Source organism: Medicago sativa, chromosome 7, assembly GCF_051527215.1.
Source record: "Medicago sativa cultivar Bolivia chromosome 7, Bolivia_mono, whole genome shotgun sequence".
In the NCBI taxonomy this organism is placed as follows: Eukaryota; Viridiplantae; Streptophyta; class Magnoliopsida; order Fabales; family Fabaceae; genus Medicago; species Medicago sativa.
In genome coordinates this window covers 50,612,618-50,724,208 of record NC_140755.1, presented here as the reverse complement: position 1 = coordinate 50,724,208, position 111,591 = coordinate 50,612,618, and the positions used below count along the sequence as shown (strand labels likewise).

The 111,591-nt window shown below is 34.8% G+C and overlaps 6 protein-coding genes, 1 long non-coding RNA gene, 1 other non-coding gene and 2 pseudogenes across 13 annotated transcripts; 5 read left to right on the top strand and 5 right to left on the bottom strand.

Moving 5' to 3' along the window:
- Positions 1-915: 915 nt before the first annotated feature.
- On the bottom strand, positions 916-3,708 carry LOC146906520 (uncharacterized). Its single transcript, XM_085728861.1, has one exon. It carries the CDS (start codon positions 3,706-3,708, stop codon positions 916-918), a length of 2,793 nt encoding a protein of 930 aa, XP_085584987.1.
- A 553-nt stretch (positions 3,709-4,261) lies between these two features.
- Positions 4,262-9,647, bottom strand: LOC146906519 (uncharacterized; annotated as a pseudogene).
- A 16,531-nt stretch (positions 9,648-26,178) lies between these two features.
- On the top strand, positions 26,179-30,194 carry LOC146906518 (MDIS1-interacting receptor like kinase 2-like). Of its 4 annotated transcripts, none has more exons than XM_085729944.1 (3): positions 26,179-26,553; positions 28,958-29,650; positions 29,745-30,194. In XM_085729944.1, the coding sequence occupies exons 1-3, from the start codon at positions 26,265-26,267 to the stop codon at positions 30,050-30,052; spliced, it is 1,290 nt and encodes a 429-aa protein (XP_085586070.1). In that variant the 5' UTR covers positions 26,179-26,264; the 3' UTR covers positions 30,053-30,194. The 4 variants fall into 4 exon arrangements, with proteins under 4 accessions (XP_085586070.1, XP_085586073.1, XP_085586069.1 ...); XM_085729947.1 differs by having other exon boundaries at positions 28,280-29,650; XM_085729945.1 differs by lacking the exon at positions 26,179-26,553 and adding an exon at positions 27,919-27,982.
- A 922-nt stretch (positions 30,195-31,116) lies between these two features.
- On the top strand, positions 31,117-33,301 carry LOC146906517 (uncharacterized). The gene is made up of 4 exons (XM_085729948.1): positions 31,117-31,533; positions 31,927-32,085; positions 32,191-32,299; positions 32,720-33,301. The coding sequence occupies exons 1-4, from the start codon at positions 31,252-31,254 to the stop codon at positions 32,842-32,844; spliced, it is 675 nt and encodes a 224-aa protein (XP_085586074.1). The 5' UTR covers positions 31,117-31,251; the 3' UTR covers positions 32,845-33,301.
- A 1,376-nt stretch (positions 33,302-34,677) lies between these two features.
- Positions 34,678-34,785, bottom strand: LOC146906516 (small nucleolar RNA R71). The gene has a single exon (XR_015020864.1). It is a non-coding gene; the product is annotated as a small nucleolar RNA R71 (small nucleolar RNA).
- A 5,436-nt stretch (positions 34,786-40,221) lies between these two features.
- LOC146906515 (uncharacterized) lies at positions 40,222-41,775 on the bottom strand. The gene is made up of 4 exons (XR_015019688.1): positions 41,544-41,775; positions 41,312-41,371; positions 41,146-41,186; positions 40,222-40,580 (listed from the first exon to the last, which is right to left on the bottom strand). It is a non-coding gene; the product is annotated as an uncharacterized LOC146906515 (long non-coding RNA).
- Positions 41,776-42,252: 477 nt separating this feature from the next.
- On the top strand, positions 42,253-42,735 carry LOC146906514 (uncharacterized; the record flags this gene model as incomplete). Its single annotated transcript, XM_085728860.1, has 1 exon — positions 42,253-42,735. A coding segment is annotated over one exon (483 nt), but the record flags the coding sequence as incomplete, so codon positions are not given.
- A 744-nt stretch (positions 42,736-43,479) lies between these two features.
- On the bottom strand, positions 43,480-77,616 carry LOC146906511 (StAR lipid transfer-like protein). Of its 2 annotated transcripts, none has more exons than XM_085729950.1 (3): positions 77,267-77,616; positions 44,455-44,525; positions 43,480-44,001 (listed from the first exon to the last, which is right to left on the bottom strand). In XM_085729950.1, the coding sequence occupies exons 1-3, from the start codon at positions 77,483-77,485 to the stop codon at positions 43,983-43,985; spliced, it is 309 nt and encodes a 102-aa protein (XP_085586076.1). In that variant the 5' UTR covers positions 77,486-77,616; the 3' UTR covers positions 43,480-43,982. The 2 variants fall into 2 exon arrangements, with proteins under 2 accessions (XP_085586076.1, XP_085586075.1); XM_085729949.1 differs by lacking the exons at positions 43,480-44,001; positions 44,455-44,525 and adding exons at positions 73,080-73,516; positions 73,940-74,010 and having other exon boundaries at positions 77,267-77,613.
- Positions 64,824-68,531, top strand: LOC146906513 (uncharacterized). The gene is made up of 2 exons (XM_085729939.1): positions 64,824-67,993; positions 68,083-68,531. The coding sequence occupies exons 1-2, from the start codon at positions 64,891-64,893 to the stop codon at positions 68,379-68,381; spliced, it is 3,402 nt and encodes a 1,133-aa protein (XP_085586065.1). The 5' UTR covers positions 64,824-64,890; the 3' UTR covers positions 68,382-68,531.
- On the top strand, positions 71,106-72,995 carry LOC146906512 (uncharacterized; annotated as a pseudogene). Its single transcript, XR_015020423.1, has 4 exons — positions 71,106-71,516; positions 71,945-72,103; positions 72,209-72,317; positions 72,738-72,995. The product of XR_015020423.1 is annotated as an uncharacterized LOC146906512 (transcript).
- Positions 77,617-111,591: the final 33,975 nt, after the last annotated feature.

The following is a 111,591-nucleotide window of genomic DNA, read 5'->3' as shown; positions in this document are numbered from 1 at the left end:
TCAGAGTTAGTTCATGAATTCAAATGTACTTTGATTTCTTGTATCTTGGTATGATTTAAACTTTGTTTGTGTCTTGGTTAATCACTCAAGAATGCACAAATACCAAGAACTATCAAAGTCCATTAATCCTTTGATCACCATAGATGCCTTCATTGCTTGATCCATGCAAATGTACTTTTCTGGACATATATCCATGTCGCATGTGCCTTGCATAACCTGGATCAATGTTCTTGAGATTCTTGGCTTGTTAAGAACAACCTTCTGATCTCTGCTTGAACATTCTGATCTTCGAGCAACATTCTGATCTAACTTTCTGACCTCAGTGTTAGATCTTGAATTCAAATGTCCTTTGATTTCTTTATTCTTGGTATGATTTAAACCTTGTTCCTGTCTTAGTAAAACACTCAAGAGCACAAGTTAAATACCAAGGAATTAATCAAAGTCCATTAATTCTTTAATCATATTGGTTTATTATCTTTAAAATTAATTAGGGATTTTGTCTCAACAATCTCCCCCTTTTTGAAGATGATAAACCTATGATTTAGGATTAAGGATTTTGATTATATATATGAAGAATAACAGAGCTTGAAAATTTATTTTAATGCTCCCCCTCATTTTTATAATCCATTATGTAGAGTTTTTAAGAACTTTAAAAAGCTCCCCCTCAATTTCATAATTCATTGCATAAAATAAAAATATGCAGATTTGAACCAAACTCAATATCATTCATTAATGTAAAGCATGAAGTACAATTACATGAATATATGGTTCAAAAACAAAAAGAAATTCAAAGCATGTGATCAAACAAAAGGTGAAGTTTCTAAACTCCAATAACTATTGATCACTAGACCTACTTAGGGCCTAAAACTAAGAAAAAACTTGAGACCTTAAATCCTAAAGCTTCTCCCCCTTTAGTCATCTGCAAAAAGGATAGGGAGGAATGACATAGAAAGATTCAGGGAGAAGAGTCCCCAGAATCAGAGGATGGTTCTTCATCAAAGATGGATTGTCAGCAAAGGTTGGTCCAGGAATGGCCAAACCAAGAGCATGGACTTTGACAGTCCAATCAGCCAATACACAAACAATTTTGTGAGTCTTAGTAGAGACCCTGAGTGCCCTAGAGGCTAGCTTCTCAGCCCTTGAAGGCTTAGAGGAAGGAGCAGGTGGAGCAGCACCAGAAGCTTCAGCCTTCTCTTTGTTGGCAGTCACAAAGGTATTGAGGGATTCAAAAAGAGCAGCTATGTTAGGAAGCTTGCTTGTAGTGGTGGTTTTCATTGGTGGTGGTGGTGGAGTGTATGAGGGAATGGTGTTTGGAGTGGGAAGATTAGAGACCAAAAAGTTGCTTGCACCAGCAACAGACCCCATAGTAGAAGAAGAGAGGTTAACATTCTGAGCTGTCTGAGCCATACGTTGAACTTCTTCAGATGGTAAAGATCCAGAGGCCAAAGGCATTGGATCTGCTGACATAGCAGGCTCATTAGAAGCATTTTGATCAATATGTTGATCAGCAAAGAGTTGATTTAACTCAGCACCTTGAACATTCTGATCAACTGTTTGTGCTTCTTCAGCAGTTGAAGCAACTTCCACAAAGGGACAATTTTCATCAACTTGAATGGGTTTAGCAACTTGCACATTCTGAACTCCTGGTTCAGCAGCAGAGATTTCAACCTTCTGAGCTGCAGATACTTCAACATTCTGAGCTGCAGAGACTTCAACATTCTGAGCTTCAGGAATTACAACTTCCTGAGCCACAGTTGATTCCTGACCATCTTGAAATACTTCATTGTTGAAGTCAGTATTGACATCTTCAAGGTTAAGGTCAAACCCAGTTGAGAACTCCATTTGTTCAACTTGAACATCTCCCTCAATTGACATGTTTGAAGCTAAGATCTCAGCCACTTCCTGAGTATCTTCATCTACATTCTGAGTTTCTTTCTCAGTATTTTCTTCAACTCTTTGATTTGGATCAACAGAGTTTTCATCAGCAGCCTGAGGTATACCTTCATGAGCCTCAGTAGCTTGCTTAACATTCTCAACTTCCCTTTGAAGAGATGCATCATTATCCTTCTGAGCATCATCTTCAGTTAGTGACTCTTCAAGCAAAGTTTTGAACTGAGAGCTTCCTTCTTCAACAATCTCCCTTGCAAGCTTGGAGACTTCAGAAAACATTTCCAATTCTGGTGGAGAGGAAGGTTTGATTTCTTCATTCTTAGGAGATTCATCTCTGATTTCCTCTACCTTTCTCTTCTTTCTAGTTTTTGGAACATTCTTATTAGAAGTCCTCTTGGCTGACCCAGAAGTTCCAGAAGTTGTGAAGGATGGCATGTTTGAGGTGGTGATGCGAAGTTGACCTAAAGTCTTTGATGTGAACTTCATGAAGTCAAGCTTACGTTTTTCTCCTTCAAGAGGTACATTTGCTTTCTGAAAGATGGGGGTTAGGTGCATTCCATAGGGTAACCCAGCAACTGTTTGTTTGTAGGCCAAACAGGAATCAATCATATGTTGAATGATGATGAAGCAAAGGTTCAGCTTGGTTTTGTTCATGAGGTGGTAGATGATGCATATGTCCATATCAGAGACAACATCAAAAGATCCACACTTGGGTACTAGGGTATGTCTAACCATGTTGTGAAGGATTTTTGGGACATCCTCTAGATTTGTGGAGTTAAAGGTGTGATTTTCTTTGGTGTACTTGACTATGAGTTGATTACGGTTAACTCTAACATAATTGTACCATGAACAAGAAAACAGCTTATTACCTTCATTTGGGATTTTCAAGGCTTCAGAGAGAGAGTCTTGAGTTACAGTGATCTGAATACCCTTGACAGATGAGATGAGAAAGTTCTCATTTTCATTCATCTTCTGCTTCACAGTCAAGTTGGTGTAGAACTCTCTAACCAGATCTTCATATGTGTGTTCTTGCAAAGATACAAAGTTTGTCCATCCTTGTGGATCAGTGAACTCCTTCAGATTCCACCCCTTTGTTTCCAAACTCCCAAACTCAAAGTATTTTGTTCTGCTCATTGGTCTGAGAGCAATCTTCTCTGCTCTTTGAGCCCTTATCACTGCAGCAACCTTGGCAATATCCTTTCCTTTGCCATGTTGTTTAGAAGAAGCTTCATCTTCATCAGCCTCTACATCTTTTTCATCTACTTTTGCAGCATTTTCACCATCATGCTGAGATGAAGGTTTTTCCTCTGAAGGAGAAGCAACTTTCTTTTCCTTCTTATAGGTTTTTCTTGCAGCCTTAACCATTTCAATGAGAGTTTGTTCAGAGTCATCTTCTACTTTCTCTTCATCTTCCTCTTCAGGGACTTCCATTTCTTCTTCAGGATCTTCTTCAATTTTCTCTTCAGAATCTTCTACCTTTTCATCATCACTTGAATCTGTCTTCTTCTCTTCATCAGAGACTAGATTCACATGAGAGACCTTTGGTTCCTTTGAGGATTTCTTCATCCTAGTTGATCTTCTGGTAGGAATGGGTCTAGGTTTGGTGATGAGTTTCTTAGAGGATTTTGATTGGGAAGATTTGGGTGGATCACAAGCAGGGATAATCACATCTGGAAGAACAGTGTGCAAAGGAGTTTCACTCAAAGGTTGTTGATCAGAGGATTGACCAGCAGCGGTGTTTGGTGGTGGTGATTGAGAACGTTCCACTTGATTTGTTTCATCATCAGAGAACTTTGAAGTGGTTTTGGTTCTGGCCATGTTTCTTCGAAAAAATGAAGAACAGAGTGATTTGAAATTTTGGAAATGAGAAGAAAGAAGTTTGGATTTGAAGTAGATGTGAAATAATCAGAGTTGTTACTGATTATATAGACCAAACGTGAAAAGTGAAAAGAAAGAAGGAAGAAAAAGTAGCAGTTACATTGGGAAGGAGGAAAAGTTGGAACGGACATGAGAGAGAGAAGAAAGTAGCCGTTTTGAAAAGTGAAAGGGGATTGGTTGATTTGATAGTTAAGGTTTTACATGGTGGTTAAACCTTAAATATAACTCCTTATAACCAAGTATTAAATGCTTAATATTATAGAAGGATTTCTGGAGAAAATCAACACAAAATCTCACGCATGAGATTTCTGATCCAGATTTCAGGTTTTGAACATTTTGACCTTTATGAACATTCTGACCTGATGAACATTCTGAACTCAGGAACATTCTGAACTCTGGAACATTCTGATGAATGTCCAGATTGAGATAGATCTATCTGATTTGCATCAGATGACATCAAGGGGTTTAGTCTAAGGCCCTTAGTGATATGTAATCAATCTTTATTGGGATTTTTCATGATTAATAATTTTTCTTTACGAAAATTGAATCTATCCTCAGCAAGGGATTTTGTGAAAAAGTCAGCTAGTTGATTTTCAGTATCAACAAAGCTTAATGCAATATTCTTTTCCTGATCATGGTCTTTAATGAAATAATGTTTTATTTCAATATGTTTAGACCTAGAATGTTGAATAGGATTCTTACACTTGCATTATCACAAAAAATAGGAACACTTGTGTACCTTAGTGAGTAATTCTCCAAATGATTTCTTACCCACAAAATTTGAGAGCAACAGCTAGCTGCAGATGCATATTCAGCTTCAGCAATGGTGTTTTGCTTTCTGAAAGAACATCCAATCAATGCTTGTCCTCAGAGTTGACAGGAGCCACTTGTATTCTTCCTCTCAAATTAGCATCACTACAAGATCAAAACAAGAACCTTTTCTATACCAAAGGCCAAGATCAGTAGTACCTACTAGATTTCTAAAAATCCTTTTAACTGGAGTTAAATGAGATTCTTTTGCACATGTTTGAAATCTAGCACATATTGATATGCCATTGATGTTTACAACACCATCTTTATCTTTAACTTTTGCATTTAAAGTAAGATAATTATTTAACAATGTTTAAAGCAAACTTTCATGCTCAAAGCAAGCCCAACACATTTTTAACAACAAATTATGCAAACCTTAGAGCAATTTTTATAACAAGATCATGCATAACATCAAAGTGAAGATCAAGTATAATGCTTGAAGAATGGTATTTTCATAAACCATATTGAAATCAAGTGAGTATCTTCACATTTCAGATTATTCTGAAGTTTGATAAATTAAGACATTTTTTATGTTTTAATTCAATGAACAATCATGATTCAACATTTATGATCAAACATAAATCTTCCTATCAATTATTTCTCAACAATGATGATTTAGTTTGCAACTCAGATAGAAATGTATCAGAATCATTTATTTCAAATGTGAAAAGATAAGTATTTACAAATTGATGTAACACATTTAAAGCATAAGATATCATGTAATGATTTTAAACATCAATTATGACTTGTGCAGTTGTAAATGAGTATCATATCATCATGAAAGGAGTATGAACAAAGTATGAAACAATTATTGCATTTAAGTTTAAACATTTGATATAAGCACATATTAAACATGCATTTAATCATCATATTTATTATAGTGCAAATAAATGTGTACCTTATAGGATGATGTTCCTTACTTTGAGATTCAATGAAGAGAGCATGCTTCTCATTATTTGAAATACTTTCTCATTTGGATGGAGAACTCCAAGCATCAATAAAGATGTCCTTCTGAAGCAGTTTGATCATCAGTAGCCTTCTCTTCTTCTTAGTGTTTCCAACTTTCTGATCTGACTGTCTTTTAACATATCCAGATGTTTTAGACATATGATCAACAAATGAAATGCTTTGTTCATGAAGAATGTTTCCTTGAACATTCTGAACTTGAGTTGAAGGAGTTGTTCCATCATTTTTCATCTGAGAGTCCTCAAAGACACTTGCATTGAGGTTTGAGCTGAATTCCTCTATATTCAGATCAAAACCAGCTTGATTTCCAGCTAGCTCATCCTCATCAGATTCCTTTGGTAGTGTTTTTACTAAGCATGTGTGTGGCTAGAGCTTTAGCAACATCATGCATATCTTGATCCTTTAATGACACAGGATCATTTCCCATATCAGATTCTAGAACAATTTCTTGTTCATCAATCTTGGGTTCACACATGATGTTTGTAACATCACTTCAGATTTGAAATTGTTTCAGCAGTAGAAGATTTAAAGGATTCTTCTCCAATAAAGGCTTCTAGCTTTGTTAGCTTTCTGAGGTATTTTTCAGAAGCTTTTTCAATTTCATTAACTTTCTGAAGTTGTTATGCATGGACTTCATCAATTTTCTGAGTTCCTTCTTGCATCAACTTTTCTGAATTCATGTTTCAGTAGTTGCATCAGCTTCCCAAACCTTATTGGTTGCAATCTCAATATTTGAGGTATTGCTTCAGCTTGCTGACTTTCATTCTCAGCAACATCAATTTCCTTTTGAAGTTCTTCAACATTCTTAGCTTTATCAACTTTCTGAACAGCTTCCTTAGCACTGTTTGCAACTTCTTGGAAGGTTTCTTCAGGGATGTCTTGCTTGAAAACAGAGGGATGCACTTTGAAACTTTCAATTTTTTTTTTTGGATTGAGTAGCTTCAGCATTAGGATCATTTTCCTGAACATTCTGATCTGCAGACACCTGAACATTCTGATCTTCAGTTTCAGATGTTTCTTGAACATTCTGAACTGTTTTTCCCATCATCTTGAAACACATAAGTCTGAGTTTTAGATCATCTGTGTTGTGATCAAAACTAGTTACAAATTCCATTTGCTTGTCTTCTAGTGATTGAGCATTTTCTCCACATATAATCTTGGAAGCAAATATTCCTGCATCACAGATTGACAAAGCTTTTGGTACCCATATTACTTTGGGTCCTTGAAGGTTAGTGTTTCTCTTTTTGAGAGATTCTTTCTTATGACTACATTCTGATTTAAGATAATCAGATTTGTTGTAATAAGAACATCATGTTTTACCAATCTCAACCTTTTGAGACCAATCTAATTTAGGATAAAAATGTCTTTTTGAAATGATTGAATTCTTTTTCAAAATGATCATTTTTATTTACCTTCTCACTTTTGTTAGTGATAGGTTATGAAACCTAAACCAGCCTTTTTTTTTTAAAGGTCTTAACAGACTTTATAAAGTTGAATATGTCCTTTTTCAAAATTTTACTTCCTTTTTAGAAATATCATTTTGTTTCAAAAATTCAGACTTTTCTAAGTCTTACAAATTTTTGCATATTGAGGATCTTATGTTTCTCAAATATTTTAAAATGCATGAGTCACATTTTCTTTCTTTATACAAGAAAAGTTTTTATTTCAAAAGTTCATACTTTTAAGATAAAATGCATGAGTCATATGAGATATTTTTAAACACTTTATATAAAAGATAAGGATTAGAATTTCTTACCTCTTCACTTCTGGTGTTTGTCTTTACTCATGTGCTGACTTCTTCTTTTTCTTCAAGATCATCTCTGGTTGCCATATTTGCATCTTCTTCTTCAGAGAGCATTCAGTTTTGAAGTATCCCACATTGTTGCATATGTGATATGCACTTTGATTTGCAGGCTTTGACATCACTTCTTTCTGGATCTTTTCCTCATACACTGTCAAGTGCTCAAACCATAGAGGCAGGCTCTGATGCCAATTGAAGTGAATAAAATAGTCACAAGAAAGGGGGGCTTTGAATTGTGACCCTTTAAAAATTATCCTGCAACTTAAAAATTAATTCTCAAGTGGAAACTTGGAATAGTTAAGTTAATAGCAGACTTCAGAACGTTCTGATGTCTGAGTGCAAAACCAGTTTAAAGCAGACTTCAGAATGTTCTGATGTCTGAGTGCAAAAACAGTTTAACAAAGTAAATGTGTTTGTGTGTGTTTGTGTTTGCAGTAAGTAAAGAGTATAGGGAAGAGAGAATCAACACACAGAAGTTTATAGTGGTTCACCCAATGTGGGTTAGTCCACTCCTCACAATCTTGTGAGAATTTCCACTATGATGCTTGAGATAACCTCTCAATTCCTGCACCTTACAATCTGTGTTCTCCTGAACACTTACAACTCTGTATTCTCTAAGCCTCAGCAGGCTTGCACCTTGTTGCTAAGTTACCCACTTAGACTTTTACAACCTTTGCTCAAACTAACACTTTAGTACCCCTAAAGCTAGATGAGACTTTTTCTTCTTGCTAAGTTACCCACTTAGACTTTTACACCTTTTGCCCAAACTAACACTTTAGTACCCCTAAAGCTAGATGAGACTTTACAAGATGTTTGGAGGTTGAATGTTTGAGGAACCAAACAGACAAGAAGAAAGAAGAAGAAGTTATCTTGGAGATAACAGAGAGTATTGATTTGCACTAAGTAATGAAAGCCTTAGTCATTGATCAATTTCAGTTTGCAAAAGCTTCAAACAAAATCAAGTTGTTTTCTTGTATGCTTTGCAATTTGTGTGGAGTTTGAATGGTTGAGAATCAAACAGAGGAGGGGGAAGAGAAGTTATCTTTGCAAGAGATAACAAAGAGTATTGATTTGCACTAAGTAAATGAAAGCCTTAGCCATTGATCAATTTCTGTTGCAAGAGCTTTTAAACAATCTTCAAGTTGTTTTTGAATGCTTCTGGCAAGGTGCAAGTTTTGCTGAGCCTTTGATCTGTATTTATAGAGTCTTTGGGCTCAAATAGCCGTTGTAGGGTGTCCAATGGTGTTATGCCACGTGTCCTGGGCCCCACAAGCTTTTACTTGAAAATCTGGGTGAACATTCTGACCATCAGAATGTTGTTGCGTTCCCAGGATGAACATCAGAATGTTGCTGTGTTCTTCATCAGAATGTTGGAAATTCATGATGTTCTTCATCTGGGTTCATCATGGATGAATGTTGGATGAATTTCTGGGCTTGCCCAGCACGTGATGTGAGATTTGTTTGAGTTTTATCCTCCAAAAAGTAGCTTCTCCATATGCTTCAAAAGTTGCTGGAAAAGTAGGATAAAGTGAACCAAATCTGTCTTGGACTTTGTGCAGGAAAGAGAGGATAGTGGTCTGCAGCTTCAGGCCCATGCTTCTAGGAGATTTGCTTGATTTTGTTCAGAGTACAAGTTATCTCTGATGCAAGATCTCCTTTTGCTACCTTTTTCTTCTTTTTACCAACTACACTGTTCATGGCTGGAAGCATGTGCAGGAGTGAACATTCTGACCATCAGAATGTTCCATCTGTTTCACTTAGGATGATTTGTAAGACTTGTATCTGGTGTAATCAATCCTAATAGTGAAAACAAAACTGAAGTGCAGTGAATGCAACATCTAGGATTAAATTCTCATTGGAATAATCCTAATGTTCATAGTCTTAGATGAACATTAAAGACCTTTTTGACATAGTTCCTTGTTCATGCCTTTGTTGTTGATAGATCCATGCAGATGTACTTTTCTGGACCTTTTATTCATGTCAAGTGTGCTTGCATGTTCTTCACATTCTTGATGAATCTGGGTTTGCTTATGAACAACCTTCTGGACTATCATCAGAACGTTCTGATCAACTTTCTGATCAACATTCTGAACTAACTTTCTGAACTTCAGAGTTAGTTCATGAATTCAAATGTACTTTGATTTCTTGTATCTTGGTATGATTTAAACTTTGTTTGTGTCTTGGTTAATCACTCAAGAATGCACAAATACCAAGAACTATCAAAGTCCATTAATCCTTTGATCACCATAGATGCCTTCATTGCTTGATCCATGCAAATGTACTTTTCTGGACATATATCCATGTCGCATGTGCCTTGCATAACCTGGATCAATGTTCTTGAGATTCTTGGCTTGTTAAGAACAACCTTCTGATCTCTGCTTGAACATTCTGATCTTCGAGCAACATTCTGATCTAACTTTCTGACCTCAGTGTTAGATCTTGAATTCAAATGTCCTTTGATTTCTTTATTCTTGGTATGATTTAAACCTTGTTCCTGTCTTAGTAAAACACTCAAGAGCACAAGTTAAATACCAAGGAATTAATCAAAGTCCATTAATTCTTTAATCATATTGGTTTATTATCTTTAAAATTAATTAGGGATTTTGTCTCAACAAGCGGCTCCCGACAGTTCATAGAGGAACCAAATCACATCGGAATGAGAGGGATCCTGAGACCGTGTAGGTATGAGACTACATGGTTGAAGGAAGGTTTATAAGAATTGTTAGGTACTACCTATATCAACATGATGCATCTTCTTTTCGGTAGCTCAATCCATAAGAACTCCACAGTTAAGTGTGCTTGACTTGGAGTAGTCTTTGGATGGGTGACCTACCGGGAAGTTTCCCGGTAAGCGTGCGAGTGAGGACAAAACACGCTGAAAAAGACTCGTGTTGGTTTGTAGGGTCAGTCGGCAATGCTTAAAGTGTTGGAACAAAATGTGTTTAACAATAAACCTTAAAGAGTTTTGATGATAACAAGGTATTAAAAATTGTAAATTGGATTAGCTAATATTTGTTCAAGTGTACAGGACCATAATTATAAAGTTACATCATCATTGGTTCTGAATGAGCAAATAAAGAGCTATGGAAACAACAAAAATTTGAAGCTTGGACGCTCCTGAAGGCAACTTGCTCCTGAAGAAAAAGCGCTCCTGAAGTCAAGCTGCTCCTGAAGAAATAGCGCTCCTGAAGTAAGTTGCTCCTGAAGAATAGTGCTCCTGAAGACAAGAGGTCCAGAAGTCACATCATCAGAAGCTGCATCATCAGAAGCTGCAGAAGTCATCTCATCAGAAGCTGCATCATCAGAAGCTGCATCATCAGAAGCTGCCTCATCAGAAGCCATTTCACCAGAAGCTGAATATCAACTGGATTTGCAAAGAATCAAGAATTGAAGAATTATCAATGCAAAAGCTGTCTATTGGATTCGAAAACACAAACAAAGGATTAGTGGAGTTTGCAACGGTCATTTCAAAGGTGTTTGAAGGCATGTGTTTGCAATTTGGACAAAAGCGTTGACTTTGTACTTTGTACGAATTGTACAACCACGTTCTCCACTACTCTGTTTTGTGTCTGCACTTCAAGACAAGAAAACAGCTCCAGAATACGGTCTCGCCTGCATAGATGTTCCTTTGGATAAGGAATGGATTTCAAATTTGTTCTTCATAGGACAACAACCAAATCAGGCAAAAGATCATTGGTGAAAGATCAAGCTTCAACAACGACTCTTTGGTGTGCTGGCAATTTCACAACGTCTCTTTCACACCTCTATATAAAGGAGTGAAGACCTAGAGAATTGGCAATGCAAGAACGCTGAACGAAAGACTCACAAAGATTTTCACAAGTACCAAACCTCTGCTGAAATTGTTCTGCATTCACTTAGAATTTCTGTGTCTCAAAGTCATATCTTAGAAATTCTTAAGTCCATTGAGTCTGTATCTGATTTGTATTGTGAGCACCTCTGATTGTATATCAAGTGTTCAACCTTAAACAATTTTCTGTGTAATTTTGTTTAGCATTGGAAGTCTCTTGCTTGTGTGCTTGAGCATTTGTAATCAGATATTACTCATAGTGAAATCTCCTTGGAAGTGCAAGGGGGACTGGACTACTTCCGGATTGTGGAAGGAACCAGTATAATTGCTTTGTGTCGTTCTTCTTCTCTCTCTCTGTTTTATTCCGCTGCATTTAGATTCTGATCATCACTTCAGAAGCTGTCTCACTTAGCTTCTGATCAGTGTATTCAGTTGTTTAGAGAAACGAAGAATTTTTAAAAACACAATTCAACCCCCCTTCTTGTGTTTTTTCTCACCTTCAATTGGTATCTAGAGCCTTGGTCTGTTGTGTATCACTTAACCGTGCAACAGTCAAAGATCTGAGAAAAACATGACTACTCCTCCTCCTGATGGTGATACTAGCTATAAAAATGTCTCACATGATTATAGTGATAGTAAGAAAACCAGTGTTGGAAAAGTTCCAAAGTTCAATGGAGATGCTGAAGAGTTCTCTTGGTGGAAGACCAATTTTTACAGTTACATCATGAGCCTAGATGAAGAATTGTGGGATATTCTGGAAGACGGCGTTGGTGGTTTAGTCCTTGATGAAGAAGGAGCTGCTGTGGATAGAAAGAAACATACTCCAGAACTGAGGAAACTTTACAAGAAGCATCATATTATCAGAGGAGCTCTTGTCACTGCCATACCCAAAGCAGAATACATGAAGATGAGTGACAAATCCACTGCTAAAGCTATGTTTGCTTCTCTCTGTTCAAATTATGAAGGGAGCAAGAAGGTCAAAGAAGCAAAGGCTCTCCTGCTTGTACATCAGTATGAGTTATTCAAAATGAAGGATGATGAAACTATTGAGGAGATGTACTCAAGGTTTCAAACCTTAGTTTCTGGTCTACAGATTCTAAAGAAGAGCTATGTTGCTTCTGATCATGTAAGCAAGATACTCAGAAGCTTACCTGCCAGATGGAGACCAAAAGTGACTGCCATTGAGGAAGCTAAAGATTTAAACACTTTAAGTGTCGAAGATCTTGTTAGTTCTCTCAAAGTTCATGAGTTAAGTCTTAATGAACATGAGTCTACTAAGAAGAGTAAATCAATAGCTCTTCCATCCAAAGGCAAGTCATCAAAAGCTCTCAAAGTGGTTGAATCTGAAGAGGAAGAACAGTCAAGTTCAGACTCTGAACCAGATGCTGCTGAAATGGCCATGCTCTCAAACAGACTTCAATATCTGGCCAAGAAGAACAGAAAGTTTCTCTCCAGAAGGGGTAACTCCAGAAGCTCAAGGAAAGAAGATCAGAAGGGATGCTTCAACTGTAAGAAGCAAGGTCACTTCATTGCTGAATGCCCTGATCTTCAAAGAGAAAAGTCAAAGGACAAGTCAAAGAGGTCTACATTCAAACCAAGCAAATTCAAGAAGCAGATTAAGCAGAGTTTAATGGCAACCTGGGATGATTTGGGTAGTGAATCTGGATCTGATAAAGAGGAAGCTGATGAAGATGCAAAGGTAGCTGTTGGGTTGGTAGCAACAGCAACTTCAGAAGCTGGATCAGATTCAGACTCAGAAGATGAAAATGAGGTATATTCCAAAATTCCCAGAGATGAACTTGTTGAGTCACTTAAAGAACTTCTTACACATTTTGAAGTAAGAACCAATGAGTTGAAGGATTTAAAAGAAAAATATGCTGATTTGGTACAACAGCAAAAATCAACTCTATTGGATCTGAAAGCTTCTGAACAGGGACTTAGGGGCTTTGACTTCATGTGTAAAACATATGAAGACCAGCTCAGGTTCTTATGTCAGAAGCTACAAGAAAAGTGTAATGAAAAACCTTTAAGTAATCATGAAATTGCTCTTGAAGACTTCATTATATCTGGCATTGACAGAAGCAGAGTGGCTTCTATGATTTATAGCATTTACAAGAACAATGGCAGAGGAATTGGTTTTCCAGAAGTGAAACTGGAGAAAACCAATCTAAAGTCTTGTTGTGAATGCATCAAGGAAGGTCTGAAAACATTCTTTGTACCAGAAGGGGCTGAGTTGGAAACTGTTGTTCAATCAGAACCTGAAGCTTCTAGTTCTAAGGCTAAGATTACTTCAAAGCCAAAGAACTCTAAGTCAAAGGCTATGATCAAATCTGATTCCAAAACTTCAAAGGTTAGGATCCTGAAAAGATCAGAACCTATTCCTCAGAGTCTGGTGAAACCAAAATCTGGGGTTCTGAAGTCTAAGTTTCAGAAGAAGACAGTTACTGCTTCTGAAGTACCAAAACCTAAGGTGATGGCTAATCAGAAGCAACCCAACTCACAGCACAAGGTACAAGAAGTGAAGAGTAAAGCCTTAAGTACTAACCTTCCAGGACCCATAGAACAATGGGTACCTAAATCTAAAAATGTCAATGATGCAGGTATGTCTAAGAGCAGTGCCAAAGCAAAGATCATGGTACCTAGACAGCGGTTGCTCAAGACACATGACAGGAGACAAGTCCATGTTCCTCAGCCTAACAATGAAAGAGGGAGGAAATGTGAAATTTGGAGGGAACCAGTCAGGCAGGATCATAGGTACAGGAACTATTGGTAATTCCTCTACCTCAATTAATAATGTATGGTTGGTAGATGGTCTTGAACATAACCTTTTGAGCATTAGTCAATTTTGTGATAATGGTTATGATGTGCTTTTTGAAAAACCCAACTGTACAGTAATCAACAAGGAAGACAAATCCATTGTGTTCAAGGGAAAGAGAGTTGACAATGTCTATAAAATCAATTTTTCTGAACTGGCTGATCAGAAGGTGATTTGCCTACTATCAGTGAATGATAAGAAATGGATGTGGCACAGAAGGTTGGGACATGCTAACTGGAGGTTAATCTCTAAGCTTAGTAAGTTACAACTTGTGAAAGGGCTACCAGACATTGACTATCATTCAGATGCACTTTGTGGTGCATGTCAGAGAGGGAAAATTGTGAAATCATCTTTTAAAACCAAAGACATTGTCTCAACCTCAAGACCTTTAGAATTACTCCATATTGATTTATTTGGACCAGTGAGTACTGCATCCTTATATGGAAGTAGATATGGATTAGTCATTGTTGATGATTACAGCAGATGGACTTGGGTGAAATTCATAAAGAGTAAAGATGTTGCGTGTGATGTATTCAGTAGCTTCTGCACTCAAATTCAATCTGAAAAAGAATCAAAAATTTTGAAAGTCAGAAGTGATCATGGTGGAGAATTTGAAAATGAGCCATTTGAAGCTTTTTGTGAAAAACATGGAATTTTCCATGAATTCTCTTCTCCTAGAACACCACAACAAAATGGAGTTGTAGAGAGAAAGAATAGAACTTTACAAGAAATGGCCAGAACCATGATTCATGAAAACAATTTACCAAAACATTTTTGGGCAGAAGCAGTGAATACAGCATGCTATGTTCAAAACAGGATCTATATTAGACCTATTTTGGAGAAAACAGCATATGAACTCTTTAAAGGAAGAAAACCCAATATCTCTTACTTTCATCAATTTGGATGTACTTGTTACATTCTGAACAACAAGCTCTACCTAAAGAAATTTGATGCCAAGGCCCAAAGAGGAATCTTTTTAGGTTACTCTGAAAGGTCAAAGGCATACAGAGTGTATAATTCAGAAACACTCTGTGTTGAAGAATCTATGCACGTTAAATTTGATGACAAGGAGCTTGAAGATAAAACTTCAAAGCAAGGTGAAAGTTTTGCAGAGATACAGGTTCCTGAAGCTACTCCAGAACCTGATCAGATAGCTGAGTCTGAAGATAGTCCAGAAGCTGAACCCACATCAGAAGCGCAAAATGAAACTGCTTCTGATGAAGCACAAGATGGCTCACATCAAGAAGATCCTCCCAGAAACACATTCAAACACAAGTCTTCACATCCTGAGGAGCTAATCATTGGAAACAAAGATAGTCCAAGAAGAACAAGATCACATTTCAGACAAGAAGAGTCAATGATTGGACTAATCTCAATGATTGAACCTACAACAGTTGATGAAGCACTTTCAGATGATGGATGGATCCTAGCTATGCAAGAAGAGTTGAATCAATTTCAAAGAAATGATGTGTGGGATCTGGTACCCAAACCTCAGCACAAGAACATTATTGGAACAAAATGGGTATTCAGAAACAAGCTGAATGAGCAAGGTGAAGTAACAAGAAACAAAGCAAGGCTTGTTGCACAAGGGTATAGTCAACAAGAAGGCATTGATTACACTGAAACGTTTGCTCCAGTTGCAAGATTGGAAGCAATCAGGTTACTTCTTTCCTATGCAGTTAATCATGGCATAATATTATATCAGATGGATGTCAAGAGTGCATTTCTCAATGGTGTCATAGAAGAAGAAGTGTATGTTAAGCAACCTCCTGGATTTGAGGATATTAAATATCCTGACCATGTTTTTAAACTGAAGAAATCACTATATGGCTTGAAACAAGCTCCCAGAGCTTGGTATGATAGACTAAGTAATTTCTTAATCAAAAATGATTTTAAGAGAGGACAGGTTGACACTACACTCTTCAGAAGGACCCTTGGGAAAGATATTCTTGTTGTGCAAATATATGTTGATGATATAATATTTGGTTCTACTAGTGCATCTCTTTGCAAGGAATTCTCTGAGTTAATGCAGGATGAATTTGAAATGAGCATGATGGGAGAGCTGAAGTTCTTCCTTGGCATTCAAGTCAATCAATGCAAAGATGGAGTCTATGTTCATCAATCAAAGTACACAAAGGAGCTTCTGAAGAAGTTCAAACTTGAAGATTGTAAAGTGATGAACACTCCAATGCATCCTACGTGCAACCTGAGCAAAGAAGATGAAGGAGCTAAAGTAGATCAGAAGCTGTATAGAGGTATGATTGGTTCTTTGTTATACCTCACTGCATCTAGGCCAGATATTTTATTCAGTGTATGCTTGTGTGCAAGATTCCAATCAGATCCTAGAGAATCTCATATGACTGCTGTCAAGAGAATCTTCAGGTATTTGAAGGGAACAACTAATCTTGGACTCCTTTATAGGAAATCCTTAGATTATAAGCTAATTGGATTCTGTGATGCTGATTATACTGGTGATAGGATTGAAAGAAAATCAACCAGTGGCAATTGTCAATTTCTGGGTGATAATCTTATATCCTGGGCTAGCAAAAGACAAACAACTATTGCTATGTCTACAGCAGAAGCAGAATACATTTCAGCTGCAAGTTGTTGTACACAACTACTTTGGATGAAACATCAGTTGGAAGATTATCAGATAACTGCTAACAGTATTCCCATTTATTGTGATAATACTGCTGCTATTTGTTTGTCTAAAAATCCAATTTTGCATTCAAGAGCTAAGCACATTGAAATCAAACACCATTTTATCAGAGATTATGTTCAAAAAGGAATTTTAGATATACAATTCATTGATACTGAAAATCAATGGGCTGATATATTTACTAAGCCTTTAACTGTTGAAAGATTTGATTTTATAAAGAAAAATTTGAACATGCACTTCGTGTCTGATTAAATGTTTGCTTGCTCCTGAATAGGATTTTAGGTTCTGAAGTTAGTTCAGAAGCAGTAGTCCATCAGAAGCTCTTTATTGAGGTTCTGAGGAAAACTCGCTTCTGATGATGACATCAGCATCTGAAGTCCAGAAGCTGGATTTGTTGCTTCTGAATAGTTGGATTAGTGGAAACGTTGGGAGTTACTTTTTAAAGTAACTTCTGGCCCACTAACTTGGTAGTTACTCTGTGAACTTCTTACGTGGCCTGTATGTGTTGGCGTATAACTAAAAAGGGCAATGATGATTTAATAGCTATGAAAGTACTTTTCACGCGCCCCCAATTTTGTCATTAATGTTATGTTTGTTTGTCTCTTTTGAATTGCAATCGTTTTACTTTTAACACTTTGTCAATTCACACACTACTCACTCACAACAAACACATTTGCTCTCAAACCGTTTGCGAAGTAAGCGCATTCTCTCAACCTTAGAACCCTAAAAATCTTCATCTTCTTCAAATCTTCGTCAATCATCAAATGGCATCATCAAGCTCGCAACGAAAAGATTCAGTATCTACTTCAAGAATGGTCCCTGAATATGACTACAGAGGAAGAAGCATGAAATTGGAAGAATGGGATTTGCAAGTTCAGATAGAGAATCCAGTGGACTTTGATTCTCTGAATTTTCATAGGTGTTCTATCAGAAGCTACTATGAAGAGCAAGGACTCATGGATTATTTCAGAATGTTGAATGGACCAACATATGAAGCTCTGGTTAGACACTTCTGGGTAAGAGCAAAATTTTACAACAAAGCGGCATCCTTATCTGAGGAAAGTCAAATGGTGCTAATGTATCCTGAATTAGAAGGGAAAACAAGAGAAGAAATGGGTCTTGCGCCATTTGTTGAAGATGAAATCAGGTCCAGCATCTGTGGTATTCCAATAAGAATTGCACAATGGCACATAGAGTATGTTCTCAAGGCTGCAGCCTCTGGATACTACTCTGGAATTGATCTTTCAGATGCTGCTGAAAAACGCATTTGGAAAAAGCAAGCCAACTTGGTGATTTACAATTCTGAGAAGGAGAAGAAATATGCTGAATTGAGCATGGAAACCAAGATGCTTCTGAAGATTCAGAATGAGACCCTGTTTCCAAGTGGTGACTGTGTGAAGCCAAATCTAGCTCAGAAGGTCCTTCTCCAGCACTTCATCAAGAAGGAAAAGGTGAATGTGCCCAAATACATGTTCAAGTACTTGGTAGAGTGTTTGAAACAGAGTCAGCTACTGGATAAACCCTTGGTTCCTTATGGAAGACTCCTCTCAGAGATATTCTATCAAGGAGGTATCTTGGACAGTCTCAGTCAATCTCAAGGCTTCACAGATCAGCTACTTGACACATAAACTGGAAAATTCATTAATGCTCATACTCTCTTGAATATGAAGCTAGTCAGTGAAGTCACCAAACTTCAAACTGATTTAAGTGAATCATTTGTTAAGTCTGATCTTATGAAGGACTTTCCACCCATCTGCAAGAAGGATCCCATTGAAGTGCAGATGTACTATATCAAGGAACATTTTGAGGCAACCAATGAGAGAATCAGATTGGAAGATATTCCAGAGGAAATGTATGGTGGTGCTCTGCCACGAGCCAGAGGCAGAAAGTCAAAAAGGAAGATGACTGCAGAGCAATATCTAGAGGTTGAACAACCTACTAAAAAGGCAAAAGTTGCTGCTGACAAGCTCAAAATTGGAAGTTCATCAGTACCTTCTATTGAAGAAGCCATTGAAGACATGGACTCCAGGATGATCATGGGTGTTGACATTTCTCTTGATCAACCTGCTATACCAAAGAGGAAGAGAAAGCCAGCCTTGAGGAGAACCAAGGATTTTCCTCATATCACCTTAAGAGCTCAAGCTGCTTCTGATTTGAAGTTAAAAGAGTTACAAGAGAAGAAAGCAGCCGCTGAAAAGGTTCTGGAAATTGCTGCTGAGCTACGAGAGTCTGTAGTTTCAGAAGCTAAGCAACTGTTGCAGGTGTCCAGTGAATCTGCTAAAGAGGATTCTGATCCTGAACCAGAAAAGGTAATTAATATATCTTCAGATTCCGCATCCGCATCATTATCAGATTCTGATGATTCTGATGATGATATACCCTTAGCTCAACTGTTTCGAAAACCAGTAAAAAGCCAATCAACATCATCCAAAACCAACGATAAGCCCTCTCAGTCAACTACTTATGAACCAGTTGGTCACATAATTATTGAGAAGTTGGCTGAACTGGCTGAGCAGAGAGAAAGAGTCATTGACACTATTTTTCGCCTTCACCCTCAACCTCTTAACATTCAACCTCTCAACATGATTCCTCCTGAAAATGTTGAGTCCACCTCAGAAAAAGCCTCTGAAACAACTCCAGAAGCAGCTGCTTCTGAAAATGTTGTTTCAGAAAACCCTCATCAACAAACACCTGAACCACATAAACCCACAACACCCCCACAATCACCAATAGCCATCACTGACCCCCAACTCAACACTCAAACAACAACTTCACCACAACAACCACCATCTGAAACTGAATTTCAACCTTTACCTGAACACTCTCCTGAACCAACTCCCATGGATGTTGACATCTCTCTAGTCAATGTTCAAGCCTCAACCTCCACCACACACATTGATTCTGACCAGCCCTCATCTTCTAACACACAAACACACCTTACCATTCCAGTTCCTAACCCTATTCAAGATTTAGAAATCAGTGATTCTGATCTTGAAATCCTTGAACATCCACCCACAAACATCCTGGAATCTGGATATATCGATTCTGAGTTTCTGACAATCTTGAGTCAGATGCACAATCTGGTGGATCAAAGAAGGACGATTGATCTCACAGGTGCATATGAAGACTCCTGGGCATCACTTCAGAACAGGGCAGCTGAGCTTATTGAAGAGATCAAGGCTAAATGCATCAGAGTCAAGCAAGCTTCAGTCAGAAGGCTAATGGAAAATCTGAATCAGAGTCTTAGAGTAAGAAGTTCTACACTGCTCCTGGCAAACCAGCCTTTCTTCTTTGAAACGGATTACTTGACCAGAGAAGCAAGGCTGTGTAAGCTTCTGAAGAAACAGATGGCACAGCAGCAGCAAGAAGCTAAAGAAAGGGAACAAGCTCTTCTTCAGAGGCAACAACAACTTGAAGAATTGTTGAAGAAGAAGATTGAAGAAATGGAAGAGATGAAGAAACAACAACAAACCAACCCTTAGTTGCACACCCTTGTGTTTTTCTTTGTTTGTTGTTTGTTTTATTTTCTTAGTCCTTGCTTCTGAAATCATCTTGTCTTATTTCTTTTGCTTCTGAATGCTTACTGATTCTGACTGTTTAGCTGCTTCTGACAATTGAATATACATGATTTTTTGCTCTGATTTATTTAGTTCATTGCTTAGTATACTCTCTCACGTTTGAGTTTTTCTCATATCTTTTTGTCTTTTGTGCTTAGATTTATTTTAATTTTTTTTTGATAATGACAAAAGGGGGAGTATATGTGACAAGTATTTAAAGGCTCTGAGCCCCATTAATGGCATTTGAAATTTTTGAAAAACTTCTATCTTTTTACCTTATTGGTATAAGCTATGAATGAACGAAGGAGTATCAAAATTCAAGTAAAGTTAATTGAACCATTCTTCTTATCTATAAGTTAATTCTTTCAATGATTCAATTTTGCTTTTAAGCTCTGATAATAATTATTGCGCGCAAAATGAATTTAATTAACCTGGATAGAACTTAGGGGGAGCTTACAAACCTCACCTTAAAGACTATCAGACTCAGGGGGAGTTTGAGCTTACAAACCTCAGATTCTGAGCTTACAAACCTCAGAACCCCAAAGTCAACTTGTTAATTAGATTAACAACAATTGATCAATTTTAAATACTTTTGTTTGTCATCATCAAAAAGGGGGAGATTGTTGGAACAAAATGTGTTTAACAATAAACCTTAAAGAGTTTTGATGATAACAAGGTATTAAAAATTGTAAATTGGATTAGCTAATATTTGTTCAAGTGTACAGGACCATAATTATAAAGTTACATCATCATTGGTTCTGAATGAGCAAATAAAGAGCTATGGAAACAACAAAAATTTGAAGCTTGGACGCTCCTGAAGGCAACTTGCTCCTGAAGAAAAAGCGCTCCTGAAGTCAAGCTGCTCCTGAAGAAATAGCGCTCCTGAAGTAAGCTGCTCCTGAAGAATAGTGCTCCTGAAGACAAGAGGTCCAGAAGTCACATCATCAGAAGCTGCATCATCAGAAGCTGCAGAAGTCATCTCATCAGAAGCTGCATCATCAGAAGCTGCCTCATCAGAAGCCATTTCACCAGAAGCTGAATATCAACTGGATTTGCAAAGAATCAAGAATTGAAGAATTATCAATGCAAAAGCTGTCTATTGGATTCGAAAACACAAACAAAGGATTAGTGGAGTTTGCAACGGTCATTTCAAAGGTGTTTGAAGGCATGTGTTTGCAATTTGGACAAAAGCGTTGACTTTGTACTTTGTACGAATTGTACAACCACGTTCTCCACTACTCTGTTTTGTGTCTGCACTTCAAGACAAGAAAACAGCTCCAGAATACGGTCTCGCCTGCATAGATGTTCCTTTGGATAAGGAATGGATTTCAAATTTGTTCTTCATAGGACAACAACCAAATCAGGCAAAAGATCATTGGTGAAAGATCAAGCTTCAACAACGACTCTTTGGTGTGCTGGCAATTTCACAACGTCTCTTTCACACCTCTATATAAAGGAGTGAAGACCTAGAGAATTGGCAATGCAAGAACGCTGAACGAAAGACTCACAAAGATTTTCACAAGTACCAAACCTCTGCTGAAATTGTTCTGCATTCACTTAGAATTTCTGTGTCTCAAAGTCATATCTTAGAAATTCTTAAGTCCATTGAGTCTGTATCTGATTTGTATTGTGAGCACCTCTGATTGTATATCAAGTGTTCAACCTTAAACAATTTTCTGTGTAATTTTGTTTAGCATTGGAAGTCTCTTGCTTGTGTGCTTGAGCATTTGTAATCAGATATTACTCATAGTGAAATCTCCTTGGAAGTGCAAGGGGGACTGGACTACTTCCGGATTGTGGAAGAAACCAGTATAATTGCTTTGTGTCGTTCTTCTTCTCTCTCTCTGTTTTATTCCGCTGCATTTAGATTCTGATCATCACTTCAGAAGCTGTCTCACTTAGCTTCTGATCAGTGTATTCAGTTGTTTAGAGAAACGAAGAATTTTTAAAAACACAATTCAACCCCCCTTCTTGTGTTTTTTCTCACCTTCATAAAGTCGTATGGGATGTTATATATATGGCCATCTGGTAGAGACGATTCGTTGGGTAGGGACAATTAATTGTATATGCAGTGGTAGGCCTCGAGACTTCAACACCCTCAGTTATATGTAGAACATAAAAAAAAAAGGACTCATGTCTCCGTGATTAATTTTAGTCATCCGTGTAAAATATTCCGACATTAAATACTAATATTTCGACGTTACATCCGTTAAATCATTCATGTTTAACGATACGAAAATTCAAATAACTATATATGCGTTGATATTTGTATATAATATGCAATCGAAAATACGATAACGATGCGTTCTATTAATATATTGTGTATAAAATAATGAAATTGTTGTTTAATTAGATTTTATAAAATAAAAAAATAGTCGTAATTCTAGCCCGTGCTTGGCACGGGTTTCCAAGCTAGTTTAATACTAAAACAATGCATAGCACCAATTTCATGCCTTTTTTTTTTACAATATTTTGTACACTTTTTTTTTAAGGAAATATTTTGTACACATATTTAATACTAAAAAATACATTAGGTTAGCAGCAATTTAACCTAACAAATTCCATTTAGGAGAATTGCTTTTGGAGAATAGAAGCAATTCTAGAAAGCCAAACCAAACAACATTCAAAACTCAATTTCCACTTTTGAGGTTTGTAGAAGTGCTTCTTGTTGCTGAAAAGCCAAAACAAACAGACCCTTAATTACTTCGCTCAATATATACAGGGCTTTTAAAATTTATCCTAATATTTCCATATAAAATTCTTTAATTAGTTTTTGTTCCCAAACAAATATCTTTAATTAGTTTTACATTTCAATTACTACCGAGATCATAAGAATGAGAATGGATGATGTATGATTGTTTTCTCAAATTATTGCAATCATATGTTTTGGCTCGGGCAAAGGAGTTTTTCGATGGTTGGAAAGCAGCTGGTGAAGTTCCGCCACACCCATAGCATTCACAGGTTGACGGGCATAATATTCGTTGGACTAAATCGAGAGATTTAAATGCAATATTGTTGCTTCTTTTTCAGCTCTTTTAAATACGGTGTGATTAGTTTTTAAATTTGGGTTGGTATATCACATTGTATTCAACACACTACCATAACTGTAATAAGTGTTCTTAGGGAATTGGTTAAGGTACTACAAATAGTAAGTTTGTTGCTTCTTTTTCAACTCTTTTAAATACGGTGTGATTAATTTTTAAATTTGGGTTGGTATATCACATTGTATTCAACACACTACCATAACTCTATAAGTGTTCTTAGGGAATTGGTTAGGGTACTACAAATAGTAAGTTTATATCAAAAAGTTGTGTAATTATTGCATTGAGAAAAGTAACAATTTGTATTTGTAAGACACAATTTCCTTTAATGGAATCTTTAAACAGTGTCATTAGGGAACTCGTTAGCAAGATCCATAAATAGAATGTTATATGCATAATTTTCTTTACAAAATGAAATCCCTACAAAATTAATTAAAGGAGCAATCAAGAATTGTATCACTATTTCCTTCAAAAAAAAAAAAGAATTGTATCACTATTATGTGAAAAGTTTGATTATGAAATAAGTAAAGGAAGTAATACTAAAATTGAAAAAATGTTAAATTTCAAATCAAATATCAATACATTTTATGTAAAAAAAATCATAAATTAATGTTAAAGAATGATAAGTTAATAAATAAGCTTTTATTTATTATTCATGAGCTTGTTAAGTTAGTTTATGAAAAAACAGTTTATTAAGATAAATTTTTTGTTAGTGAGAATTTATGAATTAATATTTTTTTGACACAACTTATGAATTAATATAAAAACTTATTTATTTACATAAACTCTTTTTCATAAGCTCAAAATAAGCTCAATCCAAACGGGCCCTACCTAAGTCTTCGATCTAATGTCTCCATTTTTCCCTTTCTTCCTCGCTTCTCTCTTAGACTAGTTTGGATTGGCTTATATTAGAGCTTATGCAAAGCAGCTTATATATGCAAATAAATAAGCATTAATGTATTATATATAAGTCTATCAATGTAGTTTATGAAAAAACAACTTATGAATATACAATTTTCGTTAGTAAAATCTTATGAATTAACATAAAAGTTTAAATATTTGCATAAGCTCTTTTTCATAAGCTCAAAATAAGCTCAATCCAAACAGATCATCATTACAAAAATTATATACAAACAAGCTATTATAGTTGATCCAATGTTTAACTTATAGTAGGTTAAAATTTAATATTACTTTTTTTTTTTTGAGGAAAATTTACTATTTCTATTACTATTCTCGTATTATGATTTTAGGTATTAAATATAACGAGTGTCTCTGAAGCACTCGTTAACAAGATCCTTAAAAATATTATGAACACAGGGACTGTACTAATATATTATGAGGGACTGTACTAATATATTTTGCGATATACACCTATATATCAAAGTCCTGCATATTAAATATCCCTGTGCTCAGCTCTTTTAATTATAGCCCAGGAACTGTACTAATATGTTAAAGCCCTGGATATATTATCTGGATATTTATAGCTTAATTAAAAAAAGCCATGTGGATATTTAAAATTAGTATTACTATTCCCGTATTACTATTCATCTATATATTAAATTTTAACTTACTATTACTATTCTTGTATAATGATTTTAGTTACAGCAGCAACAAAAAATTTAGCTATAAATATTTGCAACACTTGACAAACAACAAACCAGTCCAAATCTAACTAACTAAATCCCATGCTTTGATTTTGTCAATATTTGATTGATAATGGCACTTTAGGAAGTTTCTTAGAACTTTTTCTTTACAGCTTTTCCCCTCAAAGTATCTTTCATCGCATTCTCGTCTCCCATTCTACACGGTGGTCTAACCCATCTCCTTTTTTTTTGACAAAATGTCTCTTAGGTATCTTCCCTTATTTTTCTTAATCAAAGTGACAAATATCATTAAACAATACACTAATTATACATTTATTAAATTTCCAACTTTTTTCTACGAGGAATTAATTTTTCTCCTATATATATATAGCATTGCTGTATATTAAATTTAAACTTACTATTACCATTCTCGTATTATGATTTTAGTTACAGCAGCAACAAAAAATTTAGCTATAAATATTTGCAACACTTGACAAACAACAAACCAGTCCAAATCTAACTAACTAAATCCCATGCTTTGATTTTGTCAATATTTGATTGATAATGGCACTTTAGGAAGTTTCTTAGAACTTTTTCTTTTCAGCTTTTCCCCTCAAAGTATCTTTCATCGCATTCTCGTCTCCCATTCTACACGGTGGTCTAACCCATCTCCTTTTTTTTTGACAAAATGTCTCTTAGGTATCTTCCCTTATTTTTCTTAATCAAAGTGACAAATATCATTAAACAATACACTAATTATACATTTATTAAATTTCCAACTTTTTTCTACGAGTAATTAATTTTTCTCCTATATATATAGCATTGCTGTATATTAAATTTAAACTTACTATTACCATTCTCGTATTATGATTTTAGTTACAGCAGCAACAAAAAATTTAGCTATAAATATTTGCAACACTTGACAAACAACAAACCAGTCCAAATCTAACTAACTAAATCCCATGCTTTGATTTTGTCAATATTTGATTGATAATGGCACTTTAGGAAGTTTCTTAGAACTTTTTCTTTTCAGCTTTTCCCCTCAAAGTATCTTTCATCGCATTCTCGTCTCCCATTCTACACGGTGGTCTAACCCATCTCCTTTTTTTTTGACAAAATGTCTCTTAGGTATCTTCCCTTATTTTTCTTAATCAAAGTGACAAATATCATTAAACAATACACTAATTATACATTTATTAAATTTCCAACTTTTTTCTACGAGTAATTAATTTTTCTCCTATATATTAAATTTAAACTTACTATTACCATTCTCGTATTATGATTTTAGTTACAGCAGCACCAAAAAAATTAGCTATAATCCCTCAAAAAAAAAAATTATCTATAAATATTTGCAACACTTGACAAACAACAAACCAGTCCAAATCTAATTATCTAAAGATTCCACCCTATTGCTTCAGTCCAAAACTAAGTGCCCATATTTCCAACACTTGAGTCGATGAAGTATGTACACTTTTGGCTGTTTTTCTCAATGTACTTTTGTGCACTCATAACTAACCCTTCTTATTCTGTGGTTGGTTCTTCCTTTACTATTCCTTCAGCTTCATCCACTGTACAAAGCAAAGAAGCAAGTGCTTTGTTGAAGTGGAAAGCAAGTCTTGACAACCAAAGCCAAGTTTTGTTATCTTCATGGAGTGGCAATAATTCATGCAACTGGAATGGAATTACGTGTAATGAAGATTCCTTGTCTGTCTCTAATGTAAATCTCGCAAATATGGGATTGAAAGGTACGCTTGAAAGTCTTAACTTCTCATCTCTTCCAGACATTCTCATTCTTGATCTTAGTGTCAACTTCTTGAATGGTAGCATTCCTCCTCATATTGAGATGTTGTCAAAACTTACGTATATTCTCGTATTATGATTTTAGTTATAGAAGCATCAAAAAATTTAGCTATAAATATCTGCAACACTTGACAAACAACAAACCAGTCCAAATTTAAGTATCTAAAGATTTCACCCTATAGCTTCAGTCCAACACTAAGTGTCTATATTTCGAACATTTGAGTTGCCATGAAGTGTGTACACTTTTGGCTGTTTTTCTTAATGTACTTTTGTGCACTCATAACTAACCCTTCATATTCTGTGGTTGGTTCTTCCTTTACTATTCCTTCAGCTTCATCCACTGTACAAAGCAAAGAAGCAAGTGCTTTGTTGAAGTGGAAAGCAAGTCTTGACAACCAAAGCCAAGTTTTGTTATCTTCATGGAGTGGCAATTGATATCAGTGGGACATATAACACACAAACTCACAAGTAAACTAACAAAGAGAACAATGGAGAATTTCTTTGAACACACTAATCTTATTCACTCAAACTTTGCAACTTAAGTGGCAATCTTATCTCATAAGCCACATCATGCTTCTCAAGTCTTCTAGAGTTTGCTTGATTTAATTTCTAACATTGCCTCCCTTAAATCAAGCTTCCAAATTTGTCATTCCAAGCATTTTCTTCAATTTGTAAAATAACTCAATCTTCAACGATTTTGTAATAATATATGCAATTTGCTCTTCAGTGGGACAGAACTCGATCACCACTTCTTTTTCAGCTATCAGTTCTCGTATCTTGTGAAACCCGATATTAATACCTGGTTTTTGTTTGTAACCTTTAGCCACCAACCTCGCTTTATAGCGATCAATCTCACCATTGGGTTTGTACTTTGTCTTGTACACCCACTTCACTCCTATTGGCTTCTTGTCTGGTGGTAATTCAGTCAGCTCCCATGTTTTATTCTTCTCAATGGCATTGATTTCTTCATCCATAGCTTTTACCCAATTTTCATCATCGGAGGCTTCTTTAAAAGTAACTGGCTCACAATCTGCAAATAAAGCAAAGTTGATAATCTCTTCATCAGATGGGTCATTATCGGTACCCAAGACACAATCTTGCAGTCGAGCTGGTACTCTTCGATTTCTTTGTGCTCTGTTTGATGTTTCTGGCTCATCAGGTTCATCTGGTTCATCAGGTGTTGTATCTATATTCTCAGCCTCCTCTTCATAATCATTTGGAGTTACTATCGGCTCCTTCTCCTTTTGTGACTTTGATGACCAATTCCACATTCCTCCTTCATCAAATGTCACATCTCTGCTGATAATGGAATTACGTGTAATGAAGATTCCTTGTCTGTCTCTAATGTAAATCTCGCAAATATGGGATTGAAAGGTACGCTTGAAAGGCTTAACTTCTCATCTCTTCCAAACATTCTCATTCTTGATCTTAGTGTCAACTTCTTGAATGGTAGTATTCCTCCTCATATTGAAATGTTGTCAAAACTTTCTCATCTTGATCTTAGTCACAATAATTTCTCGGGAACAATCCCATTTGAAATAATAACAAATTTGACTAGTCTTTATTTTTTACACTTGTCTTATAATATTCTTCTTCATGGTACCTTTCCAGAAGAAATAGGAGCATTAAAGAATTTGAGAGTACTTAAAATCTCGTCCACTAATCTAATAGGGAATATCCCAATTTCAATCGGGAATTTGTCCTTCTTGTCTTACTTTTATCTAGTAGGCAACAAACTTTCCGGTGAAATCCCATTTACAATTGGAAACTTGGCTAAATTGTCACGTCTAATATTAGGAAAAAATCAAATTTCTGGATCTATTCCTAAAGAAATTGGGAAGTTATTGAACTTAAAACGACTATTTCTTGTTGGCAATAAACTTTCTGGTTTCATTCCTAGTACAATTGGAATTATGAGATCTTTGCTTTATATTGATTTGTCAAACAATTCTCTATCTGGTAAAATCCCACCTACAATTGGAAACTTGAGCCATTTACTATATCTTGATCTCAGTGGAAATTTTTTGGATGGAACCATACCACTAATGTTCGTAAAGCTGATACTCTTAGAAACATTGAATATTTCACATAACAATCTTTCTGGCAATATCCCCTCTTCCTTTGATCAGATGATTAGTTTGTCAATTGTTGATATATCATATAACCAATTTGAGGGTCCACTTCCAAACATGCGAGTATTCAATAACGCTTCAATTGAAGTGTTGAGAAATAATACAGGCTTGTGCGGTAATGTTTCTGGCTTGGAGTCGTGCATAAAACCAAGCAGGGGTTCTCATAACCATAAGAATAAGAAAGTGATCTTATTGATAGTTTTGCCTCTTGCACCAGGAACTCTAATGCTAGCATTTGTTTGTTTCAAATTCGCATCCCATCTATGCCAACCGTCAACCACAAGAGACAACCAGGATGGGGGAAACATCATTGCTCCTAAAAATGTATTTACAATTTGGAGTTTTGATGGGAAAATGGTGTATGAGAACATTATTGAAGCCACAGAAGAGTTTGATGAGAAGCATATCATTGGAGTAGGAGCACAAGGAAGTGTTTACAAAGCAGAGTTGCCCACAGGTCAAGTAGTTGCTGTTAAAAAACTCCATTCAGCAACAAATAGGGAAAATTCTGATCTAAAATGTTTCGCAAGTGAGATCCAAGCTCTGACAGAAATTCGGCATCGTAACATTGTGAAGCTATATGGATTTTGTTCACACTCACACTTGTCGTTTTTGGTTTACGAGTTCATGGAGAAAGGTAGTTTGGAAAAGATTTTGAAAGATGATGAAGAAGCAATTGCATTTGATTGGAATAAGCGGGTGAATGTCATTAAAGATGTAGCTAATGCTTTATTCTATATGCACCATGATTGCTCACCTCCAATTGTTCATCGAGATATATCAAGCAAAAATATTCTACTGGATTTAGAATATGTGGCTCGTGTCTCGGACTTTGGAACAGCTAAGCTTCTAAATCATAATTCAGACAATTGGACCTCATTTGCAGGCACCTATGGATATGCTGCTCCAGGTTAATTTTATTTCTGTGTACTATTTGTAAAATATGATAGATTTGTAAGTAGTCTTTGCTAATCATAATTATCTCCGTCTTTTGTTTGGTACAGAACTTGCATACACAATGGAAGTGAATGAGAAGTGTGATGTGTATAGTTTTGGGGTATTAGCATTGGAAATACTTTATGGAAAACACCCTGGAGATATTTTATCTAACTCTTTACAATGGACAATCATGGACTCAACACTTGATTCCACGCCATTGATGGATAAGTTGGATCAACGTCTCCCTCGTCCGATGAATCATATAGCTAAGAAGTTAGTATCCATTGCAAAGACAACAATTTCTTGCTTAGCTGAACGTCCACGATCTCGTCCTACCATGGAGCAGGTTTCCAGGGAGCTTTTAACAGCATAGTCTTCGTCTATAGATCTTACATCTTGATGAATATATGCTTGAATGTTACTTTTTCATCTTAGTTTGTGTAATTTTATAATTCTGTCTGGCCTTGTAATGTACTATAAGTCATTTTAATGTTATTTCTGAACTTTAGATGCTATGTCATTTTGAATAATATTTTCATGTTGTTTTGATTAGATTCTAAGTAAAAATTGTTACAAAATTGTTGAGTGTCAAGATATAAAATTGTTATAAAATTGCAATAAGGATCAAACTTTGTACCAAGGAAAAAGCCAGACTACTTAAAAGAAACCGACATAGGCCACAAGTGTTTTTCTAATGAAATATCCACATTTTATAATCAATAAGACTAAAACTAACCCTTCCATGAATTTAATCTTTAGTGTCCAGGTAAACTTTGCAACCTTCTCCACAAGCACATTGATTTTATTTTCTTGCAAAGGCATGCACATTAAATACTTGAATTAGTGTGCCAAGATAAGAAACATGCAGGGTGGAGCATAAGAAATCTCAATGGTAACATGAGGAGTTCAACTATATATAAGTGCAGAGTTCAACTATACCTCAAGTTGAAGAACTATTACATAAAGGATTTATGTATGAAAGAAAGCATTAGTCTTCTTGTATCACTCCTCCTATTTAAGTATCATGGAAGGAAAAGAGTTTGGAGAATGCGCGTTGATAGTTGAGCTATTGACAAGATTACAATTAAGTGACTGATACAAAGACTATTTGATTTATTAGATCCGTTGCATCGTACCCAATCTTTTCAAAGGTTTATCTTCGTAGTGGATACTGGATACCATGAGATCGGACTTAGATCATGAGATTAATGGAAGACCTCATTGCATCCATAAGTTGATTGCTTATATAAATTGACTATATGCCGCCAACTATGGATTGATCCAAATGATAAGGGCCTTGAGTCCTTTAAGCATGTGGTTAGGGTTCGATTTCTGCCTCATTCGTATGGAAAATCTGGTTGGGAGGAGAGAGCCTATTTTGTGTGCTTTACAAGTTCTCCGACGAAGACTAGTCACTGCTAATGGGAGGTAGAAATTTCGTACCGATATCATGTTAGACGAAAAGAAAATTGACTATGATGCCCTTTGAGTTATCTTACTCCCCTAATGCATTTATGAGGAAAAAAGATTCTAGAAAACCAGCATCTCATTTCATACCAAAATGTCATCATAATGAGGCATGGTGACCGTCTTGATAACATTGATCCCTTGTGGGCAACCACAGCATCGCGGCCGTGGGATCCACCCCTAGCTCAAGTCGGTTGCATTCGGGCCTTTCAAACTGGTAAAAGGATCGAACATAGTCTCAAATATGCAATCCATCAAGTTTTTGTGTCCCCTTTCCTTCGTTGCGTCCAAACTGCTATCGAACTCACTGCCGCCCTCTCTACCATCAATGAAGGTCTCGAAACCGTCATTGGTGAAGACAATCTTGTTCGCACTTCAAAAGTCAAGGTCATAACTTTCTTTCTACTAACTCTTGCTAATTTATAAATATTCTAATCACGGTGTTTTGTAGAATATAGAGATCTTAATCTAGAGTTGCTTGTTTGAAAGAAGGGAAAGGTCAAGATCAATCATTGTTTGATTGTTATCACTTCTTAAGTTATGGTAAAAAATGTGTTTATTATCTAAATGAACAAAAACTAAATTTACTTGCTTTAGGGTTTGTGATTTGTTGATACACAAGTAAAGAGTGTTTGGAATTTGGATCGATACAGATAAGTTATATGTAAAATTGAAGAGAGGACAAGGGTGAAAATTCTTAATCGACTCTAAATATGGTTTCTCCTATAGATGACTACAATTTAATTTGCTAAATTTTGTTCTTAACTTCCAAAATTGAAGGTTTCTATTGAGTATGGATTATGTGAAGTGTTGAACAATGTAGCTATTCGTCCCAACGTTGCTCCTAACGATGGAAATATAAGTTTTGATATATCAGTACTTGAAGCAATGCTCCCAGCTGGGACAGTGGATAATAATGTTGAAAGGGTGTATAATAAGGTACAAAGGATTTCATCTAAATTTTATTATTATATACTTTATCACAATATGCATAGAAACATTGTTTAGTCTAATAATGAAAATTTATTGTCTCATAAATTTCAGTTACCTCAATGGGGAGAGTCATTTTCTGATGCAAGGGCTAGATATCAGCAAACAATCATGAAGCTTGCAGATAAATATCCTACTGAGAACTTGTTATTTCTTACGCATGGTAAGAAAAATCAATTTTTGTTTGGTAAAAGTAGGTTGGAAAATTGAATTGGTTGCTTAAATTTTTGTTCGGGTTATATATGTTAGATTCAAACAATCTTTCAGCTTATCTGCACCAAAAAAATATGATATATCGTGATTCTGACCAACTCACCGCTAATCCAAACATGCACTATATTTTTTTTTTGAACATTTGTATTTTTGAACAATGCACTATATTGTTGCACAAGAGTAATATGTTTTATGGTATGCCTTATGATGTTGGCTTCCTAGGTGTACATACCCAAAGTTATATCTCAGGGTACTTGATCATGATTGTGGTACTTATATTATATAAATGTAGAAGCTACCTTGCATATGCATCGGGAATATTGAATAGAGTTTCTCGATATTAAATTGAAATTGAACTAAACCCTTGCAGGGGAAGCACTTCAAATGGTACTTTCTTCAACCAGAAAAGATGATGCAAATACCAAGGCAAAACTGCAATATTGTGCATATGTAGAACTTACACGTCCTATTTTCAAAAAAGATCAATCACTTTGATGAGTCAATAGTTAGTCTAATTTAATGCATTATTTAGTTTAGTTTTATTAAAGATTTGAATTTATTTTATTACAATAATATTTCCTTTTTGAATCTTTTTACTACAATTGCATATTTTATATTTTAGGAACGAATATATGATGGAAGGTGTCTTGGAGCAAAAGAAAGGAGTCTGGAGCTGATTTGGAGCAAAAATACGAAAGATTCGGAACAAAAATATAAAGCCCCCAAGTCAGAAGCTTGGCACGGCCCGTGCCAATATGTGGCACGGCCGTGCCACCTCACAGAAGGCCTTTTGCTGCTTTTTCTTCGGGCCCAAGTTACTCTGTTGTAGTTTTACTGATTAGCCCTTATAGTTGCTTAGATTTTAAGTCAATTGTAAAGCTATAAATAGAGTAGCACTCCATCATAAACATTCATCTTTTGTTCTTGGAATAAAAGTTCACTTTTACTTTAATTGTTATTTTATATTCTTCTTCTTCTCCTTCTTCTCTATGTCTACAATAAACGTTAGTGAGTAGACTTCTCTTGTCTTGGGATTGTTGGATAAGTCTAATGACGTAATCCTAATCAATCCAAGCCTTAAACCCTAATTATATGTTACCTTAATTTCTTATCTAAATTCACCGTTTTAACATGAATTAATTATTATCAAACTGTGGAAGCGAACGCGGAGGGTTTGATAATGGTTAATTCATCATCACAAATATCAATTCATAAAGCGAACGCGGAGCTTTGATATTCGAACAAGTGAATTTAGACAAGGTTTGCGAAACATGAGAATAGTCTAGCAAACCTTGGGACACATAAAGTTTCGATCTTCAAGGGTCCCAAAGGCAATCACCCATGAGAATAGGTGTGGTTGTTGGAGGGATACACTCACTGACTTCGAGAGAAGCTTTGATATGCTATAGAGAAACTTGTCCTTAGAAATTAAGAATAACATAGAATTATAAAGTTTAAGGCTTGATTGTGAAGGATTCGTTGTTATGATGAACCAATAATCCCAAGGCTCCTTTTATCTTATTATTGTTATTGTCTCTTATTTAAAAACCCCCTATTTTATAATCTTTCTTCTTTTCTAATCATTCTCTAAAAGTTAATCGAATTCATAACTCCCTAGCGGAACGATACTCTTTTACTACTATTACTTCGATAGACCATGCACTTGCGGTTTGGCCTATCAAGTTTTTGGCGCCGTTGCCGGGGAGTTGTTGAAATTTGATTAACTTTTTAATAGTGATTAGACTAAAAAAAAAATAATAATCTTTTTCGTTGTTTTATTTTATTTTATTTTATTGTTTTTATATTTCTTTCTAAAAAAAAAAAAATCTTTATTTGATTCTATTTTATTTTATTTACTTCATATAAAAAAAAAATCTTTCTCTTTATTTTATTTTATTTTATATAAAAAAAAAAATCTTTTTCTATTTCTTCTTTTGCCTTTAACTTCTTGGGAAGATAATAACGATATGGCTAAGGAATGCACTCTCATAGAGTATGCAATCCCATCTTCAAATGAGTCATACGATGCTATTGTGTACCCAACGGTTGATGACAATTTTGAAATAGAACCTGAACTTATTGAGTTAGTTCAGCAAAATCAATTTTTCGGATCAACCACTGAGGATCCGAATTTTCATATTTCAACTTTTTTAAGACTCGGTGGAACCGTGAATGCAAACCAAGAGGTCGTAAGACTGCACTACTTTCCTTTTTCTTAGGGGGAAGAGCTAGTGCTTGGTTTAATTCATTAAAACTTGGTTCTATCACTTCATGGCAACAAATGAGGCAAACTTTTCTTGCCCAATTCTTTCCTCATTCTAAAATTGTTCACTTAAGAAAACAAATCATACAATTCACTCAAAAAGATGGAGAATCTCTTTACGATGCGTGGGAGCGTTTCAAAGAAATGCTTAGACTTTGTCCCCATCATGGTTTAGAGAATTGGCTTATTATTCACATTTTTTATAATGGTCTTTTGTATACCACAAAAATTTATGTTGATGCAGCTGCAGGTGGAGCTTTAATGAACAAGAATTACACAGAAGCATACGCCTTGATTGAAGACATGGCTCAAAATCATTACAAGTGGACCGACGAGAGAGCCATCACTAATTCTTCACCCTCCAAAAAGGAGGCAGGTATGTATGAAGTCTCTAACTATGATCACCTTGCCGTTAAGATTGATGCATTAACCCAAAAATTTGAAAAAATAAATGTTAGTGTCATCTCTTCTTCTTCTTCTGCATCTCCTTCTTGTGAAATTTGTGGTGTATTTGGCCATATTGGCATTGATTGCCAACTAGGTAGTGTTGTTAGAAGTCCCGAGCAAGTAAACTATGCTCAATATAATCAAGGGTTTAGAAACAACCAAATTTTTTCTCAAACCCCTCAAAATCTTTTTGGACAACAAACAACAACACCTAGTTATGCAAACAACAAAAGAGTCCCTCAAAAATCCAGCTTGGAACTTTTTTTAGAAAATTATTGTATAAATCAATCCGAGCAGCTCCAAGAGCTTGAAAATCAAACTGAATTTTTGAAGGACTCTCTTGCCAAACTTACATCGAAAGTAGACTCCATAGTTACTCACCGTGAGATGCTAGAGACTCAAACATCTCAAGTGGCTACTCCCTCTCAATCCTCCGAAGTCCTCCTAGACCAAACCGAAACCAACCCCAATAACCATATAAGTGTCATTACCCTTAGGGATGGTAAACAATTAGAGGACCCCATTATGAAAGCTAATAACAATGAAGGAGAGATAGGGTGTGATGAGCCTCAAAGTGAGAAAGCCATAGGAGAGAATGAAAAGTCATTTGTTTCACCATCTCATGAGCCTGAAATTCCATTAACACAAGGGTTTGATGAGTCCAAGTTAGATGAGCAGTTTATGAATCTTATTAAAATACTTCCAAACAAATTGCCACCTAAGCTTAAGAATCTAGGAAGTTTTTCCCTACCTTGTGTCATAGGATCTAAAACCTTTGAGAAAACCATGTGTGATTTGGGAGAGAATGTTAGTTTGATGCCATTATCCCTTTCCGAAAGATTGGGTATAGGATAGATGAACCACTTTCTAACCGTCAAGCTAATGACTCTAAACGAGCGCTTCGTGGGAGGCAACCCATGAATTTTATTGCTTTTATTTTTGTTTTGTAGGTATTTGTCCAAATATGATGCAAAAAGGGGAAAGAAAGTTGAAACCATTGACCAGAAACCAAACCAAAAAAAAAAAAAGAATCCAAAAAAAAAAAAATTCTTCCCTCTTTTTACAGAAGCTTGGCACGGCCCGTGCTAATGTTGGCACGGCCGTGCCAACCTTTCAGCAAAAAAAAAAAAATAAAATAAAAATTTGAAAAAAAAAAAAAAGATATTATTTTTTATTTATTTTTTTTTATGTTATTCAAAACAACCTCTTTCATTCTTCCACCATAACTCTCTTCAAACTTCACCAAACCATAATCTCTCCACCAATCTTCATCAATAAACTCAAAAACCTTATTTAAACCCCAACCCCATCACTAAACCAACCATTCGCACACAAAACCCTAACCTTCACCCAAAATCCACACCAAGTCAACTAAGGTCAATTGGAATCAAAGAAGAAAGGTAAGTAGACTGAAGACTTCAGAAGTGGTGCAACCAAGAAGCAATCAACAACTCATAATCATGGGATCCAACTCAAGGATTCCAAGCAAAGAAATAGGTACCTTCAAAGGGTTATGGCTTGCACCATATAAAGTAGGAAAGAGGTAGGAATGATGAGGATTGATGAGCTGTTGTTGTGGGCTATGCTTTATAACCATCCTATTAACATTTGCCATTATTTGCTTGATTATCTTGTTTTAATTGTTAAAAAGAAACCGGATGATAAGGGTGATATAATGGTAGGTGGAATCATCACTTTTATCGCTAGGAAGTTTGGGGTGAGTGTGAATCAAGGGATCTAGAGGATAGAGGGAACTATTATTTAAACTTATATACTCTCACTACTTTGTCCTTCCTTAGAACCCATGACCCTACTCACAATTACCAATATGAATGGAGAACTATTAGAGCTTATTGTTTGATTATTCTACCTAATCCGGACTTAACTATTCTGGAGGTGGTGGAAAATTTGCTTTATGTTGGTACTAACCCACAGGTACATAATGATGGTGATGATGATGGTAATAAAGAGGAGGTAGGTGCAAACTTGCACCATGAACAAGAAGCCGGTGGATATAATGATGAACGGCGGGCATGGATGCAAACCAAAGTTCAAAGAATAAGCACCGAGCAACAAAAATAAGGCGTTGAAAGGAACAATGTCCAAAGGAGCAATCGAATAAATGAAGAAAACAATCAAATGCTCCAAAACATGATACAACACCTTCAACTCCAAAGTCCACTATGGACTTCAATAAAATTGTGAGCTTTCCTCTTCTTCTTCTTCTTCTTCTTCTTCTTCTTCTTCTTCTTCTTCTTCTTCTTCTTCTTCTTCTTCTTCTTCTTCTTCTTCTTCTTCTTCTTCTTCTTCTTCTTCTTCTTCTTCTTCTTCTTCTTCTTCTTCTTCTTCTTCTTCTTCTTCTTCTTCTTCTTTTATTTTTCTTTTTGAATCATTGAGGACAATGCTTCCCCTAAGTGTGGGGGGGGCCTAATAAAGTGTCTAGAGTCGTAGTGTTCCCAAACTCCCTTGAACTTTATTCTTTTTGTTTTGTTTTTATAGCAAGAGGCATGACTAGTAGCTTGTTTTTAATGTAAAATATGGCATAAAATTTTTTGTTTTGTCTCTTCTTTAAAGGTTGTTTCTTGTACATGAAAGTAGTTTCTAGTGTTTCTTGTGTTCTTGCTATACCCACATCTTGTTTTATTGTGAAAAATCTCCAATGAGAAAAGCACCCAGTTGCAATCTTTGAGCAAGTGTATGAATAGGTATTTTAAGGAGCACGTTCTATCTTTAGTGTTAACTTAGACCCTTTAAAGTCTTCAAAGTAAAAGTAATATAAGTTTGTGTGGGAAAATAATCAATGTTCTTAATTGTTATATTCTTAATTGTTAAAGTTATAATGGGGCGGGAGAATGGCACCAACATGTGGGGGAAAGGACAATCCCTAACTTCCTAATTGTGGTGGTGACTCCCTAATTTGAACTTAAAGTAAAACAAATTCATCAAAGCTAGGGGGAAAAGACAATTACATCCAAAAAGACTTCCTACGCAGAGATGAAACAAATAAAATTTTGCAGCACTGCTTAAGGTGATTTTGAATCTAGGGGGAAAGGACAATTACATCCGAGAAGACTTCCTACGAGGATAGATAGCCCCTAAGCATCTGCATCCCCTTGTGCTTAATTGTTAATCTAATCTGATTTTAACTTAAATTCCCATCACTCTTATATGAAATGAAGAAAGGACTTTTCTCGGTTACTCTAGCACTAAGGATAGAACCTATTCCTCATAATATCTGTCTTATACAGGAGCAAGAAAAGGGTTGGACTGCACACACACACTCAATTGAGACTTGATGTTGGGTAGAATAGGTTCATGAGAAATGTTTGAAATTGTAATTAGTGTACTTGAAGCAAAACCTTTCTTTTGAGACATGTGTTCTTAATATTGCCATGATTAATCTTTTGTTGCTGCTATGTCTATTGCCTTTTGCTTGAGGACAAGCAAAGATTCAAGTGTGGGGGAGTTTGATGAGTCAATAGTTAGTCTAATTTAATGCATTATTTAGTTTAGTTTTATTAAAGATTTGAATTTATTTTATTACAATAATATTTGCTTTTTGAATCTTTTTACTACAATTGCATATTTTATATTTTAGGAACGAATATATGATGGAAGGTGTCTTGGAGCAAAAGAAAGGAGTCTGGAGCTGATTTGGAGCAAAAATACGAAAGATTCGGAACAAAAATATAAAGCCCCCAAGTCAGAAGCTTGGCACGGCCCGTGCCAATATGTGGCACGGCCGTGCCACCTCACAGAAGGCCTTTTGCTGCTTTTTCTTCGGGCCCAAGTTACTCTGTTGTAGTTTTACTGATTAGCCCTTATAGTTGCTTAGATTTTAAGTCAATTGTAAAGCTATAAATAGAGTAGCACTCCATCATAAACATTCATCTTTTGTTCTTGGAATAAAAGTTCACTTTTACTTTAATTGTTATTTTATATTCTTCTTCTTCTCCTTCTTCTCTATGTCTACAATGAACGTTAGTGAGTAGACTTCTCTTGTCTTGGGATTGTTGGATAAGTCTAATGACGTAATCCTAATCAATCCAAGCCTTAAACCCTAATTATATGTTACCTTAATTTCTTATCTAAATTCACCGTTTTAACATGAATTAATTATTATCAAACTGTGGAAGCGAACGCGGAGGGTTTGATAATGGTTAATTCATCATCACAAATATCAATTCATAAAGCGAACGCGGAGCTTTGATATTCGAACAAGTGAATTTAGACAAGGTTTGCGAAACATGAGAATAGTCTAGCAAACCTTGGGACACATAAAGTTTCGATCTTCAAGGGTCCCAAAGGCAATCACCCATGAGAATAGGTGTGGTTGTTGGAGGGATACACTCACTGACTTCGAGAGAAGCTTTGATATGCTAAAGAGAAACTTGTCCTTAGAAATTAAGAATAACATAGAGCATGTTTGGCCCTACTTATTTTCCACTTCTCTTCTACTTCTAAGAAGAAGTGGGACCAAACACAATTTTAATAAAGCTCTTAATAAAATAAGTAACTTTTTCACAAAGAAGAAAATCCAATAGAAGGCACTTTGAAAATAAGTTGTGAAAGTGAGCTTTGGGACAACTTTTCGGAGGATGAAACTTGCGTCTACACATTCGATTCCCGCACAGGACTATATTCCACTTTTTTATTATTTTTTTGGTAAAATCCCGCCAAACATTTTTTCCCTTTCCAGGAAACCGCCAAATCTGAATAAACCTAGTGACATATATATGTTCCATTTCAGTGCTTTCTGCCACACCAATTCTTCTGCCGCCGCTGACCTTTTTTGCAGGTACATCATCTTTATATTGTATTCTTTTGATTTAAATAGATTTGTTTATTTTTTGTCATTTAGTTGATTTCCTTTCCTTATGCCTTTTACTAGGGCTGGACATCGGTCGGTTTCGGTCAGAAATCGGTCCCAAACCCTCAACCCAGACTTAACCACGGTTGCTACTACTAGACCCAATTCCGCCCAATTAATGACTTGGTTTAGTCGGTTTCGGTTTTATCGGATAAGCCGGTTAGACAGGTCGGTTAAGTCGGTTAATTTGTAAAAGGGCCAATTTTAAATCAGACTTTTTTTTAACATTTCAAAAGATAAAAAAAAAAAAAATATGGTCTAGATCCATAATAATTCTAAAACATGGCCTGAGTGAAGATTAAAATATAATATCTTTTTCTAATTGATAATCCAATATTATATTAAGCCCATTCATATTCAAGGGCTAATCAATTTCACATCCTAAAATAAAACACCATTTATTTAGGGTCCAAGTGATGTATAGGGACCAAGGCCAGGTTGTAAGATGCCTGCTGGTATATCAGTTCAAAGAAAAGCACACACAGGCACAACACAGTCGATCAATTACAATTTTACTCCGCTTTAAAAGCCATATTAAACCAGAAATTACAGTCATCCAATATTAAACTAAACACTAAAATTTTCACTATTATTTCAAATGAATTCTGCAGCTTGTTGAGGCTTCAATTTGGTAAGACTTGAACCTTGCAGCTACAAAAAAAAAATGAAAACTCATCATCAAATGATAATTATGCTCAATATTAAAGAGAAATAAAATAGCAGAAAGAAATGGTAATGTCATTCTTAATAAACAATTGATACAACTTCTAAATGATAGGTATTCTCAACAATCCTTTTATACTAAGCAATAAAGCCATAAATATACATACTCACTTAGCAATTAACCTGCGTAGTTACATAATACAAGAGCAGTAGATTAACATAAGAATGTACATTAACAAACTTATAAAAAGCAAAGAGAATAAAAAATCATATCATAAGCAAAGAGAAACAGAACCAAGGTATATTAGAAGCAAACTTATCACTTGCAAACACACATTTGAATGTTCATAATCAAACTTATAACATTTATAATTGAGAATAAGGCCCAATTTTCATGCATATTTCAAATTTCATTACCATACACAACCTACTTGCATAAACTCAAACTCACATACCTTAATTAAATACAAAAGAAAACATAACAATTTTCACTTACATACACATTTGGATGAACTATTAAAAAAAGCAGCAGAAGACAATTTTATACACTTACATAATTACGTTGATCCTGATCTGTTATTTCTTGGCCAAATCCTTTACCAATCAATAAAAATCGAGAAGAATGTCAAAATATCAGTAAAAATTAAAAACAATAATCTTTAACCTATCAAACACTAAACGAAAAAATAAATAAAAAAACATAGCTTAGTAAGTTTTACCTTTTATCAATCAATGAGTGATTAAACGGACCACCTTGATTCTGATTTGAAGATGATAAACTGAAAAACAAATAACAATAATAGAAAATATGTGTTAATCAAAGAAATAACAAAAAAAAAAAAAAACAGATGTTATTTAGAGAAAAACAAAATCTTTACTAAATAATATCTTATGTATTGTTCATCGAAAACCCTAAATTGAAAAGCACAAAAGAGAAATCTTAGAAATTACCTGTTATTAATTAGTGACGAAAAATGCACTTATTAATTAGTGACGAAAATTCACGATAAACCACCATTTCATGACAGCTTAGTATAGGCCATGAAGAGAGTGCTTGGACAGCAGATTGAAAAACAAAGGAGAGAAAGGAGAAGAGGAATGTCTGTGCGGCTGCTAGGGTTACCACTGAGGGAGGAAGTGAGAGAATGAGAAGTATTTATATAAAAGCCAATACGACATCGTTGCATTCAACTAGTTTTTGTGAGCATAAAAAATAAAATATATAAAAATATGTATTGTGGGTCGGTCGGCAATGGGTATCGATGGGCTAATAACCTTGGGCCGAACCGAACCATTCATGTCCAGCTCAATCCGGACTTCTGTGCACCGCATAAACCGCCAATCCGCTTGACCCGACCGATTCGGTTTCTTGTGGGCCGGATTTCCCGGTTTCGGGCGGAAATGAAAATCCTGTCCAGCGCTACCTTTTACATGATATATGCACTGTACATGAAGTTTTTAGGCTGTGGGTGCTGTGTCCTATCGTGATCAGATTCAGATCCATTTGTTCTTTAGGGATAGTGATAATCTTGTTAAAAGCCCATGTTATATATATATATATATATATATATATATATATATATAAAATTTGTGATTTATATAGTTTTGACAATAATTTTTAGCATAAACTAACAATGATTTTTTATTTATTTAAATATTATTAGGAAAGTATTACTTGGTTGATGCAGGATATCCAAACATAAAAGGATATTTATCACCATACAAAGGTGAAAGATATCACATTTTTGATTTTAGAGATGGCAGTCAAGCACAAGGCATTCATGAAGTATTCAATCATGCACATTCTTCACTTAGAAGTGTCATTGAAAGAACAATTGGTGTTTGGAAGAAAAGGTGGCATATTTTATGTGACATGAGACCATTTCCACTAATCAAACAAGAAAAGATAGTAGTTGCAACAACAACACTTCATAACTTCATTCGAATATGTGGCGTTCAAGATGAGGAATTCAACAAATGGGACCAAATCCTTGGATATATGCCCGAACGTGAAGAAGAAAGAAACATTAATGAAGATTTGAGTTCATACAATTTAAGAGTACAAGATGGGAGCTACATGGATAGAGCTCGAAATCAAATAGCCACTAAGTTGTTGGAAAACAAAAATTATTCAAGTTTATGATGTGTTATGTTCCTAATATTTTATTATTTTCAAACTCTTTCAATTTTATTTATGATAATGTTTTATATAAAAATTTATAAATTTTCATTTGCAGTAAAAAAAATTATGTCTTTACAAAATTTAAATTTTTATAAAAAAAAAATGCCTTTTATTTTATTTACGATAATTTGTAATAAAATCTCAAAGCTCTTTTAAAAACATTTTTCCCAAATAGATTTTAACTTAAAAGTAATAATTAAGTTGTAAAAAACAACAAATGCCAAACAACTTTAACTTTAGCTTCAAAGTTTTAATTTTCAACTTTATTCTAAAAGTAACTTTTAGACATCAAAAAAGTAGGGCCAAACGCACCCATAGAATTATAAAGTTTAAGGCTTGATTGTGAAGGATTCGTTGTTATGATGAACCAATAATCCCAAGGCTCCTTTTATCTTATTATTGTTATTGTCTCTTATTTAAAAACCCCCTATTTTATAATCTTTCTTCTTTTCTAATCATTCTCTAAAAGTTAATCGAATTCATAACTCCCTAGCGGAACGATACTCTTTTACTACTATTACTTCGATAGACCGTGCACTTGCGGTTTGGCCTATCACACTTGCTGGTGGAGAGTTCAATGTACTTCAGACCGGTGTGAGCTATATTCCTTGAAAGATCCTTCAGGTGAAGATATCAACCAAACTTCAAAATGATAAAACATAGTTTTATCACTTTATGAGCTTATACATGGGAAGATCATGCAAATTTGTAAAAGATTTGCAAATTTATATTTAATAAACATGTTATTCTAAGTGGATGTACTACCGGACATATTTTTATGCAAATTTGTCATGTTTGTGATACATTGCAAGACAACAGCACAAAACTATAATTATATTTTCATAAATCCTATATCATCCTTCATTCTACTCTATATCTTAACAACTAGCACCATTTCACGTGAAATATTCATGTATGATGTACTCATAAGTGAAATTACACTTCCTGATGCTACAACTGTGCCAACAATTGCGGCTGACCAAAATCAAGGAAATACAAAATATTGATGACAATGTATTCCAAGTTGCATACACAAAATTGCTAGCTACACAACAATTGAATGTACTGTTTCTAATAAGCATGTTATTGTTGAATTGCACATCAAACCTTCAACCTTTCAAGGAACCACGCCACAAAATGTTATGACTGCTTCTCCAACAAGGAACCACACCACCAAGTAATATTACAAGATGTGAATGAGCATTTGGTTATGATTCATCCATATTCCTATCCAAACAAAATATACTATTTTATTTCATAGAAGATCAATAAGTAATAAAAAAAAAAAAAAACGCATGAATTCCAATATACAAAAATAAAAATTAATCTTTAACAGGAGAGAAGGCTGAATTGTCCTATTAGAAGAACTTAAATAGAAATGTTTAATCAGTTAGATTTTTAAGATATGGGTCCGTTTACCTTCTAACATCATTCTCAATTTTTCATTTTTATATCTTACTCTATACATGGGGTGGCTGAAATGTCATTTGGTTATAAATGTCCATTTTTAGTTCTGATAGAGAGAAGATAGAAGTTAACTAGCTGGAGTGCACTCTCGGAAAGACAAAAAACAATGTTCATAAATTTTTTTGAATTTTCAAAAATATTCAATCCATTTTTAAAATGCATCACTCAATTTGCAAATATATTTTCTTTTCATGAACTACAAAATTTACTTACTTATTCGGTGTGCGTGGACGTAACCCAAGTTTAGCTCTTAAATTGGCACCAGCTTCAATGAGATCATCAACCTATATGCAATAACATGTAGTACGTGAGAACTGAGAATATTAACATCTGCACTTATGAGATCTTACATCTAGACCATATTTTCTCAAGGAAACAGATACCACAGTCATGTATACAGAACATCACTAATTTTCTTGACTTCTACAACAAACAACTAAGCATGTTATATTAAGCATTTTCACATCTTCTGTAAAAGCATCTTCAAAGTAACAATCTAATTTTCTTACATCTATAACAAATAACTAAGCATTATATTACGCATTTTCACATCTTCTGTGTAAACAACTGTAAAAGCATCTTCAAAGTAACAATTATGCCTTGTGATCTGGTTTCCTATTTAGCTTTTTGCATAAATCATAACCATCTGTATGTAGTATTATCCATCACAAACAGTGAAATAACAAGTTATGACCTGCAATATTTTAGATGTAAGAAAAAGGTTTGAAGCTACCAAGCAACCAATTAGGAGCGGTGTTATTAAACCTGGACAGGATTGACCAGTACGACAGGTTCAACCAAACACCGGACCTGCCACTGGTCCTATCAGTCATTCAATCATTTAAGCACATAACTGATGATGACATCAAAAACTTAGATCTAAACTTGAAGAATAAAAAACTCAACTTTCTCAATTCAATTGCTTCCACTTGCACTTTGTACATCTACGCACATCCACTTAGGGAACAGCCAACAGTATTTAAGGACAGTCGCACATCACCTTATGCATAGCAGAGTAGGTGAAGGGAAAGTTCGCTCAAATGGCTATTGCCTTGTAAATTGAAATGTTGACAACCCCAACTTAACTTTCAATTTACAATTACAAAATGCAATTACAAGTCTGTCGTCTGTCAGGATTGAATCCGCGTTAAATGCACAACTTTGTCATGTGAGTGATGAAATAGTCAAATTAAAGTCTTATGAATTTCATTAATCATAAGCAGAATTATATTCATTAAAATGATTTATGACATACCAACTCTATCACTAGTCTTCAATCTGTCCTTTTCATTATCAACCTTAATATACTTGTCATATACTCTGCGTTTGGCAAGGGTGCTTATCCTCAACTTAGTCTCTTGATTATATTGTTCTATTTGATTCTTAACAAAGTCCTCACAAATTGGATTCAGCTCGATTTAAAATCTATAACAGAGGAAGTCACAGGTGAGGCTACTGTCTGAGGGATGATAAAATCCAGAAGAGTGGTCTGGGTTCTAATGGAACACAGAAATTAAAGATAAAGAAACTGTACTATAGATGGTGGTAAAATAGAAAAGGAGATAAAAACAAGAGTGTGAACACTCCTACCAGAACACAATGTTCCTAACCAGAGAGAAACTCTCCTAACCGACTCTAAAGCATATTTCTCCGTGCGCAATGGCAAATGCACCAGTCGTTTTCATCAAGTAATAAAGTTAGTAAGTAAAGTATCATATCCACATGGATTGTTCTTTCGTCCGAACAGTTCTTGTCACTTATTTTTGTTAAGTTTGACGGTATAAATGATAGGTTGTAATTTTTATCTGTTTGCAACAAAGCAAGTTTACCTGTTTTTGGTTGCAGAAATGTAAGCAACGGCTAGGATTCTTCGAATTCCCTCTGTATATTCGTTGTTGGATAGTAAATAATATAAATGTCGCGTTTATTTATTTTGAGACATGGCTACTTAGAGATGTTTTACTAAATGTAGTTCTGATGATGATTTATTCCGCTGCGAAGCTTTGAGAAAATTGTTATTTATGCATGCTTGGTGATTTATTGGCGAAGTAACATCTAGATTCTTGATATGCTCGTATCATTAATGTAATTTATCGCTTATAGAGTTTAGGGTGTTACACAACTCCTCAAAACCCATGAGGCGGCACGATCATCGCTGCCAGGCCCGTCGGACGGAATCCTCGTTCCACTCTCAGACCAACCCGAAGAACGGGACGGAACAAGGAGAGCTGCCATCTTAATGGGGAGAAACAAGGCGAGTTCTTCGTCTCAGCTACAACATCTTCTATGTCAGCCAAAACTCCTTGCAAAGAAATGAAGGCCACCCACGAAATCATGCATTCCAACTCAGGAATAAAAAGCCCTCCAAAAACCTCAACCACTTCTTCATCCCCACAAAATATCTTGGAAAACACAAGAGATTTCTCTCTATGACCCGCAAAAAATGAGATCATCACTTTCTCAGATTTGAGACAACAAGCACTCAGAAAACAAAGAGAAAAAAAAGATCAAAACCAGCATGCATGAGCAAGACGAGAAACGTCCTATTCGTCAACAATGCCAAAAGAAAAGAAAGAGCTGTGGAGAAAAACTTCTCCTTAAATAGACTCAAAACCATCCACATCAACGGACCAAATCAAGCAACAAAAAAGAGTTGCGATCTAACGGTTGACTATGGTCTTAGGAAAACGCAACGCACTCAAAGTCACATCCGCATGTAACGTTTTTCCAGGAGCGTGTGCAACACACGGGCCAAACACATGGAAAAAGAAACTGAATGATTTTCGCATCTTCGAACGTTTCACTTAAAGCATTAAATGCCAACTACTCCCACTAAGTCAAAGTCGGGTGCCTTCACTCGCGGGCGGAATCAAAGTTTCCCAACAAAACGCTTCAAGGGTCGTCTGTCTTAGGTCATCAACAGACGCCACACTGTTTGCGGGTGGGCTTAAGTTCCTGACACAACCCATCGAGGACCGCCAGACTAAGCCGTTGACGAGCGCCTTTGATCAAACGCCTCCTTTCTCAGCTAAAGCCATTGAGCCATAAAGGCATCAATGGCATGGGGGCAACTGTTATGGACCACTCACGCGGCTAGATATGTACAATAATACGCCGTCTTAAGGCTACACACTCAAAGGAGCATGCCAACTTGCCTGCGTCGTGCCACACTGGAGTACGCCTCCTTGCCGGGATCACGCTACACGTGTTCCATCCCGTTCCTAATCACACGCTGCATAACCCGGATACAATTATGCCACGAGCGCACCTATATAATTGTGAACTTGCTTCACGCTCAAGGTACACAATACTTCTTTGACTTTCTCTCTCAGTTCCATTACTGACTTGATCGTCGGAGTGCTAACGTGCTTGCAGGTACCTTTCGTTCCACCGTAGAAGACGCTTCGCTGCCGCACCGGAAACTATTACTGATCATCAGTGCATTTTCTACCAACGTTGTGACTCAATCGTTCTCACCGAACATATCACTACCACTAACAAACTATGATAAAACTAGGGGTTCTAAACTAAAAGATAAAGAAGAATAAAACTAAATAAGATAAAATAAAATAACTTTTCATTCACTTTGTCTCTTGCATAGTGCGTCAAAGACACTATATATAGGAAGACTAATGGATAATAACCTTAATGAGCCTAAAGACTAAAGAATCAACTTAAAGGCCTTAAAGGCCAAACTAGCAACAACTAAAAAGGAAGATAAACTAATATAATTTTACTTCTAAACCAAATACCTAAATTATTTATTTGAGTCTAATTGCACTCTCTATCATTACCAACGGGTTCACTTGAACCTTGTCCTCAAGGTTCAACACTCTCTATCAAATGCAGTGTTGACTTTTGTTTCGACGTGTGGGAGTGTGGATGATAATTGCTCATGTTATAAATTTTTTTGCTTGTTGTCTAAGACTTACTACTTTAATTTATGTACTAGGAGAAAGACAGGCACTATCGTGTCCGTCTGTCCGCTCTTTCTACTGCGCTAACGCATGTGATTATTTTATTATGTTTGTTTGTATAATTTTGATTAAATTTTTAAATTTTTTAAATATTAATGGAAATTATTGATATATTGATTTATAAACAAAATATTGTCAAGTTATATAACAATTATTTATGAACTCGACATATTTTAGTTTGTCTGCATATAAAATAAAGAAAAAAATAATGATCTTTTATTGTTTATTCTAATAGTAATTAGTAATATCATAACATAAATATATAAATGACATTTTATGTAAAAGAAACATTGTTATGATTGCGATAAAAGAATATCTTTAAAAATTAAATTTTTTGTAAAATCTTGATCTTCTCATTCTATTTTCCCTTCATTAATGAGAACTTTTGTTGAATTTTGACAAACTCCTCTCGATAAAGCTACATATAATTGACCATGACTGAAAACATGTCGATAAAGCTACATAACATTATTTTTTGCTCACGTTTGTTACTAATATTTTTTAAGAGGATTTAAAGTATTATCTTTAACATAATATTTTGCTGACGTTTGTTACTAATTTTTTTCCAGATAAGTTTAATCTTTAACATTATTTTTTGCTTAGGTTTGTTACAAATATTTTTTTATAGTATTTAAAGTTCAATCTTTAACATTATTTTTTTCTCACGTTTGTTACTAATCTTTTTTTAGAGAATTTAAAGTCCAATCTTTAACATTATTTTTTGCTCACGTTTGTTACTAATCTTTTTTTAGAGGATTTAAAGTCTAATCTTTAACAATATTTTTTGCTCACTTTTGTTACTAATTTTTTTATAGAGGATTTAAATTCCAATATTTAACATTATTTTTTGCTCACGTTTGTTACTAATCTTTTTTTTTAGAGAATTTAAAGTCCAATATTTTTCATTAGTTTTTACTCACGTTTGTTACAATTTATCAAAGACTAAGGATGAGTAATTTATATCAATAAAATAATATGGAATACTGTTTTTTGTGGAAGGGATATGAAAATACTTGACAATCTTTGTCGGTTGTATTGAGGGGAACAACACAGATGTACAACATAAAAACGGCCGATAAAAAAGTAACATGAGTTGTTGTTTTGTGCTGGTTTTTTTGTGAGTTTGATCTTTGGTTAACAAAGGTAAAAGAGGGTTAACGATGACGATTCGTGATATGGATTACTAATCCACGTATTATTTTATAATTGGCTATTTGTACTTAAAATTAAGGGTATTTTTGAAAAGAAAAGTCCAACCCAAAGGTGTGCTTATAGATTAAAAAAAAAAAAACACAATATCATAGTTTGTATAAGCAATTATAAACCAGTAAAGTCAAATAATTCTTAAAATTAATCATAAATAATTTAATCATAATCACTTATAAATCAGCAAAGTCAAATAATTCATAAAATTAATCAACTTTGATTAGTTGTAACATGAAAGAAAAAAAAACTTACGTTAATTCTGAATTCTGATGCAGAGGGCGGAGAGAGGTTGAGAAAAACTAAACAATGCGGGAAAGAACTATGAATTGTGAGAACCCTACTTATTAATATTTTTAATATAGTGCTAACAAATCTTTTTCTAAAAGATTTTGAATCATAATATTTTGCTCACGTTTATTACTAATATTTTTATCAGAGGATTTAAAGTCCAATTTTTAAGATTATTTTTTTCTCATGTTTGTACTAATCTTTTTTTTTTTTTGCCCATGTTTGTTACTAATATTTTTTTAGAGGATTTAAAGTCCAATCCTCAACGGCTATTATTTTTGTTTAAAAAAATTTTAAAAAAACTCATAGACTCGTGAGAAATAAAGCAGGAAAAAACATAAACTTTGGATTTTTTTTTTTCATAAGTGATTATTGTTCAACTTTGATTTTCTCAAATTCTGATTCATTCATTCTTCTAACAAAAGATTTTCTCAAATTCTGATTCATTCATTCTTCTAACAAAAAAAACTAAAAACAAAGCTTGAATTGTAATGTTGGCAGAAAGTAAATTGCTCGAAGGATAAAATAGAAAATGTTCAATTCATGAACTGGACCTTAAAGATATTCCATTGAATGGTGCTTCAGAAGTATTAATCAAGTTTGTGAGCCTTGGAACTTTCTAATTTTTTAGAGGTGATGAGATGTGATCAGAGGGGTACTAGGATGAATTCTGGATCGATTTGAATTCATGAAAAGAGACATAAAGAATGCAAATATAATTTTTAAACTTTTTGTGAGTTTGATCTGTTGTTAACGGTGGTAAAAGAAAGTTAACGGTGACGATTAGTGACATTGATTATTAATCCACGTGTTATTTTATAATTGACTATTTGTATTTAAAATTAAGGGTATTTTTGGAAAGTAAATTACAACCCAAATGTGTGCTGAAAGGGGTAGTTTTCTTTAAATATATAGTATAGAACTATAGAATAGTATAGATGAAGCCTTCTCATGCACTTGGTTGCTCCTTCACATTTTTATTTATTAATAAAAATAAAAATAAATGTATCCGGCCAACATCAGAAAAATCCAATAGGATAAAAACTTTGGTGGAGAAAAAAGGTGTGCACGGCCAAAAACACATCCAAAAGAAAAAGAAAAAAAAAACAGCAATTGGATCAAGTTGAAGCAAATTCAGGAAGCCCTGGCTTTTACCGGATGAAGAAGACAACTTTTATATAAATTCTTCTCTTCTCCCAACAAGATTTGTTCACTCCGAACCAAACTTCAGAAAATACCTCTGCGTGAGTTAAGTGACGCATGTGTTAAATTTAACGTGATTTAACTCACGTAAGTTTTATAACTTAATTGAGTTAAGTCACGCTGTGTTTATAACATGCGTGAGTTAACTCACGCAGCGTGACTTAAGTCACACGTGGATATTTTCGAAAATTTGGTTGGGAACGAGCAATGTGGGAAGAGCATAATTCCTTTTATATTACGAGGATAACAGTCCCACCAATATATGTAAAGTAAGACCAATGAACTCAGCTGATTCATAGAAAATCAAACCTTCTTTGCTAGCTTAGATTTTTTCTATGAATCTGACTCATAATTCCTTTATCTTAGATTTTTTCTCTCAGTTCCATTACTAACTTGATCGTCGGAGTGCAGTGCCAAAAATACATCCAAAAGAAAGAGAGAAAAACAGCAACTTGAGTTCCATACGAAAACCCATTATTTGAAGAAAAATTCAGGAAGCCCTAGCTTTTACCGGATGAAGAAGACATATTTTATAAGCACAATGATTCCCTTCATAAAAAATGTGAGTAGCCATAAAATACATTTCCATTCTTAACTTTAAGCAATTCCAAGTCAAATCGCAGATCTTTAAACGAAACAGATCTTTAAAAGTAAAATCAACCAATTATGAGTCAGATTCATAGAAAATCAAACCTTCTTTGCTAGCTATCTCAATAGAAAATATGGCACCAATGAACTCAACATGAATGAAATCAGTAACACCTAAATTAACAACAAAGGAATTTCAAAGTTCCGCATTTTTGTCTCTAAAATTTCCCTCACAGGCGTCATGTCTTTTATTAGTTGTACTAATGTATTAAATTTAACCCAACACAACACAACACAACACAACATAATAGGTTGCTAATTGAAATTTATAATAATAGGAGCCTTAGGATAATGGATGAATATTCAACAAGAAAGCCTTCAAAATAGCGAACTCTTGCATGGAAGATGAAGCAGTTGCTTTAGAAAGCTTTCCACTAATGGAAACAAATACCACGTTAATTCCTTCTTAAAAATACCACGTTATTTCATCTTCTAAGAGCAATGTTATTTATCTAGATAAATTTTGTCCCGAACGGCTAGCGAAAATTAATTGTCCAATAAAATTGTGCATAATTTAAAGAAAATTCAGAGCTCTTACTATCTCGTGAAACAATTGGGATAAAAACCGTATCGATACATAGCAATTTCCATCTTCTAACATGTTATCCTAACGTTAGGAACATATTTCAAATCTTCTCAAAACGGTAGTAAAATAGTGGTTAGTGTCATTTTATTTAATAAAAAAAATTCACCTTCCCCAATGAAAACAATTATGTGCACTATTCTAAAGGCACTTTAGGAAGTTTCGTATAACTCTTTCTTGGGCCATTTTGTCAGTAGTTGGTAATGGTTGTTCTTTTCAGCTTTTCCACCCAGCGTCTTTGACTCCATTATCATCTCCCATTATACACGGTGTGTAACCTATCTCCCACGAATAATTTTCTCCAATTTTAATAATGTGGGTGGTTGTCTAGGTTATAATATGCAGTCATGTCTTATTAGTATTATTTTTTTTAGAGAAAATAACTTATATCATTTCATTAATAATTAAATCAGTGATACATGCTCGAACATCATCAAAGACATGGAAGCTAGTACTAGATGTGGCTGCCCTAACTAAGACATGTGCAACCTCATTTGCTTGTCTCCTAATAAACTCGACATAAGAGTTTGTTAGATAATTTCTACAAAACTGGATGCTACAATCCATGATAGAACCAAATTCGGTGACATCTCCACGACCTTTGTTGAAATAATCAGCTACTCTTTTTGAGTCAACCTCGAAATCAACATTTGTAAGTTGAAGCTCTTGTATCCACCGAATTGCATGATATAAACCCATTGCTTCCCCAACATCGACATAACAAACTGGATTAAACCACATTGTTTTAGAGCGGACATGGTTCCCTTCTGAATCTCGAATGCACATTCCAAATCCTACCTTGTTGTTAGAATTTGAAAAAGAGGCATCCACCTTACATTTGTATCTTCCCCTCCTGGGTTTCCTCCATTTGAGATTTTCATCCCTATTACTGTGGGAAGTGCTTGGTGTGCCATGTAAATTACTGCTACTTGTGGTCTTTTGCTTGCGATTCGCATTCCTCCACCCTTCTAACATGTGTTTAGCTCTTTCTAGAACTGTAATACTCGAGTCTGATACCTGTTGCCATAACTTGAGATTTCTAGCTTTCCAGATACTCCACATTACAGAGGCGATGATTTCAATCTGTGCTGATGATAATTTCTGTAGTAAATTATAAATAATATCTGGAGCATTATCAAACTCACTCAGTGATGGAGAAATCAGATGCCACACATTTGCTGCAATCCAGACATCAATGGCTGTCGAACAGTGAAAGAGAATATGGTAGCTATCATCATGGGGGTCGTCACACATAACACAATTTGATGGACATTTAACACCCCTTTTTCGCAACTTTACCCGCGTCGGAAAACAGTCTCTACAAATCCTCCACACCAAATTCTTGACTTTAGGAGGCACTTTTAATCTCCATATTCCACTTCATTATCCAGGTTTGCGCAAGTGATCATTATTTATAATAATTACGTTTTAGGGGAATAATGTAACTTAATTACTTCGCTCATTATATACATTACAATAATAATTACGTTTCAGGGGAATAATGTAACTTAATTACTTCGCTCAATATATATGGGGCTTCTAAAATATATCCTAATACTAGTATAGTGACCCAAAAAACTTTTTTGATCAAATAAATAGATTTTATATTATGTTATCTTAAAGTTATACATGTGGTTATAATTTAAATTTGATATGGAAAAAAAATATCATCTTAATTTTGTTAATTTTTTATATATTTTGAAATATCTTAACATTGCACATAACGATTAAAGTATTTGGATTTATACTTATACCAATTATTTGTAGTATAAGATGTACTCATTGTTAAACTTAGCATATGTAATATTTTTGCAAAAATACGCCGACGTATTGTATATTATCATTTGTTGACATAATGTATTTTATTAATCATAATAACTAAAAAAAATATTTTTTTTATATAATAGTCAGTGTCAGATGTATACACCTAGTCTATGAATGCAAACGTTAAATTTTTTACGGGTGTGTATAAATATAGTTTGGGCTACAGAAACGCCGATTGTTATTTGTTTTTATTTTTTACAAAACAAATGGTCTAATGTAAATATTGTATTTTAGGGTAACAACAATGTAAAAAAAAAAGTTCCGCGTATTGTTATACCTGAAAAGTGCATCAATTAAAAGTCAATGCCAGGAGGATCTGCTTATATAGAAATTGCATGTCCTGTAATGACCAGTATGACTTACAAAGAAATTAAAAAAAAAAACGACTTCCAAACAATACGCAACTTTAGTTTTCTAAATTATAGCAACAACAATTCTAAACATAACCAATGATCATACTTTTTGAAAAACTTCCCGCTGCACAACTTTTTGAAGAAAGGAATAATATCCTATCTAGATTTGGCATCCTACAAGAGGTGATAACCGACAATGGGACACAATTCGCAGACAAAAGAGTGAGGGAACTCATGAAAGAATTGAACATCAAGCAACACTTCACTTCAGTAGAACACCCCAGATGAACGGACAAGTGGAGTTTGCAAATAGGGTCATACTAAGATGTTTGAAGAGAAGGCTAGAGGAAGCAAAGGGAACCTAGCCCGATGAACTCCCGCATGTCTTGTGGACATACCGCACCACACCAAACTCAACCACTTGGGAAACCGCTTTCCGCTTCACCTTCGGAACGGAGGTCGTGATCCCAGTCGAAGTAAAAGAATTAAGTTGGAGGACGGCACACCCACTCGACTATAGTGCCAACATCGAAGCCACTTTGCAAGAGTTGGACTTCGTCGACAAATCAAGGAATTTTGTCGCCCTAACTGAGGTCGCCATCAAACAGGCCACGGCCACCCGATACAACAGGAGAGTAAGACCCAGAGACTTCGACGACCTCGTCCTCCAATGGGCTGACATGGAAAACAAGAATGCCCGAGAAGGGAAGTTGGCGGCCAATTGGGAAGGACAATACAGAGTCAACACCAGTACAGGGACCGACTCCTACATCCTCGAATCACTGGACAACCTCTCGATCCCCAAAACATGGAATGCAAACAAACTCAAACGTTATTATAGACGAGCATCGGTAGTCTCATTTCATCTTTCAAATATACCTTAATCTTGCCAATATAGGTCATTGTAAAGCCGTATTAGCAACACGAATAAACGAGTGTCTTTCCCAAAAGAAAGCACGTTAGTTGCAAATTTGCTCTTGTTTTGTGATTGACAGGACTCAATGCCTCATGCGAGAGTAGCACCCTCGCGGAAGGCGGGTTCCAAGGTCTTTATTCTCAAGTAGAACAGAAAGGCCTTGCGCCTGTCGCGGGACCCGCCTCAAGGGCTAGCCACCCTAAGGTAGAGTTCTCGCCTCTAAATACGCTAAAGGGGGAACTAAACCTTGGTCGGACGTGACATGAAATAAAATGCGAGAACACAAAAGGAAAAGGAGAAGCTCGGGTGGAACAAAAACAGTAACAACAAAGGAACGAAAAAGGATTTTAAGATTCTTTTCATTCAAACAATCAAATCAATTACAAGAGGAGCCGCCGCAGCGGAGTTATACAAAGAAAGTAACTCTAAAATGGAAAAGGCTTTTAAGATTCTTTTCGACCTACAAACGGAGGTGGATGGCAAAAGTGACTCCTCTCCTAACACCCTCCAACCGTCCGAAGGTTGAACCACTCTTGACTTCGAACGGTCGCTAGAGCGATCTCGAAGCACGAACCAGATTATCCTGCATACCAGTCGACAAAAGTAGTCTGAATGTAAAGCAACCCAACTTGGAAAAAGACTAGGCACACCCGAGCATGATACGTCCAACCGAGAGTAGACTCAACTCATCAAAACCCATGAGGCAGCATGATCATCGATGTCAGGCCTGTCGGACGGAATCCTAGTTCCACTCTTAGACCAACCCGGGTAACGGGACAGAACAAGGCAAGCAGCCATCTTAACAGGGCGAAACAAGGCGAGTTCTTCGTCTCAGCTACAACATCTGCTATATTAGCCAAAACTCCTTGGAAGGAAATGAAGGCCACCCACGAAATCATCCATTCCAACTCAGGAATGAAAAGCTCTCCAAAAATCTCAACCTCTTCTTCATCCCCACAAATCATCTTGAAAAATATGAGATTTCTCTCTATGACCCGCACAAAACGAGATCATCTCTTTCTCAGATTTGAGACAACAAACACTCAGAAAACGAAGACAAAATTAAAAGGCTAAAGATTTGCTAAGTTTTATTTTAGTTTAATCTCTTCCTTTTAAAAAAAAAAATTAAAAGGATAAAGATGTAAATTTTTTGAAAAATAAAAGAATTTTAATTTTTGTGACTTGAGCTAACGATTTGAGCTTAACGAGCCGAACTGAGTTGTTCGCCGAACTTGAGCTCAAATAAAAGTTTGTGTCGAACTTGAGTCGAGTTCGAGCCGAACCACTTCTTATCGAATCGAGTCGAGCTCAGATAGGTTCGATTCGACTCGACTCATTTCCAGCCCTAGTCTTGGGAAAATGGAATGCAGTCAAAGCCACACGAGCGTGCAACAGTTTTCTAGAAGCGCGTGCAACGCACGGGCCTAACACATGGAGAATGAAACTAAATGATTTTCGCATCTTTGAACGTTCCTCTTAAAGCATTAAATGCCAACCACTCCCACTAACTCAAAGTTGGTCGCCATCGCTCGCGAACAGAATTAAAGTTTGCCAACAAAACACTTCAAGGGTTGTCCGGCTTAAGTCATCAACGGACGCCACACTCTTTGCAGGTGGGCTTAAGTTCCTGACACAACGCATCGAGGGCCGCCAGACTAAGCTGTAGATGAGCGCCTTTGATCAAACGCCTCCTTTCTCTGCTAAAGTCATTAAGCCATAAAGGCATCAACGACATGGGGTTAATTGTTATGGACCACTCACACGGCTACACATGTACAATAATACGCTGCCTTAAGGCTACACACTCAAAGGAGCACGCCAACTTGCCTACGTCGTGCCACACTGAAGCACGCCTCCTTGCCGGGATCACGCTACACGTGTGTTATACCCTAATTTTGGACCTAAAAATACTAGTTCAATTCTTCTTTCCTTGCATTTTAAGTCACTTGAATTTGTCTCTGATCAATTGCATATTTCTCTGCATTTTATTTCAATTTTATTTGCAAAATTCATGAAAAAGAGTATTTTAGTCATTTCCTGTATTCAAACTCATTTTAGTCCTTGAAAATTGTTTAAGCCTTTCCCATTGATTTGTATAAGTCCTTGTTTCATTTCTATGTCAAAACCATTCCAAAAGTTACATTTGAAGTCATTTTGAGTCAGTTTAGCCCCTAGGGGGCATTTTAGTCATTTCATGTGTTAAGGGTCTTTTTAACATTTGAAAATGGTCTCTGAGTCTTTTCAGTTGATGTATAAATCTTTGCTTAAATTCCATGTCAAAATCCATTTCAAAAATTGCATCTGAGACATTTTGAGTCAGTTTAGTCCCTAGGGGCATTTTGGTCATTTCACATGAAATTTTGACAGAGAGAGATTACTTTAAAGTACCTCATTTGTGTAGTTGGTTCATTTTAGTCCTTTTGGTGTTTTTTATTGGTTTCACTTTACGTTTTGTCCATATTACCAATTTTATTCCAATTTTAGTATTATTTTCATTTTGGTCCTTCAAGATTTTGAAATTGCACTCCAGTCCTTCAAAGTTTTAAAATTTGCACTTTAGTCCTTTTTGCCATTTTTTTCCCTTTTAAAATTTTCTTCGAATTGCATTTTAGTCCTTTTGGTCAAAGATGTTTTTAGTCCTTTTCCAGGAATTGCAGATTAGTCCCCAAAGTCTTAAAATTTGCAAGAAGGTCCTCAGGTCCAAATTAGCCCAAGGCCGAGCCAAACAAAGTCCAGAACAGGTGTCAGCAAGATATTGGTTCAATCATCACACATGTCACCTATATAAAGGCCACATCACCAATTACACAGCGAGAATTCCATTCACAAAGTGCCAACTCATCAAACCATGGAAACAGAAAAGAATTTTCTCTCTCTTGGCAGTTAGATCGAAATTCAACAGAATCAAAGAACATTGTTGAAGTTCATCAAGAACTTCATCAATCTTCATCATCACAAAACCCTAACCAACTCAATTCCCTACAAAATTCATCATCTATTGCGCAAAATCAACACAAGCTTTCAGAGAATCGAAGTCAAAATCAGTTCAATTCGACAAACATTCATCAAATTCAGTTGAATTTGCATTTGTTCTCAGAGATTTTCTGTGAAAATCATCATCATCGAACGATTTCTTTCCTCTTCTTGCAATTCAAGTATAAAACGATCACAAAAAGAGGATTAAGGAAGAGAAGAAGAAGAATCAAAGAGGAATTGAACCGGTGAAGGAGAAGAAGAGAAATCACCAACTTATCTTCAGTTTAACACTTACCAGAGGCTCAAAGAAGATCCACAAGGTCTTTCTTCATCGTCTCCTTTGAATTTCCGTTCAAATCCAGGTAAGCTCACAAAACCTTCTCATTTTCATTCCAAATCTTCATCGAAGGTTCGCAAACAAAAATAAACGGTGAAACAAAGTAGATTAACAAGTTTTAAAACTTGTTCTTTCGAAAAAGTTTGAAGCTGAAACCCTAAGATGTAGATCTACAAAGATTCACCGTTTATTTTTCGAATTTAAACTCATATTTGAAATCAGTGTGAAAAATAGAGCAAGTTAGGGTTTAGATCTATGTAGATCGGAGAAGTCTAGGGTTCCGTCACCGGAATCTTCACCGGCGGTGGTCAAGTCCGCCGGAGAAGACGACGGTGTTCTTGAGAGAAGATGAGAGAAGAACGAGTGAAGAGAGAGAAAGGGAAGTGAAGAATGAGGTGGACCGGCCCTCAAATCTTTATAAAGGCTGTTGAACCGGACCGGTTCAACCTTGGTTCACATCTGGTTGACTCTCCACCGTTTGATTTGGGTTTAGTCCGATCTGGATCAATCCAACGCCCCTGATGCGTTTGGATGATCCAAGATCCATTTCCCCTGGGCCTGGGCCTCCTTTCTGCGCAGATATTGCATCCTCATGATTTTCTTGCTATTCATACACTGCTGTTTGATAATTACACCCCTGCTTTGCCTAAAAAAATTGATATTAAATTTCCTAAAATTTTCTACATGTTTTTGGCAATTTTCTTGATATTCTTGTGATATTGTTATGTGTTAAAACCTGGGGAAAAATATATGTGGAATTTCTTGCTAATTGTTCACTATTTTTTGTGAAGTTGTGCATCTAAAAATCCTTTAAAATTCTAAAAATCTTCATGTATATTTCTTGTTAGTTTTATGGTGTTTTTTGTGTAATTTTTGCATATTAAAAAATTGATAGAAAATAGTGTGATACTTTTCTTGCTATTTTGTGATGTTTTCTATTAAAAAACTTGTGAAAAATGCTTGAGCTTGATCCCTAATCATGATACATGATCTTGAGTGATGAAGTGGGAATTTGTAATGACTTCCTTGCTGTTTTGAAGTGTTTTCATTGCATGTGAATATATTGTATGTGTTTGCTTGTTTTACAAGTCATGTAAATGTTTGTTTGTGAAAATAAAGTGCCAAACATGCATAAAATACATCATGATTCTTGACTTGAACATGTTCTTATTATTCTCATATCATTGATTGTGATAAAACCCTTAGAAAATTGTCATGATATGAGGATTATAGGTCATATACTTGTCTTGATGTTATGGTAAATCTTAGGTGAACCTTGCTACTTTTAGGTTAAAAATTTCATTATCTTTTGTCAAGTTTTCTAGTGTTTCTTTTGCTTATAATTTTCATGCTATTATACCTTATGCTACTAACCACTTCCATTTCATGCTTCATTCATTCATAAGCATTCCTCATCTCACCTCATTTCCATAGCTTTAATTCTCATGCCAAGATTTAGTATGTAAAGACTTAGGGTTTTTTTTGTAATTTTTCTTTATGCTTTTAAATTCTTGCAAGACCATAGAATGTAAACTAGGGCATATGTAAAGGACAATGGACTCTAATGATGTACACCGACACAAGCACCGACACATGCACACACATCACATAGATACTTTAGGTGTATGCTTAGGTTATGCATGTTTAGATGTATGTTTAGGATTGCATGTTTAGATGAATGCTTATGATTTACACTTAGAAAAAATCAATTTTCCAAAGAAACATGAATAACATCACTCAAATCATTTTCTAAATAAACCTTGGGATCAAAATCCCATTGTATTTTCTCTTTACTTTCTTAATCAAATTTCAATGAAAATTAATCATACTTGACTCTTTTCCAAAAGTAACTAATCAAACCCCACTTTTTCTTAAATCTCATGCCTTTAAGGCCTCTCAATCTCCATTCTTCAAAATTTCATTTTCAAACTTAAAATCAACCAACAAAAACAAAAACATTTTTGGAAGAGAACTACGGTGGATTTGATCCCTTAAAAGGGTACGTAGGCAAGGAATCAAAATTCCTTCAATTCAAATAAAACAAAAATTCAAACACTCTTCTCCCTCCAATTCTTCACTTAGTGAACTCTTAGACTTAAATAAACATTTTCAAATAGCATTTAAAAAGAAAGCGCGCGCGTAGAAAGTAAAGACGGTTCCTATAGGATACTATAGTCGTTATGGGTGCCTAACACCTTCCCGTAGCGAAAACAACTCCCGAACCTCGATTCTCAAGGGTTTTACTTATTTTTCCCTTCCCAAGAAAAAATGAGATATCAAAGGTTAGAAAGGTCCAAACGTAATCAATGTTTGACACCCGAAAACCAAGATAAAACAACGTGACCTATCCTGCTCCTAATCAAACGCCGCATAACCCGGGACAGTTATGCCACGAGCGCGTCTATATAAGGGTGAACTTGTTTCACCCTCAAGGTACATAACACTTCCATAACACTTCTTAGATTTTTTCTCTCAATTCCATTACTGACTTGATCGTCGGAGTGCAGTGCCAAAAATACATCCAAAAGAAAGAGAGAAAAACAGCAACTTGAGTTCCATACGAAAACTCATTATTTGAAGAAAAATTCAGGAAGCCCTAGCTTTTACCGGATGAAGAAGACATATTTTATAAGCACAATGATTCCCTTCATAAAAAATGTGAGTAGCCATAAAATACATTTTTATTCTTAATTTTAAGCAATTCCGAGTCGAATCGCAGATCTTTAACCGGAACAGATCTTTAAAAGTCAAATCAACCAATTATGAGTCAGATTCAAGACATAAGAAAATCAAACCTTCTTTGCTAGCTATCTCAATAGAAAATATGAAACCAATGAACTCAACAGTAACACCTAAGTTAACAACAAAGGAATTTCAAAGTTCCGCATTTATGTCTCTAAAAATTCCCCGACAGGCATCATGTCTTTTTTATAGTTGAACCAATGTATTACATTTAACCCAACACAACACAACATAAAAGGTTGCCAACTGACGTCTATAATAATAGGAGCCTTAAGATAATGAATGAATATTCACCAAGAAAGCGTTCAAAATAGCGAACTCTTGCATGAAAGATGAAGCAGTTGCATTAGAATGCTTTCTACTAATGGAAACAAATACCACGTTAGTTCCTTCTTAAAAATACCACGTTAATTCATCTTCTAATAGTATCATATTAGCCGTCTAACACTAAGAACATATTTCAAATCTTCTCAAAACGGTAGTAAAATAGTTTTTTTTTTTTTTTTTTTTAAGGAGGTAGTAAAATAGTTGTTAGTGTCATTTTATTTAATAAAAAAAAATATTCACATTCCCCAATGAAAACAATTATGTGCACTATTCTAAAGGAACTTTAGAAAGTTTCGTACAAGTCTTTCTTGGGCTGTTTTTTCAATAGTTGGTAATGGTTATTCTTTTGAGATTTTCTATCCAGCTTCTTTGACTCCATTATCATCTCCCATTATACACGGTGTGTAACCAATCTCCCACGAATATTATCATCTCCCATTATACACGGTGTGTAACCAATCTCCCACGAATAATTTTCTCAAAATTTTAATCATGTGGATGGTTCTCTAGGTTTTAAATTTCAGCTATGCTATTTGTCCCGAAAATTTTCATCCAGAGAGATTCCCGAAAGTTTGGCACCGTTGGATTAGGCTCTTTATAACAATACATGGGTTGATGGGAAATGGAAGAGATGGCCCACATGCACCACATGGTTGCTTTACATTGTCGGGATAATGTCGGGCTCTTTATTTTCGGGAAGTTTAGCATTTTTGTTTAAATTTGGATTGGTATATCACATTGTATTAAATACATTACTATAATAAATAAAATGTTATATGTATATTTTTCGTTAAAAAAAAAAGGCCCTACTAAATTAATTAAAGGAACAATCAAGAATTGTATCACTATAGTGTGAAATGTTTGATTATGAAATAAGTAAAGGAAGTAATACAAAAATTAAAAAACTGTTAAATTTCAAATAAAATACCAAAAGATTTAATGTAAAAAAATGATAAATTAATGTTAAAGAATGATAAATTGAATAAATAGAGACATCTTTCATATTTTTCGCAAGAGTATTTTTTAAATAATGATAAATTAATATTTATTATTAAAATATTTTTAATTTTAAAAATATTATAACAAAATGGATTGAATTTGAAGATTTCATATAAACTCATTCAATACAATTTTTGAATTTTCTCCATTTTAGGGGGTCTGTATTATGAAGAAAAATAAACCTTTTAAAAACCTCCCATCTCAAACTATTATATTTCTTCAATTTGCTTGTTTCTTCTTTTTCAAAGCTCTCTTCACTCTTTCTCTCCAAACTCACAAACAAAATTTAAATTCTTCGGTTGATCTAATGGTTAAATCAATTTGATCATAGTGGAAAATTTTATTACTTTTCCATACTAAATGTCATCACTAAAATAATGGCATTGCTAACATTATGTGATAAAAAATATAAAGACGAAATTTACTTTTCCGTAGTCAAATACCGTCGTTAATTTATCTTCTAAACGTGTTATCATAAAACATTATAAAACAAACACTGGTTATTCTAATGGCACTTTACGTGGTTTCTTAGAACTTTTTATTGGGCCCTTTTGTCTATAACTAAATCCCATGCTTTGATTTTGTCAATATTTGATTGATAATGGTATCTTCCACCGCATTCTCGTTCCCATTCTACATGGTGGTCTAACCCCTCTCCCCTGAATCTCACTTTTTCTTTCTGAATAGTTTTCTCACTTCTTAGGATTTCACTTGACGCCATTGGTTTTGGTGTATTGATTGATATCTTTAGTATATTTTAGACAAGAGACAACCATAAATAAATGGTTATTTACATGAGAGATAATGATTTATTAAAAGAGATATATAAACAAAGACATCAAATACTAATAACATACAAGTAAAATCCCACGTTTTGTGTATTGTTGATGACTTTTAGCATGCACAAGTGGTTAATTTTGTTTAACTACACACAAATGCCCCTTTATCATTGATTTAGATTGGGTTTAGGAAAATTAAGCTATGAATTATTATTACTCCTTTGATAGCTAATGACTTACGGTTAAAAAGTTATAAATTTAATTGTTCATAAATATAAAATGACATAAAATAACTGTAGAAAAATAAATTAAGTCTTCTATCCGATGTCTCCATTCTTCCCTTTCTTCCTTGTTTAATTCTTTCTATAATCATTACAAAAATTATATATACGACAAGCTATTGTATGTGATTAGTAGCCGGCCCTAGTTTTCTAGCGAGAGAAACTCTAACTTCTCTCTAAACTTTATTTCTCCATCATTCATCGAAGAGGGGTGGTTTTATGTCATTTTTTGACCTAAAATCATCCATTTACATCTTTTTTTCTCTTTTCTTTTAGTCTAAATAAGTGGTTTTCACATATATCAAGTTTTTTCTTTTGTGTTTTTGTGATTTCGTCATCTAATTGTGGCGTTGTGTTGTTAGTCGTCTTGTGCGGCGTTTGTTTTCTTGTCTTGTTGCGGTGCTCGTTTAGTTCCTATTGAAAGATCGGCACCAGTCAATTGCAAATTTAATTAATGATTTGGACGTCAACGTTGCAAATCCGGAAGCACGAGTATTTCGGTGACTTATATTTTATTATCACATTATTTGTAGGCATTTTGCCGTTGTATACTATTAACTTGGGTGCTGTGAGTTTGTTCGTGGATTCATCATTTACGTTTTTAGCCATATTTGTATCTGATGTACTTTATCAATTTGAATGAATGAATATCCTTTTGTTTTTGTAAAAAAAAAAATATATATACGACAAGCTATTATAGCTGGACCATATTTTCATACGTTTTACTAATTATACTACTATTTAAAGAAAGTAGTATCAATCAATGGCTTATTTGTATCGGCTTTCAAAACCAAAAAAAAAATGGCTAATCTTTATATACAGGAGTATTTATATTGTTCAGCTTTTTCTTAAAGAAATAAATAAAAAAGGCTGATTTGTGTATGTTAAATGTAACCGTGTTGACTAGATTTATACAAATATATCTATTTTTTTTTTTTTTTACAACTTATACTAATATATCTTATAGGTTTTTCTATTATGTGCAATTTGGATATTATGTCGTTAGGTTTTTTCGCCTATATATTAAATTTTAACTTACTATTACTATTCCTGTATTATGAGTTTAGTTATAGCAGCAACAAAATATTTAGCTATAAATATCTGCAACACTTGACAAACAACAAACCAGTCCAAATCCAACTATCTAAATATTTCACCCTATAGCTTCAGTCCAAAACAAAGTGTCCATATTTGCAACACTTGAGTCGCGATGAAGTGTGTACACTTTTGGCTGTTTTTCTCAATGTACTTTTGTGCACTCATAACTAAGCCTTCTTCTTCAGTGGTTGGTTCTTCCTTTACTATTCCTTCAGCTTCATCCACTGTACAAAGCAAAGAAGCAAGTGCTTTGTTGAAGTGGAAAGCAAGTCTTGACAACCAAAGCCAAGCTTTGTTATCTTCATGGAGTGGCAATAATTCATGCAGCTGGTTGGGAATCACGTGTGATGAAGATTCCATGTCTGTCACCAAGGTAAATCTCACAAATATGGGATTCAAAGGTACACTCAAAAGTCTAAACTTCTCATCTCTTCCCAATATTCTCACTCTTGATCTCAGTAACAACTTCTTGAATGGAAGTATTCCTCCTTATATTGAGATGTTGTCCAAACTAGCCTATCTTGATCTCAGTTACAATAATTTGTCGGGAACAATACCATATGAAATAACACATTTGACCGATCTTCAAATTTTATATTTGAATATTAATTTACTTAATGGTACCATTCCTAAAGAAATAGGTGAATTATGGAATCTGAGAGAACTTGACATCTCATTTACAAATGTGAGAGGGTATATTCCAATTTCAATAGGTAACTTGTCCTTCTTGTCACACTTGTATCTAGGGCAGAACAAACTTATAGGTAAAATCCCACTTGCAATTTTAAACTTGACTAACTTAGAATATCTTGTAGTTTTTGGAAACTTTCTCATGGGGTCTATACCATTTTCTATAGAAAAGTTGGCTAAATTGTCATATTTAGATTTAGGAAGCAATCAAATTTCTGGCCACATCCCTTTAACAATTGGGAAATTGCTGAACTTAAAAAAGTTATCTCTTTATAAAAATAGTCTTTCCGGATCTATTCCTCGAGAAATTGGGGAGTTAAAACACCTAAAAGATTTAATTCTTAATGGAAACAAGTTATCTGGCAAGATACCTGTGGAAATTGGGAAGTTGGTTAACATTTACACAATGAGGATAGAAAACAATAATCTTTCTGGTGCCATTCCTAGCGAAATCGGAATGATGAGATCCATGATAGACATTTATCTGTCATCTAATGCTCTCTCTGGTAAAATACCACCTACAATTGGAAACTTGAGCCATTTACAATCTCTTGACTTTTCCGAAAACAAGTTATCTGGCAAGATACCTGTGGAAATTGGGAAGTTGGTCAACATTCACACATTGTGGATAGAAAACAATAATCTTTCTGGTGCCATTCCTAGTGAAATCGGAATGATGAGATCCATGATAAACATTGATTTGTCATCTAATGCTCTCTCTGGTAAAATACCACCTACAATTGGAAACTCGAGCCATTTACAATATCTTGGCTTTGATGCAAACCATCTCAGTGGGGCTATTCCAACGGAATTGAATATCCTTGCTAATTTGCAATCATTGCAATGGAACGATAACAATTTTGTTGGTGAATTTCCTCGTAACATTTGCCAAGGTGGAAACTTAAAATACATCAGTGCTTCAAATAACCATTTTACAGGGCAAGTTTCAAAAAGTTTGAAGAATTGTTCTAGTCTTATTAGACTTAGGCTTGAACATAACCATTTTCATGGAAACATCTCAGATAATTTTGGAGTATACCCAAATTTGAAGTTCATAGGATTGAACGACAATAATTTTTATGGTCACCTTTCATCGAATTGGGGAAAGTGTCATAACCTGGAGCAATTTAACATTTCCAAAAATAATATATCAGGTTTTATACCACCCGAACTCGGTAAAGCAACACACTTATATTTAATTGACTTTTCTTCAAACCATCTTACTGGAAAAATTCCAAAGGAGTTGGGCAATTTGACTAAGTTGGGTAGACTTTTTTTAAGCAACAACCATCTTTCTGGGAATGTTCCTGCACAAATAGCATCGTTAAAAGAACTTGAAATCTTAGATGTTGCAGAAAATAATCTAAATGGCTTCATCAGAAAAGAACTTGTCATTTTGCCTAAGTTATGGAACTTAAATTTGAGCCAAAACAAATTCAGAGGAAATATTCCTAATGAGTTTGGTAAATTTAAAGCCCTTCAAAGTCTTGATCTCAGTGGAAATTTTTTGTATGGAACCATACCACCAATGTTTGTAAAGCTGATACTCTTAGAAACATTGAATATTTCACATAACAATCTTTCTGGCAATATCCCCTCTTACTTTGATCAGATGATTAGTTTGTCAATTGTTGATATATCATATAACCAATTTGAGGGTCCACTTCCAAACATGCGAGCATTCAATAACGCTTCAATTGAAGTGTTGAGAAATAATGCAGGCTTGTGCGGTAATGTATCTGGCTTGGAGTCTTGCATAAAACCAAGCAGGGGTTCTCATAACCATAAGATTAAGAAAGTGATCTTATTGATAGTTCTGCCTCTTGCACCAGGAACTCTAATGCTAGCATTTGTTTGTTTCAAATTCTCATCTCATCTATGCCAAATGTCAGCCACAAGAGACAAACAGGTTGGAGGAAACATCATTGCTCCTAAAAATGTATTTACAATATGGAGTTTCGATGGGAAAATGGTGTATGAGAACATTATTGAAGCAACAGAAGAGTTTGATGACAAGCATCTCATTGGAGTAGGAGCGCAAGGAAGTGTTTACAAAGCAGAGTTGCCCACTGGTCAAGTAGTTGCTGTTAAAAAAATCCACTCAACAACAAATAGGGAAAATTCTGATCTAAAATTTTTCGCAAGTGAGATCCAAGCTCTGACAGAAATTCGGCATCGTAACATTGTGAAGCTATATGGATTCTGTTCACATTCACACTTATCCTTTTTGGTTTACGAGTACTTTGAGAAAGGTAGTTTGGAAAAGATTTTGAAAGATGATGAAGAGGCAATTGCATTTGATTGGAATAAGAGGGTGAATGCCATCAAAGATGTAGCTAATGCTTTATGCTACATGCATCATGATTGCTCGCCTCCAATTGTTCATCGAGATATATCAAGCAAGAATATTCTTCTGGATTTAGAATATGTGGCTCATGTCTCGGACTTTGGAACAGCTAAGCTTCTTAATCCTAATTCAGACAATTGGACCTCATTTGCAGGCACCTATGGATATGCTGCTCCAGGTTAATTTTATTTCTCTGTACTATTTATGAAATATGATAAAATTATAATTAGTTTTTGATAAAATTGGACCTCTTTTGATTTGGTACAGAATTTGCATACACAATGGAAGTGAATGAGAAGTGTGATGTGTACAGTTTTGGGGTATTAGCATTGGAAATACTTTATGGAAAACACCCTGGAGATATTATATCTAACTCTTTACAATGGACAATCATGGACTCAACACTTGATTCCACACCATTGATGGATGAGTTGGACCAACGTCTCCCTCGTCCGATGAATCATATAGCTAAGAAGTTAGTATCCATTGCAAAGACAATAATTTCTTGCTTAGCTGAAAGTCCACGTTCCCGCCCTACCATGGAGCATGTTTCCAGGGAGCTTTAAACAGCATAACTTTGTCTTTAGATCATACATCTTGATGAATATATGCTTGAATGTTACATTTTTATCTTACTTTTTGTAACTTTATAATTATGTCTGGCCTGGTTATGTATTATAAGTCATTTTAATATTATTTCTAAACTTTAGATGCTATGTCATTTTGAATGATATTTTCATATTGTTTTGAGTGTCAAAATATAAAATTGTTACAAAATTGCAATAAATATACTTTCTACATCATAAGGATCAAAATTTAAAGCAAGGAAAAAGCAAGCCCACTCAGAAGAATTTATAATCAATAAGACTAAAACTAACCCTTCCAAGAATTTAATCTTTAGTGTCCAGGTAAACTTTGCAACCTTCTCCACAAGCACATTGATTTTTTTTTTTTTTTGGCAAAGGCATGCACATTAAATACTTGAATTAGTGTGCCAAGATAAGAAACATACTGGGTAGAATTGGAGCATAAGAAATCTCAATGGTAACATGTGGAGTTCAACTATAAGTGCAGAGTTCAACTATACCTCAAGTTGAAGAACTATTATATAAAGGATTTATGTATGAAAGAAAGCATTAGTGTGTTGATAGTTTAGCTATTAATTAACAAGATTACAATTAAGTAGTTGATTTGCGATACACAGACTATTTGATTAAGGTTGATCTTTGTAATGGATACCGGATACCAAGTGATCAGACTTAGATCATGAGAGTAATGGAAGACCTCATTGCAATCCATAAGTTGCTTATATAATGGATTGGTCAGACTTAGATCAGACTATATGCCACCAACAATGGATATTGGTCAAAATAACAAGAGACTTGAGTCCTTTAAGCATGTGGTTAGGCTTCGATTTTCGTCTATTACGTATAAAAAAAATCAGGTTGGAAGGGGAGAGCCTACTTTGTATGTCCCACAAATTCTCCGACGAAGATTAGCCACTACTTTGTACCAATATCTTGCTAACCCAAAAGAAAATTGACTATGATGCCCTTTGAGTTATATTACTCCGCTAATGCCTTTATGTGTCTACTTCAACCCTTTATCCTAAGTGTTACTTTTTGTGTACATAGTAATTGTGGAAGGCATTCTTGAACCACCGCAATGTGAAAGCCATCAATACGTGAGAACGTGTGGTCAGTGAACAATGGTTCGCAAATATCAACGCGGTTGAGTAGTAGAATGCACGACGTACATGAAACTTAATTAGGTAAGATACACGTCAAATGTTCACAAATTCATAGATACTTTCTAGCTATAGATTAGATACAATCATACACCTCCAAAAAAAAAAAAACTATGGATTAGGTACGAATCATAATTTACCTAATTAGTTGAAGATTAGTAGGCGAAATTTTTTAGAGAATATGTAGCAAAATAATTTGTAGTGAAATTAAGTTAACTTTAAACGTGAAAATGACATAACCTTTAAAAGATAAGATATAGAAACGAATTTCAGCTTTTTACTTGGGGTGGCATTTACCATGGGAAAGGTGAATCCTTTCCCACCATGGGAAAGTTTTTTTTTGACCATCAGATTAAGTAAAGAGCATAATATTATCATAGACACTCAACACACTATCTCCCACCTTTCTTCTCTTTCCCTCATCCCCACCAACCCACCACCAACAACACTACAACACCATCAAAACCACCGTACAGCCATCCCTCCACCCATTCCCACCACCGGCAACACCATCAAATGGGCAATTTCCTTCTCTTTTTGAAGTAAATATTAGAAGTAAATATTAGATTTGATGGACAAAGCTACAAAAAAAAAAACGGGTATTGATTTTTTCATATGGGTTTCGAAAATGTTACTATGATTCAAAATATGATTCAACACCCATTAATAATAATGGTAGAAATTATATACACACATTTATATCGACGACGAATGAAAATAAAAGAAAACAGTAATGACATAAAATTAATTTGAATGAGGAAGAAGAAATTTGTGATTCTGGGTTTATGGAAGTGAAAGGGGAACAAATCTAAACCTCCCACACTTTTGTTGAAATGCTAGAAATGGTGATTCAAGCTATTGGAATGGGAACGGTGGTAACTAGGTGGTTTTGGGTTTTGAGAGATTGCTGGTGGTGGTGTTGATGGGAGAAGGGAGGACACGAAGGAGAGAGATGATGATGGAAGAGAGTGACAATAAAATCTAGTGTTGAGAGTGTATGCTAAGACTGTGTTCTTTACTTGATCTAGTGGATGAAATTAACTTTCCCATGGTGGGAAGGGATTAACCCTTCCCATGGTAAATGCCACCTTTACTTGGATGAGAATCTATTGTTCAATACACTGCAAGTTATTTTGGAAGATCTCTTTGATATTTTAGTATCGATAAGTACTTCTCAAAAAGCATATCCAAACATTAGAAAATGACTCTTCTCACAACAATTTTTACTCATTCCTAACCAAAAATACTCACGCTAGGCTATTTTGCTAGGAATGAGCAAAAATAGATGGGAGAAGAGCCGTAACCCAAACATTATCTTAATTAATTGGTACTAAAATTGTAACTAAAATCATGGTCCATAAAAAAATAAAAAATAAAATCATGGTCCATCAAGGGGTCATATACATAGTCCATAGAATCCACCCCCACTTTTACACTTCAGCATCACCTTTATTACCGCCTATATGACCAAGTATTGACTCAACATCAATTTTCTGACCCAAGACACGTTTTCCATATTCCATTCCCTTATTATATTCTAACACCCAAACTCAAAGCATGTCCATAATAATCTCTTAATGTCTCTTATTCTACAGATATAGTGAAAATGGATTCAAGAGGAAAACATATTATAGGAAACCAACGTCTCATTTCATACCAAAATGTCATCATAATGAGGCATGGTGACCGTCTCGATAGCATTGATTTCTTGTGGGCATCCACAGCGTCAAGGCCGTGGGATCCACCCCTAGCTCAAGCCGGTCGCATTCGGGCCTTTCAAACTGGTAAAGGGATCGAACATAGTCTCAAATATGCAATCCATCAAGTTTTTGTGTCCCCTTTCCTTCGTTGCGTCCAAACTGTTGTCGAACTCATTGCCGCCCTCTCTACCATCAATGAAGGTCTCGAAACTGTCATTGGTGAAGACAATCATGTTGGCACTTCAAAAGTCAAGGTCATAACTTTTTTTCTACACTCTTGCTAATTTATAAATATTCTAATCACGGTGTCTTGGAAAGAAGGGAAAGGTCAAGATCAATCCTTGTTTGATTGTTAACACTTCTTAAGTTTTAATCAAAAATAAATGTGACAGTAAAAAATGTCTTTACTATCTAAATGAACAAAAACTAAATTTACTTGCTTTAGGGTTTGTGATTTGTTGATACACATGTAAAGAGTGTTTGGAATTTGGATCGATACAGATAAGTTCTACGTAAAATTGAAGAGAGGACAAGGGTGAAAATTTAGTTAGGAGTGAACCTATAATTAAGATGCTGTATTGAACTATATTAAAGTCTTAATCCATTCTAAATATGGTTTCTCGTATAGATGACTCAACAATTTAATTTGCTAAATTTTTGTTCTTAACTTCCAAAATGAAAGGTTTCTATTGAGTATGGATTATGTGAAGTGTTGAACAATGTAGCTATTCGTCCCAACGTTGTTCCTAAAGATGGAAATATAAGTTTTGATATATCAGTACTTGAAGCCATGTTCCCAGCTGGGACAGTGGATAATAATGTTGAAAGGGTGTATAATGAGGTACAAAGGATTTCATCTAAATTTTATTATTATATACTTTATCACAATATGCATAGAAACATTGTTTACTCTAATAATGAAAACTTATTGTCTCATAAACTTCAGTTACCTCAATGGGGAGAGTCCTTTTCTGAAGCAAGGGCTAGATATCAGCAAACAATCATGAAGCTTGCAGATAAATATCCTACTGAGAACTTGTTATTTCTTACGCATGGTAAGAAAAATCAATTTTTGTTTGGTAAAAGTAGGTTGGAAAATTGAATTGGTTGCTTAAATTTTTGTTCGGGTTATATATGTTAGATTCAAACAATCTTTCAGCTTATCTGCACCAAAAAAATATGATATATCGTGATTCTGACCAACTCACCGCTAATCCAAACATGCACTATATTTTTTTTTTGAACATTTGTTTTTTTGAACAATGCACTATATTGTTGCACAAGAGTAATATGTTTTATGGTATGCCTTATGATGTTGGCTTCCTAGGTGTACATACCTAAAGTTATATCTCAGGGTACTTGGTCATGATTGTGGTACTTATATTATATAAATGTAGAAGCTACCTTGCATATGCATCGGGAATATTGAATAGAGTTTCTCGATATTAAATTGAAGTTGAACTAAACCCTTGCAGGGGAAGCACTTCAAATGGTGCTTTCTTCAACCAGAAAAGATGATGCAAATACCAAGGTAAAACTGCAATATTGTGCATATGTAGAACTTAGACGTCCTATTTTCAAAAAAGATCAATCACTTGTGGGTGGAGAGTTCAATGTACTTCCTCATTACAGTCAAATAGGCGTGATCTATATTTCATAGAAAGATCCTTCAAGTGAAGATATCAACCAAACTTCAAAATGATAAAGCATAGTTTATGAGCTTATACATTGGAGGGTCATTCAAATTTGTAAAATATTTGCAAGCTTATATTTAATAAACGCGTTACTCTCCACCAACAAGTTGTAGGGAATAAAAGTGTACTAACCAACATATTTTTATGCTACTTTGTCATGATTGTGATACATTGCAAAACAACAACACAAAACTATATTTGTATTTTCATAAATCCTATATCAAACTTGATTCTACTCTATATCTTAACATCTAGCATCATAGCACGTGACATATTCATGTACAACGCAATCACTAAGCGAGCCTAAAAGTGCCAGCTGACTAAGATCAATGAAATACAAATCATCGATGACAATGTATTACAAGTTGCATAAACAAAATTGCTATCAATTGGATGTAGTATCTCTAATAAGCATATTATTTTTGAATTGCACATCAAACCTTCAACCTTTCAAGGAACCACGCCACAAAATGTTATGACTGCTTCTCCAACAAGGAACCACGCCATCAAGTAATATCACAAGATGTGAATGAGCATTTGGTTATGATTCATCCATATTCCTATCCAAACAAAACATCCAATTTTATTTCATAGAAGACCAATAAGTAATTAAAAAACGTGCATGAACTTCAATATACAATAATAAAATTAATCTTTAACAGGAGAGAAGACTGAATTTCCCTACTAGAAGAATTGATAAAGAAATGTTGAATCTGTTAGAATTTTAAGATAAGGGTCCGTTTACTTTCTAACATCATTCTCAATTTTTCATTTTTATATTTACTTTGTACATGGGGGCCGAAATGACATTTGGTTATAAATTTTCTTTTTTAGTTGTGATAGAGAGAAGATAGAGCTTAACTAGGTGGAGTATATTTTCGGAAAGGCCAAAAACAATTTTCAAAAATATTCAATTCATTTTTAAAATGCATAACTCAGTTTGCAGATATATTTTCTTTTCATGAACTACAAAATTTACTTACTTAGTCGGTGTGCGTGGACGTAACCCAAGTTTAGCTCTTAAATTGGCACCAGCTTCAATGAGATCATCCACCTATATGCAATAACATGTAGTACGTGAGAATATTAATATCAGCACATATGAGATCTTACATCTATACCATAGATTTTATTTTACTGAAAACAACTCAAATGAAACAGATACCACAGGCAAGTATACAGAACACCACTAATTTTCTTGACATCTATAACAACTAAGCATTATACCAAGCATGTTCACATCTTCTGTTCAAACAACTATAAAAATATCTCCAAAGTAACAACTATGCCTTATGATCTGGCTTACTCTTTAGCTTTTTGCATAAATCATAACCATCTGTAGTATCATCCATCACAAACAGTGAAATAACAAGTTATGGCCTGTAATATTTTAGGTGAAAGAAAAAGGGTTGAAGTTACCAAGCTATCAGTTAAGAGCAGTGTTATTAAACCTGGACAAGATTGGCCAGTACAACCAGTTCAACCAAACACCGGAACTGCCACTGGTCCTGTCAGTCACCTAATAATTTATGCGCATAACTGATGATGACATCAGAAACTCAGATCTAAACTGGAAGACTCAACGACTCAAGTTGCTATGCTCAATTGCTTCAACTCGCACTTTGTACATCTACGCACATCCATTTAGGGAACAGCTAACTGTATTTTAAGGACAGCTGCACATCACATTGTGCATAGCAGAGTAGGTGAAGGGAAAGTTCACTCACATCACCATTGCCTTGAAAATTGAAATGTTCACTCCCCAATATGACTTTCAATTTACAATTACAAAATGCAATTGCAATTCTGTCGTCTGTCATGTGAGTAATGATATAGTCAAATTAAAGTCTTGTGAACATTAAGCCAATCAAACAGAGGCAACAAGAAGGCTGATGGACCCATTGCCCAAGTATACAGGAGAAGAGAAAAAAGGAGTAAAAGGAAAAGGCCAAATAAAGATATTGGGCTTGAGGAATGTGGACTGCACAAGCAGAGAAGGAGGGTGACCCCTTAACGGCTGAGGTGGAGGGAACAATTGAGATTGTGAAGAGCATAACAGAAATGACAGGTAACATTAATCTGAGATATGGAGAATTTACATGATTGTGTTATGGCAAGAAATAAAAAATGATTATACGAGGGGATCATTGTAGCAGATTGGATAGGAATGAATTTACAGCTGAGGGTCTCCCGTTCAGTCTCAAGTGAATTGTATAGCTCTTTACTGTATTTACCGTGCATCTTGTAAGGACCTAGTTGTTAGTAATAGGCCTCCTATCACTAGGAATTATGCTAGAAAGAAAGAAGCATAGAAATCAAATTGGTGTATGGGCAAGAGTTATGTAATATTCGCATGCAGTAATGTTTATAATTACTAAATGTTGAGTGTGTAGTAACTACTATGTAACTACCATAGGAAGTCAGAAACTGCTATTTAGTTTTTTTGGGACTGGTTGACATACCTTGCTCTTTTTGTCACTACTCACACTCACCACATATCCTTCACATGCCCAGCACCCTCAAAGTAATTTCATATAATAAAAGTGTAATGAGAAAAAATATGCTCTGACTTTATCATCTGATTATATTTGCATGGTATTTAAGTCAAGGAACACTTAAATCATGGCGTAAAGCAGTGTTCTCAGAAGCTTGATAGAATGGATATCAAAACTAAGAACAACATCGAAGTAAAGCAGTTATATCAATAGAGTGTGGCAGAAAAAGCCAAAAATCTGCCATTTTCAACCGCCATCCTTCACAAATTGACCATGGTAGTTGTTTACTGCCACTGTAATCTGCCATGCCGCCACCATGGCCAATATTTGACAACATTGCATCAAAGCCGTTGAAGAACAATGCATTGTGGTGTTGTATTCCATTGTTAACTCGAACGGCTAGGAAACAGATCTCCCTATCATCACCAGAACCCAATGAAACACATAAACAAAAACCATATCAAATTCACTTGCACTCTCCATAATTACCTTACGACATAAGTTTGTCCATTATGTATCTCCACGGAAACTACATCTTCATCCACACCTATTGTAGTCTTACAATCAACAAGATCTTCTATTTGATTGCAAATTCAGCATATGAAAATCCTCTTCCGAGCTCAATCTTCTACTTCCACCAGAAACCCACAAACCACCAAAAACCCATTTCACAATTCACTTTTCAACAAACATTATCACTCAAAATCATCCCTTTTCCACGATATAAAACAAACACCCACTCCCACATTCATCCACAACCAACAGAACCCTTCTAAGATCTCTTTTATGCCACAACTTACATTACTCTGAATTCCCTATGCACCACTTTCACTCAGTCCCAAACCAAAACTAAAATTACATTCCATTTCATGGTAAGACAACCAGAGTTTTGAATTTTGGACTGTATCAGTGAGATTGCGGTCATTTGCAGTTGTTGCAATGTGTATTGATGTCGTTGTGGCGTGCATAATTTATTACTTATCTTACAAATCACACTAAAATATCTCTACTCCTTCATAATACCGTCTAAACCTATCATATAAAGAAAAAGGAAGATTGAAAATTATTTGTTACCACCTATCAAGCACAAACTCAGACACGGACACGACATGGACACATCGACAACAAAATTGAGAAAATGACATAATTCAATGTAATCATGTGTCAGTGTTGGTGTCGTGTCGGACACAACACGTATCCAGCACCAGGACACACCTAATCCGAGGAGTATAATGTCGCCATTGCAAATTGCATTTGCTACATTGTTGCCATTGTAGTGTTGCAATGCAGATTTTACTATGATTTACAATCACAGCACAATTGTGAGCCGATGTAGTTGCAGCAACAATGTCACAATTGTAATAGCGCAGTCACAAGACAAAGGATTTTGAGGTTCTGCAATGTTATTGCAATCACAATTTCAACAATACTGGCTGCATATTCCCAGAAAAGATTTTTTGCAGCGTAATGGCAATTTAAAACAATGGCGGCCTAATGCGATCCGCAATTTAAAACCCTAACCAACTAATAACATCACAAACAAGCTACAAAACATAAAACAAAACTACAATAAGAATAAAAACCCAATTTGGTCCTTCACTATTTTCGAGCAGCCCGACTTAGTTCCTGACTAAAACATAATACTCAAATTTGTCTTTGACATTCTCATAAAGAGTAATTTGTCAACTAATTTGGGTATCATATTTTTTGTCAGGAACAAAATCGGGCTACACGAAATTGTGAGGACCAAATTGAGTATTTACTCTTAAAATAACAACAACCAAGAAATTTAGAAGACAGTAATATAATTATTACCCCATGAATGCCATTAGCGTGAAGAATGAAAACAGAAGCGGAAGCGGCACTGCCAATAAAAAGAGAAGCAACAGTGAAAGCTTTCAAAGGCATGAGGCAGGAATCCCCTGCGTGACCCTTACGGTAGGAACGTACACCCAATCCCATTTGAGCAGCACTGGCTACACCCCACAACCATTGAATACCTCCGCCACCGCCGCCACCAGTTACTTCCTCCATTGAATCTCCGTGCTGTGATTTTCACCGATCAGGGATTTTGTTTAGAGATTCTATGGATTACATGTATGTATCTGGGGTATTGGTTTTGCGATTTTCACACTCCTCTGGTGAAGTGATGTTTTTACTAAAAAAATTTGGTCAATTTTTTTTTTTCTTGGTAAAGTATTTTGGCCAAATTAAACTATTAATTTTAAATAACAATTTAGTTTATATAAAATTAGTTTAGAGCACCGGCGTTGTCCGGATTAGATATTAAATAAGTTTGTGTGAACAAATTCACGTGTAAGTATATTAAATTGAATTTATTTAAATTTACAATTATAAGAAAATCTTAAAAATAAATATAAATGGTGAGATGAATGTCCAATGCAAGAATAAAAAGTGTAACAAAATCAATAATGAATTAGTCCAGGTGGTAAGAGTTTTGGGTCCCTTTAAACATGTGGTCATGGGTTTGTTTCGTTGATCAGGTAATGTGAGCTCTACAACGTCTCGACTCAAACCTGGCATTTCATGATAATCCCAAGCGAAATAATGGTTGTAATTCTTCAAGAGCTCGACAATTTGAGCCTTGAATTCTTTGTCAATCTTGGTGTTAATGTATGTGGGTCTTTTGACTGTACCATCACCTAGATCAACTTCTTCCAAAGGGTCTTGTGCCTGCATTTTCTTGGCTGGTCCCATTGGATCCGTCTCAAAACCTAAAGGTTCATCATCATAGATGCAATCCAACCTCTCGCTTTCCATCAAACTGTAGTGAAAATTATCATTAACATTTTGAATGTATTCTTCTTGTTCGATCTCGGCTTCCAAAGTCGTTTTTTCTTTAATTTCGGCCACATAAGCCGTAATCTTGTCCCAAACGATGGGTTCAGACAAGATTAATCATCATTATCTTCCCACCCAGTTGGTGGAACCCTAAGGCGTCCCCAAATTGAGGCCCTGGTTCTGAGCACAGTTCCTTCATCTGCGATCTCTTTTTCCCAAATGAAACTGTAACATCCCAGACTGCTTTCAGGATTGCCGACTGACCCCACAAACCAACACGAGTCTTTTCAGCGTGTTTTATCCTCACTCGCACGCTTACCGGGAAACTTCCCGGTAGGTCACCCATCTCAAAATTGCTCCAAGTCAAGCACGCTTAACTATGGAGTTCTTATGGAATGAGCTACCGAAAAGAAGATGCATTTTGTTCATATAGGTAGTACCAAACAATTCTTATAAGTCTTTCTTCAACCATGTAGTCCCAAACCTACACGGCCTCAGGATCCCTCTGATTCCGATGTGATTTTGTTCCTCTATAAGCTGTCGGGAGCCGCTCATTGTCGTGCCTTGTGCCCTGGCGATCACTCCCCTGCGCTCGTCAGCTGTGGGTGTTACAGAAACCATCTTTAGGGTGAAGTTTCATGGACCAAATAAAATTAGCTTGGTCTTCATAACCAAGTTCAGAAGCAGCACATGGCGCAATCTTCGCCAATTGTTTGTCGAAGGTCTTTTTAGTGATTGTGTCGACCTCAGCAAGAAAGTAACTCTGCTCAACTTCTATGTTCTCCAGCACACCATCTTCTTTCCAAAGGGTGAGACTTTGATGCATAGTTGAAGGGACAACTCCAACACCATGTAGCAAATTGTAGTTGGCTTTAGAAGCAACCACTAGGAAAAGTGTTGATCTTTTTACAGTCCCCACCACCAAGTTGACTTCAACAACTCCAAAAGAACTTCCAGACTTTCCTTCATAATTGGAAAGTATGACATTATGTGGTTTCAAATCAGATTTTGACAAACCAATCTTTTTCAAGAGAAACTATGACAACAAATTTACAGCAGCGCAACCATCGACAAGCATTGTGTTTATCCCAACATCATTGGTTTTAACTTGGATAAACAGAGGCTTGAGATGATTTTTCATGTGATGATTAGGTCATTGTCATGAGTGTTGACGTAAGCGAATTTTTCTTTTTTACTGAACTTACTGGTCCTTGCTTTCTCAGCCTTAAGTCTTTCGACTTGTCCGACCCTATCAGCTAATTGTGCCATATCCCTTAAGTATTGGGTATCTAGTTTCTTTCGAATAGAATAATCTAGACCACCAGCTGCCATTTCGACTAACTCATATTCAGGCACTTGTGTAAAGAATATGACTTTTAGGAGTCGGAATCTATTTAAATAATCGTCAATAGACTCTGATGTTTTACGTCGAACACTGGCCAATTCTTTGAGACTTATTTTAGATTGGCCCATGTAAAACTGTTCATGAAATGCCTTTTCCAACTGGCTCCATGTAAAAATGGAGTGTGGAGGTAAAGTGGTAAACCAAGTGAAGACATTTTGGTTAGAGAACTTGGAAAATATTTCAGTCTCAAATTCTAGTTGTTTGCTATATCGCCAGCCTCAGTTAAATAACGGGCAATATGTTCAAACCTTAGACTCATTAGTCTCTCCACCAAACTTAGTGAATTTAGGGATTTTCCATCCCTTGGGTAACTCTTCTGTAACACCCATATTTGAAATTATCTAGAATAATCAAATGAGCGTTATAAGGTGATATTGGATACATTAATTATACAATACAGAAACGACTTTAAGTCGAGAGTTAAGATACAAAGATTCCGAGTCATATGTTACATTATTACACACCAAAGTTTTTGCTTCATAATTCTAGATACGAAGTCTAACAACATAACTTAAATAATATAACATATGCATCCTTAATTCAACTCCACTTGATTTCCGCAAACTCGATCAATCCAAAGCTTTTTCCTTACCTTTTCTTTGAGCAACCTGTGCACCTGAACAAATAAGGAGTTGGATGAGACATAATGCCTCAGTGAGTTCTATCTAGCCTAGGCTAGTGATAACCTTGGGGAAAACTTATGGTCATCACGTGTCTAAATTACAACCTGCCGGTTGATTATACGTGTGTGGACTTTCTTATCTAGACGGAAGTGCATGCTATATCCGTCATAGATTCTTATAATCTTACTAAAGGTCTTGCTGCTCTATACATGTCATGGCGATCAAGGGAAAAGTCTAAGATCGCTATATCAAGATACGCACTAAGTATCAAGAACTATCTTTCATGACACGTCTCTAAGTAAGACGACTAAGTAAAACCTAACTCGTCTTCGACATACTTTCTTTACTCGATTCTAAACTTGTACATATTAAATCATATCTTAATTCATACGCAAGCATAATACATGTTCAAACATTAGGTTAGAAGTTAGCGTTGAACAATCAAGAATATCTGAATTCATTTTACGGATTAGTTCCGAGTGGAGTAACCCCGGAAGTTCATCCCTTACTACCGGTAAAATGCCTAGCAAAGGCGTACCGGACTCCCTTAGTGAAGTGCGGGTCCCTTACGGCTTACCCCATTTCCCCTGGAAAACCTTTTATACCCATCCTTGATGGAATACAAAAGACACCACACTCTTTCTTGCTTAAAGATTAGAAAAGTATAATTCTTATCTTAACTTAGTCGTGAATAGATTAACTAATCACTAATCTTCTTATTATACAACACTCCAAACTTAACTATCTAGTTCTCGATACATATAAATCGAGGCTCTAAGTTCTTTCCCATTATCTTATTGTATAGGTTGCTACCCATTTATAACTTAGCTTTTCTCATATCATGCTTTGCCATCATTACAAATACTTGCTTCACTCTTTTTCTTTGAGTGTACATTAGGAAGCCTATGCCTTAAGACATTGTTATGAGGGGTTCTCTTTAGAAAAGGACTGCTCGAAGAATGGCAGGGGGCAAGAGGCGAGCAACGGTGCAATGCTGCACTGACTTACTCGCCGTTGCGAGCAGAAGGCGAGCAACACCCCCCTTCCGGCCTTCGAGCTCTCCGTTGCGAACAACTTACTCGCGAAGCGAGCTTTGGCAGTCCAGAATCACCAAAAATGGTGTTTTTAATCAAAAATCCTCATATACAAGTGTCCCCAAGCATAACATGACCCTCATGAACACATAAACCTGTGAAACAACCTTAAAGGAAGTATTCATAAGTAAAACTAGCATCGCATGAAAAGGGGTAAATAATATACATATAAAAACCCTAAACAAAACAAACTTCTCTTTCACAAGTAACACACCAAACCTTGGGAAGGATCTACCTAAGAACTCACCTTTGATGATTTGAAAATAGACTCACAAGCTCAAGCTCTTGAAGACAAAGTCCTAATGGCAAAACCCTAGATGGAAGAGAAGTGTGTTGGAGAAGCTTGCTTCCAACTCTTTACCAACACCCTTAGCAAAACCTTGCTTAGTTCTAACTTATGGAAGATTGAATGAAGATTGGATGATGTTGTGTGAAGATTTTGAGTAGAGGGAAGTAGAGGAAAGAAAATTCTTAGAGAGAAGGGAGAGCAAGAGTTGCAAACCCTAGAGAGAGAGAGGAAAGAAAGTTATGAAGATTTGTGGTCCTCAACCACATAAAAATATCTTCTCCACGTGAAAAGTCTAAAATGCCCCTTGTCTCACTCGTTTGCATTTTATCGCTCCAATTAATATATCAGTCTTTAAAAGCGGGATGTTACATCTTCTGCCAAGGCATAATCTGACAAAGCATGTAGAAAATTAGGCCTATGTAAGCCCATATTGAAACATGTTTTAACTAACAAAGTTTCAACTATATTGGCTATGTTATTTCTACGATCGAAATTGTTTTGCTGAACTTGTCAAACTACTTGATCAGCATCTTGGTTCCATTAAACCAAGATTGGGACCCTCTCAGGCTCCTCTTGTAGTTGTGGTTCGACAACAGTTTGTTGTATTTGGGCCAAAGGGACTCTATTATTCAGTCTTTCGACAGGTATTTGGACGGGCCTTTGGTTTTGATTTTGAGAAAACAACCTCTTTCAGCTCTTTTGTGCTGGTTTTTTTTTTCTTCTAAAAATGCGCTCAATCTTGAATACAAATAACACATGTAACAAATAGATAAGAATAAATTTAAATATTAAAAAAAAATATAACAAACACGATATGAATATATATATATATATATATATATATATATATATGTCTGTTTTTTTTTCTTTATCATTTTAAAAGTGTAACAAGCTAGATTAGTATATTTATACTTACTTTTTCATTATTCCAATTATACCCTTAAACAACTTTTTCTATAATAAAGATTGTTGTTGGTGTCATTAAAAAAAAGGAATTTAGATTATATTTTCTTGTTATATTGTTGGTGTCATTGAAATAAATTATCATGATTAGTTTAGTTTGTTATAACTTGAAAGCAACAAACATTTATATTTTTAGTTTTAATCCAAATCAAACTTTCATTAAAAAAACATCGTTAATAATTTTCAAACGTTAACACAATAAAAAATGCGGAAAGTCGAGCATGTGAGTGTCCGTCTTTTCGCTAGTAATTATAGTATTTATAATGTGTGGGTATGGGACAAGCTGGACACTCTAATGCTCGTATCCGCGTCCATAGCTCTTCAAATTTGCAGGTAATTACACAAGTCCGAGCCCATACTCAAAAAAGCGGGTATTTACCCACCTATCAATGATATTTTTTGTAGGTACCCATTAGACTTAGGTCTAATTGTCAGCCCTACTTTAGATGGAAGATTATGCGTTTGAAACCTGGTAGTGCCTTGGATGAAGGTAAATGTAAACATCTCGGTAACTATTTTTTTGACAATATCTGTAATTCGTCTTAGAACCCTAAAGTTTTCCTTTTCTTGAACTGTCGTAAGTCTCTTTACCCTTGATTCTTCTTATAAAAACTAGCGGAAAGACCAGCACTACATTGCTCGTCTGTCCGCTATTTTTACTACGCAAATGTGCGTGCATATTTTATTATGTTTGTTTGTATAATTTTTATTACAATTTTAAATTTTTTAAGTATTAATGAAAATTATTAGTACATCGATTTATCTACAAATTATTTTCAGATATAACAAAATTATTTATCAACTCGGCGTGGCGTATTTTAGTTTGCTTGTATATAAAATAAAAATAAATAATGTGCATTTGTTTTTTATTCTAATAATAATTAGTACAATTATAACATAATTGTATAAATGACTTTGGGAGTGTGCTCCTCCTCAAGGTTTCATATTCGATTCCCTCCGTTCCCAATTTGGGTTGCCTAATTTAGCTTTTTCAAAAAAAATAAATTAATGACTTGTTATGTAAATGAAAAATCTTATGATTGCAATAAAAGAATATCTTTAAAAACTATATTTTTTTTGTGAAATCACCATCTTCTCCTTGTATTTCTTTGATGAGAACTTTTGTTGAATTTTAAGAAACTCCTTTATAAAAAACTATATATATAATATACCATGACTGAAAACATGTCGTGGAAGATAGATTCCAACATTGGGAATGGCCTGCCATTATGACTTATTTATGGTAAGAGAAAAACTTAGTCTAACAGAAACCTGTTATCTACTAAGCACAAAGGAAATTCTAAACTCACATTTGTTTTTAATTTAAGTATGAGCAAGAATGCTCTTTTTCTAGCGTTGTCTTTTGATAGGATTTCCGCATTCAACATATTCATAAACAATCCACAACATAATAATTGTGTCCCATTACGCAGGCCATATTTATGGTCTATGTTTCGCAACAACATTAAAATTTATGCATTATCCGGTTAAAAAAATTAAATCCTATCAGTTTTTTTAACCGAAGAATGCCTGAACATTAATGATTTTTTTATCAATGCGTGAATGTGAAAAAAAAAATTATGCGAAAGTCAAATATTTTGGTTATTCATCATCAAATTATGCGAAAAAATAATCTTCGAAAGGATTCATATATCAAATTGAAACCAAATAGTATGGACCAGAGATTATATATATATATATATATATATATATATATATATATATTTAAATAAACTAAATAAAACAAATATTAATGATTCCACAATAATTCCAAAATAAAATAGTTTTTTATTGTGGATTTTATGATTACAGTGATCGAGAGAACATGAATCAGTGAAAAGAGAAACAAAAATTTGTTTTGCCAACTTTATTCTATAATCAATGATCCAAGAATAAATATTTTATCTCACATATGATAAGAGTCACTACTTTACTCTCAAATTGCTCCTTTAAAAATATTTTATGTCAATGTATTGATGATAATTTTTCTTTTATTATTGATTATATTTGTAGTGACATATACTTGATATAGTTTGTTACACTTTTTTTTAAGGATAAGGGAAAAAATTGGTAACACTACAAGAAACATTACATTTTGCCAGGGGCAAAATCCCTGAGAAAAGGACAGAATCCCTGGGAAAAGGGACGTTTGTGAGGGAATTTGCCAGGGGCGAAAACACTGGCAAAACACCTCGTCGCAAACATTTTGTGAGGGGTTACACCCTTGGGAAAAAAACGAGGGGCTAAACCCCTGGCATATGTCCTGACTTTTTCCCTCACTTAACCCCTGGCATATTCCCTCACTTTTTTCTGCAACTGTGCAGTCTTCTGACTGACTGCTCTGACTGATGTAAGGTCAAATCATATCAGATTTATACCAGGGGTTTGTGAGGGGTTTAACCCCTGTCAAATGGTATATTATTTTTTAAAAAAAAATGTTTTATTTATTAAACCGGTTTTTTAATAAATAATTAAATGTTTTAAAAATAATTTTAATTAATAAAATGTAATTAATTTAATAAAAAATCGATTTTTTTAAGTTGTGTTTGAAAATACAGTTATTTGTTTCAAAAATCATTTTAATAAATAAAATTGTTTTTAAAATATAATTATTTAATTAATAAAAAGTAAAAAATAACAGATTTTTTACTATAGAAATTTAAAAAACGAATTTCCATAAATTAGAAAAAATGTTTAAAAAAACTGTTTTAATTAGTATATAAACAGTTTTCTACCTAAAAATAATGTTTTACTTAGTATATCAGCAAATCTACCTTTTTTTTAGAGATATCAACAAATCTACCTAAAAATTACATATTCAACAACATGCATCTATTCTATTTTATAAAAAAAAAATGAATATATTCCTTAAAAACAAAAAAAAAAAAACAACAACATGCATATATTCTATAAAATAACATCCAACATCATCAACATATATCATTCTATATATATAGCATTTGTTAATTTGAATTTCGAAGAAAAAAACAATATATATTAGTATATAATTTTTTTCTCTAGTTTTAACATTTTTTTTCTAATATATTAATTTCTTTAACAGTTTTATTTCAAAAAAATTCGATTTTTTTTGCACAAAATCAAAACATATCATGAAAAATTAAAATATCATATATATCTAAAAAAACAAACATCATGTATTTCAAACTACTTATAAATTCGAAAATATCATATATATCAATAGTATTTAGAAGTAAAAAAATAACTAACTTGTTGAAAGTTGATGAGAAGAACAAGTTAAATACAAAATGAATATGTTAATAAGTAGTAAAGAATAAACACACAAAATATAAGAAGTGGTGATAGATTTACCAAATTAAAGAAGTTTGTTATTGTTGAAGAAAAATAGGGTATGAAAGAAATTGAGGTGAAAAAAAGAAGTGACAGCATACTACCATTTCTGAGGGCTTGGAAGAAATTGAGAAGAAAGAAATTGAAAGAATTAGTGTAGGTTATAAAAGAAGTTTCTAAGTCTCAACCACAAGTGATAGCATACGGTGTAAGGACTTGGAGATATATAGGTGAAAAAAGACAAGTGATAGCTATAGGTAGGTGCCAGCATAAGTGTGCAGCGCTTTGTCACTTCAAACAATAACTTTTGTAGGATTCTCTGCTTTTGGATGGAATCAACCGTTTCCCAGGGCCTATCCCTCACATAACCCCTCGGATTTTTTCTGAAAAAGCCTGCAGTGGCAGATTCATTCAATTTCAAATTGGCGCTAAAAAAAAAGACACGGGTTGTGTCCTTTTGTGAGGGGCAAGCCCCTGTCTTATTGTAAGTGGTCCCCACATTTCTTAAAGTCCATTTGTGAGGGGTTTCCTTGGCATTTTTTCTGGCAAATTTGCCAGGGGTTTTAAGGCCCTGTCAAAATTCCTGGCAAATGATCATTTTTCTTGTAGTGTAATATATACATATCGTGTTTGTTACACGATATATTTTGTGTGGAAACCAAACAATAAATATTGTGTATGTTACCAAACTTAAATATTAAGAAAAAAGTAACAAACTAGATGAGTGTATATATACGTAGGGCTTGTTTGATACGCTCTTTAAAAACAGTTTTCTCTTTTCTAAATTACAAAAATTTGAAAAGTTGTTTGGTTGTCTACTTTTCAAAAATTGTTTCTTAAAACTGTTTTAGAAATTGCTGTTTTTAACACCGAAAAACAAAAACTATGTTTTGATTTTCAGTTCTCCAATTCCCATTTCTTTCCAAAGCAGAAAAACACAGAAAAGTGGTCAATATTCATTAATGGCAATCTGGTAAATATAGGAAGAATTTTATAACACTTTAGAAAAGAGGATAACCAAACAACTCTTTTGTAATATCCCGCCTGTCAGTATCGGAATAATACCAGTCGATTGTGCCAGAGGATTAATATTCTGAAGAAAGTTTGATGGAAATATTTATTATGAGATGTCATCTTTTTACGGGTAAAGTATCAGTGTCGGATTTAAACGCTTAAGACAAGGGCATTTTGGTAAATGCACTATTAAGAGGTATTTATATGTGTTGGGACCAAAATATTTTCATAATCCTTTTTCTTTCTCTCTCTAGGGTTGAAGTTGGAAACTTCTCTCCCTTCTCTCTCTTCTTTCACGCCATCTTCCTCTCTTTCTCTCCATCATCCTTTTCAAATCTTCTTCCTCAAGTGGTAAGGCTTAAACCTATGTTTCTTCAAGATCATAGAGAAATATGCAAGCTTGGATTTTGTTTGAATCTCTGCTTCACCTCTCTTGAAACTCCTTTCATCTTTTCCTCTCCATAAGAACAATTCTTCCAAGTTGTTTAAGTGATGAATCAAGCTTGGATGCTAGCAATTTTGTAAGCAAGGAACTACTATGGATTTGAAGTGAAGCTTTGAGGTTGAGTTCATCTTGAAGTCAAGAGTTAGGGTTTGATTCATGGTAAGTTGGAAGATGATTCAAGTATGGTTTCTTCATTGTCAAGGTGTCTTAGTTTGCAAGAAAGAATGACAAGTTTGAATGGTTTGAGCAAAGGAAGCAAGTGGAACAAAGCTAGGGTTTTGTCTTGATTGGGCTTGGAACTTAGTGATGCTTCAAGAACTTGTTTAGGTGATTTCCATAGATAGAATTCCTTTCCTTTGGGATTGTGATTATGTCATGTAGAATAACATGGAAAATTCTAGGGTTTATGTGAGATAATAGTTGCCCCTTTTCTTACCATGCTTACTAAATGTGTTAATACTTGCCATATGAATGTTTTACAAGTATTTTATGATCCCACATGTTCTAATATGTTTAGAGACACTTGGTTTGAGGTTTTTGGGTCAAAAATACCAATTTTGCAGGTGCTGGACTGTCACAACTCACCACGGCGAGTAAATAGCTCGCTAGGCGAGTTAGAAGGCAGAACAGGGTGTCCTGCTCGCCTCCCACATGATTTTTACTCGCCTAGGCGAGCAAGTAGTGCCTTCAGGTGCTGCTTGCTCGTTTCGGGCAGATTCGGTGTTTTTCGTATCAGATTTTCTTGTGCAGTCTTTCATAAATGTAAACCCCTCAAACTAAGGTCCTAAATGATAATCAATTAAAGCAAGACTCTTATGATAATGAGGCAAGTATTAGGCATGTTTGTAAGTCATGGCATACGAGAGAATCATGTCATGAATCGGGTAGCAAGTTACTCATTAAGCAAGGGAAAACTAGAGCCTCGACATAGTTGTCGAGAACTAGCATGTTATTAAGAATTCCTAGAATGCTAAGACGCGAAGTATATCCTCTTCGCACATGAACTAGAATGATATAGCAAGCATGTTAAGTCATGGTTTGATTAGTTAATCTCTCCACCATGTTTAAGAATGTACAAGCATGAACAAGTATGAATTTACCGCTAATCGGATCGATCAAGGTTCCGAGGTAAACATGTAAGCATGATTAGGTTTAACCTACATGAACGACAAGACCATGATTAATATAATGTAGGTGGCATGTCTATTGATATCCACGCTAGGGGGATACAAGGGGTTCTCATAATGAGAACGATTCAAGCCGTAAGGGACCCGCATGTCACCGAGTAACAAGATGTAGGTGTTCGTGTCTCTTGTTATCCACATCAGGGGGATACGGGGGGTTCTCGACTCAAGGGAAATAGTTCAAGCCGTAAGGGACCCGCACGACACCGAGGGAGTCCGATGTACGTACATCGGTCATGTAAGGGATTGTTCTTGGGGTTACTCCACCTGGGGCTCTTCGTAAAATGAATCAAGATAATAACTGTTTGTTCAACGCTAACCTAATGAATGAACTTATGCACGACCATGTATGTTATGTTTATGATTATGTTCATGATATGCAAGAATGATTTTATGTATGATCAAGTTAAGAGCAAGAGCATTAGATTGCTATAAGACAAGTACAAGTCATGTATACAACAAGTAAAGAACATGATACCGATGACGATATTAGATTTTCCCCTAATCGTCCGGTTTAGATTCGTGTCATGACATGTTATGCTTAGGCCTCGATACGTAGAGCGTATTCTTGACAATGCGGTCCTAGATTCCCCCTCGGCCGCCATGACACGTATAAGAAGTGAAGCCTATAACAAGTAAGATGAAAGAATGGCCACACACATAAAATCAACCGTCAGGTTGTATTGTAGACACGTGGTGACCGTAGGGTTCCCCTGAGGTTACCTATAGCCCAGGATTTAGGGAAACTCACTGAGACATTATGTCTCATCCCAATCCTTATTTGTTTCAGATATCAGGTTGGACGTCAAGATAGCAGCCGGATGGATATTTCAGCAAGAGCTCGTTCGTACTCGCAGCATGGTGATTTCAGATTACAAGGATGTATTTATCTTAACTTAGATAAGATATGAAGTATTATTCTTGTACGAACGCATGTTGTTGTAAATAATATTCATTCGAAGTTTTGTTGTTGTATATTTTAATGTATCCAGTATTAAACTTAACGCACGTGCTAGACTTTCTAGATACGTCTAGTAAGGGTGTTACATTTGGTATCAGAGCAGGTCGATTCATGCCGTGCCTTAGGTCATTAAGTTACAACTAAGTAGAGGGACCATTGGGTTTTGGGTAAATGTTCTAGTTGTTGTTGTTAGATGAGCTTGATCAACTCAATTTAACATTCGACGATTAGGATGGATGCCTGAGAGCTGAATAGGACCCAGGAGGAACGAAATATGTGATGAAGAAGTGTAATCGTGCCAGAAGGTGGCCGGTGAACTAAGCAAGTAGAAGTACGAACCCTCCGGGAATGTAAGGCAATGTTAAGAAGGAACGTTCTGACAATGTCGGTAAGATGTTAGTGATACTTCATGTACCCGTAAGTGAAGAAGTTGGATATATATATATATATATATCTAGGTATGACCGGAAGTTTCGGTAAGAGTTGTTATTGGAACAGGCTTACGATATTCTAGAATGTCAGTACAAGGCTACAAGGTAGTAAGAAGTCGACATATGTTGACGGAGTCAGCAGAGCTCTCAGGAATAGCATTATGTGAAAGAAGTTATGGACATGTGTGTTCGGGAAGTTGCGTTAAGTGGCAACGTAATGAGGTAAGCTATTCGTAGTGGAGGAAGTTAAGGATTCAAGTGAAAGTTTTATGTTACCAGGGCAAAGGCATTAGCTTCTGACGTGCTGAGAATTATATCGAAATAGGTTGATGTTGACGTGCATATGTTATAGAATATTTCATGATGTTAGGAATAAATGATGTGCATTAGATACTTGAGAATAAAAATTTCATGCAAAGAATGCTTTTTGGAAAACTGAGTTGAAGAAGCTCACCAATAGCGAACCCGAGGCGAAATGTTCTGTTTTTCCAAAGGACGGTCAGTTCGTCTCTAGGGTCTGCAATGACTATTGGGGAGATGTCTTTACAATAATCTTTTATGTGACGAAAATCTTTTATGACATCAAGTAACGAATGCATATCATATTCTAAGATTTCCAAGGAAAAATGCATGGGCAACCATCAACGAAATCGATACGGTTTAGGGTAGCTTTGGAAGTTAATGTGTCAAGAGTCAAGAAAGAGCTCAGACCAAGAGTTTGGGAGTTCCGGTATTATTATGGACGTCACGAATATGAAGGAATGAAGTAAGAAGACAAAGTGGTGCGGAGTTATATGAAATCGCAAGGTTATCATATTATGTGGAGTCATGAGTACCCCTCGAACCTATGTTTTTCTTAATTCATTTGCTAGGGCTCGTTATGAAGTTGAATCATGAAGTTTAAATAATTTTAGGAAGATGTACGTGTATGGGTGATTGAAGTTGACTTTTTAAAATTTCAAGAGATTTTTGTAGGTACCGGTTGTTACAACTCGCATTGAGAGGGCTAAACTCATTGGAACTAAGTTTTGATGGCACATGTGTTATCCACTTGTTCTATGATTTTAGAGTAACGACTGGGGCCTAGATTCTATATATATATATATATATATATATATATATTTTAAGAGGAAAATCATCAACGTCGATGACCCGTGCGCTAGTTTATGAAATTCTCTTTAAAGAAAAAATCAACGAGTAAGCAATAACATGATTAAGCAAAATATAGTATGCGAGAATGCGAAGGTACAAGGTTAGAAGTTTAAGGAAGGTATGTTCAAGTGCAAGGTGAGTTTGTCATGGGAATTTGAGTTCGCTTAGAAACAAGTTTAAGTATGTTATGTGTACCTCAGCAGGTAAAACCAATCAGCAATAACGTAAGGTCTATTCCCAAGTAAAGAATTATGAGTATACGATAAGTTATCATGAGTTTTGATCTTACAAGGCAGAGATAAATAAGTGTAAGGTTGAGACGTGGGTTGCAACATGGAAGATCTCGAGAACAGATCAAGAAGTTAGTAATCAAGTGGTGAACAGGAATGTGAAGTTTCATTCACTCTAACGGATTAGAGTAATGGTTTAAGCCAACCAGTGGGAATCAGAGTAGCGCCACGGAAGTTAATCAGTAATCACGGAACATGGAATTTTAGTATGTATGAATCTTCGTGAAGAATGCTCGGTTGGTAACACAAGTTTAGTAAAAAGCATTATAAGACGAGCAAGGAGTCCTCGATGTGGTAAGTATTGATGTTTATTCAGTCAGTGATGGTTAAGGTAAAAGTTTAAAGGATGGATCTTGACCTAGGTAAGATGAGAAAGATCGGAGTTGCTATTTATGAAATTAGCAGGATGCATGAATGATGATATTGGAAAACATATAAGATTCAGAAGGTTTCCTCTTGTGACTCAAGTAATGATCGAAGCATAGGTATTAACACTCAAGCGATAACCGAATGAGTTAATGTGGAGAATCAAGTTTTGTGTTCCTGAAGAAGAGGAACGAGTTAACGTCAAGTGGTTCAAGGATTTTCTATGGTTATGTAAAGCTGTATTGCGAGTATATATATCGGTTAAGAAGGGGAGCAACCACCTTCGAAGTTAAGCATTTTGTCATGAAAGGAGAAGCAACTCTTGAGCTGTGTGCCATGAGATTCATACCCCCGCATGTAATACTTGTTGAGTGAAAACGATACTTGTTAAGATATGTCAAGCATGATTTTTATAATTCATAAAGCTTAGATTGGTAATAAGGAACTTGGGAACGATGCTTATTCTAAAAACATGGAATTATACATTTTTGAAATTGATGAAGTACGCCGTAAGTAAGAAAACTCACTTAAAACGTACAAATTTCAGGACCAACTTGTTGTAGGCAAGTTTGGGGCGAGTTGTAAAATCTTTTTCCAAAATATAGAGACTCGTCCTGTGGTTCTGTAGTACTTTTATAGTTTCAGTTTTGAAATGATAATTCTTTTAAAGTCATGTATCTCTTCGTTCCCAGAACCCGTATACCAATGTTTAAGAATTTTTTTTTAAAGCAAGATGCTGGAACACATATCGTTATCAATCAACAAGAAGACAAGAAGTGGCACTTGATAGTTGATAGACTTTTAGCAAGTGTACTAAAAATGCATCGAAGTAGTAAAAATATCGATCCCACGAGGACTGTGTTAATCTCAATTCAGCAATAAGGTTAATATCTAGGATGTGTAAAATATTTTGTTTGCCACTAGGCAGTAGATTTGATTTGCATAAAATTAAATAACATAAAATAAAGATTTGTTTGGAAAATATATGGAGAGATGAGATCAGGTCTTTCGAATCCTCTGAGTTCCCCTAATTGGTATGCTGCACCTATTCTTATGAATGATTTTCTAATTCCACGATAGTTAACAAAATAGTCCTAATCAATCCCTTGAGTTAGGACCCTCTTCTCAAACTACAGCCCCTAATTCCTTAGGTGGTCTAATAATCTTTGAAGGTTTAAGCACGTTAACCTAATATCACTAACAAACGATTATCTATTCCTAGACTAACCATGTTTATTAGAACAATTCAATTAGGTCTAAGTAGAAAGCTATGGTCAGTAGTCATTCATTCTCACTAAATCATGTTTATATTTGATCAGGATATAAAAAGCATTAAGAACAATTGAATTGAATAAAAACTAAATTGTCATTCACAATAAACAGAGTTTCACAGCAACATGGTTCAAACAGAGTTACATCAGATTCATCTCAGACCTAATCTCGAGGAAATTAGCTAGACATAAAGATACAAATAAATAGAAAGGAAAACAAAATTAACCATGAAACCATTTGTGAGCTTTATTTTCCCTTCCTGTTATCTTCCCTTTATGCTTGTAGCTCCCTTATATCAACACGTGATTCCATTGTGTGGCCTCCTCTCTCGCGATGCGTGCCTCTTGCCTTTCCAAATCGTGAATTGGCTTCCAAAAGCAAAACGTGAATCCTCCTGTGCAGCAACTTTCTTTTTATAGGTTAATGCAAGTAACCTACTTCCTTTCTTTTTGCACAAGTTGTTTGTTTCCCAATTTCTCCACGTGACCTATTATTGTTTAGGCCCAATTAGTTTTCTTAATGCTAGTGACACCTCCATGTATTATCAACTCAAATATATGCCACTATGAATTGCTTCCTGGACTCACTTTTTCTCTTTTGCTTGAGACTGACTTCAGTTTAAATAGGCAATTCTGTTCGCCCAAAATCGTACTACGATTAGATAAATCGTACCACGATTAGTCCATTAAACCCTAATTTCCTTCCAGATCCTTTTTGAAATCGTATCACGATTGGTTGAATCGTACTGCGATTAAGCTTCTTCAAAAACATGCGTTCTGGCTTCAAAAATCGTATTACGATGGTGAAAATCGTACCGCGATTCCTGGATTCCAAGTCTTCCAATTTTCTTGCTTTTCTTGCTCTTCTTGCTGCTTAAACTTGCTTGTGAACTCAAAAATATCATGAAAAAGACTCTAAAAATAGTGCATGACTGACTGTCATCACAACCCCAAACTTAAACCATTCCTTGTCCTCAAGGAATCTACTTGCAATATTGACAATCGACAGTAAAATAACAATTACCTGATCAAGCGATAGTACCCAAAAGTTCAACACCTTACTAGCTAAAGATGAGCTAGTTTGACTTGTTAGCAACCACCAATTCACAACTCCACGCAACAATTTGAATAGGGTTCACAGTCGACATGCAATCTACATATTACCATACGCTTGAAAAGTTTCTAAACGTCAATCAATATCAATGTCAATACACACTTTTGAGGTCTTTAAGGGTTATAACGGGGCTTAGGTGAAGGTGGGATAAATTTGGATAAGTAGGCTACACAAAATTTGAGTTAGGCATTCCTACGGAAGTTATAGCACAAAATTTCAATCCATCATTCATTCACCCTTTTGGAATAACAATCAATGTAAAGGTACTAGAGAATATTTTTAACATTTAGGGACAATCGAGTTTGAAGTTACTCGGATTTTCAATGTTTTGTCCCTTTTTCATCATTCATTTTCATTTTTTTTTTTTCATACACCATTTTTGTGTATATTTTGCATGACAATTTTTCTTTTTCTTTCATTTTTTTGTTCTCTAATTCTCTAGTACCCCCACCCCAAACTTAGTTGGTTGCAAATTCCAATAGCAACCCCAAACTTAATCATTAGCAACATACTACAATGTCTTAACTCAGAAAATACATTAAGGGACAAATCCTAAAAGTCTCTAGGCTTGTAATGTAGTTTGTCACCGAACAAAAAGTTCTAATCCTACCGGCTCAAATTGGCTAAGAAATGGATAATATATACAATTAAAATCAGGGTAGGCTTCAAAAGGCTCACAGGACCAAGCACTTTTGCCTCAGTGTGCTAATGACAAAGATCAATCAACAGTAGAGAAAAATCGCAAGTTCTAGAAATGTAAATGCATGGAACACTCTATATAAGTAAATTGGAAAAATAAAATTTGGCCATGAATCCTTACAGTTTAGATATCTGGGAGTTGTGACTACCTATCTTTAATGCCGTACACTTCGCCTTTGAAATACCAAGTCACTCCTCCTTTTGAACTTTTGGAATACCACTTTGAACAAATATTTGTTACTAAACTGTAAAAAGTCAACAAACAAGCAAATTCATCAATAATAAACAAGTTCAGATTCAACCACATAACAGGGGGATACCACTGAGTTATTCAAACATACTGACAATTGTCTGACTCAACAATAAAAATAAAATACTGAAAATAAAGACATAATAAAAAGGATGGGTTGCCTCCCACCAAGCGCTTTCTTTTACGTCATTGAGCTTGACGCTTCAACCACTGTTAGGGTGGCAAATATGTCAGAAAGAACACATCATCCTTCTTCTTCCTCTTGTTTGGTAGGAATTCCATGTATTTGTAACAAAGAAGTAGATGCTCCCATGCGCTCACAGCTAAACCTTTGGAATTTAAGCTCTCCCACCTTAGAGAAGGACGTCTATCCATTTGCACATGAGTGATTTCTTTAACCCCTGTTTGTTCAGACTTCGGGAAAATGTCAGCACTCCTCACTTTTGGATTTTCTTCCACCACAACCTTGTGACACTCAATCTCCATCTGAACCAGCTTCCTCTGAGACTCATGTGCTTTCTCAACAAGATCACCACACTGAACATCAAACTTTTCAAATAAAACTTGATTTGACACCAAGAAATCATCTAAAATATTCTGAAGTTGAGTATTGTAATCGATGTTGATCACCTCTTTCTTTCCTTCACCATCACTACCTGGTTGATTCGCCTCATAATGACCACAACTCGAGATTTTGTTGTCCAAAATTTTGATCTTAAAAGATAGCATATATTTTTCATACTGCAACTTAGCAATCTCTTCTGTGTCATAGAGGAGTACCCTGTCTATCATAGCTGCAAAACTTGGATAAACTTTTCAGTAGCACAGTACAATGAGAAGAAAACAAAGAGCATAATATTTTTTTTTTAATATATATATACAAAAATATAAAAGACAGAAATCCTAAATAATAACGTAATTGCCAAATTGAAATAATTCAACAGTCCCCGGCAACGGCGCCAAAAACTTGATAGACTTTTAGCAAGTGTACTAAAAATGCATCGAAGTAGTAAAAATATCGATCCCACGAGGACTGTGTTAATCTCAATTCAGCAATAAGGTTAATATCTAGGATGTGTAAAATATTTTGTTTGCCACTAGGCAGTAGATTTGATTTGCATAAAATTAAATAACATAAAATAAAGATTTGTTTGGAAAATATATGGAGAGATGAGATCAGGTCTTTCGAATCCTCTGAGTTCCCCTAATTGGTATGCTGCACCTATTCTTATGAATGATTTTCTAATTCCACGATAGTTAACAAAATAGTCCTAATCAATCCCTTGAGTTAGGACCCTCTTCTCAAACTACAGCCCCTAATTCCTTAGGTGGTCTAATAATCTTTGAAGGTTTAAGCACGTTAACCTAATATCACTAACAAACGATTATCTATTCCTAGACTAACCATGTTTATTAGAACAATTCAATTAGGTCTAAGTAGAAAGCTATGGTCAGTAGTCATTCATTCTCACTAAATCATGTTTATATTTGATCAGGATATAAAAAGCATTAAGAACAATTGAATTGAATAAAAACTAAATTGTCATTCACAATAAACAGAGTTTCACAGCAACATGGTTCAAACAGAGTTACATCAGATTCATCTCAGACCTAATCTCGAGGAAATTAGCTAGACATAAAGATACAAATAAATAGAAAGGAAAACAAAATTAACCATGAAACCATTTGTGAGCTTTATTTTCCCTTCCTGTTATCTTCCCTTTATGCTTGTAGCTCCCTTATATCAACACGTGATTCCATTGTGTGGCCTCCTCTCTTGCGATGCGTGCCTCTTGCCTTTCCAAATCGTGAATTGGCTTCCAAAAGCAAAACGTGAATCCTCCTGTGCAGCAACTTTCTTTTTATAGGTTAATGCAAGTAACCTACTTCCTTTCTTTTTGCACAAGTTGTTTGTTTCCCAATTTCTCCACGTGACCTATTATTGTTTAGGCCCAATTAGTTTTCTTAATGCTAGTGACACCTCCATGTATTATCAACTCAAATATATGCCACTATGAATTGCTTCCTGGACTCACTTTTTCTCTTTTGCTTGAGACTGACTTCAGTTTAAATAGGCAATTCTGTTCGCCCAAAATCGTACTACGATTAGATAAATCGTACCACGATTAGTCCATTAAACCCTAATTTCCTTCCAGATCCTTTTTGAAATCGTATCACGATTGGTTGAATCGTACTGCGATTAAGCTTCTTCAAAAACATGCGTTCTGACTTCAAAAATCGTATTACGATGGTGAAAATCGTACCGCGATTCCTGGATTCCAAGTCTTCCAATTTTCTTGCTTTTCTTGCTCTTCTTGCTGCTTAAACTTGCTTGTGAACTCAAAAATATCATGAAAAAGACTCTAAAAATAGTGCATGACTGACTGTCATCAATAGTATGCACACATTATGGAAACAATAATGTCCGTATGATACCAATATCATACGGGATACATGGATTTATGTTAAGAGTGTTCGATGCAAGTGCAAACGGACATCATGGAAAGTTTCAAGAGTAAGTGAACCACAACACAGGTTACTAGATTGTTAGATGAAGTGGCATTGCTGAATTCACATCTTCATGTCAAGCTATATGAGTTACCCTTTAATTCGGGTGCAATATGATTGCAATGAGATCGGAAGATTTCCTAAGGCTCTGAAAAGAGATAAGAAATTCATGGAATCGTCTAGATGAGTAATGCAAGTAAGCTCTGCAGGGCAAACCTGGTTTCCGAAAGGACTCCAGTTAAAAGGCAAATCCTGAGTGTTCAAGTTAATGATAAGTTACTTATATGAATGGTTTATGTAAGCAGATAAGTTAAGAATCCGAGACAATAAGTTTATGTGTAGAAAGCAAGTTCCAAATCATCATGTTTTGGGATAACTCTAATTTGAAAAGGGTATCAAGGTTGAGAAGGTTGTATACGTATGTATGTGAATTAAGAAGCAAGATGAAATGCATGTTTAGAAGAGAAAATTTTACCATGAACTTCTTGAGAATGTATGATTAGAATATGTATGGTTTCGAGGACGAAATTTCTTTAAGGGGGGTAGGATGTAATATCCCGCCTGTCAGTATCGGAATAATACCAGTAGATTGTGCGAGAGGATTAATATTTTGAAGAAAGTTTGATGGAAATATTTATTATGAGATGTCATCTTTTTACGGGTAAAGTATCAGTGTCGGATTAAAACGCTTAAGACAAGGGCATTTTGGTAAATTCATAATTAAGAGGTATTTATATGTGTTGGGACCAAAATATCTTCATAATCCTTTTTCTTTCTCTCTCTAGGGTTGAAGTTGGAAACTTCTCTCCCTTCTCTCTCTTCTTTAACGCCATCTTCCTCTCTTTCTCTCCATCATCCTTTTCAAATCTTCTTCCTCAAGTGGTAAGGCTTAAACCTATGTTTCTTCAAGATCATAGAGAAGTATGCAAGCTTGGATTTTGTTTGAATCTCTCCTTCACCTCTCTAGAAACTCCTTTCATCTTTTCCTCTCCATAAGAACAATTCTTCCAAGTTGTTTAAGTGATGAATCAAGCTTGGATGCTAGCAATTTTGTAAGCAAGGAACTACTATGGATTTGAAGTGAAGCTTTGAGGTTGAGTTCATCTTGAAGTCAAGAGTTAGGGTTTGATTCATGGTAAGTTGGAAGATGATTAAAGTATGGTTTCTTCATGGTCAAGGTGTCTTAGTTTGCAAGAAAGAATAACAAGTTTGAATGGTTTGAGCAAAGGAAGCATGTGGAACAAAGCTAGGGTTTTGGCTTGATTGGGCTTGGAACTTAGTGATGCTTCAAGAACTTGTTTAGATGAGTTCCATAGATAGAATTCCTTTCCTTTGGGATTGTGATTATGTCATGTAGAATAACATGGAAAATTCTAGGGTTTATGTAAGATAATAGTTGCTCCTTTTCTTGCCATGCTTACTAAATGTGTTAATACTTGCCATATGAATGTTTTACAAGTATTTTATGATCCCACATGTTCTAATATGTTTAGAGACACTTGGTTTGAGGTTTTTGGGTCAAAAATACCAATTTTGCATGTGTTGGACTGTCACAACTCGCCACGGCAAGTAAATAGCTCGCTAGGCGAGCTAGAAGGCAGAACAGGGGGTCCTGCTCGCCTCCTACTCGCCATGGAGAGCAGCTGCTCGCCTCCCACATGATTTTTACTCGCCTAGGCGAGCAAGTAGTTCCTTCAGGTGCTGCTTGCTTGTTTCGGGCAGGTTCGGTGTTTTTCGTATCGGATTTTCTTGTGCAGTCTTTCATAAAAGTAAACCCCTCAAACTAAGGTCCTAAATGATAATCAATGAAAGCAAGACTCTTATGATAATGAGGCAAGTATTAGGTATGTTAGTAAGGCATGGCATACGAGAGAATCTTGTCATGAATCGGGTAGTAAGTTACTCATTAAGCAAGGGAAATCTAGAGCCTCGACATAGTTGTCGAGAACTAGCATGTTATTAAGAATTCCTAGAATGCTAAGACGCGAAGTATATCCTTTTCGCACATGAACTAGAATGATATATCAAGCATGTTAAGTCGTGGTTTGATTAGTTAATCTCTCCACCATGGTTTGATATAGCAATCTAAGCATGAACAAGTATGAATTTACCGCTAATCGGATCGATCAAGGTTCCGAGGTAAACATGTAAGCATGATTAGGTTTAACCTACATGAACGACAAGACCATGATTAATATAATATAGGTGGCATGTCTCTTGCTATCCATGCCATGGGGATACAAGGGGTTCTCATAATGAGAACGATTCAAGCCGTAAGGAACGGCATGTCACCGAGTAACAAGATGTAGGTGTTCGTGTCTCTTGTTATCCACATCAGGGGGATACGGGAGGTTCTCGACTCAAGGAGAACGGTTCAAGCCGTAAGGGACCCGCACGACACCGAAGGAGTCCGATGTACGTACATCGGTCATGTAAGGGATTGTTCTCGGGGTTACTCCACCCGGGGCTCTCCATAAAATGAATCAAGATAATAACTGTTTGTTCAACGCTAACCTAATGAATGAACTTATGCACGACCATGTATGTTATGTTTATGATTATGTTCATGATATGCAAGAATGATTTCATGTATGATCAAGTTAAGAGCAAGAGCATTAGATTGCTATAAGACAAGTACAAGTCATGTATAGAACAAGTAAAGAACATGATACCGATGACGATATTAGGTTTTTCGCTAATCGTTCGGTTTAGATTCGTGTCATGACATGTTATGCTTAGGCCTCGATACGTAGAGCGTATTCTTGGCAATGCGGTCCTAGATTCCCCCTCAGCCGCCATGACACGTATAAGAAGGGAAGCCAATAACAAGTAAGATGAACCTATGACGGGTCTAGCATGCACTACCGTCTAGGAAAGAATGACCACACACGTATAATCAACCGTCAGGTTGTATTGTAGACACGTGGTGACCGTAGGTTTCCCCTGAGGTTACCTATAGCCTAGGATTTAGGGGAACTCACTGAGACATTATGTCTCATCCCAATCCTTATTTGTTTCAGATATCAGGTTGGACGTCAAGATAGCAGCCTGATGGATATTTCAGCAAGAGCTCGTTCGTACTCGCAGCATGGTGATTTCAGATTACAAGGATGTATTTATCTTAACTTAGATAAGATATGAATGATCTTTTACGAACGCATGTTGTTGTAAATAATATTCATTCGAAGTTTTATTGTTGTATATTTTAATGTATCCAGTACTAAACTTAACGCACATGCTAGACTTTCTAGATACGTCTAGTAAGGGTGTTACATCTTTTTTGTGTTTTTTTCTTAAAAATTGATCTACAAAATAGTTTTTAAAAACTAACACATAATCAAACAAGCCCTTACTTTTTCATTATCCCAATTATACACTTAAACAACTTTTTCTATAAAAAAAGACTGTTGTTGGTGGCATTAAAAAAATACGAATTTAGATTATATTTTTTAGTTATATTGGTGTCATTGAAATAGATAATCATGGTTAGTTTAGTTTGTTATAATTTGAAAGCAAAAAACATTTATATTTTTACTTTTAATCAAAATCAAATCTATACTTCTATACTTCTATAAAGAAAACTACCCCTTTCAGCATTTTTGGACTGAATTTTTCTTTCTAAAAATACCCTCAATTTTCAATACAAATAACACATGTAACAAATTGATAAGAATAAACTTAAATATTAAAATAAAAGTGTAACAAACCCAAATGTCCAGTTTTTTCCTTCATCATTTAAAAAGTGTAACAAACTAGATGAGTGTATTTATACTTACTTTTTCATTATCCCAATTATACCCTTAAACAACAACTTTTTCTATGATAAAGATTGTTGTTGGTGTCATGAAAAAAAATAAGAATTAAGATTATATTTTTTTTGTTTTATTGTTTGTTTCATTGAAATAGATAAACATGGTTAGTTTGATTTGTTATAATTTGAAAGCAAAAAACATTTATATTTTTACTTTTAATCAAAATTAAAATTTCATAAAAAACATCGTTCATAATTTTCAAACGTTAGCGCAATAAAAAGAGCGAAAAGACGAACACGTGAGTGCCCGTTTTTTCGCTAGTTTTCATAAAAAAACACAGTTCATAATTTTCAAACATTAGCACACTAGTCTTTTTCTATAATAAAATTGTTGTTGGTGTCTTTAAAAAAAGAATTTAGATTATATTCTTTTATGTTATATTGTTTTATTGTCGGTGTCGTTGAAATAGATAATCATGGTTAGTTTGATTTTTTATAGGGTTAATTATGTTTCTAGTCCCTATAAAATAGCGACCTTGTAAGTTTAGTCCCTACTTAATTTTAATAGCATTTTTAGTCCCTAATTTTGTTTTTCTGCACTGAGTATTAGTCCCTACTCAATTCAAATTTGTTTAATTTATGCTTAAACTCTTAAATTTTTGAACAATTTTTTGCAGACATGTTTAGAACATTACTAAAAGTTCGTCCGCAAAAAATTATTGCAAAATTTGATTTCTACATCCAGATTTTATTACTTTCTATCTTTAACTTTTGTCGTTTTAAAAAATTCATATTTAATTCATTTTATGTCAGAAAATTCTAAATTTTAGTAAACGAACCTTTCATAGTGTTCTAATCTTGTCTCAAAAAAATCGTTCAAAAACTTAAGAGTTTAAGGATAATTAATCAAACTTTGTTTTAGCAGGGACTAAAATTATAAGTAAATTTTTTTTATAGGGACTAAAAATGCTATTAAAATTAAGTAAGGACTAAACTTACAAGGTCGCTATTTTATAGGGACTAGAAACATAATTAACCCTTTTTTATAACTTGAAAGCAACAAACATTTATATTTTTTTAGTTTTAATCAAAATAAAAATTTCATAAAAAAAACACCGTTCATAATTTTCAAACGTTAGCGCAATAAAAAGAGCGGAAAGACGGGCACTCACGTGCCCGTCTTTTCGCTAGTTTTTATAAGAAAGATTATTTCAATTGACAATTTTATTGTTACATTTGTGAGGGAGAAATGAGCTATCATGAAAAAGTTTGTTTTAAAGTGAGTTTTTCTTTTTGACAAGTTGTTTCAAATAAGTTATTACGTGGCGATTCTGAATCTAAATGTTTTGATTGGTTGTGTGTGTAAAGTTGTTTTTGACGGTCAACCCACTATCATTAAACTCATTAAGTTTAATAGTTAGAAAGTAGATGACTCATCGGCTAATTTTTTTTTTATTTTTTTTATGAAATATGTTAATCTTATTTTGAAAATATGATAAGAATGAAATTAATTTTAATCCAATTTTAAAATTGAAACATTAACTGTATACGAGCTACACACGAAACAAATCCTATAAGAAAAAAAAAAAGTTGTTCCCTATTTTTTATCAAAAAATATAAAGTCGGTTCCCTATTGTGTGGGATTTCTGTTAAAATTTGGCGGTTATATATATAGTAGATTATGCTGGTTGAATTTCAAGAATATCTCTTATTATTGTTTAAAAAAATAAGAGTGCAGCACAAAAGTTTCACTATGGCTATATTCGACTTCAACTCGAAAATTAAATATCATGAGGAAAACCATGCAGAGCAATTTCATTCTTATATCCCAAAGGAGGTGCTACAAAATTTGGAATCGTACTCTACTTTTTGGGATACCATGGAAGAAAGTTTGCAGGAGGATTTGAATGATTTTCTTTTTTGTGACACTTGTGAGAAAGAAAAGGTTGAATTCAATCAATTGGGTGAAGGTAAAACACAATCTTTCGATGTAACAAATGTTCAAATAAATCAAGAGCACAATATTGACACATGTTTGTCTAATGATTTCGTGTGGCCAAATATTTATGAGAGAGAAATTATTAATTTGGAGCAACCTAGTGAAGAACAAAACCTAAAGGTTCCTTTTTTGGATGTGTCAAATATTCATGCTATCAATTATGAGAATATACCAAAGGAGAAATTGGATACAATAAAGAAAGAGAATATCAAAGAGGAGCAATATGGTAAAGGAAAAACTCAAAAACCTCTACGAAGGACTAAAGTGAAGTCAAGTTCTATAAAGAAGGGTAGAGCAAAGAGCATAGATATGTATAGAGAGAGAAGTTGCAGCCATTGTGAGACCAAATACACTACTCAATGGAGAATGGGTCCTTTGGGGAAAAATACTTTATGCAATGCATGTGGATTAAGATACAAGTCAAATCGATTGGTTCAAGGGTATAGACCTGCGGCAAGTCCATCCTTTGATTTTAATAGGCATTCAAATTTTCATAAGATCTTGTTGAGAAAGGAAGGATAAACCATTGGTTAGAATTTTCTTTTATAGATATAATTGGTTTTTATTTTTATATTCGTATATAGGTATAGCATATTTTTTTGAGAATAAGATATAGGTTTAGTTAGATTGAACATTCTCTCTTTTTTTCTTTTTTTTTACAAAAGTTAGATTGAACATATAGGTGTTTATTTTTTCTTTTGCTTCTCTATTCTTTCAATCTTAACACTTTTTGTGGTTTGTTTTGATTGTTTTTAATATATAGTAGTTCTTATTTGATCTGTTCAAAACAAAAAAGGTGGAACATATATGTATATATTCTTTCTGTTATAGATGTTAACTTCGATTATAATTAGGTCAGTGTTATTACTAGATGATACTTCGTAAGGGTAGCATAAGTGATTTATCCAATAGGATTCATCTCATGCCCTTTTTGTTCAGCCATCTCTCTCTTTTTTCAATTCATCATTGATTGATGCAGAAAATAACGGGTAAATTGTTAAACTGGTCTCTATCTTTGTAAATCATTCTCAATTTAGTTCCCGACTCTATTAATATTTTAAACTAGTATATGTCCCTGTCAAAAAGTTTTTAAATTAGATCTTTGTCTTTATGTTTTTGTCACACGACAAGAGACCAATTGAGAAACTTTTAACAAATAGAGAGACTAGTTTGAAATTTTAATAGAGTCAGGGATTAATTTGAGAGTGACTTACAAAAACAGTGACCAATTTAATGATTTACTCACAAAAAATTACACGGAAGGGAGAAAAATGTGACTTAATGGTTGAGATTAAGGACTATTGTATATAACGAGAGAATGGTCATGAGAAGAGATGATCCAAAATCATGAGCAAGCAATGCAAATATTAATACTTTTTTAATTATTATGCAAATATTACTCGCTCCGTTCCTTTTTAAGTGTCGTTTTAGTGTGGATTTTTTGTTCTATTTAACCGTCGTTTTGGTATTTTAAGGGTATGATTTGTTAATTATACCCTTTGTCAATTACTCTTATTTTTTCAATAAAACTAATTAATGTTATATATTTGAAAATCAGAGTTTGTTTTTTTTTTTTAAACAAAGTTTGTTTCTTGTTATCTTAAAATTTAAACAAAATTTTGTTAGCTATAATAATGATTACATGAATAGATAAAAATTCTATAAATAAGACGAGCAGTAGTAATTGTTAAAAATTTCAAGTGCAAAATAAAAGAACTGAGCTAAGCTCACGCAGACAATTGTTTGTTATGAGAGAGTGATAAAAAAAAAAAAATTTATTTGAGAAAAAGATAGTAACTAACAAATATTTGTTACAAGAGAAAGATAACATATTAAATATATTGGAAAGATAAAATGCGGGCAAAAAATAGAAATATATTGGTGGATTAAAATGAGGGTATAATAGGAAAAAACAATGAAAAAATACACTTCGCTATATTTGTGTTAATATTTTAAAACGACACTTAAAAAGGAACGGAGGGAGTAATACGTTATTGTGTTTATTGTGTTTGAAAAAGGAACCAAGGGAGTAATACGTTATTGTGTTTGAAAATATCAATCCTATCCTAGTGGAGCAACGTTTGCTTGGCATCAGGTATATGACTCCTCTCTCTTATATATCTAACGTTTCCTCCATTTCTATCACTCACACATGATTTTCTAACACCTTCAACCCTTCCACAACTATTAAGAATAGAAACCAAGCTAATGGATCCCTCTGACGCAATCTCCTAAACACTCATTCCAACCTGTATAGCACGAACAATAATTTAGGGTAAAAATCCAATTCGGCCCATCACAATACAAACTAAACTCAAATTATTCTTTGACATTTTTATAACGGGAACAAATAAGTTCCTCTGTTCTAATGAATCGAGTTCTAATTGGTCCTTCATATGAAAATGTTAGAGACTAAGATGATTTTTTTTTGTTGGAGATTAAATTGGACCGTGGAAAAATTATGATGGACAAAATGGAATCTTCACTCATAATTTTATATAATGTCTAAGCTCTAAACACTAATTGGAGAATACTGAGTGGTGATATATAAGTGAATCCATACTACTAATAAAGGGAGTATATATATATTTTTTTGGTGTCGTTTATTTTCAATATACATAAATTATTCTAAAACAGTTTTACTCTTAGATCCATTAATTATGATTCGGTTGTTATAAATATGTTTTTGTTTATTTTTGAAATTTAAATAGCACCAATTAATCAAATAAATACAATGACTAAGCTTTTACTATCATCAACAAATCTCACACACCATACCTCCCAAATTTAAAATGTTTTTATGCTAATACTATGACTAGTAGTAAATTACTTATGATTCAGATGATAAAAGAGAGGACAAAACTTAAAAGTGCATTTTCTTGTGTGTTTTTCATACAACTCTTAATTAACCATCATTTCCTCAAATCTATAATTTTTTCAAAAGTTGTTATAACAACAAAAATTGTTTTTTTAGTTAATATACAAAAGGACCAAAGAAAATACAAAGATGTTTTGTCCTAAAAGAAAATGTGAATGAAACCAAACCAAAAGAAAAAAGAAAAGGAGTTGAGAAAATTAAAAAAAAAAATAAATTATGTTCTAAGAATACCGAGACAAGTACAAAGGGAAGTGATATATATATATATATTATGCATCATAAAAAGGAAGCCATATACATTTATTGGCAGCAATAAGAATTTATCCCTTTAGCTAAAGTTTGGTAATTTTTTCTTCAATTGTGACTTTACTCGGTCTTGAAGATTTTTTTTCCAGTTACCTCCTTTTCGTCTTTTTTTCTATTTCCACTAAGAATTGAAATGGCTAATCAGAGAGAAGAACAAGATTTGAGTAAACATGAAGTGGGTCAGTTCTGGCAATCCTCATCTATGGGTTAGTATTATTAGTCTCTCTTTCTTTTGTTTGGTTTTCTACATTGTTGAGTTCTTGCATGGATTAATCTTGAAGTTCTTTGTCAAACTCTTTTTCTTCTGCTCTTTTCCTTATAATTTGTTATGACTATACTATAATTAAATTAGTGGTAGAATTAATAAACATGTGATGATCAAGATTTGCAATGAAGTTGTGTCGCAATTCTTGATTTTGTTGCAATTTAAAATCTTGATAGGCTGTTACAATATAAAATCTTGATTATGACATGTGTTTAATTGTGGTTTTTAAAGTTTGTGGCTCTTGGATTTTTTGTTGGCTTGTTTTGAATAAGAAATTTTGGTGTTGTTCATAATTTTGTGGTAATTCTTAGGTTTCTAGAACTAGCTTTAGTTATATGCTACTTGAAATCGAATATTATGGAAATGAAACCTTGCAGGGAATCTTGATTATATCCCACAGGAAGCACTAGAAAATTTGGAATGGTACACTACTTTTTGGGATGACATGGAGAAATTAGAAAAGGTCATCAAATTCGATGAATTAACAGGTGAAGGAAACACACAATCAAATGTTCAAATAAATCAAGATCAGAACATTGATACAAGTTTGCCTAATGATGGAACCAAGACATTCAAAGGAGAGAGATCGTTGCAGCCATTGTGACCAAAGATACTACTCAATGCATCTGGATTACTTACGATACAAGTTAAATCGATTGGTTCTAGGGTATAGACCATTGATTAGAATTTTATTTTGATATATATCATTGAATTAGCATTAGTTAGATAGAACAAATATGTTTATTAGTTCGATTATATTTTGATTAGTGTTATTATTGGATGGGATAATATTTTTTTGGTGGTGGCCGAGATTCGAACCCTGAACCTTGCATATTTTATGCATTGTCCATACCAACTGAGCTAAGCTCACGAGGACATTGGATGGGATAATATTACATAAGGAATGCAATTTTTTATTTTACTTTTTTTTATCAATCCTATCCTAGTGAGGAGAACTTTATTTTTAAATTAGGAAGCAAAAAGCTCTAACACAACTTAGAGCTCAATTTTTGAAACCCTTATTTGATATGTTATGTTGTTCTATTGAATACCTAGTCTCTTTAATTTGTTATTCTCTTATGTCTCCAATTCAATATATTGCCGACTGTTAATTCGTTTGGGTTAGCGATGTCAATCTATTTGGGATGAATTTCTTTTGCTAAAACTTCATGCAATTTGTTTGCTTATAAAACAAATTTAGTAACACCTGACATTACACTAGTTCTATTATAAATTAAGAGATCTCCCCAACCCACCAATCTTTACAAAATGAAATAGTTATTCACTCTCCCATCTTTTTTCTATTACCGAAGCAAACCAATTTTGCTCAAATTCGTCCACTTTCCAGCAAGCAAATGGTCACGCCACCATAATGAGTTCTTTCGTCCTATTTCGATTTCAATTTTGCTAAAAAATTATTATGAATTATGTTAATGATTATCACAATGCAATAGCAAGTTCTGTTATCGTGACAACTTAGCTGAGACATTTGGAGGAAGTGGGATGGAAGGGACCACGAATTGGGTGGGTCAAAATCAATACTGACAGTGCTTGTAAGGATGGTAAGATCATGGGGTGTGGAGGACTTATTAGAGGTTCGGAAGGCGAGTGGTTAGTGGGGTTCTCCAAATTTTTAGGGTAGTGTAGTGCTTTTGTTGCAGAGCTATGGGGAGTTTTGGAAGGTCTTTCGTGTAGAATTAAATGTGGATTCTTTGCTAGTTGTGAATATTATTACGAGTGGGAAGGAAAGCAATGCGAGTGGTAGGAGTCTTGTTTAAAAAATTAGACAACTTCAAATGGAATGGGAAATGAAGGTTAAACACTCGTATCATGAAGCAAATAGATGCGCTGATGCGTTAGTTAATATTGGATGTATATATCATGGGGAATGAGATGATGTATTATGATGAGTCATGTCCGACACAAATTAACCATTTGTTAGCGGCTGATGAAGCGGAGGGGGTTACTTTCTGTGCTTGATTAAGATGTAATTTCTATTTCCGTTGTTCGACCCTCCCCTTTCAGCAAAAAAAAAAAAAACAAAATTTCCAAATTTTTAACTCCAAAGCCAAGACAAACCTTTTTCCAGCAAACGCAATTGGTTTTCTTTTTATCCATCCCCCTCTCCTTAAAAATCTTCTTTGAACCTCAACCAATTTTTTGAGGACATTATGGGGGCGCCATAAATAATGAGAAAAAAAATAAAGGATATAATGAGCACCACCCGACCTTCGATAGATAAGTTGCGACCACTATACTTGGAAAGTCTTTCCCATTCCACCACCAAATTTCAAGTTGAAGACCCTCTCGGGTTGGCTCCCACCAGAATGTCCGAAAAACGAAAAGGTACATTTTCTATGGTTCATGAAAGAAAATTTGATGGAGCGTACATAAAGGAATCCTTCAAGTTCAGCCTGTATAACTTATTTTTGAAACAATTTACCTTTTGACCTGAAACAAGTTCAAAGCTTCTCAAATTTGTTTTTATTCTCCACAAATTGTCGCAAGAAAGTTCTCTCGAGAATTCTATCGTCGGCGTATTGTAAAATATTGTAATGCAAATTGTCATTTACCATAGAACCTCTCCGCGGCTATCAAGAAAAGAAACCGCGCTTATGGATCTCCTGACATAGTACTAGTGAATATACACACACATTCAACTAACACATTTTTTCCGAGAAACGCATCTTTCGAAACATGAACAACAAATAACTCCAATTAATTAAGTCATGAACCTTTACTAAGTCCACTTTGAACATCAAGCAATTATACGTCCTCCTTTTCACTAAATCTACATTGTCATTAACCACTACGACTCCATCTAACAATTGTCTGTCTTCCCGATAGAAATGCTGTTTGATTTTTAAAAATACTCTCCAAAACACTCTTTTTAAGTTGTAAAACACGAGCAATAATTTTAGAGTGAAAACCCAATTTGATATCTCACAATAAAAGATAAACTCAAACTAAACCATGACATTTCTATACCGGACATAAGTTAGTCCCTTTGTTCTAATGAATTAGGTTCTAATTTGTCCTTCGTATGAAAATGGCAAGGAATAATATGAATTTATTTTTTGTCGGAGACTAAACTTGACTGAGAGAAAGTTGTGAGAGATCAAATTGAATTTTCAGTGATAATTTTATACAATGTCTAAACACTAATTGGGAAAACACCGGGACAATACTGGTTTGTGACATATTAGTGCTAATTAAATATGAACGGATGATAACAGAAAATGTGAATGAAATCATGTTCTATAAATACCGAGACAAGTACAAATGGAAGTGATATATTCTGCATAAAAAAAAGGAAGTGATATACATTTATTGGCAGCAATAAGAATTTACCCTTTTAGCTAAAGTTTGATAATTTTTTCTTCAATTGTGTCTTTGCTCTGTCTTCTAGATTTTTTTTTTCCGTCATCTCTTCTGGGTCTTTGTTGAAATGGCTAATCTGAGAGAAGAACAAGATTTGAGTAAACATGAAGTGGGTCAGTTCTGGCAATCCTCATCTTTGGGTTAGTATTATTAGTCTCTCTTTCTTTTGTTTGGTTTTCTACATTGTTGAGTTCTTGCATGGATTACTCGAAGTTCTTTGTCAAACTCTTTTTTTTTTTTTCCCTCTCTTTTCCTTATAAATTAGTAGTATAATTAATAAACATGTGATGATCAAGATTTGCAATGAAGTTGTGTTGCAAATCTTGATAATGTAAAATCTTGATTTTGACCCAATTGTCATGTTGTTGCAATTTAAAATCTTGATTTTGACCCAACTTTCGAATGTTTTTTCATTGGGACCCTAGCCTAAAACCGGATAACTATGACCCAGCTGACTTTTGGAAACGTATCACCGGCCTTGACAACTATGTCCCTAAAGCTAACAAAGCTAGCAACATTCACAACCCCGTACTTAGGTACCTTCAGAGGGTCATGACTTGCACTATTTGGGGTAGAACCGAGCTAGGAAACACTAGAACCGATGAGTTGTTCATGTTATGGGCAATGCTCTACAACCACCCCGTAAACACTTGCTTTTACTTGATTGACTACCTAGACTTTGTAGGTACTAGACCAGCCGGTAAGGGAGACATAGTGGTGGGTGACATCATTACATACATAGCTAGGTGTTTTGGAGTGGGTGAGGATGTGGGGATTAAACCAATTGAGGGAAACCATAGGCTCAATAGGGAAACCCTCATTGCTATGAATTTCATTAAACGTCATCCACCACTTCATTACCAACTCAAGCTAAATGTGCCAATAATGTTTTTACTTCCTAACCCATCTCGGACTACCACCGAGGTGGAAGAGAATTTGTTGTATGAAGATGATGTGCAGGTTCTTGAAGAGCAAGAGGTTGATGAAGGAGAAGGTGCTAACTTGCACCATGTTGTGGGAGGAAGTGCAAACTTGCACCAAGAGGAGCACCATGGCCATGACACCGATAATCTCAATGAAGATCAAAGATGGACATGGATTCACAATGAAGTTGAAAGAATGAGCACCGAGCAACAAAGGCAAGGTGTTGAAATCTCCGGACTAAGGAACGATGTTCAAAGGGGCAACCGCTTAACACAAGAAAACAATGAGATGCTCCGCCGGATGATGCAACACCTACAACTCCAAGGTCCTCCTTATGGACCTCAATAGACATTGTGAGCTTTCCTCTTCCTCTCTTCCCTTCTCTCTTCTCTTTTTCTCCTACTCTTCTTCTACTCCTCCTTCTTCTTCTTCTTCTCCTTTAATTTCTTTTTTCTTTTGAATCGTT

Bases quoted from the DNA above. Each gene is read 5' to 3' on its own strand.
- LOC146906513 (XM_085729939.1), top strand. From the start codon at position 64,891: ATGAAGTGTGTACACTTTTGGCTGTTTTTCTCAATGTACTTTTGTGCA. The intron at 67,994-68,082 runs GTTAATTTTATT...GATTTGGTACAG, and splicing joins CTATGGATATGCTGCTCCAG to AATTTGCATACACAATGGAA.
- LOC146906517 (XM_085729948.1), top strand. From the start codon at position 31,252: ATGAGGCATGGTGACCGTCTTGATAACATTGATCCCTTGTGGGCAACC. The intron at 31,534-31,926 runs GTCATAACTTTC...CCAAAATTGAAG, and splicing joins TTCGCACTTCAAAAGTCAAG to GTTTCTATTGAGTATGGATT. The intron at 32,086-32,190 runs GTACAAAGGATT...CATAAATTTCAG, and splicing joins TTGAAAGGGTGTATAATAAG to TTACCTCAATGGGGAGAGTC.
- LOC146906520 (XM_085728861.1), bottom strand. From the start codon at position 3,708: ATGGCCAGAACCAAAACCACTTCAAAGTTCTCTGATGATGAAACAAAT.
- LOC146906518 (XM_085729943.1), top strand. From the start codon at position 27,970: ATGGGATTGAAAGGTACGCTTGAAAGGCTTAACTTCTCATCTCTTCCA. The intron at 29,651-29,744 runs GTTAATTTTATT...TGTTTGGTACAG, and splicing joins CTATGGATATGCTGCTCCAG to AACTTGCATACACAATGGAA.
- LOC146906511 (XM_085729950.1), bottom strand. From the start codon at position 77,485: ATGGAGGAAGTAACTGGTGGCGGCGGTGGCGGAGGTATTCAATGGTTG. The intron at 44,526-77,266 runs GTAATAATTATA...TATTGCATATAG, and splicing joins ACGCTAATGGCATTCATGGG to GTTGATGATCTCATTGAAGC.